At 55.2% G+C, this 121896-nt stretch overlaps 5 protein-coding genes across 7 annotated transcripts; 1 reads left to right on the top strand and 4 right to left on the bottom strand.

The window, feature by feature from the left end:
* Positions 1-1442: 1442 nt before the first annotated feature.
* On the bottom strand, positions 1443-7063 carry LOC147650198 (maestro heat-like repeat-containing protein family member 7). Its single transcript, XM_086853390.1, has 15 exons — positions 6483-7063; positions 6136-6200; positions 5877-6026; positions 5555-5703; positions 5123-5270; positions 4689-4876; positions 4462-4599; positions 4076-4190; positions 3785-3922; positions 3406-3582; positions 3126-3281; positions 2866-2967; positions 2371-2473; positions 2051-2107; positions 1443-1759 (listed from the first exon to the last, which is right to left on the bottom strand). The coding sequence occupies exons 1-15, from the start codon at positions 6619-6621 to the stop codon at positions 1569-1571; spliced, it is 2016 nt and encodes a 671-aa protein (XP_086709516.1). The 5' UTR covers positions 6622-7063; the 3' UTR covers positions 1443-1568.
* A 3731-nt stretch (positions 7064-10794) lies between these two features.
* On the bottom strand, positions 10795-16447 carry LOC147650197 (maestro heat-like repeat-containing protein family member 7). The gene is made up of 15 exons (XM_086853389.1): positions 15877-16447; positions 15510-15574; positions 15251-15400; positions 14929-15077; positions 14497-14644; positions 14063-14250; positions 13836-13973; positions 13450-13564; positions 13159-13296; positions 12793-12969; positions 12513-12668; positions 12260-12361; positions 11765-11867; positions 11445-11501; positions 10795-11153 (listed from the first exon to the last, which is right to left on the bottom strand). Exons 1-15 carry the CDS (start codon positions 16013-16015, stop codon positions 10963-10965), a joined length of 2016 nt encoding a protein of 671 aa, XP_086709515.1. The 5' UTR covers positions 16016-16447; the 3' UTR covers positions 10795-10962.
* Positions 16448-20217: 3770 nt separating this feature from the next.
* GSS (glutathione synthetase) lies at positions 20218-30729 on the top strand. The gene is made up of 13 exons (XM_086853388.1): positions 20218-20302; positions 20777-20912; positions 21997-22142; positions 23368-23443; positions 24174-24313; positions 24425-24541; positions 24674-24754; positions 25031-25108; positions 26554-26620; positions 27213-27407; positions 27775-27856; positions 28218-28407; positions 29083-30729. The coding sequence occupies exons 2-13, from the start codon at positions 20784-20786 to the stop codon at positions 29204-29206; spliced, it is 1425 nt and encodes a 474-aa protein (XP_086709514.1). The 5' UTR covers positions 20218-20302; positions 20777-20783; the 3' UTR covers positions 29207-30729.
* A 430-nt stretch (positions 30730-31159) lies between these two features.
* On the bottom strand, positions 31160-60655 carry ACSS2 (acyl-CoA synthetase short chain family member 2). Of its 2 annotated transcripts, XM_086853386.1 has the most exons (19): positions 60446-60655; positions 60048-60243; positions 45922-46013; positions 45332-45435; positions 44977-45049; positions 44138-44213; positions 43105-43219; positions 41582-41620; positions 38836-38973; positions 38424-38594; positions 37505-37638; positions 37129-37261; positions 36658-36714; positions 36307-36387; positions 35694-35802; positions 35485-35553; positions 34196-34372; positions 33405-33479; positions 31160-32906 (listed from the first exon to the last, which is right to left on the bottom strand). In XM_086853386.1, exons 1-19 carry the CDS (start codon positions 60567-60569, stop codon positions 32779-32781), a joined length of 2091 nt encoding a protein of 696 aa, XP_086709512.1. In that variant the 5' UTR covers positions 60570-60655; the 3' UTR covers positions 31160-32778. The 2 variants fall into 2 exon arrangements, with proteins under 2 accessions (XP_086709512.1, XP_086709513.1); XM_086853387.1 differs by lacking the exon at positions 41582-41620.
* Positions 60656-71671: 11016 nt separating this feature from the next.
* MTCL2 (microtubule crosslinking factor 2) lies at positions 71672-96092 on the bottom strand. Of its 2 annotated transcripts, none has more exons than XM_023939946.2 (16): positions 95277-96092; positions 87234-87458; positions 85603-85761; positions 83107-83169; positions 79212-80444; positions 78103-78222; positions 77804-77929; positions 77224-77454; positions 76969-77076; positions 76537-76704; positions 75292-75543; positions 75096-75167; positions 74662-74732; positions 72965-74411; positions 72728-72869; positions 71672-71788 (listed from the first exon to the last, which is right to left on the bottom strand). In XM_023939946.2, exons 1-16 carry the CDS (start codon positions 96069-96071, stop codon positions 71760-71762), a joined length of 5241 nt encoding a protein of 1746 aa, XP_023795714.2. In that variant the 5' UTR covers positions 96072-96092; the 3' UTR covers positions 71672-71759. The 2 variants fall into 2 exon arrangements, with proteins under 2 accessions (XP_023795714.2, XP_023795713.1); XM_023939945.2 differs by having other exon boundaries at positions 78103-78219; positions 95277-95361.
* Between the last annotated feature and the right edge of the window lie 25804 nt (positions 96093-121896).

The following is a 121896-nucleotide window of genomic DNA, read 5'->3' as shown; positions in this document are numbered from 1 at the left end:
GGTCACCCAGGGAGTGGGGAGGTCTCCATCCTGGGAGATTCTCAAGGTGTGGCTAAATAAACCCATGGCTGCTCAGTTCTTGTTCTAGGGATGCTCCCACTGGGAGCAGGAGATTGGGTTAGAGAGCAGACACATCCCTGACAGAGGAAATGTCTGAGCTAATCCCTACTGGTAGAGCAGACAGAAAAGTAAGTATCCAATGGCAGCACACTAGGGCCAATTAAATAATCTAAAATTTATCAGTTTTGTGACTGCAGGATCTGAGCATCATATGTGGATTTACTCATCCCACTCCCAAAGCTGCACTGGTAAAAACTGAAGTCCAAAGCTGCAGCTGTCGGGCTGGTGTCCAGCTGTTCTGTTGGCTACACACAAGCATCACACAGGCGTCTCCTCACCAGCCATCGATGGTTTCAAACATTCATGACACAATCCCAAAGGCTGTCACGGGCTGGGCAGAGTCAGTGAGGGTCCTGCTGACGCTCTCTCTCTCTCGGTGGGGCACAGGGTGTTTGTAAACTCTCATTAACGAAGCTGCAAGCCCGCTGTGGAAGCTGTGCCGAGTGCTGGGGGCTGTCCGGGCTGGATCCGCGGGGCGAGCAGCGGCTGTGGAGCAGCGGCCGGAGCGCAGGAGGCACCGGGAGCTCCCCGGGCTCTGGCGGAGCGGAGCCCGTGCGGGGCCGCTCGGGAGGGCCGCGGGGCAGCGCGGGGCGGGCGGGGCCGGCGCTGCCGCAGCCCCGGAGCCTCCGGCCGGGCCGGGCCGAGCCCCCGCAGCTCCGCCAGAGCCCCGGGGATGCTCGGGGAGAAGCCGCCCGGGAAGGGCTGGCCGGCTCCGGGCACCTGTTGGGCCACGGGCTTGCTGCGGAGCGGCCTCGGCTGGTGCGGGAGCCCCGGGCCCTGCGGGGGCAGCGCCGCGGTCCCGCAGCCCCGGCCGTGCCGGCATCGCCTCCCGCCGGGGCTCTGTGGCAGCCGGCACAGCTCTCCCAGCGACCCCGCAGCACCTGCGGCACCCACGGGGCACAAAGGGCCCGGCCGGCACAGCCAGAGGGTCACCGAGCGGGGCACAGGGGCCAGTGGCCGCTGCCAGCAGGAGGACACAGACGGCGCTTCCTGGCTGGGAGAAGCCTCGTGCCCATCTCCAGGCACCACAATCACAGCGATCCCCACAGCTCCAGCCCCTGCCCAGCTCCTCTGTGGGCAGCGTTAAGGCTTCAGCAGAACCACCCAAGGCCGAGGGCCTTCTGGCCATTTTCCCTTCCCCACTGCACGCCTGGGCAGCTTGCTGAGCACAAGCACCCTTTTCCCCTCTCCCCCTATGCCCTGCAGACATTGGACACCAGAGAAAGCACCTGAGACACTGGGTATGAGAACACATTCTATATTTCTATATATAATTCTGTATTTCTATATATAATTCTATATCTATATTCTACATATTTATCTTTCTATATATTTCTATTTCTATGTATCTATATTAAAAAGAACAAAGAAAAAGGAATAAAAAAAAACATCCTAAAGAAAAATCCTGCCCGGCTCAGATGGCCCCGGCAGACAGAGAGCCTCTCAATTCAGCTCTCCTCAGAGCTCCAGCAGCACAGCCAGCCACGGGCCCACAGACAAGGGCGGTTCTTGCGTGCCCTGCGGAATCCATCTCGCCAATTCTGCAAGATGGAGCCTGGAGCTGCCCGGAGGACAAAGGCTGTTTCCAGAGCCAGACTTCTGATGGCAGGGCTGATGTCCTGTGCCTTGTCATCAAGGGCTGCAAGAGAGAGGAACAGAGCCATGGTCAGATCTGGATCTGCAGGGACCTGAGGAGAACCCCATGCAAGGGCCAACCCAGGTGGCTCTGGCCATGGCCAGGAGGGAGCAGGGACCAAAGGGATCAGCCCAAAGCCACTGGACACTATTGGCACTCGTGCCCCTGAAATCTCTGTGTGTGCCCTGGCCACACCAGGCCTGGTCCGCACAGGGAGCAGAGCCCTGGGCAGCCGGGGCAGGGATTGCAGCTCCCCTTGGCAGCCGGGGCTGGCAGCCCGCTGCCCTCACTCACCCTGACAGATGCTCTGGAGCTCTCGTTTGTTCCCCCGGAGGTGCTGCCCGGCCATCCCTGGGAACACAGAGCCTGTCAGGGTCCCAGCAGCACAGCTCCCTGCCAGCGGCGCTGCCAGCCCTGGGGCCACACGGCCTCCTGCCCCGGCAGGGCTCAGCCCCGGCCCTTGCCGCATCCTGACTCAGCCCAAGGGCCCGGCTGCCAGAGGCCGGCAGCAGCAGCCCCGAGGGCAGCCGGGGCTCCAGGGCCGGGGCAGCAGCCGGGGCTGGGGCCGAGCTGCGGCGGGGCAGGGAGGGAGCCCAGCCCGGTTCGTGGCTCACCAATGAACCTGATGGCCGCCGCTCGCAGGGACTCCTGCGGGCTGTCCAGGTACATCAGGGCCCGGTGCAGGTGCTCAGCCGCTCGGCTCCTGTCCTGTGCCAGCTGCAGAGAGCGGCGGGAGGGAAGGGTTGGTGCGGGCTCTGCCCCTCGGCCGGGCACTGCTGCCTGCGGCCAGCCCCGGCCTCCCGTGCCCGCCCAGCCCTGAGGCACCGGGCAGCAGCCGCTGGCGCCGGGCTCTGGAGGGGGCAGAGGGCCGGGGGCTGCCCGGGGAGCCGCGGTGCTGCCCTGCCCGACAGAGCAGCGGTGCCGGGGCTCCATGGGCACACGGCTCGGGGCCACAGGCGGCTGGAGTAGAGCCCGCGGGGCCCAGGGAAGGGAGCAGCGTGTGGGGCACAGGCTGGCGGCCCTGGGTGCGGCACTGGGCACGGCACAGCTGCCAGCCGCACACACTGAGCTTCTCCAGCCTGGGGCTGGGGCTTCCAGCCCGCCCTTACCAGGCCCTCGCCGAACCTCCAGGTCTGATCCACCCGCAGCATCTGCTGGAGATCCTTCCTCTTCAGGAATCGGGCGGAACAGAGCAGCGTTTCCCGGGAGGCCTGGAGAGCAGCAGAGACCCAGAGATGGCACCACAGCCCAGGGCACAGGACCCACGTCCCTGGGCCAAGACCGGGAGGGAGCTGCAGCCTGCGAGGCAGCAGAGCAGGAGGCAGCCGAGCGCCCTGCCAGGGAGCCACGGCAGCTGCCGAGTCCTCACATCAACCACGCGCTGGTTCTCATCGTGGCAGTGCAAGGAGAGTGCGAGCAGGCTCTGCTGCACGTGGGACTTCAGGGCCTTTTTTCCCTCCTTTGGTAGAAAATCCATCATCTCTCGAAAGATGAACATGGAGCACAGCTGCACCTGGCTATCGTCCTGTACGAAAGGAAGAAATAAAGACCTCAGCATCAGCTGCTTCAGGCCCACCTGGGCACAGGCCTGCAAATGCCCAGGGCACAGTGCCCAGGCAGCAGCCATGGCTGGAGACACAGAGCCTTACATTGTCAAAGAGCGGCAGGAGCGCCTCAGCCAGCTGCAGGCCGAGGGGGATGGTTATCGGGCCACCATTGTAGAGGAACAAACGGCTGAGGAGAGCGATGCTCATCCCAAGCACATGGCTGTCATTTTCCCCCAGGAGCTCCACGAGCCTTTCATGCAGGCCCCACATTCTTTTGGCCTGTGTGGAACACAAGTGTGTGAAATGCCACCCTGCTGCCACAGGGCCCAGAGGCCAAAGGCCTGTGCCAAAGGCCTGGGGCAGGAGGCAAGAGGCAGGAGGCAGGAGAGCTGGCAGCAGCTGCCTCAGTGCCCAAAGGCCAGCCAAGCGCAAGCCACTGCCTTCCCCAGCCCCACGCCGGCAGCCGCTGCCCCCTTCTCACCATGGAGGAATTCTTGCCGAGCACCACAAGGCCTCTGAGTGCCAAGCGACGCCTCTCCCTGCACTCGCTCTGCAGTTTGTTTGATGCGATCTCCAGGACGCTGTCACGGTATTCACTCGAGTCCAGGCACTCCAACATCTGAAGGGCACAGGCCGGTGATGGGGCAGCAGCGCACAGGGCTGGGCCCAGGCAGCAGCACAGGGCGTGGGCACCGTCCCGGGCGGCTGCGGCACCGAGAGGGCAGAGAGCTGGGAGACAGCTCAGCGAGACAGCGCTGCCCTTCAGGCTCACCTCCACAAGGAACGCCATGGCGGCCAAATCCCCGTGTGCCGTGTCTTTGCTGAGCAGCCCGAGCAGGTAGAATGCAATCGCAGAACACAAGGGTAGGGACACGTGACGCATTGCTCTGACGGGAGGAAAAAGGAACCAAGACCCTGAGCCAGCGGGACAAACCTCTCCATGGACTGACTCCCAGGAGGAGCTTGGCCCTTCTCCACCACCCTGCAAGGGGACCTGGGGTCCTTTGGGGGCCAAGCTGCTCTTGGGCACCCTCCTCTCCCTGGCTTGTGCAGTGTCCTTGGCCATCCCTTGGTGACAAGGCCCTCTGGCCCATGACCACGGGGACTGTGTGGGGCACCCCAGGCACGGGGCACAAACACTGTTTGGGGGCAGCTCACCTGGCCAGCACACCCACAGCACAGTGGTGCGTGCCAGCACACAGCAGCGTGTCCCAGCCACACTCGTCTTCCACTGCCGCCACCACATCCTCATAGTGCAGTCGGCAGAGCAGGGCCTTCAGGGTCTGCACTGCAAACCTGTGTGCACAGCAAAGCCCAGGTGATGCTGAGAGCACGGGCTGCTGCCCTGGGGACATGGCAGGGACAGGAGGACTGGCATGGAGCACCTGTTGGGGCTGATGGCAAGGCCGTGTTGCTGCTGGCATCTCTTCCAGAAAGTATCGACCTTCTCTGGCAGATCCAATGTGCTGAAGAGCACTTGCAAGAGCAGATGCACCAAGAGACGGGGGAAATACACTGTCACTGCATGTGGGACACAGGGCAGCTGGAGCATCTTCCATATCACCACAGTTGCCTGCGAAGGACAGAGCAGCCCGAGTCAGCGCTCAGTGCCCAGGTGTCCATGTGGCAGGGCCCGAGCATGGCAGGGAGAGGCCAGTGGAGATGTAGGGACAGCAGCCGGCCTGGTGGTCCTGGAGCTGCTCCTAGGCCAGGTTGGAGCCCAGTGCCTGAGGCAGGGAGATGCCATGGGAGGAGGGAGGATGGAGACCTGAGGGAGAGGTGACCTTGGGGTGAGCAAAGGTCAGCTGCAGAAACTCACAGCCAGGGCAAGGACAGCCGTGTGGTCCCCGTCGGAGGTGCACATGCTGAGCTCTGGCCAGGTGCCCAGCACATCCAGAAGTATCAGCATGGCCGGCTCTGCAGCCCTGCACGAGCACATGATGCTCTTCCACATGGTGGTAGCAGCTCTGTGGGGACAGAGTTCTGTGTCAGGGGGGTCTGGGACACATCACCGTGGCCTGGGCAGCAGCAGGGAGCTGAGCTGGCTGCCAGCCCTGCCTCTGCCCACTGGATCTCTGTGGCAGCCCAGCCCTGTGGGGACTGGCCCCTGAGGGCAGCAGGCTCGGGGGCTGCTGTGCCAGGGCTGACAAAGGGAGGAGCCACAGGGCCCTGGAATCCTCTGTTTGTCAGACACCTGAGCCAGGCTGTGCAGGGGGATGCCCTGAGCCCTCTGGGCACGTGGGCCCTGTACCTGTCACACCATGGGGCCACACGCAGGAGAGCCATCACCACGTCAGCAGGCTGTGCCTCTGTCAGATCCAGAAGGGGCCTGTACAGATTGTACTCGGGAAACTCATTAGCCTTGAGCCACTGGTGGATGAACCTCACCATGGGGAGCACCTGGAGAAGGCACAGGGAAACTTGGAAAGCTGCCAGCAGGAGTAATGTGCCCAGCTTCCCAGAGAAGTGCTTCCCTTCCCACCGCACTGCCACGGCCTCAAAGGCTCGCAGTGAGCAGCTGGCGTGGCCAAGCAATTCCTGGGAGCATCGAAGCCAGGCCACAGGCTGCTTACTTGCTTTGGACTGGAAGGACCCTCCTCCACAAGCATGTCCAGCAGGGCAGCACTGGTCTTGGTTTTGAAGATGGGAGAGTATGCTCTGACCACAGTGCCTATGGCACTGGTCTCTTCCTCCCGAATTCTCTTCATGAATTTGCAAATCATCTGCAGCAGAAGGGCAAGAAATGAGGGACATTGCATGGAGTGCTCCAAGCGTGGTGCTGGGCTGAGCAGGGACAGCAGGCCCAGCCCAGGGGGGGATGGCTGCAGGTACCTGCGCTGTTGCGCGGAAGAGGCCACGGCTGCGTTCCTGCTCTCGAGTGCGCTCCATGGCTGCTCCTGGCAAAGAGCGAGCGCAGCTTGAGCTGAGGGGCTGCGGGAGAGGCCGGAGAACACAGCCCAGCCCTGCACTCCCCAGGCAGGGACAGCCCCAGGATGCCCCAGGGCACAGAGTACAGCTCCAGGGTGTCTGCCCCAGCCCCACATCTGTCCTGTCCATGGACGTGTCCCCAGGGGATGGGATGGGATGGGATGGGATGGGATGGGATGGGATGGGATGGGATGGGATGGGATGGGATGGGACAAGGCCAAGCTGGCTGCAGGCCCAGGTCTGCCGCTCACCCTCCTGAGGTGGCTGGAATTGCTCCAGCTCTCCAGGCTGCTGTGCTGGGGCAGTCCCAGGGCCTTCTTTCTCCTCCTTCCCCCAGGTCAGCTTGGGGACAATTGGAGGTCTCTGCTGAACATCACTGCCTGGATTCATGGCTACTTGCAGCAGAGGTGGCTCAGAAAAGGTCTGAGTTGGCAAGTCCTGCAGCTGTGCCTGGAAGGCACCTGCAGGAGTGAAGTCTTGGCAAGGCTGCAGGACAGCCAGTCCTGCACTTGGGTCTCAGGGGCTCGTGCCACAAGGACAGGAGACTCGTCGTCAAGGACCGCGGTGAGGAAATGCCACGGTCTGGGCTCGAGCACACCTGAGAAGTGTGGTGCTTCACCTCACCAGAAGTGAAGCCTCGGGAAGGCTGCAGGTCACCGAGTGCTGTGGTCTGGCCTCGAGGTGACCTGCAGGAGTAACGCCTCAGAAAGGCTCTGGGTCAGCAAGGAATGAGTGCGCCGTGCGGGGGCTCCTCACAGCACCACTCTGTCCCGTCCTGCCCTGTCACGTGCACCAGGCACTGTGGTGTGGCTGTGTCACCGCCAACACTAATGTCACCCCATGTCACAAAGGGCCCTTGGACACCCTGTCCCGTTCCATTCCACGGTTACCATGCTGCACCGTGTCACCAAGGGCCGTTGCGCACGCTGCCCCCTGCCCTGGGGCTCCACCCAGCCCAGCCAAAGTGGCCCAGCTTGGAAGCAATGCCTTGGCCCAAGTGTCTCAGACAGCCCAACAGGATCTTTAGGAACAGCTCAAACCATCAGCAAAGGCTGCCCTGCTCTGTGGGCTCAGGGCAGCAGAAGGAGCCCCCTGGGCTGCCGAGGCAGCCGTGGCGGGAAGGGCGCGGGGCCCTCCACAGAAGCTGTCACGGCCTCCTTGGGACATGTCCCACCTGGTGGCCATCCTAAACGTGGCGGTGTGACACAGACCAGGAACGTGTGGGCCAGGGCCCGAGTGCTGTTCTGACCCCACTGAAATCAGCAGGGGTGTCAGAATCCTTGCCAAAGCAGGCCTGCCACCCCCCGAGCCCTTGGCAGCGCTGGTGCCCATCTCCTGCCCCAGAGACCTGTGCCCTGGGGGGGCTTCTGTGCCAGAGGGCAGCCAAAGCCAACGTGCATTGGGGGCTGTGCTCCATCCTACAGGGACTGTTGGCCAGAGCACCTGGAACAACTGGTGGCAACACTTGGGATGTGTCAGATGATGTTGCTCCTTCCTGGAATGTTGTTTTTCATGGAAGGGACTAGCAGTAGCACAAAAACACCAACAGCTACTGAATTTCGCTGGACAAAGAGACTCCACAGAGATGCTGTCATGTATCCTTGTGCCTTTCTGTCTTTCTTGCATTTTGGAAGAAAAATAATTGGCCCAGCCTCTGCTGCAGTTGCTGTGTGTCTGCCTGTGGCAGCTCATGTGCAAACACAGCTGGCGGCCTGCTGAGCACGGCAATGGACGGCCACAAACAGGGAGGTCCCCAGTGAACATCGAGGCAGACACCTGGGGAAGTGCAGAGCATAGGGATAACTGTGGGAACAGAAGCTGGTCTGTATCTCTGATCATGGTGCTGATGCCCTAAAGCTGGGCAAGAAAACCGTAGTCCATGGTATAAAGGCCTATAGAGCAGGTATTTATTTATTTGATGCTGGGAGGGAGTGGCATAGCTTCAGCACAAACTCACTCCTCCATTCTTCACACAGTACTACCTTTTACACATTTTTTAACTTAATGTTCACATTATACTTTCCTAACCTTCATATTGCAACCTATTTCATAATCACATGCTAAATTTGTCGATTTCCAAACAATTCTTCATTCACATACCCTTTTACAAAGTAACTAATTCTGCATCTAGCTTTTTGCATAGCTGAAGCATTATCTCACTGCCTCAGCACCAGCGTGCCTGGTGTCCAGCCTAGTGTCAAACTAGGACACTGCAATAAAATGGAACAAGGCAGTGTTGGTACCTCCAACACAACAGTGGCAGTAGAAAGCAGGGCTGTTGTTATCTCAAGCCAACCATTTGTGTATCCACTGGAGTCACAGAAGCACCTGAGCATTTCTGCAGCTCATTTAGGATCCAACTGGGAGGCTCCAACCAAAGCAGCAGGGCTGCAGTTGATTTGTGCCCTGCGCTAGGAACATGTGAAGCCACGGATGGCTGCTGAGGAGACGGGGCTGTGATGCTCGCGTGCAGCCAAGAGAGCAAGAGCGGCACCTTTCCAGGGTGTGAAGGGGCTACAGAGAAGTGGGAGAGTGACTCTTTGTCAGGAACTGTAGTGACAGGACAAGGGGAAATGGGTTCCAATGGGGAATAGGAGTGGATTTGATGTTAGGAAAATATTCTTTGGTGTGAGGGGGGTGAGGCCCTGGCCAGGCTGTGCAGAGAGGCATTAAAGGACAGGCTGAACAGGGCCCTGAGCAACCTGGGGAGGTGGGAGGTTACTCAGGGCTGAACAAGAGGACCTATAGGGTCCCACCCAAGCCAAACCATTCCAGGATTCCATCATTCCAGGCCCTAATGGAAGTGGTCCCAGGACTCCTGTAACATCACTGCGCCAAGAGCTGTGATGTCTCAGCCCGTGTTCCAGGAGCAGAAACGCAAGCAGGGCAGGATCCCCTCGCTTGGCTTTTGTCTCTTGAACAATCTGAGCACGGGCAACGCAAAGCAGAGGAGGGCCAGAGCTTTTGGGGGCTCCAAGCCCTTAATATCAGCCCCTGCAGCTGCAAAAGCTGCTCCCCAGATGCTGGCTCCAGCAATTCCCAAGGCCATAAAGGCCTTCAGAGCCTGAATGTGGATTTTGCATCTGTGTAGCTTGGTGCCAGCTCTCAGCCCAGGAGTCCCTGTGGCTGCAGCAGGAAGGGTGGCAGGAGGTTTCCTGCCTGCTTTGCATTGCTGCAGGGGCTGCTCCTGTCAGAGCCCCCTCTCTGCTGGTGACAGCTTTGCTCTTGGGGACACCGCTCTGCAGCAGCCCAGGAACACGAGCGGTGCCCAGTGCCGGGAGCGCCACCAGTGGTTCCCCCCTGTGCACGGGGACCCCAGCCCCAGGGTGGCTGTGCCAGCACCCCCAGGGACCTCCAGCCTCAGGAACCCAGGGCAAGGGGAAACCACAGCTGTGCAAATGCTGCCTGTGCCCAAAGCAAATGCAAAGACAGACAGCCTGTGACAAACAAGGACAATTTATTTACACAACAGCACCACCACCACCAACGAACTACAAAATGTATTTATGTTATAAGAATCTTCATAGCAACAATCTATAAAATGTATTTACAATGAAAGGACCTCTATAGCAATTGCAATCTAAGAAATGTATTTACAGAAGAACCTAACTGCAGCCTATAGAACATATATACCGAAGGGACTGTGTCCATCATCTCTGTTATTCCTGCAAGAGAAGGAGGCATCTTGGCCACTCCAGCCCAGCCCTGAGGGCCGTTCCTGTGCACGCTCTGGTGCCGTTTCTGCTCTGTCCAGAGCCGCTTCAGCAGCAGCGACTCAGCAGCGCTGCTCGAGGAGACATCACCACCCTCCCCATGGAGGCAGAAGCTGTGCAGACACAGAGCTCTGTGTCAGGGGAGCCTCGGTCTCAGCACCGTGGCCTGGGCAGGCGCGGGGGCCCGGGCTGGCCGCCAGCCCTGCCTCTGCCCGCTGCCCTGGCAGCACCCAGTGGCTGTGCCCTGCCAGGGCCTCCTTGCCCTCCTTGTCCCCAGCCAGCCCAGCCTGGGCACCTCGGGGCTGCTGAGGCCCAGCCTCGAGGGCTTCTGCTGCAGGCATGGCAGTCTCTCAGGGGAAGCACCAGAGCAGCGGGTGACAGGAATAAGGCAACTGCCTGGGGGCTGCTCGTGGCCTCTGACACCCAATTTCCTCAGGGCTTCCACCACCCCGGCCCCTCTGCTCTCCCCCAGCCCGGCCAACCTGCCCGGCAGCGGCGCAGCCCCGATGGAGCTCCAGAGGAGCCGGATTGAGAGAGCCTCAGAGCCCTCAGCAATCCCGCCAGCAACCCACGGGCTGCAGGACACAGACGGCGCTTCCTGGCTGGGAGAAGCCTCGTGCCCATCTCCAGGCACCACAATCACAGCGATCCCCACAGCTCCAGCCCCTGCCCAGCTCCTCTGTGGGCAGCGTTAAGGCTTCAGCAGAACCACCCAAGGCCGAGGGCCTTCTGGCCATTTTCCCTTCCCCACTGCACGCCTGGGCAGCTTGCTGAGCACAAGCACCCTTTTCCCCTCTCCCCCTATGCCCTGCACACACTGGGCACCAGAGAAAGCACCTGAGACACTGGGTATGAGAACACATTCTATATTTCTATATATAATTCTATACCTAAATTCTATATATTTCTAATTCTATATTTCTATACTATAAAGAACAAAGAAGAAGGGAAAAAAAATCATCCTAAAGAAAAATCCTGCCCGGCTCAGATGGCCCCGGCAGACAGAGAGCCTCTCAATTCAGCTCTCCTCAGAGCTCCAGCAGCACAGCCAGCCACGGGCCCACAGACAAGGGCGGTTCTTGCGTGCCCTGCGGAATCCATCTTGCCACTTTTGCAAGATGGAGCCTTGAGCTGCCCGGAGGACAAAGGCTGTTTCTAGAGCCAGACTTCTGATGGCAGGGCTGATGTCCTGTGCCTTGTCATCAAGGGCTGCAAGAGAGAGCAACAGAGGCACGGTCAGATCTGGATCTGCAGGGACCTGAGGAGAGCCCCGTGCAAGGGCCAACCCAGGTGGCTCTGGCCATGGCCAGGAGGGAGCAGGGACCAAAGGGATCAGCCCAAAGCCACTGGACACTATTGGCACTCGTGCCCCTGAAATCTCTGTGTGTGCCCTGGCCACACCAGGCCTGGTCCGCACAGGGAGCAGAGCCCTGGGCAGCCGGGGCAGGGATTGCAGCTCCCCTTGGCAGCCGGGGCTGGCAGCCCGTTGCCCTCACTCACCCTGACAGATGCTCTGGAGCTCTCGTTTGTTCCCCCGGAGGTGCTGCCCGGCCATCCCTGGGAACACAGAGCCTGTCAGGGTCCCAGCAGCACAGCTCCCTGCCAGCGGCGCTGCCAGCCCTGGGGCCACACGGCCTCCTGCCCCGGCAGGGCTCAGCCCCGGCCCTTGCCGCATCCTGACTCAGCCCAAGGGCCCGGCTGCCAGAGGCCGGCAGCAGCAGCCCCGAGGGCAGCCGGGGCTCCAGGGCCGGGGCAGCAGCCGGGGCTGGGGCCGAGCTGCGGCGGGGCAGGGAGGGAGCCCAGCCCGGTTCGTGGCTCACCAATGAACCTGATGGCCGCCGCTCGCAGGGACTCCTGCGGGCTGTCCAGGTACAGCAGGGCCCGGTGCAGGTGCTCAGCCGCTCGGCTCCTGTCCTGTGCCAGCTGCAGAGAGCGGCGGGAGGGAAGGGTTGGTGCGGGCTCTGCCCCTCGGCCGGGCACTGCTGCCTGCGGCCAGCCCCGGCCTCCCGTGCCCGCCCAGCCCTGAGGCACCGGGCAGCAGCCGCTGGCGCCGGGCTCTGGAGGGGGCAGAGGGCCGGGGGCTGCCCGGGGAGCCGCGGTGCTGCCCTGCCCGACAGAGCAGCTGTGCCGGGGCTCCATGGGCACACGGCTCGGGGCCACAGGGGGCTGGAGTAGAGCCTGCGGGGCCCAGGGAAGGGAGCAGCGTGTGGGGCACAGGCTGGCGGCCCTGGGTGCGGCACTGGGCAGGGCACAGCTGCCAGCCGCACACACTGAGCTTCTCCAGCCTGGGGCTGGGGCTTCCAGCCCGCCCTTACCAGGCCCTCGCCGAACCTCCAGGTCTGATCCACCCGCAGCATCTGCTGGAGATCCTTCCTCTTCAGGAATCGGGCGGAACAGAGCAGCGTTTCCCGGGAGGCCTGGAGAGCAGCAGAGACCCAGAGATGGCACCAGGGCACAGGACCCACGTCCCTGGGCCAAGACCAGGAGGGAGCTGCAGCCTGCGAGGCAGCAGAGCAGGAGGCAGCCGAGTGCCCTGCCAGGGAGCCACGGCAGCTGCCGAGTCCTCACATCAACCACGCGCTGGTTCTCGTCGTGGCAGTGCAAGGAGAGTGGGAGCAGGCTCTGCTGCACGTGGGACTTCAGGGCCTTTTTTCCCTCCTTTGGTAGAAAATCCATCATCTCTCGAAAGATGAACATGGAGCACAGCTGCACCTGGCTATCGTCCTGTACGAAAGGAAGAAATAAAGACCTCAGCATCAGCTGCTTCAGGCCCACCTGGGCACAGGCCTGCAAATGCCCAGGGCACAGTGCCCAGGCAGCAGCCATGGCTGGAGACACAGAGCCTTACATTGTCAAAGAGCGGCAGGAGCGCCTCAGCCAGCTGCAGGCCGAGGGGGATGGTTATCGGGCCACCATTGTAGAGGAACAAACGGCTGAGGAGAGCGATGCTCATCCCAAGCACATGTCTGTCATTTTCCCCCAGGAGCTCCACGAGCCTTTCATGCAGGCCCCACATTCTTTTGGCCTGTGTGGAACACAAGTGTGTGAAATGCCACCCTGCTGCCACAGGGCCCAGAGGCCAAAGGCCTGGGGCAGGAGGCAAGAGGCAGGAGGCAGGAGAGCTGGCAGCAGCTGCCTCAGTGCCCAAAGGCCAACCAAGCGCAAGCCACTGCCTTCCCCAGCCCCACGCCGGCAGCCGCTGCCCCCTTCTCACCATGGAGGAATTCTTGCCGAGCACCACAAGGCCTCTGAGTGCCAAGCGACGCCTCTCCCTGCACTCGCTCTGCAGTTTGTTTGATGCGATCTCCAGGACGCTGTCACGGTATTCACTCGAGTCCAGGCACTCCAACATCTGAAGGGCACAGGCCGGTGATGGGGCAGCAGCGCACAGGGCTGGGCCCAGGCAGCAGCACAGGGCGTGGGCACCGTCCCGGGCGGCTGCGGCACCGAGAGGGCAGAGAGCTGGGAGACAGCTCAGCGAGACAGCGCTGCCCTTCAGGCTCACCTCCACAAGGAACGCCATGGCGGCCAAATCCCCGCGTGCCGTGTCTTTGCTGAGCAGCCCGAGCAGGTAGAATGCAATCGCAGTACACAAGGGTAGGGACACGTGACGCATTGCTCTGACGGGAGGAAAAAGGAACCAAGACCCTGAGCCAGCGGGACAAACCTCTCCATGGACTGACTCCCAGGAGGAGCGTGGCCCTTCTCCACCACCCTGCAAGGGGACCTGGGGTCCTTTGGGGGCCAAGCTGCTCTTGGGCACCCTCCTCTCCCTGGCTTATGCAGTGTCCTTGGCCATCCCTTGGTGACAAGGCCCTCTGGCCCCTGACCACGGGGACTGTGTGGGGCACCCCAGGCACGGGGCACAAACGCTGTTTGGGGGCAGCTCACCTGGCCAGCACACCCACAGCACAGTGGTGCGTGCCAGCACACAGCAGCGTGTCCCAGCCACACTCGTCTTCCACTGCCGCCACCACATCCTCATAGTGCAGTCGGCAGAGCAGGGCCTTCAGGGTCTGCACTGCAAACCTGTGTGCACAGCAAAGCCCAGGTGATGCTGGGAGCACGGGCTCCTGCCCTGGGGACATGGCAGGGACAGGAGGACTGGCATGGAGCACCTGTTGGGGCTGATGGCAAGGCCGTGTTGCTGCTGGCATCTCTTCCAGAAAGTATCGACCTTCTCTGGCAGATCCAATGTGCTGAAGAGCACTTGCAAGAGCAGATGCACCAAGAGACGGGGGAAATACACTGTCACTGCATGTGGGACACAGGGCAGCTGGAGCATCTTCCATATCACCACAGTTGCCTGCGAAGGACAGAGCAGCCCGAGTCAGTGCTCAGTGCCCAGGTGTCCATGTGGCAGGGCCCGAGCGTGGCAGGGAGAGGCCAGTGGAGATGTAGGGACAGCAGCCGGCCTGGTGGCCCTGGAGCTGCTCCTAGGCCAGGTTGGAGCCCAGTGCCTGAGGCAGGGAGATGCCATGGGAGGAGGGAGGATGGAGACCTGAGGGAGAGGTGACCTTGGGGTGAGCAAAGGTCAGCTGCAGAAACTCACAGCCAGGGCCAGGACAGCCGTGTGGTCCCCGTCGGAGGTGCACATGCTGAGCTCTGGCCAGGTGCCCAGCACATCCAGGAGTATCAGCATGGCCGGCTCTGCAGCCCTGCACGAGCACATGATGCTCTTCCACATGGTGGTAGCAGCTCTGTGGGGACAGAGTTCTGTGTCAGGGGGGTCTGGGACACATCACCGTGGCCTGGGCAGCAGCAGGGAGCTGAGCTGGCTGCCAGCCCTGCCTCTGCCCACTGGATCTCTGTGGCAGCCCAGCCCTGTGGGGACTGGCCCCTGAGGGCAGCAGGCTCGGGGGCTGCTGTGCCAGGGCTGACAAAGGGAGGAGCCACAAGGCCCTGGAATCCTCTGTTTGTCAGACACCTGAGCCAAGCTGTGCAGGGGGATGCCCTGAGCCCTCTGGGCACGTGGGCCCTGTACCTGTCACACCATGGGGCCACACGCAGGAGAGCCATCACCACGTCAGCAGGCTGTGCCTCTGTCAGATCCAGAAGGGGCCTGTACAGATTGTACTCGGGAAACTCATTAGCCTTGAGCCACTGGTGGATGAACCTCACCATGGGGAGCACCTGGAGAAGGCACAGGGAAACTTGGAAAGTTGCCAGCAGGAGTAATGTGCCCAGCTTCCCAGAGAAGTGCTTCCCTTCCCACCGCACTGCCACGGCCTCAAAGGCTCGCAGTGAGCAGCTGGCGTGGCCAAGCAATTCCTGGGAGGATCGAAGCCAGGCCACAGGCTGCTTACTTGCTTTGGACTGGAAGGACCCTCCTCCACAAGCATGTCCAGCAGGGCAGCACTGGTCTTGGTTTTGAAGATGGGAGAGTATGCTCTGACCACAGTGCCCATGGCACTGGTCTCTTCCTCCCGAATTCTCTTCATGAATTTGCAAATCATCTGCAGCAGAAGGGCAAGAAATGAGGGACACTGCATGGAGTGCTCCAAGCGTGGTGCTGGGCTGAGCAGGGACAGCAGGCCCAGCCCAGGGGGGGATGGCTGCAGGTACCTGCGCTGTTGCGCGGAAGAGGCCACGGCTGCGTTCCTGCTCTCGAGTGCGCTCCATGGCTGCTCCTGGCAAAGAGCGAGCGCAGCTTGAGCTGAGGGGCTGCGGGAGAGGCCGGAGAACACAGCCCAGCCCTGCACTCCCCAGGCAGGGACAGCCCCGGGATGCCCCAGGGCACAGAGTACAGCTCCAGGGTGTCTGCCCCAGCCCCACTTCTGTCCTGTCCATGGGCGTGTCCCCAGGGGATGGGATGGGATGGGATGGGATGGGATGGGATGGGATGGGATGGGATGGGATGGGATGGGATGGGATGGGATGGAATGGGATGGGACAAGGCCAAGCTGGCTGCAGGCCCAGGTCTGCCGCTCACCCTCCTGAGGTGGCTGGAATTGCTCCAGCTCTCCAGGCTGCTGTGCTGGGGCAGTCCCAGGGCCTTCTTTCTCCTCCTTCCCCCAGGTCAGCTTGGGGACACTCGGAGATCTCTGCTCAACATCACTGCCTGGATTCATGGCTACTCGCAGCAGAGGTGGCTCAGAAAAGGTCTGAGTTGGCAAGTCCTGCAGCTGTGCCTGGAAGGCACCTGCAGGAGTGAAGTCTTGGCAAGGCTGCAGGACAGCCAGTCCTGCACTTGGGTCTCAGGGGCTCGTGCCACAAGGACAGGAGACTCGTCGTCAAGGACCGCGGTGAGGAAATGCCACGGTCTGGGCTCGAGCACACCTGAGAAGTGTGGTGCTTCACCTCACCAGAAGTGAAGCCTCGGGAAGGCCGCAGGTCACCGAGTGCTGTGGTCTGGCCTCGAGGTGACCTGCAGGAGTAACGCCTCAGAAAGGCTCTGGGTCAGCAAGGAGTGAGTGCGCCGTGCGGGGGCTCCTCACAGCACCACTCTGTCCCGTCCTGCCCTGTCACGTGCACCAGGCACTGTGGTGTGGCTGTGTCACCGCCAACACTAATGTCACCCCATGTCACAAAGGGCCCTTGGACACCCTGTCCCGTTCCATTCCACGGTTACCATGCTGCACCGTGTCACCAAGGGCCGTTGCACACGCTGCCCCCTGCCCTGGGGCTCTACCCAGCTCAGCCAAAGTGGCCCAGCTTGGAAGCAATGCCTTGGCCCAAGTGTCTCAGACAGCCCAACAGGATCTTTAGGAACAGCTCAAACCATCAGCAAAGGCTGCCCTGCTCTGTGGGCTCAGGGCAGCAGAAGGAGCCCCCTGGGCTGCCGAGGCAGCCGTGGCGGGAAGGGCGCGGGGCCCTCCACAGAAGCTGTCACGGCCTCCTTGGGACATGTCCCGCCTGGTGGCCATCCTAAACGTGGCGGTGTGACACAGACCAGGAACGTGTGGGCCAGGGCCCGAGTGCTGTTCTGACCCCACTGAAATCAGCAGGGGTGTCAGAATCCTTGCCAAAGCAGGCCTGCCACCCCCCGAGCCCTGGCAGCGCTGGTGCCCATCTCCTGCCCCAGAGACCTGTGCCCTGGGGGGGCTTCTGTGCACGGGGACCCCAGCGCCAGGGTGGCTGTGCCAGCACCCCCAGGGACCTCCAGCCTCAGGAACCCAGGGCAAGGGGAAACCACAGCTGTGCAAATGCTGCCTATGCCCAAAGCAAAGGCAAAGACACATAGCCTGAGACAAACAAGGACAATTTATTTATAGAAGAGAAGTAAAAACAATAAACTTTTTTGCATGATAAAAATCATTATAACAAGCTATAGAATCTAGCTATGCATATTTACAGATGGGTATAATAAATAATCTTCAAAATGTATTTACATAAGACCCAATGAAATAACAATCTTCAAAACATTATTTACAGAAGGCTCAATGAAATAACAATATTAATAACATATTTACAGGAAGCTATCAAAGAACAACATATAAAACGTGTACAAAACAAAGATTTCTGCAGCCATAATCTCTGTTATTCCTGCAAGAGAGGAGGCATCATGGCCCCTCCAGCCCAGCCCTGAGGGCTGTTCCCTGTGCCCCCAGGCTGGCACACACTGGCACAGCGGGACTCTGCCACCAGCACTGAGCCCAGCTGGGGTGGGAGCCAGGCCCCAGGCGCTGGCACGGGGCTTGCGTGGGACAAAGCAAGTGCAGGGCAGGACAGGGGTGGTGCTTGTGCCACCACAATCCAGGAACCCCCTGGGCAGCACCGTGTCCCTGAGCGGGGCCACCCAGCCCAGCCCCAGCCTGGCAGCAGGGGACCCACTCTGCCTGTGGGCAGGGCATGGCCAGCACCTGCCTGTCCTGTGCTGGGCTCGGTCTTCATCCCAGGATCATGGGCTCCTCCTCGACTTGTTCACCATTTCCATCTCCTCAGTGTCATCCTCCATATCAACCTCCAGCTCCTCAACAAACTCTTCAACATCCACCTCCATCATTTCTTCATCATCTACCAACATATCTACTTCTATTTCTTCTTGATCTCTGTCAGACTCTGTGAGGCAGCCCGATCTCACGGTGGGGTCCCTGTCCCACACCATCCCCACAGAGCTCCAGCCTGCCTGGGCAGTCAGGGGGTGCCCCCTCCCTGGAATGGCACTGTGCCTTCACTGGGACAGGAGTGCACATCCTGCTGGGATTTGTGCTTCAGTCCAGACAGCAGGAAAATTCCAGAAGGCAGGAACAGCTCAGGACTGATGGGCACATCAGGGAGCAGGTGACAAATGAGCACTGGTAGCAGGTGAAGGGCATGCTGTGCTCATTTCCAGCTGCTGGCAGTGCCATCTGGAGCACTCTGAATTATGAATGCCATCTGATACCACCAGAATTCCAGGGCTGCTCTGCAGTGGTGGATAGGGATCGTAGAATGATCAAATCCTTGAATGATTTCACTTGGAAGGGTCCTAAAGATCATCTCATTCCAACCTAAGCAACCTCCCACCAGACCAGGTTGCTCAGGCCCCACCAAAGCTGGCCTTGAATGTTCCCAGGGACGGGGCATCCACAGCCTGTGCCAGGGCCCAGCAGCCTCACAGGAAACAATTTCCTCCCATCATCAAATCTGAACCTACTCTCTCTCAGTTTGATCCCATTCCCCCTTGTCCTGTCACTGCAGTTCCTGACAAAGATCCCTCTCCCACTTCCCTGTAGCCTTTTCACAGACTGGGAAGGTGCTCGGAGCTCTCCACGCAACCTTCTCCAGCCTCAACAGCCCCAACTTTCTCAGCCTTTCCCCATAGGGAAGCTCCCCTCAGGAACTTTGTGGCCTCCTCTGGAGCTCCAAAGTTCCACGTCCTGCTGGGCCCCCAGAGCTGCAGGCAGCCCTGCAGGGGGGTGTGCTGAGGTGGAGGAGAGAGGCAGGGTCCCCTGGCTGCCCACGCTGCGGGGTGAGCCTGGCACACGGGGGGCTCTGGGTGCCAGGGCACAGGGCTGGTTCCTGTTGGGATGCAGATGTGAGCCTGGTGTCCAGCTCTTGCTCTCTTGGCTGCACGTGAGCATCACAGCCCCATCTCCTCAGCAGCCATCCATGGCTTCAAGTGTTCCTAGCGCAGGGCACAAATCAACTGCAGCCCTGCTGCTTTGGTTGGAGCCTCCCAGTTCTGTCCTAAATGAGCTGTGAAAATGCTCAGGTCATGCTGTTATTTCAGTGGATACACAAATATTTGCCTTGTGATGACAACAAATCTTGTTTCTTTTTACACTGTTGTGTTGGAGGTACCAACACAGGGTTGTTCCTTTTCATTACACCTACTCAAAGTTAGGACTGATAGTTCCTTTGTATATTGAAACAAAAAAGTAGAAAGGACCTGCTTGGGTTTGATTTATTTACATCTAAATTTTGCTTGTTCCTAATAGAAAATGAAGCCTCTCGATTTCCCACACTGTCATTTCAAGCCCTGTTGCTGGGAAATGAACGTTCTACAGGTACATGAAAGGGTTCTGAGATCTGCCCTTTCCCGGGTGTCCCCAGGTGAGGAGGCCCACACTTGGCTCTGTGTGACAGGAGGACAGAGAGCAATCCTGTCCCCTGAGGAACCGCGGCAGCGCACATCCAGCCACAGGGCCAGGAAAATCTCAGCTTGTGTTTTCTCCCAGGGCAGAAGCTGGGAGCACCTCGCTGCCCTGGCCATCAGGGACATGCCCCGGGGACACCCGGGAGCGCTCCCCAGCTCCAGGGGACATCAGGGATGGGCTGAGGTTCCCTCCCTCAGCCCCTTCCCAGGCCCTGCCTGCAGCGCAGCAAAGCCGTGTGGGTGAGGAGAGGGGTAAGAAACGGGAAACGTGAACAGATTTCAAATTCCTTTCACTTCCTAAGGCAGGCCTGCGCTTCCTGCGTGCTGCCCTGCCTGCCAGGGGTGAATTTCAGCTCCCGGGAGGGCAGCAGATAACGCAGCCCCGGCAGGGGAAGGTGCCCTCAGGGAAGTGCGGATGGCTGAAGCTGGAAAGGGCCTCTGCGGGCTCTGCGCCAGCCGTTCCCATCGCTCTGGGCCCCACGCAGCCCGGGCATGCAGCGATCGGATCCCACAAGCTGCAGCCCCAGACGCGGGCGAGCAGCCCCAGGCTTCCAGTCGCCCCCTCAATGTCGCGACATGACGTCACGCACCCCGTGACACAGCCCAGCGCGTGCGCTCTGAGCGCTCCCGACGCGGCTCCTCCCCCTCCCGCCCCCGGCTCGCGGCATCGCGCACGAGCGGAGTTTTTCCTACGCTGATTGGTTTATTCAGCTGCCAATCTTCTTAGGGGCGGGGCGAGGGGCGCAGGCCGGCCAATCACGGGGCGGTCCGCAGTGTCCGCACCGAGCGGCCGGAGCGGGTCCGGGCGGCGGAACGGGCGCGCCGGGAAGGACCGGGGGTGTGTGGGGAGCTGGGGCCGGACAGGGACACAGGGCTCGGGGGTCTGCGGGGAGCTGGGGCCGGACAGGGACACAGGGCTCGGGGGTCTGTGGGGAGCTGGGGCCGGACAGGGACACAGGGCTCGGGGGTCTGTGGGGAGCTGGGGCCGGACAGGGACACAGGGCTCGGGGGTCTGCGGGGAGCTGGGGCCGGACAGGGACACAGGGCTCGGGGGTCTGTGGGGAGCTGGGGCCGGACAGGGACACAGGGCTCGGGGGTCAGCGGTGTGCCAAAGGCTGCGGCTCGGGAAGCGGGGAGCGGGTACCAGGGAGGGGCCGGGGGTCAGGGCGCACTGATGGGCTGGGGGCCGGGGACCGGCGAGGGGACAGGGAGCGGGGGTCAGGGTACAGGGGCCGGGGACAGGGGCTGGGGCCCGGCGGGCCCGGCTGGGGCTGTGGACGGGCGCTGCTGAGCTCGCTGTGCTGTGCCGCAGCGCTGCCATGGCCGCGGGCTGGCAGGACGTGCTGCGGGACGCGGTGGCCGTGCGGGACGCGGCGGCGGTGGCGGTGGACGCGGCGCTGCTGGCGGGGGTGCTGATGCGGACCGGGGAGCAGCCCCACGCCTCGGATGTGAGTGCACAGCGCCGGGAGGAGCCGCTGCCCTGCCGGGGGTCCCTGAGCCCTTCGCCGGGAGCGGCTCCTCGAGGGACAGCCTGCGCTGTCCCTTCGCTGGGGCTGCGGCTCACAGCCCATCCCGATGGGACAGCCCTGCCGTACAGACTCCTTTTTCCAAGGAGAGGGATGGATCTGGGACGGTTTAGGAAGTTGCCTGTTGTGGTGCTGGGAGTTAATCCCTTTCCCAGCCTCTCATCACCCATATGAACCTTTGAACCAGAGGAGAGCCTCACGGAGGGGCCTCTGCTTTTGGCATGTTCCCAGCTACAGTCAGCCTTTGTCCCATAGCTGGGGTGAGGTGACATGGGTGGAGGTGGCTGGTGGGTGAGATTTGCCTCTGGGCGATCCCTGGTGAATGGCTGGGGTGGGAGGCTCAGCCTGTTGGAGCAGAATGCCATGAGGGGTCTCAGGGGAAGAATACCCCTGTGCAGGAGGGGTGGGACACCATTGGGGAAGGTCGCTGAGGAGCCTGGGGGCGAACAGGCAGCTGGCACAAGGGGTACAAGGAGAGAGGTCTTCACCATGGCACCGCTGATTGATGTCAGCTCAGGGCTCTGAGTGATCTCAAAGGGTGAGAGGAAGAGGGAGCCTTGGGGGAGACACCAAACACACTGCCAGTGTCCCTTGTTTCATGTACAAATGCAGGGGAATTGGAAACTTCTCTACAGTGTAATGTATGGACTTTGAGTGTGACCCTATGCCTGAGATGTGGGATGAGCCAAGGCTCTGGAGTCACTGAGCAGGGATCAAAACAAGTATCTGACAGCCAGAACCCAGGACTGGCAAATTGATCTTTTCTCTGTCCCTGAGAAGTTCTGGAGGCAGTGCTGTCCAGTTCACATGGACACGGGGGGAGGCACTCAGCCCAGCCCAGGCGCTGGAGCAGCAGTGCCCAGGTGGTTCATAGAGGAGAACCCTGCAAAGTTATGTGCCCACAGGGCTGGGGGTGGCTTCAGCCTTCAGACAAGCAGAGGAAGCACCTCCTCAGCTCCTCTTCAGCTGCCCAGACCTGACTCCTGTGCTGCATCCCTGCTTGCAGGTGGTGAATTACGCGCCCTTCACGCTGCTCCCGTCCGCAGTGCCACGGACCTTGTTTGAACAAGCCTACGCTGTCCAGCAGGATTTTAACCTGCTGGTGGATGCTGTCAGTCAAAACAAAGAATTCCTGGAGCAAACTCTGGCCAGGTAATGCTTTTGCATGTTGCATTTTAATGAAATATTTGAAATGTAAAGCCTTTATCACCTTTCTGGCATCCCTACCTTTCTGAGGTCTTCTTGGGCCCCAGAAAACATCTGGCCAAGACCTGATTCCCTGCAATGATCTTCAACTTTGCCACTTTTTCAGGCTTGTGAATTCATACTTTCGGCCCCTGGGCCTCAAATGCAAATCACTGGAGTCTTTGAGTCCTGGATTTAGGAGTCTCTTTTAGTCTTATTCTGCATCTGCCTGTGCCTGTCCAGTAACCACCTGGTTAACCACTGCTGCAGCAGTGATGAAAAGGAGGTGTCTGTTCTGTTTCCACACTCTCCATCCCCTCTTTCCCAGCCACAAGCTCTGGACTGTCCAGCTCAGGCTGCTGGGTTCTGCTGAGTTTATCTGTGGCTGTTGCCCTGGGCTGGAGTGACCATCCCTGACTTTGTCACTCATAATTGTGGGGCTGATGCTTCCACAAATCCCTCTTCCCTTCCCACTGCCTGTTCTGTGCTGCCTGTGCACATGCTGCTGCCTCTGGCACTGGGACAGAGCAGAGGAGGCTGTTTTCCAGCATCCTTTTGTTTTGTTAAAGCCTGGCCCCTTGGAGCTGCTCCAATGCTTGTGCCTGTTGCAGAGCTGGCTGCAGCCAGAGCTTGTGGGGACATGTTTGTACCTGTGGTTAAAAAATGCAGCACCTGGGGCTTGTGCTCAGGTGCCTGCCCTGTGCCAGGGCAGCTCCCTGGAGGTGCTGCTCAGGGATCTGGGGCCCTGAGGAGAAGCCAGATCTACTCTAGCAGGGCCACAGTGTGTGGGATTTGGAGCCTGACAGGACAGGGGGATCAGATGAAGCTTGTGAAGCTTCTCTGAACTGCGTGTGCAGGCACAGAGAGACCTGTGGCTTCTTCCCTGAACCTGGAGAATTCTGCTGCATTTCTTTGCCTTTACTTGTCCCATCTCTGCCCTGCCAGTGAGTCACCTCTGCACAGGAGGGCCTTTTGTTGAATGGCTGTGCTTGGCAAACTGGGTTTGTGTTGTGGTTTTGCACTGAGCATTCATGGGTAGGTTTTTGACAGTGCTACAGCACTTGGTTGAGCCCCAGCCCTGCTCTTTGTGCTGGAGAATGCCCCTGTTAAGGGCTTTTTCTGCAGAAGAAATTATTTTCTTGTTCCTCTGTGACAGCAGCAGGGGGCTGATGTGGTCTGTGTTTCTCTCTAGCACCATCAAGGTAGACGACTTCACAGCTCGGCTCTTCAGAATCTACATGCAGGTTTTGGAGGAAGGCTTGGCTCAGGTACCTTGGCAGGGGATCCCAGTTGTCTGTGCCCCTTGGCATTGTGGTGGGGCTGCCTGGGCTCTGGCAGCAAGCTTTGGCACTGTGGACTCTGAGCTGTCCCAGGCTGGTCACTCCCTGCGCTGCAATGTCTTGTCTCAGCTGGCGAGCCCAGGACCTTGCCCTGTTGAACAGCTGAGCTCTTTGGCTGGTGCTGCTGGAAGCAGCCTGGCCTGGAGAAGGAGGATCTCATGTGGTTTGTCCTCTGGGAGCCTCAGAGTGGGCAGGAGCTGCACCAGCCAGGCCATCCCTGCAGAAGCTCCTTTACTCTCAGGAGTGTTGGGAACTCCTCTGGAGCTCTGGGAGGGCTGTGGGCCCTGGGCAGGGGGCTTTTATCAAACTGAGGGTGACAGGACAAGAGGGAATGGCTTCAAACTGACACTGAATAGGTTTAGATGAGATATTAGGAAATTTACTGTGCAGGTGGTGAGGTGCTGGCACAGGTTGCCCAGAGAAGCTGTGGCTGTCCCATCCCTGAAAATAGTCAAGGCCAGGTTGGACAGGGCTTGGAGCAACTTGGTCTAGTGGAAGGTGTCCCTGCCCACTGCAAGATGAGATGGTTTTTAAAGGCCCTTCCAACCCAAACCATTCTGGGATTCTCTGACTGGATCTGCCTGGGGAGGATTTTGAAGCAAGGTCATCAAAGGATTTGCAGTTAAAGGCAACAGGAGCTCCCCTCCCTGTGTTCCAGACTGTGTTTTTGGGCATCAACCGCTCGGATTACATGTTTGACTGTGGGCTGGATGGCGCAGCAGCTCTGAGGCAGATAGAAATAAACACCATTGCTGCCAGCTTCGCGGGGCTCACCTCCCGCACCGCCGACGTCCACAGGTGAGGAGCACCTCTGGCAGCAGCTGCACTGCATGGCCCCTGCCCTCTCCAAGCTGCTCCCTTGCTCCAGCTGGGCATGGATATGGCATTTACAGCGTTTGTGTTCCACAGGTTGGTGTTGCAAGTGCTGGGAAAGACCGAGGAGGCGTCACACCTGCTGCCCAACAACCCAGCGAAGGGGCTGGCCTTGGGGATTGCCAAAGCCTGGGAGCTCTACGGGTCCCCAAGGTAAGGACAGAGGAGGAGAACATGAACAGGAGCAGTGCAGGGAGCCTGAATCACAGAGAGGGAGAGCTGGTGATCCAGCTAGGAGCATGTGGAGTGTTTATGGGTTTAATGAGTCCTTGGTGTCTCTTCCAGGGCTGTGGTGATGTTTCTGGTGGAAGAAGTCCAGAGGAATATTTTTGATCAGCGTTGTATAGAAAATGAGCTTTGGAACAGGTAAAATTTGAATTTTCCTGGGATGGGAAAGGAAGGAGATGGATCAGTTTCTGGTATGGAAAGCTGAGCAAACCACTGGCAGATCATAGGAAACATAGGATGGGTTCCTAAACAGGGAGGTTTTTGGGCTGTAGGATTTCTGTGGCTCCATAGCACAAAGCCTGAAGCTATTTGTGAAGGAACCTACAGACCCTCCTTGCTGCAGCCACCGATTCCACGTGTGATTTGCACGAGTACCTGTGCCCAGGCTGGTGACTGTCACACTCCTCTTGGCAGGAATATTGGCGTGGTCAGGAAGCGGTTCCGGGACGTGTTTGAGCAGGGCTCCCTGGATGCCAGCAGGAGGCTGTATGTGTGAGTATGAGCCAAGGTGCGCATTCCCGCCGGCTCCGGGGCACACGGGGCTGCCAGTGGGAGCTTGCAGCCAAAGCTGAGTGTAAGTAGTGACTGTCTGAGCTGCAGGCTGCTGCTTCCTCTTGGAGCTGAGGTGGTTTTGTGTTCACACAGACACACATCAGTCCCTCCTTCCTTCAGGCTTCAGCCTTCATTGCTCTGTTGGATCTTTACGTCCTCCACAAAGGTCTGCTCTGAGCAGCCCTGGCTATTCCACAGAGCCATTTCCTGTTTACTGTTCATGTGCTGCTCTGCCAGTGGGAGCTGGGCTGGGTTGTTAGTGCTGGAGGAGGAAGCATTCCATGTCCTTTGGGGATCTCTCGAGTTTGAACTCACTGTGTCTTGCCTGCTCCCTGTGGAGACCAGGACGGGAGGATCACAGACTCCCAGTTTGTCCCAAGAGTGACGCTTGTCCTATTTCCAGGTAATGTTCTGGGAGCTGTATGAGCCTAAGGGAACATGTGGTTTCATGACAGTGATTTTTCGGTAGTGAGGCTGATTTTATCATGGTTTGACCTTTGGAGTCTGTGCTGTGTTTAATTAATGAATATATTTATCATGGCTGGATAATTGAAGGGAGAGTTGTGTTTCCTCCTGAGCATCCTCCTCTGTCACGGCTGGATGCCTCCTGTCTGCCTGACAGCAGCTCCCAGACCAAGTGCACAGTTTTGAGGCCAAAGTTTGGGCTGTTCTGCCAGCCCAGCCCTGGCAGGCTGGTTTGGTGCCTCTCAGGTTGTTGAGTCCTACCTTGAGTTGCCACAGGAGAACCTTGTTCCCTCCAGCTTCAAGAATCACAGAATCACAGAGCTGTTAAGGTTGGAAAAGACCTCTGAGATCGAGTTCAACCTATAACCCAGCACCACTGAACATGTCCTCCAGGTGCCACAGCCTCACATCTTCAAGGCCCTCCACTGCCCGTTGCCACCTGTCCTAGTACTTGATCACCCTTTCACTGAAGAGGTTTTCCCTAATCTCGAGTCTAAACCTCTCCTGGCCCAGCCTGAGGCCGTTCCCTCTCCTCCTGTGGCTGTTCCCTGGGAGCAGAGCCCGACCCCCCCGGCTGTCCCCTCCTGGCAGGGATTGTGCAGAGCCAGAAGGGCCCCCTGAGCCTCCTTTGCTCCAGGCTGAGCCCTCCAGGCCAGTGTGGGGTAAAAGCTGTTTAAAATGAAGTGCTTACCTGTCTGCTGAGCTGGGTGTCAGAATTACTGAGTCTTTGGTTAGAGCACAGGCTGGGTGCCAGCTCCTCGTGTCTTGGGACAGGCCAAGCTGTGGTTCAGTGGAGAGGAGCCAGGCAGAAGCAGGAAAGCCAGAGGCCAAGGAGAAGGGGCAGGGGCTGTGATTTCCCCCACTTTGTGCTGGGAGGGGGCAGGGCCTGGCCTGGCTTTCCATTCTGGTTTCCATTCCAGGGACGGCCAGGAGGTTGCAGTGGTGTATTACAGAGAGGGCTACGTGCCCCAGGTCTACGACCAGCAGGTCAGTACCCCCCTCCCTGCCCCAGAAACCAGCAGCTGGGCAATGCCCAGGGAGCTCGAAATAATCCCAGGGGCAGCTGCCCTGTCGGGGTGGGGTCAGTCCTGCCTGGTGTGGCTGAGAGCTCTGAAGCTCTCAGAGATCATGTGGTGACCCTGCAGTAAGAAACATGGGTGGCTTTCTTCTCCTGGGGGTGATCCCTTAGTGCAGCACTGAATTGCTTCGGTACAAGAGGGGTTAACACAGGTATGAACACCTGCTTAAAGGTTTCAGACTTGGTCTGCAGATCTGTGCTCTCAGCACGATCGGGCTGCAGGTAATAACAGCACAGAGCAGAGCTAGCTGCTGTCTGGAGGTGGCAGCACTGCACAAGCTGGGGAAGGAGCAGGCAGTGGCTTCGTTTGACCGTGCTGCTCCCAGAGGTGGTGGGAAATTCATGTCTGCTTTTCTCCGGAGTGCTACTCCCACCCCCTGTCCCTGCCAGCAGGCAGGGAGGAGACAAACCATATGTCGATAACTGCACAGAAAAGAGCAGAGCAAACCTTTTGTGTGTTTTTTTAATCCTCACGGGGTGGTTGCTCCTTCGCTGCCTCAGAACTGGGAGGCGCGGCTGCTGCTGGAGCGGTCCCGGGCGGTGAAGTGTCCCGACATTGCCACGCAGCTGGCGGGCACCAAGAAGGTGCAGCAGGAGCTCAGCAGGCCGGGGACACTGGAGAAGCTGCTGCCTGGCCGCCCCGAGGCCATCGCTCGCATCAGAGCCACCTTTGCAGGACTCTACTCCCTGGACCAGGTGAGTGGGAGCGGGGCTGGAGAGGGAATGGACGTGCACAGCTGTGCCCTTGGGTTGAGAAGAGAGGGCTTTGTTGTGGTCCTTGGGGAATTTGATGCCTCTGCTCAGAGGGATCTATCTGCTGAGGAGCCCCTACTGCTCCCTGATGCTTTGCTGTTGGCAGAAGGCATCATTTAGGTTGGAAAAGCCCTCCAGGATCATATAATCCAATCTTTGACCAAACACCACATTACCAACTAGACACTGAGTGCCACGTCCCCTCACACTCCAGGGGTGGTGACTCCACCCAGCTCATTCCAGTGTAAAACCACCCTGTCAATGAAGAAATTATTCCTGATGTCCACCTGTTTCCATCCTTTCCTTCCAGGGTGAAGAAGGTGACAAAATAGCTGCCACAGCCATCGCTGACCCCGACCGCTTTGTGCTGAAGCCTCAGCGTGAAGGTGGAGGTATGAGCTGGGCTGTGGAGGTGTGAGCTGGGCTGTGGAGGTGTGAGCTGGGTTGGGGCCCTGGGGGTTCCATTGTGCTTTGTGATGTATTTGGGACAGGCAGGAGCTCTGTACCAGCTCCTGGTCTTGTGCTGAGGGATGAAGGGTGCCTTGTGACTACTCATGGCCAGGGGGACTGGTCCTGCCACTAAGGCAGTGCTGCTCCTGGAGGAGCTCCCAAGGCTCTGGTGCTGGGTGTGGAGAGCCCAGGCAGCACCTGGGGAGACAAAGGCTGGGTTATTTGGGCTGCCAGGGCCACATGGCTGGGGCCAGAGGCTTCTGCTATCCTGGAAGGGCTTGATGTGCTGGTTTTGTTTGCCAGGGAACAACCTCTATGGTGAAGAGCTCAGGGAGGTTCTGGAGAAGATCAAAGACAGCCCTGAGAGAACCTCCTACATCTTGATGGATAAGATCAAACCCCAGCCAGCACTGAATTACTTGCTGAGGGCTCACAGTCCCCTCCAAATGTCCAAGTGCATCTCTGAGCTCGGGATCTTTGGTGTCTATGTGAGGTGAGGAATGTGCTTGTGTTCCAGGGAGTTCCCTGCTCCTGATGCAGGAGTGTTTTGCCCTCTGTGCTGCCCAAGCACAGCCACAGGACAGATGTCTGAGGACGTGCAGGTGCAGGGGACAGATGTGACCGTTCGGTCTGTGCCCCTGGCAGCAGCTCTGAGTACGTGTGCACACGCTGAGCTGCTGCTCTGAACCTGCTGCCAAACGAGCTGCTGGAAAACCACAGGGCTCGTGCTGGCACTTACTGCTGTAATGAGATCTTGGGATTGATGTGTCTCATCCCTGATTTCTGGGAGCACTTCTTGGCTGCTGGATGCAGCCACATGTGTGGCTTTTCTGAAGCCCTGGTGATCTCTGTAATACCTGAAGGCCTAATGCCTGTTCAACCCTTAGAGGAGCTGCTTTTGTTTAAAACCCTCATAGGCCATGTTCCCCTAGGGTATAAATGAAAGTCCTTTTCACACAGTTTTGGGAACAGAGGTGCTCTGGCAGCGTTCAGCCCCTGGCACTGCCCATTTGCAGAAGGGCCAGTGCAGCCACCACTGCAGGACCCCACCGTTAGCCCTGGGGCCCTGCCCTGCCCCGTGTGCTGGCAGGGAAGGTGCATCCTGCTTCCCCAGAGAAATGCCACGAGCTCTGTGCTCTGCAGGGCTCAGTTTGCCTCTCCTTTGCAGGCAGGGCCAGGAGCTGGTGCTGAACCAGGCCGCCGGTCACCTCCTGCGCACCAAGGCCATCGAGCACGCGGACGGCGGCGTGGCAGCCGGGGTGGCCGTGCTGGACACACCGTACCTGGTGTGAGGAGCCACGGCCCCACCCTCCTCTCTCTGCTGCCTGAAGAGCTGATCTGCCCCAGGGATTTCTCCTTAGGGTGTGCTTGCTGAGGTCTGACGTGCTGGAGGCTGTGAGGAGGGACTGTGTGATGCAACTGCTCAAAGGTGCCAGCCCCAGCTGCTTCTGGTGATTCCTCCACCAGGAAGAAGAATTCCCTTGCTCTGCCTGCTCAGGGGGCCCTGCCCTGGGCGTAGCCCAGCTGTGATTTCCAGGACTGCAGGGTTCTTCTGGATGTTCCCTTGGGCCTGGCCTGGGGGCATGGGGACACAGAGCAAAGGGTCAAAGTGCCACACCAGGCCTTTGTGCTGCTCCTTGATGCTGCGTGATCTCTGGAGATACACACAGCCTAAGGAATGAGAGGAGAAAGGTGGATGGGCAAGTATCAGCCTTTATCTTCATCCAGTGCCTCAGTGGTCACCAGCTTAAAGAGGAGAGCCCAGCTCCACTCACCATGGCCCCTCCAGCCCTCCTTCCTGTGCTGCTGCTGTCCTCATTTCTCTTTTCCGCTGTTCCTGAGGATCCTCAGGGTTCCTGCACCAGGCACAGCTGCTCTGGGTAATCTGCCCAAGGGCCTCTTGCTTCCTTTTGCTTTGCCCTAGTCCTGTGTTATTGGACTGGGTGCTCATCCCAAACAATGCCTCTGTGCCACACAGGGCAGGCAGCAGTGCAGGGTCCAGGGCAGGCTCCTGCTGCCTCCTGCAGCCCTGTCCAACAGATCTCCACAGGCTGGTGTGAGAATCCCTCAGAAATGGAGGCAGCTCCCATGGCAGCAGTGAACTGGAACCGGCTGTGTGTTGATAAATGCCAAATCACCCTGGGTTTGTGCCAGTGCATCCCACTGCAAACCACTGAGCGTCCTCCTGTCAGGGAGCACCAGCCTTGGGAATGGTCCTGCTGGGACTGGGAGCTCTGTGGTGAGGAAGCAAAGGAATTGCAGGGGAGGCTGAGCAGCACAGCCCCAGCTCCGAGCACCTTACTGTGGGACCAGCACCAGCAGGTGGGGAGATGTGGCTCCCTCTGGGTTTCACGGATCAGTGGGAACAGCACAGCAGTGGAGGAGTGTGGGCTGTCCTGCACAAGGTCTTCTGCCTCTTCCTCCAGCCCCCTTTCCTCATCAGCCCTAAAAGCTGCACCTTTCTGGCAGTGAAGAGCCCAGGCAGCCTCAGCCCAGCCCTGTCAGTTACACAGAACCAGCACAAAAGCAGAATTCCTGCAGAATGGATGTGCTGAGTGGCAGAACCAGCACAAAAAGCAGAATTCCTGCAGAATGGATGTGCTGAGTGCCAGAAGCAGCACAAAGGCAGAACTCCTGCAGAATGGATGTGCTGAGTGACAGCCCTGCTGGCTCTTTGCTGCTGCGGCATCAATCACCAATCAGTCACCTGGGAAACTGCTCCATTCTTCAAGTGTGACTGAAACTGGGATTCCTGGGTGTTTTGTTGGGGGATTGATTACCCCAAGCCAGAGATTAAAAGGAATGTGCAATCTGACTGTGCTGTTTGTGCCAAGTTTGTGTGAGCCCAGGGGCACACCTGGCCAGGTGTGCAGAGATCCATGGCTGTGTCTGGAAGGGGACCAGGCCCAAGGTGGAGGTGAGGCAGCCCTGAGCTGTGCTGACAGCCCTGAGCCTCTTCACCCACCTCCCTGGCACCAGTGCTGCATGAAGGAGGTGGTGTCACACCATCTTGTGCTTTCCATGGGCCTTGGAGCAGCACTGGCTGGAGCCCAGAGAGAAACTGAGGCACAGCCAGCACAGTAAATCCCAGTCCATGGAAAAACATCATGCTGGCAGGAACCTGCCCTTCCCCATCCCAAAAGCCAGTCCTGGTTTCTGGCATGGCCAGGCCAACTGCACTGAGCACCCTGGACTCAACAGCACACAAGCACCTCCCACCCACACACACTCCACACCTATTTCCATTTTATTTTCTTGAATTTTATTCCATTTTGCATTAAATTCTCGCTGTTTTCCAGCCAAAATGACATAGCTGACAAAGAGTAACAGGAGGAACAATGATGTAGGAATCCTTGTCACCAAGGTGGCACAATCCAGTGGTTCAGAGCTGTGGGGACACATGGGATGCAGGCAGGCACCGAGGTTACAGGTGACACAAGTGCTGTGCCAGTGAGAGCAGCAGGTAACAAGTGAGATTTGGGACTTGGCCAACAGCCCACCAGAGCACCCCAACCCAGAGGCAGCTGCCCCTCCTTCCCAGCCCCAAATCAGCTCAGGTTGCAGGTAATCCCTGTCCACTGGCACTCCCCAGAACAGCTGTTGCAGCAAGTTTTAAAGCCCAATTCTCCTTTGGTTTAAGTGCAAAATCAAACAGTTCACATGCAGGTTTCACAGAGACATTGCAAAGGAGGTATCAGCCCCAGCTCAGCTCTGGCTGAAGTTCAATGTCCTTCACTGGAGGAAGGATGGCTTTGGCAGGACCCTGGTGGTGGTCAGGCTCTTGGGGAAAAGGTTTGGGGGCCTTTAGCTCTCATCATCCTTAAGCCGTGTCAGATTTAAGCAAACATTGACTTTAAACATCTCCCACCGTTTTTCCTGATGAGGTGATGTGTAGGGCTCCCACAGCCCTGCCTGCCTTGGTTTCTCTGCTGTAGCAGTGGTCATGGTGCCATGGGAAGGTGCCTCTGCCTGGCTCCACTTCCCCCCCCATCCTTTGGCGTCACAGCTCCCAGTCCTCCCCCAGGACACAAAAGGAGGATCCAGCTGCTCCAGCTCTGGTTCAGCTGTGAGCTGGTGGCAGCAGGGCTGGAGGAGCCGGGGCTCCATGGGACATGTCACACCAAGGCCTTTCCCTTCCTGGCTCCCTGCAGTGTCCCTGGCCAGTGAAGGACCCTGGACTGGGGACAACGCACCAGCTGGCACAACACAGTGGGGAAGCAACAGATCTTCGTATCAGATTGCCCACAAAAACCTGTTTATAGCCCAGAACTCCCTGGAGCCTTGGCCCTTGCCCTGAAAGCTCTGGGAAGCTGTGGATGCAGGATGAGCACAGCTGTGCAGTGATGATGTGGTTGCTGCAGTGCTCCTGCAGCTTGCAGCACTCCAAGGACAGAAGGAAGCTCAGCTGCCCCGTGGGCAGTGGTGGATGCCCCTCCCAGGCCTGCCTGCATTGAGTAACTCCAGCACCACTTCCCCTCCAACCCCCAAAGCTCCTTCCCACTGTGCACAAGGTGCCAGGGCCCCTCCAGGACATAAAGTAAAATTAACACCCTCATCCCCCCCGCCACCCCCCCACCCCCAAATTAAATTAAAATCAAGAACGAGGTGCTGAAAAGGGAGGAGGATGAGTCCCTCTGTGCACCAGGCCGACCCTCAGATGTGTGACATCCATCTGGAACACGACAGACACCTCATCCAGGGCATGGACACTGCCTCTCAAGAGCCAGACTCTCCTCATTCCTATGATTGGTACATTCAATTCAACAGGTGAAGGTTTCCTCCCCGGGCAGGCAGTGGCTGTTGGAGGGACCTGTGCACCAGGTGCCACTGCCACTGTTCTGCTCAGCAGGGACACGTCCTGCTGCTACTGGTTAGTGTCACATCTGCCATTGAAAAGGTGTTTGATGATGCCTGGGTCTGCCAAGGTGGAGATGTCCCCCAGATCTTGGTCATTTTTGGCAATCTTCCTTAATATCCGTCTGGTGATCTTTCCTGTAATGACAGCCAAGGGAAGCAGGGGTCAGAATCCCAGAATGGTCTGGGTTGGAAGAGACCTTAAAGATCATCTCTTTCCAACCCCCTGCCATGCACAGGGGCACACCTTCCACCATCCCAGGCTGCTCCAAGCCCTGGCCAACCTGGCCTTGGATATTTCAGGGATCCAGGGGCAGCCCCAGCTTCTCTGGGCACCCTGTGCCAGGGCCTGCCCACCCTCACAGGGAACAATTCCTTCTTTGTCTGCCATCCACCAATTTAAAGCCATCACTCCTTGTCCATCATTATCTGTCCATATAACAAGTCCCTCTCCCCAGGAGTCAGGATCTCTTCAGCATCCTCAGCAGAAGTGGGAAGTACCAGACCTGTGCATCCTGCTCACCCTGAGCTTGCACCTCCCCTAATCTGAGCAGCCCTGGACAAAGCAGGGCAGGCTGATCAACTTCCACTGGTAGGAAGTGTCCAGAACTCCCCAGCACCATCCCTGGAGCTCACCTGAACGGGTTTTGGGCAGGCTGGGGGCATGCTGGATGTAATCAGGTGTTGCTATGGGCCCGATTTTTTCTCTGACTGAAAAAAAAAAGAGATTTTCATTGTAAGGACAAGGAGAAGCCACACATCCTTTCCAGTCAGGATAGAAGGTTAAGACACAGAGCCCAGCTGCTGGACACCTGGCAGGGCTGCTGCACCTGAGCCTCCACACAGTGGGAAGGGACAGCAGGACCTGCAATGCCAACAGGGCCATAAGCACATCTCCCCAACAGTGAGAGCACTCCTTCTTTCATTCCATCCATCTTCCAGAGACCTCCCTAACGGCTACAACCAACACCATGACCATTCTGACAGAACAAAGATTGATTCACTCTTGGGTTCCTCCAGAGAAGAAGCTGCCACAGATGTGTTTCATGTATTCAATGGTGCACTTTGCAGTGAAACAGCTCCTTGAGAGCAGAGCACAAACACGCAGAGCACCACCCCAAAGAAACCCCACGATCCTCCCAGGATGTCCCAGTCTGCCAGGGAGAGAGAGCCCTGCTGCGAACAAAAGCCTGCAGAGCACCCCTCACAGGGCTGCCAGCTCCCACAAGGCAGACATGGCATCACATGAGCAGCCAAAGGCCAGCGGAACTAATTTTAGTCTTTGTCAGCCATGCTCTGTAATCAGAGGCACCTTGTGGCAGTTGTCCACGCTGCATTCCCCAGACCACAGGCAGGCACCCAAGCCCTTAACCCCAAGCATCACCTGTCCTCCCCCTGCCTGCTCCCTAGTATTTGGCTGTTGCTACCTTGTTTTTTGAGCTCATCTGTGAGGTTCTTGGTGAACTCGTGGCCCTCTCTCAGGGTCACAAAGCAGTAGAGGCACTCGCCCTTCAGGGGGTGGGGGTGGCTGACCACGGCAGCCTCGGCCACCGCCGCATGCTCCACCAGTGCCGACTCCACCTCCGCCGTGCTCAGCAAGTGGCCTGGAAACAAGAGGGTGGCAAAGCTTTACTGACCTGCAGGAAGAGGCCTGAGGCTGTAAAATGCCCTGAACTATAGATTTGAGAGCATCAGCTGGATGTGCTTGGGAAAGAACAGCTGGAGAGTGAAACTCATTTCTGCAGTGCTCCGGAAGCTGCCAGGTGTCACCTGCAGAAGCCACCTCCTCTGGCTGTTCCCCCTCCCACCTTTAGGCTTCTTTCTGGAACAGATCATGATCAGTTTACAGTGATTCCCTTCCAGAGCACAGGCTGAGGAGCTGGATTTGGCAAGAGGAGACCTGCCCACATGGTGAGCTGGAAGATGCAGAGGAAGAGTTTTCATCTGCAGAGTCCAGGCTCCAGCCCAATGCTGTGGGGAGGGACAATGACCCTCCCTGACTTGGGGCAGGGGCACAACTCAGTCCTGCACACCTCTGCTCCTGTGCCTGTGCTCTGACATTCCACCCTGGCACTGCTGTCCCAGAAAGCTACAGGAAGGTGGTCAACTCCCAGAATGATCAGCTGGTGAGACTCAGGCACTGCTGGTCAGATGAAAGGATGTGATCTGATCCACAGACAAGTAAAGCAGCACCTGAGAGCCAGCAGGAAATACCTGGAGGATACAGGCTCCAGGAAAGGAGGGAGGGAACTGTTAAATAGAGTGTATGGAAAATGATGGGCTGAGAAGCAGCTGAATCTCAGACTCAGTCACGAGAGGTGAGAGAATCTTCAGAGCTCTGAGCAGTCTGATCCAGCTTTAAGGTGAGCCCTCCATGGAGCAGCAGGTTGGAACAGCAACTCCATGGTCCTGCCCAAACTCTGTGATTCCCTGTGGCCCTAAATCCTTCAGCAGAGGTGCCCTGACTGGTTACAGAAGGTTCCTTCTCTCCAAGGCTTTGTCTCCAAGGAAAATGGTGCAGGAAGTCACCAAGTCACAGGCTTATGTGTCCCTGACCCAGCAACTGGATCCACTTTGAGAACAGGTGGCTGGGCAGAAATACAGATGCAGAAGCATCCCCATAAAGCAGGTGTCTTTTGAAATGGATGAAGAAGTGTCACAAAACAAGGTGACAGAAATCATATTGGTCCCCACTGAACATAAAACTCCTTCTTACCAGAAACATTCAACATGTCATCAATTCGTCCTGTGATCCAGTAATAACCATCTTTATCTCTTCTGCAACCTAAAAATAACCAGAAATGAGTGTGAAGCAGCAGTTCCAGCCATCAGAGCAACTGATAAGGGATTCTGAGGGCAGGACAGGGCAGGATTTCCAGCGCTGTCCCCAGGCCCCTGTGACCACACCAGCCTGGACCCCCTTACCATCGCCTGTCACGTAGTACCCAGGGAACTTCTTGAAGTAAATGGTTTCAAACTGCTGGTGCTTTCCATAGAGAGTGCGCATGATCCCTGGCCAGGGCTGCTTAAACACCTGGGGGTGAGAAACACAGAGCTGAGGCGGTGAGAGCCAAACCAATAACCCAGATTTGCAGCACGGTGAGAGAGATGTCACAGACAGTTGTGAGTAGCACTCAGCTGCTGATCCACTGGGAAAGTCTCACCACCTTAGGCCAGGGGGAAGGAGCTTGGCTGAGCAGTTGTTCCCATCCTCCTGCCTTGCCCACATGTGCTGTAAAAGCTCCCACAAAGTTACGGCCTTGGAGGGAGTTCCCACCACCCAAGGGGGTTCCCTGTGTGGACCAGAGTTAGTGGAGGTAGAATCACAAATTTTTTAAGGTTGGAGAAGTCCAGCCACCACCCACATTCACCACTAAACCGTGTCCTCAAGTGCCACCTCCACACGTTTTTGAATGCTTCCAGGGATGGTGACTCTACCCCCTCCCTGGGTCAAAAGATGTGGGTATTCTGCCAGGAATGTCCCAGAGCTCACAGGGAATGGACAAAGGGAGGGTGGGGAAGATCAGCCCTTCCTTACCAGGTAACCTTCTGCTTCTCCTTCCAGCTCTTCCCCCGACTCGCTCAGGATGGCAGGGACCACACCGAAAAAGGGGAATGTCTGCCATGAGGAGCAGGGAGAAAGGAGAGATGGAGGTGAAGCCCTGCATTAGACCCCTGTCAGCCAGAGGGAATGGGAGGCAGGGCAAGAGCAGCTTTGGAGAGCTGTGGTACACGGCACCCGTGAGCATGGCTGCACAGGACTTGGGATTTTGGGTCACCTCCCCATGTGCACCACTGTCCCCCAGCCCCCTGGCAGGCTGCAGCCACCCAGCCATGGCACAGACAGGGCCCTGCTGAGGCTCCTGGGGAGGAGAACACAAGTACTCACAGCAGAGCCCGGCTTCATGGGGGTGGCAGCAGGAAGGGGTGTCAGCATGTGGCCTCCCTGCAAAGAGAGGCAAAAAACAGTGAGTTTGGGCTGTGCCAGCCCATCCCACAGCTGTGCCATCAGCTCTGGGAACAGCATATCCCAGTCAGGGCTACTCAGGGCAGCTGTGGAGACGGGCCCTGGGAAGGATACAGCAGTGGATGGAAAATCTGGGAACAAAGCTTTGGAGCTGCTGGAGGAGAGAACAGTGTGCAGAGCAGAATTTGGAAGAGACCCTTTGGAGAGGAAGGTTTCCCCTTGGAGCCTGTTTGAGTTCCAGGACAGGAAGAGAAGGGGCACATCAGAGTTTCCTGGACAGGCTAAACAAGCAGTCCCCAGAGACCCCAAACCCCACAAATGGAAACGTGCAAAGAGGCCCTGCAGGGAGCACAAGGGACATTGAGGTGCCAGGGACACCCAGCAAGGACTCACCGTCTCTGTCTGCCAGAACGTGTCCACAATGGGACACCTCTCCTCTCCCACCACACGGTAGTACCACAGCCAGGCCTCGGGGTTGATGGGCTCACCCACGGTCCCCAGCACCTTCAGGGACTTCCTGCTGTGCCTGCAGAGAGGAAGGGGCTGGCAGGGGCTCAGCAGGCCGTGGAGAGCAGCAGCTGAGAGACTGCTGCACAGCAGAGCCTGCAGGAACCTCTGGGCTACCCAAAATGGACCTTCCAGGTACAGTTCACAGCCTTCTCAACACTCTTCCATAGAGGAAGAGAGGAGAGCTGGGTCATTTTGGCATCTCCCACTCAACCCTGCTGTGCACAGCCGATGTCCTCGTGCCCCTGGGACCGGCACTCACTTTTTGACAGGCTCCTCGCCGTACTTCATCAGCAGCCGGATGGCCGTGGGTGCTGTGTAGAACTTGGTCACCTTGTACTTGTCAATGATGCTCCACATTCTGCTGACATCTGGGTAGGTGGGGACACCTTCAAACTGAGCAGGAGACAGAGCAGTCACACAGCTGTTCCTCACTGCTCCCCACCTACAGCACCTCCTGTGGCAGGAGGAGCCGAACAGCAGCTGGACCCCAGCATGTCCTTACAGGGGTACCACACAGTGAAACCAGCCCAGCTCAAGGACCCCCCTCACTGGGCAGAGGTCACCCCCCCTCATCCTAGCAGATGTCTCCTGACACCCCCTTGCAGCACAGGCACTTGGGTGCCACCACAGTGACACAGTCCCACCAGCCCAAATGACCCTGCCCATGTGGCAAGAGGTCCAAACACTGACAGAATCACAACCCAAAGTACCAAGAACTCCCTAAAGGCCCCCCCCAACATATCAGTGACTTTCTTGCTTGCATTTCCCTGTGGGTTCTTGGGCACAGGTCTCTGGCTCCCTGATCTGTTACACTGCTAAGAGAGATACAGGCACAGGAGTTAAACAAGATGTCAAATCAGCATCAGCAGGGAAAACATCACTCCCTGATCCCTTTTTCCATTAAGTCAGAGCAGCCCTGGCTCCATCAGTACACAAGGCTTGTACTTTTATGGGAACAAAACAGGGGATCATTTGAGAAAATCATCCAGCCAAAAGCTACACATAAACTTACTCCCCCGAGCAGTCACCATGCCCTCCCTGGAGAGCACCACCCTTCCTCACAGAGCCCTGCACATGGACAGCCTCACAGAGCCATCATGGAGCGGTGCAGGGATGCAGCTCAGCACCACCATCTCCCTTTTCCAGAGTGAGAGCACCCACTGGCATGCAGCACTCACCAACACGCTGGTGGCCCCGTTTGCCAGGGGCCCGTAGGTGAGGTAGGAATGGCCCGTTATCCATCCAATGTCGGCCGTGCACCAGTACACGTCCTCAGGTTGGTAATCAAACACGTATTTAAAGGAGGTGGCAGCAAAAATCATGTACCCACCCACGGTGTGCAGCACACCCTGCGAGGAGAAGGCACAGGAATGTCAGGAGGAGCTCCCACCATCACCCTCACCCTGTCAGGACCAGCTGAGCATCACTGAGCTCCAACAGCAGCTGAGCAGCAATGACCAGCACAGCCCCTTTCTAAGACCTCTGTAGCTCCTCTTCCTGCTGGGGCTTCCCATCTCCCCCCTCACCAGTTCCCCCAGCTGAGGGGTTCCTGTGGCTCAGCCTGGCCCGTGCAGGGAGCTGGGGGCACACCTTGGGTTTCCCAGTGGAGCCGCTCGTGTAGAGGATGAAGAGCTCGTCCTCGGCGTCACACCACTCGGGCTCACACTCTGTGCTGGCACCACGTGTCAGCTCATGCCACCACGTGTCCATGGCTGGGTTCCAGGGGGTCTGAGGAAAGCACAAGATTTGAAACAGGCTTGTCCAAAAACAAGAGAAGGGCGATGAGAAGCACAGCTCAAACCTCGCCCCCGTCACGGGCCATCCAGGGGGATGTTCACAGCACAGCCTGCTGCAAACCATGCACCAGAGCTGCAGCTCCCATTCCCAAAGCTTTTCACAGCCCACAGCCACAAGGAAAACCTTTATACACGGTCTGGCTGCATGACCTGAAGCAGCGTCCAGACCACAGGTAACAGCAATGAATCCCCGTGGGCAGCAGCAGCCAAGGGAGGCTGGCAGCAGCTGCTCTGGGCTGCTCCCACAGTCAGGCTCCTCCTGCCCTGTGGGGCTGCCCCGAGCTGCAGTCCCACAGCAAAGCAGCAAGCACAGCCTCACATCCCACAGCCTTACATCCCACAGCCTCACATCCCACAGCCTCACATCCCACAGACCCACATCCCACAGCCTCACATCCCACAGACCCACATCCCACAGACCCACATCCCACAGCCTCACATCCCACAGCCCCACATCCCACAGCCCCACATCCCACAGCCCCACATCCCACAGCCCCACATCCCACAGCCCCACATCCACACATCCCACAGCCTCACATCCCACAGCCCCACATCCCCACATCCCACAGCCCCACATCCACACATCCCACAGCCTCACATCCCACAGCCTCACATCCCACAGCCCCACATCCCACAGCCCCACATCCCCACATCCCACAGCCTCACATCCCACAGCCTCACATCCCACAGCCCCACATCCACACATCCCACAGCCTCACATCCCACAGCCTCACATCCCACAGCCCCACATCCACACATCCCACAGCCCCACATCCCACAGCCTCACATCCCACAGCCCCACATCCACACATCCCACAGCCTCACATCCCACAGCCCCACATCCCACAGCCTCACATCCCACAGCCCCACATCCACACATCCCACAGCCTCACATCCCACAGCCCCACATCCCACAGCCTCACATCCCACAGCCTCACATCCCACAGACCCACATCCACACATCCCACAGCCCCACATCCCACAGCCTCACATCCCACAGCCTCACATCCCACAGCCCCACATCCCACAGCCCCACATCCCACAGCCTCACATCCCACAGACCCACATCCCACAGCCCCACATCCCACAGCCCCACATCCCACAGCCCCACATCCCACAGCCTCACATCCCACAGCCCCACATCCCACAGCCTCACATCCCACAGCCCCACATCCCCACATCCCACATCCCACATCCCCACATCCCACAGCTTCACATCCCACAGCCACCTGTCCCACACATCCTGTGGGGGCCTGGCCCGAGACAAACAGCAGCATTGTGGGCTCACACTGCTTGGCCCTGCTGGCCCCCAAAAAGATCTGCTCTCCAGGTTTTTAGGCAATAAATACCCTAGTAAGAAGTGACTGCACCAGTGCTGAGCCATCCAGCACTGGCTGGCTGAAGATGCCAGAACTGTGACAGAGCCACCAAGCCTGTGGCTGGTGGGCACAGGTCACCCTGAGGACTGTTCTGGCTGCCCACCTCTCCAGGGTGGTGGCAGAGTTAAGCACAAGGCTTAACTTCCCCTGACCTTTTCACCTTTCTCAGAGAAGCTTGGGGGAAGCTGGGCAGGGAACACACCCCAGCCTCAGCTCAGACCTCCACTTCCCACATCTCTGTGAGGGCAGGTACCTGAGCCAGGGCCCTGCACATTTCCTCCTCACAGCCAGCCTTGCCACAGCTCCCTCAGCTGGGGTGCACAGAGAGCAGCCACATGGTGACTCCCTGCAGCCCTAAAGATGTTCATGAGACATCTGGAGGCACTGGGACCCCACAGCCCAGCACACAGCCCCCTCACATGTGGTGCAGGGGACACCAGCTGCTTGACAGCTTGGCACAGCTGAGCGCACTTGGAAAGCTTTCATGGACCTCCACGGTTTCACCTGGCAAAGCAGTTTCTGCAATTCTATCCTATCAGCAAGCTCCCAGCAAGGCACCAGGTAAACAAAGCCTTAACCAGCAGTTTTCTCTTGCATCCCTCCTGCAAGGATCCCTGATTTAGCAGCCAGCCTTCAGTGCCCGAGGTGGAGGTCAGACCCATGGCACTGTGTGTCTCTGCCTGCCTGCTCTGGGGCTCCAGAGGCCACAGCTCCTTGGATGAAGCAGGCAGACTCCACATGCTGGATTTGGAGATCCAGGTTTGCTGCCTGTGGCCAGGAAGCTGCAGGTGCCTCCTGCCAGCCTCCCCACAAAGGGAAGTGCATCATGAGAGCTGCTTTTGAAAGGCAGAGAGCCAGAGCCTGACCTGGATGCTGCCACTGCATCCCAGTGGCTCTGCACTCCCCTGGCAGCACACTGGCCTGTGCCCAGAGCTCACAGGTGTGCCTCTCTTTCTGGAAGCACTGGTGGCACTGCATCCACCCCACACCGTGGGCAGCTCTGCCAAGCTGGGTGGGCTCTGTCACCGACATGCAGCTGCTGGCACCACGGTTAGAAGGGCACGTGTGGCTGGGCAGCCAGAGCAGTTAAGGGAGGTGGGGAGCTGCAGGGAAGCAGAGGAGAGGTGCCAAAAAGAGGAAGGCAGTGCTGTGTGTAAATACCTTGGGATGGAGTCTCTGTGAGCTTTCAGTCTTTTTTTCCTGTTAAAAATCCACAAAGAGGGTGTGAAATCTGGGAAGCGGAGGATCCACACCACTGCAGGCAGGCAGATGGAAGCCCACAGGCTCAGAGGTTGGGAAATCACCCTGGCAGGCTGGAAAATGCTCAGATCCAGGGCCAGGCCAGGAGATGCCCTCTGAGCAGAAGCCTGACCATTTCCATCACCTTCCCTGGGTACCAGCTGCCTCCAGGGCTGGTCCCCAAAGCCACCCCCTGCATATGGCTGGCTGGGAACAGAGGCACAGAGCCAGCCCACAGACCATCCAATAGCCTCACACAAGCCAATGGCATAGTAAAAATGCATCCACAAGGGAGAGAATCCTCAATAAAGCATCCAAACAAGTAGAGCAGAGAGAACCAAAGGCCAAGAGACACCCTCTAGCCTCCTCTCAGGTCATTCTGCACAATAACCTCACCTTGACTACTGAAACCAGCACAGGGGCAGGCTGCCTTGCAATCACCCTGCCAGGGAAACTTCACACAAGAAGGCTGGTCTGCTCCAGTTTCCCCATTCCTTTGCATCTACCCTGCCCTCACAAGAGAAGAGGCAGAGCAGGCCAAAGAACATACCCAGGCTGTGAAACAGAGTAACACCCCAACAAAATTAACACAGCTGAATGAGGGAAAATAACTCAAAGGCAGAGAATCTGCTGGACTTCTTGTTCCAGGGATGTGCACAGACCATTCCTCCTGAAAGCAGAGTCTAAACCTCAAATACCCCCCAAACACAAACCATTTCTGAGCCAGCAGCAGTCTGGGGATAACTCAGCGCTAATAATCACCCAACACAGAGGAACAGAAGACAATGTGGCAAGATTTGGAGCCATGGGGTAGCTGAAAGTAACCTGCCTTTGGAGCAGGTAAGGGCTGGGCACAGCAGGGCTGCTCAGCAGGCAGCCACAGCTCCAGAACACCTTCTCCTCCTTCCACCCCCATCTCACCACATGCCTCTGGCCCACATCCTTTCATCTGCAAAGGAAAGCCCCAGCCTGAGAGCTGACAGAGTTCCTGTGCCAGCTGCACAGACTCTGCTCTGCTCTCAGCAGAGGATTGCTGCCCCGTCACAGGACTGCACTGAGCTCACGCCACGAGCACAAATCTGGGTTTCCTCTCCTGCTGCCACTGCCACAGCTACAGAACAGCACAGCATTGCACAAAATGGGAGAGAGACAAAGGGTGAGGAAGGAAAAGCCTTGCTGTAGGCAGAGGAAAATGGGCATCTTGTCCCTGGTGGCTTTGGAAGGTGTACCCGGTGTCCTGTGGGCTGGCAGTTTGTGATGAGGGTGTTAAAGAAAGCAGCAGGGAGAGGATCTGGTAAGGAAAAGGAACCATTTCTCAGACCACTCACATGGCATTGTCAGCAAGGAGGGGTGTCAGGGAATCATTGTAGTGGTTTTGCACTGATCAGTTTGCTGGTCTCAGGCCCATGGTAATAAAACCCCCTCTCATCCCACCAGGAACACACCTGTACTTCCTGGCACAGCCTTTTCAGAGGAGGAGACTTGCTGCAGGTCCCATCCACTGCTATCTCTTCCCTGCCCAGGTGCTTCACCACGATGCACTTTTTCAAAGAGGATCCCCTGTAAAAGGCAGGAGCTGTCACACTGGGCTGCTCAGGGGCTGAGCCAGCCCTTCCTGGGATTCACAGGCAGCACTGGAGGCAGGGCAGGGGTCTGGAGCTCCTCTTGTTGAGCTGGAGCATTTGCTGCCATGCAAACTGCAAGTACACCATCAACTTCCAAGGACACCAGCCACAGGAACAGCTCAGAGAACAGGAACAGTCTGTGCACAGCTTACTGGGGATTTATCAGGTGTGATTCCTGGGGAGAAAGTGGGGGTCCCACAAGTCTCTCTCCCAGGACACTGCTGAGGAAATTCATTACAAATTCCAAATTTTCCTTCCTGTGACCAGGAACAAGCCCTCCCACCAGGAGATGTTAGTGGCTGCTCCAACCCCTGGGCATGACTGACTGTCTCAGAGGGAGGAAAGGCTTCCAAAGCCTGATTATACATCAAGGAAAGGCATAGGTGTTTGCCCCCTCATGAGGGCAAAGACAGCCTACAAAACACTGGCAGAATGATCTTATTTCCCTTCAGCCCTATTCAGGGTATCAACACAGTCTCCACCAGTTAGTTCCCAGCTTCAGGATCACTTCTGTCCTCTCAGGTAGCTATTTTTACAGACAGTAGCTATCTTTACAGACATAAAGACTTATGTTTTCCTAAAGAGTTTGAATTTCTAACGTGCAGACTATCTGCCCTGAATTTCCATGTTTGATCTAACACACAAACCCACATTCAGTCTCTCACAAGCTACACAGATGCTGTGTCTGTAAGCTTGGCAAAGTAATTTCCCCAGGATTATTTCCCTTTCTGTAACATCTGATGAGTGTTTGTGTCAGATCTGCTGCAGAGTCTGCCCACCTAAGACAACTCCCATTTGTGCAGGAGAAGATTCTGGCAGCAATGGCCTTTTCTACAAGGGAATCCAAACTTACTTGTCTATACATTTCCGGATGGCTTCATCTGCAATCTGCTTCAAGTTGACCAGTTTGTCCCCTCGATAAAAGGCATCTGCAAAACAGTGAGGGAAACATCAAAGGGGCTTCTCAGCCAAGGCAGCCTGGGACAGTTGGACCAACAAGCAGTTTCAGGAGAGCAGAGCTCATGAATTGGAGTGAGGGGAAGCAGACAAGCAGCTGATGGGAAAGCTTTCCCAATGTTAGCCTAGAGAAACAGATGCCAAAAGGCACGGTGGAATTCCTTCTCTGGGAGAGGTCCGAGTTTGACCTGACAAATCTCTTGGGAATATTCTGTGGGAAATAATCCAATGCATCCAGAACACAGATTGCAGTTAAGTCAGTCCTTTTCATGCCATGGGAATTAATAAAAACACTATTTCTTGCACTTTTGGAAAAAACAGATGGGAAAGTGCAGTGGTCTTACATGCAACTACTGCCACATTCTTGATCCTCACTTTATAAGGCTGAGAGCTGCAGCAGTAATGTCCTTAAAACTGGGAAGGGTGGGAATTCTTACATTAGGCTTGCCTCATGATGCATCTTGCAACCATCTGGCTGATACTCAGAAGAAACATGGATGAGAAGTGTTTGGAAACACTATTAGCAGCTGGTGACATCAAGCTTTACAGGACAAACTGGGGAGCTGCCTGGAGGTTCCACATGTTTAGAGTGGGAAGAACATTTGGGCAGAGCTCCAGCACTGCTTTGGGAGGCTCAGCTGAGGCACTGCCCCTCCCTGTGCCCCTTCCAGGCTTTAAAGATAAAGACCTCTCAGTCAGGCAACAGGAGGAGAGTGTCTCAGACATGCGTTTTACCTGCCGTGATGAGGAGAGAGCAACCGCAGTCAAGGATCCTCTCGCAAAGGGAGTCTGCAGAGAAACCTGCAAACTGCCAGAGATCACACAGCAGATCAGCAAGGGCACACAGAAACCCAGCCCCAAACCCCACAGCTGCTGTGCTGTTCACCCGAGACAAATGATTCACCACCAGGCACTGATGGAGAGAGCTAAAGGAGCTGATTGCACAGTTAATGCAGGCAAACAGCTGCATCTGAAGCGAGTTTCCATCCATCTCACGGTCAGCACTCATCTTTCCAGCTCCTCTCCCCAAACCAAGAGCTGCTCCCCTCAGAGCTCAGTGCCAACAGCAGCACAAAGAGCTTGTTCCTACCACAACAGAGTGCAGAGCTCCAATCCTGGCACAGGCAAGCATGGCTACAACCAGCTCCAGGATCATTGGCAGGTAGATGGAAACCCGGTCTCCTTTTTTCACCCCTATGGAGGGAAAGCATTTGTCAAAATGAACACATTACATGGCAAAACAACAGGATATAGAAATAAATAAATTACTTTAATTCCATATTTTTATGCACACAATAAAGCTTCAGCTGGAGTTGGAGCTGAAGCAGCCTTGGGTTTTGCCTTTCAGGAACTATGGCTCTTGAGATATGAAGACAATGAACAATCCACGTTCTCATCTGCCTCCCTGAATGAAGCAGGAAAGTAACCGGAGCCCACTGCTTGTTGGAAAACCCCAGAGCATGAAGTTTTTAGCACTGATTTCTTCCTTGTACAACTGATATGACCAGCACTGATCAGTTTTCACAGACAGAGCCAGGAATGAATCTGCACGTTGCAGAGCACATTGATGAGCATTACTCAACAGACTGGTAACCACACAAGCAGTGACCCCAATCTCCAAACCCTTGGCCAAATGCCTCCCCAGTATCCAGTGTTCCTGCACGTTTTCCCAGCGTGTACCTTGGCTGCGAAGGACGTTGGCAAACTGGCAGACTTTGTGCAGCAGCTCACGGTAGGTGATTTTCGTGGAATCCCCAGGTTCATTCCCTTCCCTGGAAAAGCAAGATAATCTTTGTTACTGTGCAGTAGTACAAGGTAAGAGTGACACTGAAAACTGCTCTGGCCAACAAATATGTCCTCACCTGCCCTTCTGAGCAGAGAGTAACCAAACTCCAGAAATCCAGTTCTGGACTAAAGTTCTCCAATAGTAGGAACATTCTGTCCAAAGTGCCCACCCCTTGTGTAGATCACTACCAAAAGCAGTTGAATGCGTAAAATGGAAATACTGGCACTTTCAGAGAGGCAAAGTTAAGAGTGCACAGGCTCAGGAGCACTCTGGGATTTATGGCATGGCTCCCTCACTCCTGGGTGCTCACGCCTGCAGATATCTCTCCATGAAACATGGGCCAATGTGCAGCAACACCCAGCCCCCAAATACCTGACATCAGATGGGCTGTGATGGGATGCCAAGGCCTGTCTTGTTTTCCAAGGTCATATATAAATACACCCATGTATGTTTGTTCAGTGTCAAGCCTGCTCTGCCTTATTCTCCCTGTGCTCCTCTGTGAACCAGCTCCAGGCTTCTGCAGCCCTCTGATGGGAAGGAGAGCCAAGGGACAATGTCACATCCCTAGGGAAATGGCTTGCTACTGACAGCCTCACTGATACAAGCTCTGCTCTTGCCCCATGTAGAACAGGTGTTCTAAACCTGTTCCACCTGGATCATCATTCGTGGATCTCGTGCTTACACACTTGCCTTACCCCTCTTGATACCCAGTTACCCGCCCTGGCTTCCACAGTGCTCTGCAGCAACTGGGCCAGGGATACCTGCACTGACACAGCACGGGGAATCTTCCCACCACTGGCTGCTGGAAGGGTGATTCCCTGCTTGGTATTTTACGCAAGTTTGGCCCCTTGTAAGTGCAAAGGGGAGAGACACAAGAATACAAAGCTAAAGCAAAGCGTGGGAATGTGAACCAGGGCCCAAGGCAGGTGTCTCAGCCTTGACATCCCAGCATTTTCCTCTCATTTCCCCATCGCAGCCAGAAGCATCACTTTGAGCTAAATGACATGTGAAACTATTAGTCAAGGTCCCATACAGCAGGACTCTCAGCTAGGAAAGGGAAACCAGGAAATCAGTTTCCTTTTTCATTCTGTTACTTGAGGTCAAAGATGCAAGAGCTGATTCCAGTGCTGGGCTGAGCAGCTGTAACTGATCCAGCACACAGGAACAACATCTGCTTCTGCTGTGTCTGGCTGCACACTGAGTGCCTTCCCTCACCATCCAGGTTTTCCTTTGTGCACCTACACCAAGGCTGGTGCTGTGCAAACCTGCTGATGTCCAGACGTGCAGGATCACTGTGTGTGCAGCTCTCCCCTTGGCCACAAGCCCTGCTATGGAATAGCTCTTAGAAGACAATTTTAATGCTTCCAAATGCAAGCTGAAGCATCCCAGCCCACTAATCCGTCACCTGAAGGTCACTGAGGTCTGCTGGGCACCAAAGGCAGGCCCTGTGCAAGCCAGTCCCCAGCTCAACAGAGCAGGAAGGAGATGTCCCTTTGTCCGTGCTCTGGCCCAGCAAAGGATCTAATGACAGCCTTTACTAAGAGAGGAACACATTAGGAGGAAGGACTAGCACAGGCTGCCCAGGGTCCTGTGTGCTATTTGGGGGCTGAGCAGCCAAGGGGGAGAGGCAGCCAGGTCACCCAAGCTGTGGGCTCTCAGGGGAGCTGCCCTGCACACGGTGCCCATGAGGGACACAGACCTATCCTGAGCCATCCGGCACGAGGCACAGCTCAGACATTCCTGCTCTCCCTGCACATGAGAGGAACATCTCAAATACGCCAGGTCCTCCTCCTTGGCAGGATTTTGGAGGGAGACTCAGGCCAAGGAATGTACCCAAGCTCGTCCTGAAGGCCAGAACTAAAGCCTCTTGCTTAAAGGCACTGCAGGAAAAGCACAGAGCAGAGTCAAAGAGAAGCTAAAACTATTGTGAGAATTTTCAGGGGCTTTCAAAGTCCTTTCTGCCCATTTGCGTGACTGCAAAACAGCCCCACTACCACCAGCAGGGCAAACCTCAGGCTTCAGATTTTAAGAAGACCTTTTGTTCAATGGAAAACAAATCATGTCCTTGTTTCTACAGGACAAGATGCCTCTTCTCGATGCATCTCCAGCCAAGGCCTCGAGCAGTTTCCCAAGAGCAGGCAATTGCTTTATGTCTCCCTGCCTCTGAAAATAGTCTGGAGTGCCCACAGCTGTACTCAGCGGGCTACAGCAGCACTCAGACTGCTCGGGCCTCTGCTCTGGCACAAAAGCCTGGTGAATGATGGATTTTAGACAGGGAATTAAAAGGAATGCCCACTTGCATGCTATTGAGTACTCTCTGTCAAAACCAAGTCGTGGCATCCAAGTTCTGCCAGCAGCATCTTCTCAACAGTGCTCATCTGACATAAGCAAGAGCTGTCAGCCCTGAGCATCTCACACGGGCTCCTTTGTCCAAATTATACTGAAAAAGAAATAAAACTGCAAAAATAAACCTCAGTCTTCTGAAAACAGCACTGCAGAACTCACCTCTGCAGTTCTAACCCCATCAAATCCAACACTCCCCAAATACATCTTTTTTTTAAGATCTATTGGTGAAAATAGTTGGCAGCAGCACTGCTGTGATTGTTCATATGCAATCTGTGCTCTAACAGCAAGGCTTCTTCTGAAAGGAAAATCCAATTCTCAGCTCCCCAAACTTCACAGATATTTCATTAGATGAAATACATGGTGAAGCATGAAGTGAGTCTGACTTCTTTTCATCTTCAAACCAAGTCCTACGTTTAGCAACTGTAATCCAAAATTTTACAGTATCGCCTGGCTCATGGAAGGAATGCATCTCAGATTTTTAGCACTTGAGAAGCCTGTGTTTTACATACTGAATGTTGTGTGAATGCTCTGCTGGAGAAAGGCAAGTTTGGCCATATATAATATATACAGAAGAAATTCTTCCCCATGAGGCTGGTGGGGCCCTGGGACAGGGTGCCCAGAGAAGCTGTGGCTGCCCCATCCCATCCAAGGCCAAGCTGGATAGGGCTTGGAGCAACCTGGGGTAGTGGAAGGTGTCCCTGCCCATGGCAGGGAGTAGAACTAGGTGACCTCCAAGGTCCCTTCCAACCCAAACCATTCTGATTCTAAGATCTCCAGTGACCCACCCAGTGACTCAGTAAATGCAAGTTCTTCAACTAAACACAGAGATGCACAACAGATGATGCCATGTCACAGGAACAATTTGCACAGTGGGGAACCACAGAAACACTCAATGATCTCACAGGGCTTTTCCAACCTAGTTAATTCTGTGATTCTGTGACTCCAGGAGAGCAGAGATGGGGACTGTGGGAATGTCTTGCCTAGAACATCTCTGCTGCCATCTAAAGTAAAACATACTCAGAGCCCCAAATCCCTCCGAATGCAGCATGAGAGATCTCCAGCTCCTGCTTCACCAGCAGCCTGTCTCCAGATCAGGGTACAAGGTAAAGGAAGGAATTTTCCTGCTGTGGTGACAGCTCTTCACGTGCAAGGTCACCGGGGTGCCCAGGAGGGCTTCATGGCTCCCTGATCCATTCCACATCCAGAATTAGAGCAGCCAAAATGCCAGGCAGAGCTGGGCCAGCCAGGTTCCTGCCATGTGGGGAATGTGCTCACGTGTGAGCCGCATGGGCAGCAAGAGCCCTGGGCTCAGCTGCTCACACACCTCCTGCCATGACCTAGCCTTGGCTGTTCTTAGCCCCAAAAACTGCTGCTGAAAAGGGTCTGCCTCGACATACCTTGGCTTCTCAGGAATAACAGCAGCCAAAACTGAAAAATAAAAAAAAAATAAAAATCGGATTTCTCCCTACGCTGCAGCCTTGCTTATGCCATTTGAGAGAGGAACGGCACTCAAGTAAAGGCAGCCTTTTAAATCTGTTTTTGAGAAAATAGACTACATTGAAACATGAAGTTTGGGGAGAACAGCTGTACAAGATAATCAGGAAAGAACACTGTTTCATCAGAAAAAAATTCTGGTATTTGCATGGATTGTTCAATATGGAAATGCTCTTAACTGCACAGATGGGTCTGCAGCAGGTCTGCAAAAAACCTCCATGAGAACATTTCATAATAACGGGGCAGACTGCCCAGCCCTGTCCGTGTTTAACGTCACTATCTCCCATCACAGTAATGTAAAATTCCCAGAGGAGTTCTGGGAAGGTTTTGTGAGCAGCAGGTTTACCAGAAAGCCCAACCCCACCATCACCACACTTAAATCCCCTTGCATCACAAGGATCATGAAAGAAGAAGTTGTGTAATGACAGGACTCAGCTTGGGAGGGGCTGGTGAAAAGGTTTTCCCAGCGTGCTCAGAAATATTTGGCAGCACTGAGAGAACATCTTTGAGAAAACCTCGAAACAGAAAGCCCAGGGAAAAGAAGAATCTTCCAAGTTTGATACCATCACTTCCTAAATCCACACAGTTGACTCTGACAACTGCATTAAAACCATGCATCAATTTTCCCCTCCAGTTTCCCCATACACTTAGGTAGGGCCTAACAATGCTCTGCTCTCAAACCTATTTCTGAGCCAAACCATCCCAACTTAAAGTTGATCATGAATCTAGCATGAATGGGCTCCTATTGCCAAAAGCCAGACCAGCTGTGTCAAAGCAGGAGCCCTGCGCTCTGCAGGGCACAATGTTCTGTGTTCAGCCCCAGGCCCATCCCCTCCAGCTCAACTGACTCCAACACAGGCACCATGTATTTTACAGAACAGCCAAAATGGAGCTTATTTCTACAGGGACACTGGGTCCCACTGGGTCATTTGTTCTTTAATCAAGGAATCAATCCTCTACTCACCTTTAAAAACAGCTATACGGACACGCAGCCTACAAAGCAAACACCCAACACCCTGCATAGTTATTACTGTCCCATAGGAAAACCACATCCATCTTTCTGTCCTTCCTTCTCACTAAATACATTCCCAGCTACTCTTTGTATCTGCAGCTTTCAGAAGCTGAACAAATACCAGAGGCATCTAAAGAAATAATATTTACCTTGTGCAGCCCAACCACTGTTCATTCTGCCATACCCTGAGCAATCCTATACCAGAGCCCAGCTGGAGGTGGACACTGCTCCAAAACCACTCTTTATTTATCAACCTGCCAAAACTCCCTCCAGTTATCCCACTCACACCAGGCTATACCCTAAAATCTACTTCAAGCCCCTTCCTTTAGGCAGTGGGATGCTCAGACATCTCTAAAGGAATCAACACCTCCCACTGAAAACTGCTGGTTCATCAGCCGACATGGGCAAGTGAACTCAGTGCCATGGGATTTGCACACTCTGTGCTCACACCTGAGCACCAGAACACTCCAGGGGAACAGTTTTGAGGAAGACAGGATTGACAGCAGCCAGCAAATCCCTCCTCAAGGGAAATGTACTCTCACCCTGGCATATTTGACAAGGTAAGTCACTATACCAGTCATACAGACCACATGTAAATACCCTGGTGATGGTGTCAGCAGCCACTCTGTGCTGCAAGCAAGGAGAATTTGCTCTCTTTGGCTTCATTATTTTCCTACTTACTCAGTGTGATACTGAGTAACCATCAAGTCAAGAGGAAAAGCATTAACTCTAACTCTTACTTTCTGAAGTACTTTAAAATACAAGAGAACAACCAGTGGAGAAAAACAACAGCTTTTTGCCTATTTTATTTAGGGGAGAGGTTTTTTTAACAGCAAATTTTAATTACTTTTTTTAAAAACAAAGTAATCATATAGCGTTGCAACAGAGGTCATGTGCAAGACTCACCCAGCACGTTGTGGAGTTTGGCTGCCCCCAGCCAGCATTTGCAATCCCACCAGCCAAACCCACTGAATGCTGCAGAAGAATGTGTGAGTTTAACATGAGAGGAGACATTTTAGATGTTTACCATCAGTGAGGTTTTCAAAGGAGCATGGACTATTTTTACCAGTCCAGTGGGAGTAGGGCTTATATTGAGTACAAAACAGCTGATTGTTTGTTTAAACAATTTACAGTTGGGCTGTTGAACAGACCCTGGATGAAGCTTCTGTAAGTAAAATAATCTACGAGCTGCCTGCAGCTGAGAAATGCCCCATTTTGGGAAATAGCCACATCTCTGGTGGGAACATTCTGCCAAATTTTGAAGAGCTTCTAGAAACACAGAAAGCTAGGCAAGGCAATTTCAATGAAGGTTCAAACAATATCCATAAAGGCATGGTAGGAAATTAAGCTTTCAATCAGATTTTTGGTGGACATTTCAATTTCATGCATCATAAACCTCCAGAGGTGAAGGCCAGGTATCACCTGCTGGAATATCATTTAGGGAACATCTCTTACATGATGGTCAGTGGAAACAGGAATGGAAAACATACTTCACTATCACTAAATAAATCATAAAATGATTTATTTATCTGGGTCTGGGTTGGAAGAGACCTTAAAGACAATCAGGTTCCATGGGCACGGACACCTTCCACTAGACCAGGTTGTTACAAGCGCAGTCCAACCTGGCCTTGACCACTCCCAGGGATGGGACAGCCACAGCTTCTCTGAGCACTATCAGGTAGCCAGGGTGTGACAAAGCAACCAGGAAGGCCCCCAACTTCCTTGAGGGACTCCCCTGAAGAAGGGAGGTGACATCTATGAAAATGAATTAATGGCAAACTGCCCGGGCTCACGATTTCCTACCGCACCTCATTTCGACATTTCCAAGTGATGTGCAGAAATGCAAACAGAGAACTGAAACCCTGCTCCAAAAGGGGGGAGGTGAGAGCTCTTGTGAAACCACTGGCCATCAACAATTCAGCCCAAGAGCTCTGGGCACAGAGAGTCCACAAGGCACAGCAACCCACCAGAAAAATGCCACGCTTTGAACGAGCACCTGCTCACACCTCTTTTGGCAAAGCCTGAGCATTTTGACCCCTACTTGGAGCAAGTCTCACCCACGTGTAGCTGGAGTCCTTGTCCACTGCTGCTCCATTCACACCAGGGTGCCAAGGGAGAACACACAAGCCATTCACACAGCTAAAATAATCAGGTTTTCTAGTCCAGTGAGCAAACTGAAGGCTCTGATCTTCCGTGTCCTGAATCCATACAGAAGTTCACCATCCTCTCTGTCCATGAACTCCATTTATCCACAGCAAGTTTCAAATCTCCAGCCAATATTTGCAATATGCCATCACTGCACAATCATGGTGCCCCTCCCTAAAGCAATCAAGTATTTTTTAAACATATCCAGTTGCCTGTAATAGCTGCCAGCAGAACAAGACAGAAGTTTCACAGACATGAGAAAATCCAGGTGCCATAGTCTGTGCACACCCACCCCTCATACTGCCCCAGGTTATTGTAACAACCACACCCCTAGAACCATGCCTGGCAGCACTGCACAGGGTATAAACCAACCTTTTCAGGTAGGGCTGTAAGCAGAAATTCATGAAAAGTTATTAAATCCCCCATGCTGAATCTAGAGAGCTGTCAAAGCAATGAAGAGGATGAGGAAAAGGCACTAAATAACAACATAAAAGCTGTCACTGATATCATTTACACAGCAGGAAGTGCACTTGTGTTCACAGTAGCTCGGCCAAGAGTCTCTCAGACTAAACCAAAGTAGCATGTTGGGTCAGAACCATGGCTGATGTTTGGCCTCCAGGAGCAACAGCAGGAGATGCTGTTTCTGGAGCACGTGAACCTGGCCACCATCAGCAATTCTGTTTCAACATTGCCCTTGGCAGTCCTGCTGCTGACCCTGGAGAGCATCCACTGAAAGTGAGGAAGCAAAGGGCAAGGCTAAACCAGATCCATAAAAACACTCTTCTTCCAGGTACACTTGAATTGCTTTCTTGAAGGAGCCTTTCGTGGGAAACCTCCCAAAGGTGGTGTGAGAAGAGCCATCTCTGTGTGCTCAGCACCACTGGCCTCGTGCTCCAGCAGCTCTGCCAGCAGCTCCACCACCACCTCTCCCAGTGACCCAGTTTCACTGCCCCCCTAGGGATAAAAGACAGATTTACTGGTTCCCAGGACCCTCTCCATTGCCCTCTCTGGGCAAAGGGGGACTGGCAACCTCCCAGCCTTGGCACTGCAGCCTTTTGCAAATACCACCAGCTTACCCTGGCCAGCAGCTCTGCAATTCCACATTCAAGTTCCTGCCCCTATCTGGGGCACATGCCATCTAACCCTGGGTACTTAGAGACATCCCACTTGTTTATCTGGTCCAATACTTCCTGGATATTCCCTTGTATTTATATGGACGGATGCTGTATCCCTGCCAGTAGCAGCTACCAAAGGTTTCTGAGCAAAAGGCTGGAAACAAACAGGTCCAACAAAACTCAAATGAAAGCTGCTACCCTGATTCAAGGCAGCTGAGCTGCTCTCCCAGGCAGAAGTTAAACAACCCCGTCTTCACTGCTCTGCTGTGAAGCAACTCCCCAAGTGCTACCCGAGTGCCTTCTCTCGTAACAGCTTTGACTCAACAGAGAAGAAAAACCCCACTCTGTCTCCAGGAGCAGCATTACGTTATTTGAGCTGAGTAAAAACTACTTCCAGAGAAAAACTTCAATAAAGTGGAATGCCCTCCCATGGAGGCACGAGTCCAGGGTTGTTTCTGAATGGGCCAAACCACAGGAGACCAGAGGCACTGGGTAGTCAAGTGGTCACCAAGCTTTAATACCTGTCCCTTTCCTTCCTTGCACTGCACAGCAGAACTGCATGAGGCTGCAGCACTTGCCAGCTCCCTACTCCTGCCCTGCCTGGCATTCTGGGATGGAAGAGGCTCTGCAGAGCAGGAACAGGGCTTGAGATCTCCAAAACATCAAACTAATCACCTTTCTCAGCATCTCCCTGCAAATCAGCAAGTGTACCTGAAAGGGATGAGTCAAGTTCTGCTTTCAAGTCAGTCCTTGGAATGGAAAAGCAACTTCGAGTGATTCCGAGCATGCCAAGTGCCTGAGTACCACAGTGCTCAATCTGCTGACTCACAGCATCCAGGAAAGCACACCCCACACATGCCTGAAGGAGGTAGTTGGCTGTTCTCAGGTATTTATTTCATCCCTTTGGCACAACCACTCACCTGGGAACTACCCTGGAGATTTCACTAGTAATGAACAGGATGGAGGATGCAGCACATGAGTAGAACAGAAACACTTGTGACAGAAGAACAGTGACAAGAGAAAATGGACCTTGCACACACATACAGAGCCCTTGGTAACAAGTTTTAGACCATGATCCCTGTGTTTTCCAGTCCCTCAGGACAAACTGAAAACCTCAAACCCTTAAGAGGCATCATCACCATGCTGCCCTGGAGCAACATTATCTTTGTATCTCATCTGCAACCCACAGCGGAGAATTCAGAGCAGATACATGAAATCAGTTAATTTTAAACCAATCATGACCTTGCTGCAAACAGCCCACAGCCAAAATTAGAGATTCCATCCACCTCTGGAGTTACACTTGAGGAGAAGCTATGAGTCCCCCCCAGACCCAGGCTGTACATGAGTGTCCAAAGACAGTGGCTGCTTGCACTACCACACAGCACTAACCACACTGCTTGGTGACTGCCCAGAACTGGGAGAGGAAAAATTTCAAAGCAGCCAGGAAAGCACATGACTTGGACATGCCTGAGCTACTACACTACTCCCCATACTCCCTGTTTAATACCATGTTTCTATTGACGCTCCCCCACCTCCACTCCTGCACTACCCACGCAGCTCAGTCATCCCCATGACGCAGAGATATTCCTCTTTGGAGGGATGAGAAATGCTGTCTGAAGCTCCCAGTTTTGTCACCCTCTCCCACACTGGCAGATTTCACAAAACCCACCAGAAAAGAGCTACACTATCTGTGATGGAATCTACAACTATCGTAGCCCTTGAAGTAGGTACGAGATTTACAGCTTCAGAAAGTACTACTACATTCAATGTAATTTATTACCTATTTAGGTGCACAGAATGTGCCTGATTTCCAGAAGCAGAGCATTGTACTGTTCAGCAGTGCTTCCAAAAGAATTTATATCTGCCAAAACCAGCAATCCATCCCTCTGCACACACAACTGGGAGATGACACGGATTGCGGGGGAGGCACCTCAGACAGGGCTGGGGGGGGTCACCCCTTTTCCCATGGACTCCCATCAGGAAAGGAGTTGTGCTGAGCCTGGGTAGTGCTGCAGGCACACACCTGTAAATGTGGATCAGTAAAAGCAACCTTTCCAGTGGTGAATTTTGTTCTTTAAACAAACTGTGATTTAGGGATGTGCTCTCATCACCAGAAAAGCATTGAAAGAGGCTGCATCGCTGGAAGGATAACAAGTGACTCAGGAAGTTACCAAAGAATGGAGTGAATGGTCAGTTTGACACAGGATGGTCCAAAATCCTGAAGCCAGTGGGAGCAGCAGAGCCAACTGCATCATGTAGAAGCTGGCTCCAATTAAGCACTTGGAAAGGCTGGATGTTAACAGCCAGCATTCCCTGCCACAGCATCTGTGCATATGACAGATGTGTGAAGCTAGTTTGTATCTTCTGTTTATTTCTTTTTTAACATGCTCTTATAATTGTTTTGTTCTTTCTTATAAAAAGTTTTATTGGAAGAAACCTCAAGGCCACAAGGCCCTAAATCCATGATTACATTTTAAAGTCAAATCATATAAAGAAACGCAAACCAAACAAACCACACCTCCTAATTTTATATTTGCATGTCCTGTTTGTTCTAGGGCCATAAGAGGAACCATAGGCACTCATTATTTTGTTAAACAAAGTTCCAATCAGCTCTGGCAGCCTTTACTATCTTTATTACTCCTTTCTAGACATGTAACGTCATATGCCAATAAAAAAAGCAGAAGATGAATACACTCTCCCAGAGATGGAAGAAGCCAGGAGCACCTGGCTAAGCCCCATGTCCTTGGCTAGAGGGATTCTAAAAACAAAGCTCTACCCCCTGGCCCTGGTCCCACCAGGCACTACCAGCACTGCAGCTGGGGCAACTGCTTTGAGAAACAGAGGCACAGGTTACACATAGAACAGGCCTCATCCAAGTATTTTCACACCCCAGGGTCTAATTAGTTTTGCAATAGGTGGTGGTTGTTGTTTTTTAATTCCCACAAGGTTATATTTTTACCTCCACCGGCTGCCCAAGCTGAAGTTTATATGAGATTATTAACAGACACTTCAGCACAGAATGAAGGGCTGTCCAAGTGACTTAGGCATGTCTACAGCAGGGTGAAGCCATATTGTGCTCCTGCCCTAATTAACAACCCCTCACGAAGTTCTCAGCACAGCTGCAAGTCCCCTTAATGTCCCAGTATCTGGTGCAGTCTGTTTCCCCTGCAAGGCCCACGAGGGTCACCACAGGTACCCACCTGCACTGCAACCACTGTTCCTGACAGCCTCTGCACACCCTTATGAAAGAAATTTGACTTTTGAGAGCAGCACTTTATGAGAAACATTTCCTGGAGCTTCTGTTCCTTTTTTTAGGCCACAACAACAATACTAAGCAGAGAAAGAGGAATCAGAAGCAGCAAAACCAGAAATATTTGTAACTTTCACAAGCAGCCCGAGATATCCTAGTGAAGCAGGCAACAGGGAAAAATCCATGTTTCCTACCAACTCAGGATGGCCATTTTGAACAACAACATGACAGCAAACGTCACCTATGTACAAGTTCTGCAGCATTAGGCAATCCCATGTACTGCCCTTTGTGCTGAAAATGCATTTTCCATGTGGCTTGGGATTAGACCCTCTGAGCGGAGACAGTCTGGGCAGTCCTGGACTGCTGGTGGTGCAGGAACCTTTAGTGCAGCTTGGCCCAAACAAACCCAGATGGGCTGCTCGCTCCTTCCCATCCGTGCAGGACTGGGGGCAGCCACAGCCAGCAGTTCTGAGCTCTGTAAGGACATGCTGCTTCTCAGAGACACTCCGCAATGCCCCCAAACATTATTCAACCTTTCCCTAATTTCCTCCCCTCTGAAAGCAAGGACCATGGTCCTGTATCTTTTCAGAGCTGGGCAGTCAACCAAACCTTGGTGTAAGTTCAGCACCTTTCCCATCTAGCAGGCTACAGACTTTCTTACACACAACCTAGTGGCTCAGGTGTTTAAAAATAAAAAAAAACTCTTCACCTTTCAGAGGCTTTAATTTCTTTTTCAATACTTCACAGAGTGTGACAAGTCTCAAGTGTTTAAGGGATCCAGGCTCATTTCAGAGTGTTAAACACAAAATGTGAGAGAACAAGATGAGAGCAATTAATTTTTGTTTTGTTTTGAAGAAAACCATGTGCCCAGAGAGGAGTAATTTTATGAGTTGCAACCCTCAGCCCCACTTTCCCAAGTCCTCAGTGCCACAGTTTGTCACAATATGCCTCTTCCATCGATGCCACTGGCACTCCCAGCTGACAGCTCCACACTACAGTGCCTGGTCACCTGTGACAGAGCCACACTAGGAGAGTTTGTCCCAAAACAATCAGGGGAAACTCTCTGCTAAGGAGGATGAGAGACTTTACTTTTCAGCACTGTGAACACCACGACTGACAGCCACCCACCATTTTCATATCCACCCCAAGCTTTTCTCAGCATCACAAATACCCCCACAAAGTCTGCCAGAATAACCAACAAGAAAAATGTTCACTGAAGCCCAAATTAAAACTGTGGGTGGCTGCCTCACTGTCACACAAAGATTTACGTGCACTAAGAACCCAGTTCCTCAACAAACCCCAGCACAGGGCCAGCACTGGCTGCCAAACAGCTTTGTTTGCTGGCACACCTTTACCTGCAGGAGTTTACAAAGGAGTTTTCATTCAGAAGTCATTTTACATCAGAGTGAGATAGAGAATCTATTTAACTAGCAGGGAAGTAAACACTTTCCAGCATTTCACCTGTGCCTTATCAATATGATTATCTGCTAGGCAGTGTGTGTAATTCTTTCACTAAAGCAGAAGGGCTATGGATAGAAACTCTAGAAACTCTGTGAAGCAAATTTTACAGCCACAGCCAAAGACACACTGGTATAATCATGTTCCTTTCAGCAGTGGGGTGGCTCCCCAGTCAACTTTACACCCGGTGACTCAAGGGGACCTTCAGCTGCACAATAAATCACTTAGAGCATCAGTTATTTTTGTTGCAATGACAGTAAGACTTCTCCATCTGCTCAAGGGACTCACCATATCCCAATGAGTTATTGCACTCACCACATCCCAATGAGTTATTGCATACCTACCACAGAGTACACTTAATTGTGCTTCTGCCCTGCCACATACAGTCATAGCCAGGTTACATGAATATAAGCTCAAGGGAAACAGCAAAACACACCGGAGAGCCAGGCACAGCTCGGTCTGAGGACACAGCTGTGCTGACAGCTGAGCTAGTTCAGCAGGAGTGCATTACTTCTGCAGCTTGGACATCACCAGTGAAACCTACTTTGCATCAATATGAAAATTAAGTTTTACACGAATTTTAACATTAGTAACTACTCTGGTAAAAAAAAAAAGAAACATACTTCCCATAGGATTGGCAGTAACTTTTCTTCCCAAAGGTAAAGAAGCCAGTTTGTCTGAAAGCATCTCACATTCAAGTGCAAGGAATCCACATATAAACTCAGGTATTAAGAGAACCTTTCTGCCACAGGAGTGGAAACTCGCCAAACCCACAGAACATAAACACGGGAGATAATGGGGTTTTATTAGCTTTTAGCTGTCGGCTGTTGGCTGTTCCTCCTCCCGTGCCTCTATCCACATCTACCTCCTTCACCGGGGAGCTGTGGCACCTGCCTCGCTCCTGTCTGAGCGCCCGGAGCTCCCAGCAGGTGTAACTGCAGAGTCAGGCGCTCCCCACGGCTATGCCGGGCACTTCAGTGCATCCCTGGAAGGGCACAGAAGCTTCCCGGGAAGGGCACAGAAGCTTCCCGGCACAGTTCTTCCCAAGGACACTGCAAGCAAACACGTGCCGAAGCCACCTAAGGATTAGCCCCTCTCAGGTTTTATGTTTTCATTCACCTCAGTAGAAACTGACACTGTCAGTACACTTTAGGGTGCTACTCACGCATCCTGTCCACCACAATAAAAACAGAAACTTACCAGTAAAAAGCAACTTTGTCCCCAAGCTTCTTCTCGTTGACATTTCTGTCCAGGAGGTTGTAGCAGATGTTGGTGGTAGCTCCTTTCATCCACTCGATGAAGATCTTCCCCTTGGTCACGTCGAAGTTGTACTTCAGGAAGGGTCCCGTGTGCTGACGCTTCCAGTAGAACTCTTTAGCGATGTCCCCCCAAAATTCTGCAAAGGCAGCGGGCGCCGGAGCCCGAGAGCGGGAAACAGGGATGAGGGAAACGGGGATGAGACAAGTAACACTGGTGGGGATAAGAGGGGCTCCCCCCGAGCACCCCACACGCGCGGGTTCGCGGAGGGCTCCCCGCGCTCCCCACAGCAGCCCCGGCGGGCCCGGGGAGCCGCCGCCCCGCCGCTCGGCCCCGCTCACCGTGCGGCTCCTCCACGGAGCGCTGGTACAGCCGCTGGTAGTGGGGCAGCGAGGGGACGTGGGCCGCGGGCAGCAGCTCGGGCCGCGGCCGGTAGAGCCGGGCCTGCTCCCCCGGCAGCACCATGGCGAGGCGCCGGGGCTCTGCGCGGGCGGGGGCCTCCCAGCCCCGCTCCGCCGCCGCGCCGAGCCGGGGGCGGGCACGGCGGGCACGGCCCGCCCTCACGGCGGAACGGGGCGGCGGCCATGTTCCAGAGCGGAACCGCCGGGCGCTGCTGGCACCGTGTGGCTGCTGTCCCCTCGTTTGCCTTGTCCTTTCTGTCAGTGCTGTCCCCCTGTCTGCCGTGTCCCCTGTGTCAGCGGTGACCCGCCAATCAGCCAAGTCACCCCGCAGCCATGTACCGTACCCACGGTGTCCCCTCACCAGCGGTGTGTCCCTCACCCGCGGTGTGTCCCTCATCAGCGGTGTTCCGCTATCAGTCGTGGCCCTTCTGTCAGCCTTGTCACCTGCCGGCGGTGTCCCCTGCCAGCCCACGGCCCCCTGTCCCCCCATGCCAGCAGTGTCCCCATTTAGCAGTGCTGTCCTGTCAGCCTTCTCTCCCTCACAGCTGTGTCCCCTCCGTGCCTGTCCCTGCCACTTTGTCAGGCAGAGGGAGCAGCCCAGGGCTGGCACTATCCGTGAGATTCACCAGCCCCAACACAAGCCAGTGGGTATGGCCACACTCCGTGCCTTCTCCTCCTGTGGAAAACAATTTTCATTTGGATCCGCGATCCTCCAATTCCCCTCCACTGAGCTGTGTGCGCTCAGCGAGCTGTGGCAGTTCACTGAGCACCTTCCTCCTGCAAAAACTTTGTACAGACCTTTAGAGGTCGTGAGAAACTAAGCATTTCTTTCACTTTTTTTCATCAAGAAGGCAGTCAAATGCTGGAACAGGAGCTCAGAGTAGGAGCAGGGTCACAGTCCTTAGACACAAGGCAAAATTCAACAAGGTAAGCTCCTGAGTAGCCGTGCCCATTGGAGCGGGAGACAAGAGCTGGGGTCTGCCAAGGACCAGCTGATTCTGATTCCAAGAGTCTGGTCTCAGAGCAGGAGTTGCCTGTGGTTGTACCTCCTGCAGCAGACTCCTTGTCATCCCAATCCTTAATATTCCCTGCATTGAGCCCAACTGCACCAGCAGCATTGCCTGCCCCTATGACATGGCCTGCCAAGAGGATGGTTCATAGGCAGGCTGCCAAAACCTCAAATTCCTTTTCTCCACTGGGGAATAGCAGCCTCTGGAGCAAAGCACTGCTGTGCCCAGGCAGCCACCTGCCCTGGGAATTTTGTGCTGGTTTGGTCCAGGGCTAAGGAGCACTGGAAAGATTAAAGTCCATAAACTTGAAGTTGGCACGGTATCAGAGCAGGTACAGCCTACTCTGCTATCCTTGCATTTGCTGTGCTTTTGTGCACTCCCTGGGAGTGTTGCCCTGCTGTAGATTGGAGGACACACAAACCTGTGGACTAGTGAGCATTATCTGCCAGTCCAAGCAATGTTCTCTTCAGCAAAGAGGCCAGAAACAGTTCTACAGGCAAAAGCAGCAGTGCTGGTGTGTATTTTTCATTAAGGATGTTCCCTAGTTTTGAAGGGCACAGCTGTGCTGCAGCTCCCTGCTCCAGTGTCAATTTTCTGCTTGCCCACACTGCTCCAGGACAAAGATTCTTCTGTGACCCCATTTAGGAGGACACAGCTGGTTTGCTCCAAGGTGAAACCCCAGAGTAGTTCAGGTGAAACCTCCCTGCATGGGCTGTGTCCTGTGGACAGTATCACTCCAGAGATACTCTCTACACACCTCCAACATGAGCTTAGCAGGATTTACATCCCAAATCTGTCAGCCACTCTCACACCATGCTGTAGCCCGTGTAACAAAGCTTCCTCAGCCATGTGCTATAAAATCCCTGTCCTAGAAAGCTACAGTGTGGCCTCATATTATTTGTTTGTTTTTAACAAAAACAAAGAACAAAAAAACACAGGAAGATCAGTGTGCAGGGTCTCAATCTCTATCATATGGATGAAGGTGAGGCCTTCAGCACAAGTCCAATCCATCCAGATGCCTAGTTTTAGCCCATTGCTTTTTGGACTTTCAGCCTGGGATCACTAGTTTCTGAGCCCAGGCTTTCTCTGTGGGTAGACCAGTAAGGATACAGCTGAATCCTGCAAGAAATTTCCCTTGAACCTGCCAGCAGCATCATTACCTCCAAATTCCCTGTTACAAAATGTGGGTTTTTTTAAAGAAAAAGTCAATTTGTCTCTGTAGCCTGGGCTCTCAGACAGGGGCACTTCTGAAGCTCCTCAGGAGCTGTGGGAATTGCACTCCAGCACTCCCCTTGGATCTATGGTCTGGACACAGCTCCATGGGTACACTTGGCACATCATTTAACCCCAGCTGGAAACCACACTGAGAAGTGGGACAAACCCAGCATTTCTAAAGCCCTTCACAATCTACCTCAAGCTGATAATTTTCTGTTAAGAGTTGCCAGCCTTCAGTTCCAGCAGCTTGTGTCCCAGGGATTTTGCATTTACCAGCAGTTCTCTAACAAACCCTCTGCCCCCCTATGTGCCAGGAAGGGGGCTGTCATTCACCCCACTGCTGGGAAAGGGCTTTGTCACTCTCCTTGTCACAGGACAGTGTCCCAGAGCCAGTGAAGAGGTAGTTTGCAGATCTGGGAGGCACCCTCTGCTTCCCTTCTCATTGGCCTTTTGCTTTCAGTGATTTGACCAGCTGAAATGCCCCACCAGCCTCCGTGACAGCATGATTTCTGTCCAGCAACTGTTGCCTGTGTGTGTAGGACATTCCAAGGCACGAGGCTGGGGCAGCACCATGTCCCACGAGCCCCACAGCTGTCCTTCATCCAGCATTGTCCAGCTTGAGCATTTTGTCCAGCCAGGGAATTTTGTTCTTGTGCTGCAGCTGTCCACAGCTGTGCCCCAGGAAGCTGCCTGATGGGGAGAGGGTGCATCTCCTCTCAGAAAGCACCTGCAAAGCAGAAAATTCCAAACAGTCTCCTGTTGTTTTCCCCAGCTCTCTCCTCTTCCAGTAACTCTCCAAGCAGCTGCATACAGGGCTGTGAACCACAGAGGTGGTACCACCAGTCAGACCCCCATGGCACAAACACAGCCCTCCTCACATTTTCATTTCTGTGTGTAACAGCTGAAAAACCACAGAATCATGCTTTGGATTGGAAGAGAACTTAAAGCACTTTTCATTCCAAGTCTCTCCGATGTACAGGGACACCTTCTACTAGGCCAGGTTCTTCCAAGCCCCATCCAACCTGGCCTTGGATGCTTTGTTGATATGTCCAGGCCTCTTTTGGTGATTTTACAGGATGTAGGAAAGGGGTTCCTGCTGTGTGCCCATGTTTAGCTGCTCCAGCTCCTCCACCTGAGGGCAGTTTGCATCCAGCTGGGCTCCTGCCCTGGGAGCTGGTGAGGCTGGATGCTGCAGGGCTTGCTCTGATCTTGGCTCCCAACCCTCCTAATTCAGCAGGTAGTCCTGGAAAATCAGCTGCATTATAGGCCCTTTATTTCCCTCTTCTTGTAAAGGAATAAAAGTACCTCAAGTGTATACATTAATGTATATTAAGGTCTCTTAAAGTGACTCAGGGGGTCAAGAAAAATATACTGGCCAGGATATGTGGTGTCTCATTCACACTCTGCTTGGGATGCTCTGGAAGCTGCCTCTCTAGTGCAGCACCCACACAGCAGCTGTGGTGGGAGCCTTCACTGCATCTTCCCAGACATGAAAGAGCTCAGTCCTAGAGATGCTGAGGGTGGGGGAAAGATGCTGGAAAGTGTGAACTGGTTTGTAAACCTCAGGCCTTCTGATCCTGGTGGGGTCAGCAGGAGGCAGCCTCACATGGGAAACTTGTGCTAATTTGGGCAAAGCACTGCTCCAGATGAAGAGGTGACTTACGTGGAAGTCCATGTGGGGTCCCAGGGCCTTGTCTTCTGACTGGCCTTATTGCCAATAAATGTGGGAATCACATCCATTCATGCAAATCACTGAGAGTATCGGGCAGGAAGGATGCAACCCACAGCAGTGGAGGAAGGAGCCCAGGAAGGCACAGAGGTGTTGAGCTACACCGAGGCACCAGTGTGATGGCTGAGGCTGATGGGCTTGTCTGGAGGACGACAGCAAGCCACCTCCTCTCCCACTGCCTGTCCACTCCTCCCAGAGCATCTCCTGGGCAGGGCAGCCTGGACCAGGGCCTGGTGAGGCAGATTCAGCAGGTTGGTGATACAGCTATCAGTGATGCTAATCAGAGAAGGCATCCTTTTATCATGGACCTTACTCTTGGTGAACTTACCACAGCACAAACAAGTTTGTGCCTTGCATGGCCATGCCAGAGGCAGTGGGAGCCTTTATCATAATATCCTGCAGTGGGAAGGGAAAGATTTTTTTAACCACAGGCAAGGGTAGAGAATTGAGAGGCAGAACAAAAGAGCAAAGGATTTGGAAGGAATCACAAGTGACACCAGCAAAAACTCCTGGGACCTGCAGAGCAGGGGTGAGATGGAGTGGGAGGCACAGGAGATGGAGTGAGAGGATGTGACCAGGCTGTGGATCTTCCTGCTGGGGCTTTCTGGGCTGATTTTCAGCACATGGCCAGGGTGGGCAGCCCTTCACTTGTGCTGAATGAATCAGCACTCAGCAGCAACAGGGTTAAACACCGGCTTGTACTGTCTCCCCACTGAGGACACTCCCCCTCGTCGCTGGCTGCAGAGGAAATTTTAATCAGCACCACGATAAGAGCCCTTCAGTCCTGCTGGGAGTTATCAGCTCCTTTGTTTGTAAATGTAACTGCTCAATACCAATACACTTGGCTCTGGGTTCCGGCACTTCCCTGCTCCACAGCCCTTTGGCTCAGGCTGCACCCTCCCTTCAGCTTAATCAGGGTGTTAAAACAGGCCAGGTTGTGCTGAAAACAAGGATCAACCCCGAGCTGTTTCCTTTCTACCCCTGCTGTCACTGAGAGAGAGAGCTCTGAATCTGAGGCGGTTTTAAGCTTCAAGGAGTAGCTGATGAATATCAGAGCCTGGTAATTTAGCCCTCTGCAGAGTACAGACAATATATTCATAATCATTCTATATGGAAATGAGCTAGTAACGCAATCAGGTTTATAAATCAAGCCCAGGAGACATGTTAGTGCTGTTTGCCTGAGCTTCTTGAGCGATCTATCCACAGGAAAATGTCTGTCTGACTCTTAGATGGGGCCAATTAACTTATAAAGATGCTCTCTCCTCTCACAGCGGCTCATTTGTTTACTTGGGCTCTGCCAGCTGGTGCTATTTTCACTCTGAGAGAGGGGGGCAGGTCGGTAAGAGATTTGTTGGAAGCCTGGGCTGCAGAGGAAAGGAAACTGGGCTCAGGAGAAGCAGCGCCTTTATCAGCAGCACAGCAAAGAGATTGGGGTTTAATAAACAGCTTCCCTGTGTGAGCTGTCCCCAGGCTTCAGAGCGTGTCCTTTCACTCCCATAAACGTGGCTGCCTTCTTTTGTCCCTGTTTTATTGAGCAGGGAGGGATAGCTGGAGCTCAGGCTCGGTCGTGCCCAGGGTGAGGCATGGACACAGGAGCACATCTCACACTCCGGCAGCTTGGGGAGCAGCACCAGTGCCTGGTGGGGCTGCGAGGGTGATGGCAGCACCCAACAGAGCAGCTCTGCTCTCTGCTTCCTTCTGCCTTAGCCGCATCCTGCCCCACGCCATGCGGGGATGTGCTGGGAGCAGGATGGGATCTGCTTTGACTGGGCAGGATTTAAGGCAGTGCAAGGATGTGCTGGGAGCAAAGGGACACGGCTGGAGCAGGGCCAGCACGGAGCTGAGGTCGGAGCTGACACCAGAGGGTGGTGTGGTCTCATGCTGGAAAGCCACCGCTGGAGACACAGCCCTGCTCTGGCACATTCGTAGGGAGAGGATGTGGAGACAAGCTCACATTTATTTTTTTCATAGAGATTTTTAATGTTTATTTTTTAACAGACTTAGTTTAAGTTTTTGTTTTCTACAATAATTCAATGTAAAAATCCCAGTACAATATACAACAGTTTGAACATTTGGAATAAGAAATCCAGCTTGGGGAGACACGTAAGTTCAGCTAGTCCCTAACACAGGTAGCAAATTCCCTCCACCCTTCCCCAGATTTACCAGCCAGGAAGGCTTATGGGCAGGAATGCTTTACAAATGTCACCCCCACCCTATAAAGACACTTGGTGCCCTGTCCCTGTGTTGCAGTGGGACAGCCCCTAGGAAAGGGCATCATCCCCTCCATGGGATGGCTGGGAGCCTCCAGCAGGGTTTTCTGTGAAGCGAGGCTGGCTGGCCCTTGTGTGTGAGTGACACAGGAGGCTCTGGAAAGGCCCTGCATGCAGGTCCTGCAGGGTTTGGAGCTCCCTTGGGATGGAGAGGAGAGCTGTGCTCCCCTTGGCAGCAGTGCCAGCAGCCTCGTGCCCTAGTGTTGCTGTAAGGCTGTTGGAAGGGGATGGCCGTGGCCCTGCAGGGCCCAGCCTGAGGGGAGGACAACAAGGATGATGAAAGATCCCTGGCTCTTGGGTCTGAGGGGACAGCTCAGGGATCACTCACTGGCCTGGGAGCTGGCAGCTTTTCAGGAAGCTTCTTTGGGATGGCCCATGGTACTCAAGCAGCCTGGGAATAGTCCTGCTTGAACAGCCTGGAGTGGTCCTGCTCAAGCGACAAGGGATGGTCCTGCTTGGGCAACATGGGAAGATTCTGCTCCAGCTACATTGGATGATCCTGCCCAAGCAGCCTGGAGAGGCCCTGCTTGAGCAGTTTGGGGAGATGCTGATCAAGCAGGGTGGGATGTTCCTGCTCAGGCAGCATGGAATGTTCCTGCTCAGGCAGTATGGGATGGTCCTGCTGGAGCAGTGTGTGGTGGGTCTGCTTGAGCACCATGGAGCAACTGCAAGTGGCAGGGATATTTCTTCATGTCCTGCAGCATCCCAGGCAACACCTTCAAAGCCATTCCCGGCCTTTCTCACCCCTCCCGGAAATCTTTCACTGCTTGAAGTGATCCCAGGGGAATCTAGTCAAGCTCCATGTTCCATATTAGTTATTGCTAATGTTAGATCAGGATATTGGTGACTTTATTTAGCTGAGTTACTCAGTAACCTTCCAAGGGCAGAGGTCATCCCCTTTTCCCCCATGGCTAGTCCTAGGGAGAAGTGTTTTGTGACGTCAAGAAGGGCCCTTCCTGTGTGCATCAGGGGTGGCTGAGCTGGTAGTGGCTTTCCTAGGTTGGTAAGGGATGGGATATAAGGCAGGAGAAGTGAGAAGCAGAAAATTGCAGCTGGAGTTAGATGTGCTAGAAGTAAAAGAGTGCAGGGAGGAATGGGAGAGGTTGGGCTGGGAGAAGATTGGAAATCAGGACAGGTAGGAGATGAAGGAGAATGTAAGGACAGTTAGAGAGAGAGCTGTGAGGTAAGGAAGGGTGGCTGGAGGTCAGGGAGGGGTGGAGAGGGAGATCTGTAAGGTTGGTGGGACACTTAAGGGGTGAAGAGAGATAGGAAGGTGGGGAGAACTGGAGGAACATAAGGAGAAACAGGCAAACTGTGGGAGGCAAATAATGAAGGATGGTGAGATAGCCAGAGGTCGAGAGTGAGAGGGCAAGAGGTGAAACTGCAGGAAAAAGTATGGGAAACAATGGGAAGTGAAGGGGCACAGGAAGGACTGAGGTGGAGGAAGAAGTATGAGATGCAGGGTGAAGGAGATGGAAGATGGTGGAAAGGACAATTAAGACGAAAAGTGAGGTTGGGGAGGATGAGGAGACTGGGCAGATGGTAGAGAGGGTGAGGAAGGACAGGGTGGGTGGTGTGGGGCATGGGGAAGGATGGAGGACAGTGGGAATTGGAGGATGAAGATGGACAAAATGGAAGAGGAAAACAGAGATTAGATAGCAGGTGGTGGAGGAAAAGGATGTAGGAGAGATGGAGAAGAGGAGGGATGAGGAAACAGCAGAGATGGACATGGATGACAGGAGGAACAGAGAGACACTAAGGGGATAAAAGAAGACAAAGAGTGGAGGGCAGTGGAGGAGGACGAATGAGGAGATGGGAAATGGATAAGCACAAAGAGGGGACTGGAAATGTGGAGGTGGAGAAGTTAAATTGGGGTGACATTAGCAGTTGAAATGATGGTAAAATGCTGGGAGGTGAGGATGGATTTTGGGATGGGAAAGTGAAGGAGATTGAGAGAGGAGATAGGAAGAGAGAAGAGGATGAAGAAAGATGTGGAAAAGATGAGGAGTGGAGGAGGTTAGGGTGAAGGTGGGAGCCAATGGAGGAGGAGGGACAAACTGATGGTAAGATGTAGAGGACAGTGATGGTGGGAGCTGAAGAAGACAGTGAGATGTTGACATTAATATGAAAGGAAAAGCTGAAGGCCAAGCAAGGCAAGGATGGATGGGGTATGGTGAAGGTGAAGAAGGAAAAAAAATCAAGAAGAATGTGGTGGTGAATGAAGATCAGGAACAGGATGTGGTGAATGAAGGAGCAGGTTAGAGGGATGGGATGGAAGTGGAAGACTGGAGGGTGGGATATGGAGGGCAGTGGAAGAGCACAGGAAGGAGGGATGGGAGGTGGTGGGTGATGGAGGAGAGCAAGGAGGGATAGGATGCAGGAGCACAAGAGGGTGGGAGGGGACATGGTGTGTAGTGGAGGAGCACAGCATGGCAGGGAGGGATGTGATACAGCTGGTGACAGCACACTGGAAGGTGTGGAAGGAGGGATGGGATGTGAAGGGAGTGGGGAGAACAGGGAGGGATTGGAGGTGGTGACAGTGGAGCACAAGAAAGGACAGGACATGGTGGAGGATGCAGGAGGACAGGAAGGTTGGACAGGACATGGTGGCTGATGGAGAAGCACAGAAAGGAAGGATGGGACCTGGTGGGTGATGGAGGAGGGTGGCAGGTAAGGATGGGACACAGCAGATGACTGCAAGGAAGGAAGGATGAGTGAACAACAGAGGAGCAGTGGAAGAAGGGTTGGGACATAAAAGAAGATACACAGGAAGGATGGGGTATGGTGGGTGAAGAAACATGGGAAGGAGAAGTGGGATGGAATAGCACAGGAAGGAGCAAAGAGGGCTGGGTTGGGCTAGGGTTGATGAAAGAGCACAATAAAGAGGGATGGAACATGGCAGATCAAAGAGCAGGGATGAAAGGGGTGGGACATGAAGGATGATGGAAGAGAAGAAAAGGATAGTGGGTTTTGGTGGGTGACAGAGGACCTCAGGGTGGGAGAGTTTAATGGAGTGAACCTCAGGGGAGGCTGGGAACAGCAGGTCATCAGGGAATCACAGAATCATTCAGGCTGGAAACGATCTCTGAGATCATTGAGTCCAACCCGGGGGCACAAGGGCAGGAAGCCTTGGCAGCAGAGGAAGGGGGGATGTGGGGGTGTGTGCAGGCTGGGGTGAGCTGCTGGGCAGGCTGGGATGGGACAGGGCAGCTGTGAGAAACACCAGCAGCACAAGGACAGTGCAGAGCTGAGGGGAGCCTGGTGAGGGGTGACAGCGCTGGCAGTGGAGTTGACAAGGAGCCCTGGAGTTGGGGTCAGCACATGGGGATGGTGTCAGGGACAGAGGTGGGTGAGGAGAGGATGGGACACCATGAGTGGGCTGGGCAGCAGGCAGGATGGCAGGAACAGGGGGACAGGATCGTGTCACTCCTCCCCCTGCAGCAGCACTGCCCCAGACAGGACAGGCAGCACGGTCCCCCCACCACAGCACGGGAAGGCAGCACCAAGGGTGGGGTGAGGGGTTGCAGGGCCTTTATTCATCACACAACTAGCAGGCATGACACAGGGGTGCAGGATGGGGTGGGCAGAGAGCCTGTCATCGGGGCAGGAGGTGCCCTTCATGCGACCTTGGCATGGGCTGGTGAGAGGAAGCAGGAGGACAGGGCAGGGGCAAGAGTGGCTTTGCCCAAAACACCTCGGGTTTCACCCCAGGCTGGGCATTGGCATGTGGACAGGGGCAGAATCCATGGAGGGACTGCACTGGAATCAGCCATCTCCACACCTTAAGCAAATTTTCCCCACAAATTCCTTGCCAGCCTCATCTCAGCACCCCTGGGAAATGCCCAGCACCACTATTTACAGAGTAAGACAGAACTGACCAATATTACAAATAATTAAAAGGCAGTTGTAAAAATGAGAAACCACATTCCAAAAAGTAGAGTCTTTTAAAAAAAACAAACCAAACCAAAACCCCAATTATCCATGAAAATGCTAAAAATCACCTCAAAAGGATCTATGTACAGCAGGAGATTGCCCGTGGCAGTGCTGGACCTGACTCCTCCGTGGCAGGCAGGGACACGGCCCGGCCCCGGCTGCTGGTGAGGGTGGGCAGCACCTGCCCTGAGTGTCCCCCACCCGGGTGACAAGGGTCCCCCAGGGGCTGGCCAGGAGCAAAAGGCCATCGGTGCTGGGGCTGCTGGGCCCTGGCTGATGCTGGTGTGTCCGGAGACACAGGCAGTGAGCGGCTGTCGTGGAGATGCTGACGGAGGCTGCGACGTGGCAGTGATGCAGCAGCTGCTGCGGGCAGCGAGCGGCCGGACAGGAGAGGGCAGCAGCCTCGGCAGCACCAGCAGTTCTTATGAGAAACTGCGAGATGACAATGTGCAGAGGCCCTGGAAGCAGTGTACAGAGCTCCAGAGCAATGCACAGAGCCCTTGGAGTGGTGTACAGAGCTGGTGGAGCAATGCACAGAGCCCTTGGAACAGTGTACGGAGCTCCTGGAGCACTGTACAGAGCCTCAGAGCAATGCAGAGCCCTTGGAGTAGTGGATGGAGCACCTGGGGCAATGCAGAGCCCTTGGAGCAGTGGATGGAGCCCCTGGGACAATGCAGAGCCCTTGGAGCAGTGGATGGAGCCCCTGGGGCAATGCAGAGCCCCCAGAACAAGGCACACAGCCCCACAGCAATGTGCTGAGCCCCAGACACCTGAAGGCAGCTCCATGTGGGTGAATCCCTGCCTGGCCCCTGGCAGGCAGCTCGAAAATAGGTCAGGCAGCTGCCTCAGAAATCTCTGTTCTCTGCTGGAGCTGCACAGAGGCACCAAGGCTGCTCTGTGTGGGGCTGGTCCCCCAGCCCCAGGAGCTGTGCAGTGCCGTGGGGGCCGTGGCTGCTGCCCCCTCCCTCCCTGGGTAAGGCTTTTTCTGGTGGTGATGGAGGGATGCGCGGCGCAGACCGCGGGCCACGCTGCAGCCTCCCAAGCCACAATCTCTTAATCCAATTGGTGCCTCTCCAATGTAGCTCATTTCGGTATTTTTAAAATGCACTTGGTTTTACATTGCAGGCTGTCCGGAGTTGGGCAGAGCCAGAAGTGGAGGGGAAAAAAAAAAAAAAAAAAAAAAAAAAGAAAGGAAAAAAAATAAAAAAGAGAAATATGTATATTCAGCATTTGGAGGAGAAATAACTACAAGTGGCCCCAAGCAGGGAGGTGGGTGCAAGGCAGGGGCAGCACAGCCCCTTGGGAGCAGGGGATGTGCACACACACACACAGAGGCACACAGGCCACCTCTCCCCACGCTGTGCACCCAGCGATCCCTGCTCTGCAGCTGGAGGAGCCCGGGGACCACCCGGGCCCTTCCCAGCAGCGAAGGGCCTCAGCAGCACCCCCAGAGCACAAGGGTGGCCGGGGAGGGCCCCCAGCCAGCCCAGCCTGGGTGACCACAGGGAGCCTCCCACCTCCTTCCTGCCGGGGAAGCACACGCGGCCCGCGGCTGATGCAACCTCGCGGCAATCGGGCCCGCGGGATGCCGGCAGGATGCTGGAAGGATGCTGGAAGGATGCTGGCAGGATGCTCCGGAGCCCAGGCAGGGCGGGCAGCGCTGGCACAGCCGCAGCCAGCACCCTCCAGCCAGGGGCACCAGCCCTCAGCCAGCCTTTCCCTGCAGCGGCCCTGCTGAGCCTCACCCCAGCAGCCTCCCCCGGCTGCTCTCCGTGTCTCAGCGCCCGACAGCCCTCGGCACAGCAGGGTCTCATTTTTCATTCCCGGCGCGCTGGCAGCGGGTGATGCAGCCACCCTGGCAGGGTGTCCCCGCAGCCCGGGGCTACCGGCAGCCTCCAGCTCCACATCTGCTTCTTAAGCGTCCCCGGGGCCGAGGGGACGTTTAGGAGACAGATGAGCCCGTGCCGCCTCCGAGAGGAGCCCCGCGGGCTCAGCGCGGGCGCTCTTCTGGCAGGACAGTGGATGGCAGGCACGCTGTGTCCCCCGGGCCCCCGTCCTCACTCACTCGAGGCCCCCGGCTTCTCCTCCGCCCTGGGGGGGTCCGCGGGGTGCAGTTTGCACTTGGAGGGGGAGTGGCGGAGCGCGGAGCGGGAAGGCCGGGCAAAGCAGGAGGTGAGGGACTGGGAGCTGCAGTCACACGCCGTGTCCTGCAAAGATAGACAGGGCACAGCGGAGTTAGAGGGGTCAGGCACCCCGATCCCCGCCACGGCGGGACACCCCGGGGGGCTCCGTGCCTCGTTACCTCGCTGGCTATGGCCGAGATGAGCTCGGGGTCCCGCAGGGCTGCGTCCTTACTGCCCTGGCCAGGGGACGAGGGCTTGGGGTCCTCGCAGCTGCCCTGCTTGAGGACCTTCTTGTTCAAGACACGGGTGATGTTTTCGGCTGGGTGGTGGGTGGTGGGGCTGGGGTGCTCAGCTCTCTTGCTCTCCTCCCCAGTGACCTCCTTCTTCTCCTGGGGGGCGGTGGGGCTCTGCGCCCGCCCGCAGACGTTCCTGAAGAACTCCTGCACGAGGCCGTACTTGGGTGCTTCGGGCTTGGCCCGGCTGCTCTCAGGACAACCCGGCTTCCAGATGGACTCGGTGCTGCCCGCGTGCTCCACCACACTGAACAGGCTGGACAGGCCATCGTTGATGTTGCTGAGGACGGGGCTGTCGCGGGTGGTGGTGGAGCGGGCCCAGGCAGAGCCATTCTGCTTGCTCTGGTGCAAGTTCCACAGGCTCCTGTCCTTGGAGGCGTCCAGCTTGGAGGAAGACCTCCTCTGCAGCTTCGGAGAGCCGTATTTTGGGGAGCAGCATGGCCGCTCGATCCTGGAATGGACCTTATCCAGGGAGGAGGAGATCTGCTTGCTGCGCACAGACATGAGGGAGGAGCTGCGCGGGGACCAGCTCTTGCCGTGCACACCGGCGCCGCGGGGCAGGTCGGTCTGGAGACCCACGCTCACCGTCTGGATGGTCTGTGTGCCCACGTGGGCCAGCCCCACCGTCTGGCTGGAGGTGCTTTTCACCTTCCTCTCGAGCGAGCTGGAGCGGATGGCCTGGCGCACGCAGTTGGTGATCTCCTTCATGTCGTCGCTCATGTTGCCGGAGATCTCCAGGTCGTGCAGCGAGGGGGGGAAGCGCGGCACCGGCGGCACCGCGCTCTCCCCCGCGCCGCTGTCCAGCAGCTCCTGCTGCTGCTTGGAGAAGTTGCACAGCCACTGGCTGTAGGTGCCCTCGGCGCTGGCCGACTCCTCCGGCTCCTTCGGCTTGGCCATGGTGAACAAGAATCCGGGCTCGATCATGATCTTGCCCTCCTTGTTGTGCACCAGAGGCGCTTCCAGCCGCCGCACCACCGGCGGGCTGTAGTAGATGCGGATCCCAGTCTTGTCGGGCGCCGTGTAGCTCCTCTGGATTTGTTTCTGAGCTGGGTCGTGCCCAGAGAGGCCGCTTGCCTGTGAGTAGTCCCAGGAGGAGATGCCCAGCTTCTCTTTGACCAGGCTGTCAGGGGCAGGTTGTTCAATATTCACATATGTACAGTTGGAGGGAGGAAGGCTGGCGCTGTCCCGGATCCCGTTGGGCAGCATCTGGGTGGTCGAGGATGCCTTTTTGCCCCGGGCATGGTCACCCAGCCCTGGCACGGTCTTTCCAGGGAGGTAGGGAGAACAGTCGAGCAAGCTTTCAAACTCTGACATGGAGGAAACAGACTTGGTCCTGTGGGAGGAGAGAGGATGGGGATCAAAAGGGGACAGGGGGTTGGGCGACAGCTGAGGAACTCTGCTCCCACCCTCCCTGGACCTGGACCTCCCTGGGCACCCAGTCCTGCTCCTCACACGGAGCCCTTTGCCTCCAGGACTACCCTGGAACACGGTTGCATCTCCCTGTTACTCTCAGGGAAGTCAAGCCCAGGGCCCCCCTCCATGTTCCTATGTTCCAGGGACCATGGAGGCACCAGCACACTCACCTTTTGAGATTGGTTCCCTTGGCTTCTGCTTCAGAGATTGTCTCCTTGTCTGTGATTTTCTCATTGAGAGCCTAGGAGGGCACAGGAGAAAGCTCCAGGGTCAGCAAGCACAGGACCAGAGCACAGAGATGGGCAGGAGCTCAGGGGCTGCATCCTGCTCCCCTCCAGCACCACCAGCTTCCCCACACACTGAGGCACAGCAGTCCCAGGACTGCATGGAGCTTGCTGCAACCACATCTATTTAAAATCAGCTTTTTATAACCTCACAGTAGCTCTTGGGGTCCAGCCATGCCCTTCACGCTCTCATTCTCCTGGTGCTCTCCCTTGCAGCCTCATTTGCTGTTTAAGGGGTGTTCACTGGGGTGTTCACATCCTCCCATCTAACCCTTAGCAGAGACCCGAGCTCTAAGAGCACTCCACCCTCCGTTACCCACCTCTTTCCAGTTGCTGCCATGCTTCTCCATTTCAGAGTGCTTCAATGCCCACGGACTGGATCCTTTCTGCAACTGGAGAATGTATTGGTCACTCAACAGCTGCAACATGAGCCTCTCTGGGCAAGCAAAAGCATGAAACATTCTCGGGGCAAGCAGCAGAGGCTGGAGGACACGTGCAGGACGGGGGACACCATACCTGGTTAAGTTTGTTCTGCAGGTCCTTCGCTTGCTGCTCTGCCTGCTGCTGCTCCTCCTTGAAGCGAGCCAGCAGCTCCACCTTCTCCTGGTTCCAGTTCTTCTCACTGATCTGCAGCTGCTTGGTGAGGTCCATGACAGCGCTGTAGGACTCGGCCAGGAGATGTTGGTGCTCCTCACGCTCCCTCTTCAGTGCCACCTTCCAGTCTGGCAGCGCACGCTCCGCGATCCCTTTGCCTGCCTTTGACTCCAGCTGTGGGGACATGGTGGTGGCTGTGAGGGACCTGTGGCTCCAGCGTGGTGCTGGACATCTCCAGCAAATGGGCAGGGCTGCGGGCATCCTGCTTGCCACTGCCAGTCCCATGCTGCCAGGCTGGGCAATAAGCACGTCCCCAAGGATGTGACACACACAACATGGCTTGCCCACAGCACGGCCAAGCCATGGCCAGCTCTGGCTTGCAGCCACGTCATGCCAGCCGGCCCAGCAGATGGTGACCCAGCAGGACACAGGCTGAATGTCCTACTGGCCCTGCTGTGCTCCTGCCTGCAGGACATGGCTCCTGGAGAGGGGCAGCATCACCTGCAGTGCTGCCAGAGTGTCCCCCAAGGGTGCAGCACTGCTGGGGTGCTGCCACTACGGCTGCTCTGCTCACTTTTGAGGAAATATGAGAACTGGGGACATGCTCTGCCAGGAGAAATCCTGCCTGGAAAGTGCTGGCACCTGTGCTGGGGAGCAGAGCTGATGTACAGCCATGGGCTGCTGCCAGCACAGCGTGAGTGGAAACCTCTCAGCACTGGGAGGGCAGGGCTGAGGGACCGATGGGACCCATCCTACAGGCAGGAGCTCCCCCAGTGCCCAGGCTGCCCTCCCTGCACCTCCTGCCTTCCCTGCAGCCATGCATCCCTTTTGCAGCATCTGCAGGGATCCTGCGCTGTGACCTGGGGTGGGGAGAGGTGGGCTCTGATGCTGCTCTCAGCTGCCTGTCCTCAGGAGGGATGCTGAGCCCCTGTCCCATCCCACCCTCCCCAGACAGGAATAAAGAGCATCCTCTGCTGCTCCACAGTCAGATTTCCATGCCAGCCCCGTTGCCATGGAAACTCTCCTGCCTGAGTGGCTGCTAATTAAGATTCCCACAGTGCCACCCTGCTCCCAGCCCAGCGCTTGGCACAGGGCACAGGCAGGCCCCCAGCCCCCCAGAAGACATGGGGGAGCTCTGCCAGCCCACGGGGTGCCCAGGGCCCCCACCTGGGCGATGTGGCACTTGAGCTCGGCACGCTCCATCTCCCAGGCAGCCTTGGCCTTGGTGAACTGCTGCTGCAGCTCGCTGGCACCGCGCCGCTCCTCCCGCAGCTCCGTGCACAGCTCCTTCAGGGTCACCTTCATGTCTGCCAGAGTCTTGATGCACTCGTTGGGCTGCAGGAGGACAGGGGTGAACACAGGCAACGGGGTGGGACTCTATGGGAGCTCCCCTCTCTGGATCCCAGCCCTGCAGGCTGCTGCCAAGGTGAGGGACAGGGGACCCACCAGGGCAGGGGACCACACTCAGGGTGATGTCCTGTGGAGGAGCATCCCCGCCCAGCCATGCACCCCGAGAGCAGCCACCACCCCACGCCACACAGCCACAGCAGGGGCTGATCCTACCCTGATCCACCCCGAGCTCGTGGGGACCCTGCTCACCGTGTTGGGGGTCCAGGTGTCCCCGGCACACATCTTGTTGTCTGCCTGTTGCTGCGGGGCTAGCTCCTCCTCTTCCAGCAGCAGGTACAGCTCCTTCATGCTGTTCACCTGCGGGTGACACCATGCCTGGGGTGATATGAGGACCCACAGCCCCTGGCCAGGGATGGGGGACACCCAAGCAGTGCTAGGCAGGGCAAACAGGCACGAGGGACACATCCAAAAGTGTGGTCACCCCTCCATGGCAGCCCACCGTACCTCCAAAAAGTCCTCGCCCTCGCTGTGCACCACCTTGCCCTGGCGCCAGCGCTTGAGGAACCACTTGAGCTTCATGAAGAGCAGGAGGAAGCTCTGCCTGAACTGCTGTGACTCCTGCACCAGCAGGTTCTTTTCCTGGCTCCAGAACTTCTGCTCCAGCCGCCTCTGCAGGTTCAGGCTCTGCAGCTCGAACTCCCGTCGCAGCAGTGCTTTCTGGTGGTCCTCCTTCAGCTGTGGAGAGAGCAGTGGCTCCAGGACAGGCTCTGGTGGCAGCAATGTGATGCCTCCACCCCAGGGTCTGGGCTGAGCCTGGTGCCAGCCCCATGTCCCCATTTGGGGGACCTGCACCAGCCTGGGAGCATGCTGGGGACAGCAGGGCCATTGAGGCAGTCCCATGGGGGAAGTCCTGCATGGCTCCGTGCCCATGTGCAAAGAGGAGTGTGCTCAGCCTTTAAAGTGGGACATGCTGTGTGTGCTCCCAGGTGGCACCCAGGTCCCCATGTGGGTCACTGGGCTGGAGGTGGCACCACCATGGGTTGAGGACAGCTGTCTCATGGGGCAGAGGCTGTTACCTACTCACCTGGCAGATCTTCTGTGAGAAGTTGTCCACCTCATCCTTCCTCAGCTGCCTCTCCTGTGAGAGCTGCTCCTGCAGCCCCCGCAGGCTCTCGTTGGCCTCTGACAGCACCAGCTGCAGCTCCTTCATCTGTAAGAGCCCGGGAAGGGGATGGGAAAGGTGGGCTGCACCTCTCTGTGTCCCTCCCTGACCAGGCTCTGCAGCTTCCCTTGTCGCCAGCTCTCCAAAGGGTCAACCCCGTCCCACAGCCCTGTCCCCAACCCCGCTGGCCAAGGGGACACGGCTCCCTGCCTGTGCCGTACCTCGGTGGCGTAGGAGTCGTTCTCCTCGGCCCGGCAGGTTCTGTAGCTCCGGGGATGTGCGGGGTCCGTGTCCTTGGTGTGGGGGATGCGGAAAGGGTCGGCGTCCCTAAAATCAGGCTGCTGCATGCGTGGGCAAGTTAATGAGAACAAACCAAAAGAGCGGGAAGAAAAAAAAGCCAGAAAACAAAACAATGGGTCTCCGAAACAGTAAAGAACTACAAGACAACAAAAAGGATGAGGAGGAGAAGGAGCTTCACCACCATGGTGGGAGACAATGCGGAAACCAAAAGGAAACACAGGATGAGGAGACACGTGGCCTGGATTGTTTGGGGAAAGGGGAAAAAAGAGAGAAAGAGGGAAAAAATGTGCAAACACCGGTTACGGTGCCATGCAGTGACTGGGGGAGACTGGGACCTCGGGCTGGGGGGACCACATGCAGAACAATAGGACTCTGAACAAGCGAGTGTGCTCCAGAAAGGGGCTTGTGTCTGCAGCCCCATCCACCACTGACATCCCTGACCCCCAGCACGAGCTGGGACCCCTGAGAGCAGCGGGACAGCAGGGCATGAGCTGCTCTGCACTGCTCCAAAGGTGTTCTGCCTTGGATGCAGATTTGCCCTGAAGCCTTTGCTCTCCAAATTACCCTGCCTGGGTACCTCTGGGGATGGAGGATTCCTGCAAGTGGGGTCCCTGCAATTTGGGCTGCTTTCAGAGGTGCTGCAGGCTGCTCTCTTCCCACCCAGCTCGCCCAACAAGCAAAGAGCTTCTGAAACACCATGCTGGCTAAGCCAGGGAGAGCAGCCAAAACATCAGCCCCTGCTAAGGTGGGATTGCACCCGAGAGCCCCTGGCCATGGGCAGGGCAGCCTTGGCACAACCAGCCTGTGCCAGGATGTCCACTGCCCCCTGCCCTGGGCACACTCTGTTGGAGCAGAGTCCTACCTTGTCCCCGGTGCCACTGGCATGCAGTGAGGTGTTAGTTTGGATTTTGCTCTGGAGAGGCAGGAGGGAGGTTACATCGGGGATCAGGGTTTGCTCTGTTAAAGCAGGAGGAAACGTGGTGGCAAATAAAGCGGCAGCTGCTGTGAGGGATGTGGGAAGAACCCGTACCTGGAAGTCAGAGGCATGCTCCTTCTGCAGCCCCTCTTTGCTGATGTCATGGCTGCTGGGGCTGGAGAAGGGGAAGGAGTCCGTGTGCTCCTTGAAGCCGCCGGTGAGGTGGTCCACCTTCCTCACGAAGCAGCCCAGGTCCTGCTGGAGCACGCCCAGCCGCATCAGCAGCACGTTCATCAGCTTGGCATCGCTGGGGCTGTCGCCGCCGCTGCCCACCGCCTCGCCCAGCAGCACCCCCGCACACTCGTTGTCCAAGCACGCCTTCAGCCCCGCAGTGAACCCGTTGGCGTCCGAAATCAAGACATCGATCGCTTTACTGACCAGAGTTGCCTGGTCCCGGATGCCCAGCAAGGTCTCCAGGTCCTTGGGCTTGAGCAGTTTGGCGGGGCCATCGGGCACCTTCCCGCCGCCCAGCCCCCTGTCCTGCCCGTCGGCCTCGCTGCCGCCCATCCCGTCCCTCCAGCCGGCGGTGGGGACGCACTGTGCCGAGTCTCCGGCCTCGGCGTCGGTCTCCAGCATGGGCCGGGTGCTCTGGCAGGAGGCCAGGTCACAGCGCTGCAGGTTGGAGAGCAGCACCCTGTTCTCGTACTGCAGCTTCTTCACCTTGCCGCTGAGCTCGCTGATCTGCACCTTGGCCGTGGCCAGCTCCTCCTGCGAGGGCTCGCTGACCACCGAGCAGCTGTCCTCCGACAGCGTCACGTCCAGCTCGTGGTCCGACTTGTACTTGGTCAGCTCGTTCAGGAGCAGCTTGTTCTGGTCCTCCAGCTCCAGCAGCGAGCGCCTCAGCAGCTCGGCCTCCTCCTCCACGAACTGCAGGTGCCGGCGCAGCTCCGCCACCGTGTCCCCCGCGTCCCCGCAGCTCGAGACACCCACCAGGAAGCGCGAGTCCTGCCCCGGCAGCTCCCTGTCCCCCTGGCCCTTCATGTCGTCCATCTCTGCCCGCAGCCCGCGGTTTTCCACCTCCAGCTCCACTATCCTCCTGCTGAGGATGTTGGCTTCCTCCTCCACCAGCTTGAGGTGGACCTTCAGCTCGGCCTCCCGGGAATGGGGAGAGTCAGCCAGCTCCTCCACGGAGAGGGAGCTGTCGAGGTCCCCGTACAGGGACCTGTACTTCAGCAGCTCCTCCTTCATGCCGTCATTCTCCTTGGCCAGCTTGGTCAGCTTCTTGCACATCAGGGCTGACTCCTCCTTGGCAAAGTGCAGCTGGCACTTCAGGTCTGCGCTGTCCTCCTGGGGACCCGGAGGGGGTGGGTATTAGAAACATGCTCCCAGGGCCATGGTGACTCCCAGAGAGCCCTGGGGACATGCCACCTTCCCACCCCAGTCATCCCAGGGAAGCTGCTGGCTCTGCTCCTGGAGGGGGAAAAGCTTTCAGATCCATCCTGGAGGCTTTCAGGGTGAGCCTGGACACAGGCCGTGCCCTGGATGAGGAGACCTGTGGGTCTTGCCCCAAGAAGCCCTTGAGCCACCACCAGGGATGGGTGGACCAAGTCCAGCCTGATCCACAACAGGGCAGAGGAGAAGGGAAAGCTCTCAAGATTCCACAGGGTTACTAAGGTTTCCTCCCCAAAACTGGCACTGTTGCTCTGCAATGTCCTTGTCAGGGCTCTGCTCCTCTCATTCAGCCCCCCACGCTCATCACAGGGCAGAGAAGCAGCTGAAAACCTCTTGAAATCCCAATCCCCAGCCTTGCTGCACCCACCTTGCCAGGGCACTGAAAACCCAGGCAAAGCCTCAGCATCAGCTCACTAGTCCTTTCCCAAGCCCCTCTGCTTCTCAGGACCGTTTCTCCATGTGTTCCTTTATTATTTAGCAGTTAGGATCTTGGCTGTTTGCCCAGACAGACCGTTTCTCTGCTCTGGGAGCTTTTTGGATGGAGGACAAGGATTTCCTGACGTCCAGCTCGCAGCTTCCTGTGCCCTGGGGTCACTTGAGTGCTCCAAGCTCCAGCGTGGTCACTGCCAGGAAGGGACCTGCCAGGCTGTGACCCTCACCTCACTGCACCCACTGGAGCTGGGCAGCGCTGGAGGTGGCCAAGCCCTTTGGCTGGGTGGCTGCTGGCCCTGGCAGCTCTCTGCCCAGCTCAACTCACCCCTTTTCCCCTTTCCTTGCCTTATAAAAAACAACCAGCCCCTTCTTTGGGTGCTCTGGACCCCCAGCCCCCCCAGCCATGCCCACACTCACCCCAAACCCTGCAGCAGTATTTACTCTGCAGACTTCCTGGGCTGCTCACAACAAGGTGATGGAAAGGGGGTTCCCATGAGTTTAGGGTGCCATTTTATTCCCTAAAGGTCCTGCTATGACCACAGGAACCACCCTGGTGCACCTCCACGCTTGTGCACTGGGACACGACCTCGCTAAGGCGCATTAAAGCTGTGCCCCCCTAATTAGGTGAGGAGATTAGGGGAGGGCTGGAGCGGGCAGGGCAGACATGACCTCAGTTCCTGTTTTTCCAGGGGAAAAAAAAAATAAAAGCAGCAACCCAATGTATCCCTCTATGCCCTGGCATCAGCAAAGAGACACACACACATCCCCAAGACCACCTGGAGGGCTCCTGGGGTCCGGGCAGACCTCAGTGTTAAGTCTGTTCCCTCCAGCTCCATTTTTGGGGAGTGCTGCTGCTCACCCAGCACAGCCGGGCAGGAAAGGGGCCCAGGAAGCCACAGATGAGTCACAGCATCTGTGCCCAAAGGCCACCAGCCACGGCTGCGTGGGGACAGGGAGCGAGGGGGATCCCATTGGGGAAGCCCAGAGCTCCTGGAGCACTTCCCACCACAGAACTGGGACCACCCTGACCCCAAGCTGAAGGGTCTTAGCTCCATGGGGGTGTAGGAAGCAGAAGGGTTGGGGTTGTCCCCTGCCCCAGGAGGAGGCAGATAAGGGGCTTCAGCCTCAGGAAGGGGATGATGGAGGAGCCCACTCAACTCAGGGCAGAGCTGGCTGTAAGAGCTCTCTGGGGAAATGAGGGGAAGGATGCTGGAACCGTCAGCTGGCCAGAATGGGCTCTCAAGAATGGAGTTAAGGGGAGGTGATAAATAAAGACTGAAAGGGAAAGTCTTTGAGGTCCTGGGGGGGTCTGTGTCCTGTGGCTGCACAGAAGGGCCTGTGCCAAGAAGGACACAGATCACCCAAACCCCTTGTGCTGCTCAGGGTTCCTGCCTCACTCAGCAGCATGTCAGGAGTGTCTTTGCATGGTCTGCCTCTGTGTCCCAGCTTTGGGGGAGCAGATCCGTTCCCCAAAATAAACCCTTCAAGTCTTCTGCCTTTGAAAGAGGATTTCTCCTCTTGCCTTTCTATCCCTGCAACAGCAGCTCTGCCTCTCCGAGCCCTGGTAACAGCATTAGCGAGTCACAGCAGCTCAGCTCAACAGCAAGTGACAGCTGAAATCCCCCTGCCACAGGCAAATCCCCCAGCCCTGTGCTGCCCCAGCAGCCTGTGAGGGGCAGGAGTGGTGTGGCCTCCAGCCATCCCCACAGGGACCCTCTGCTCCCCCAGACCCCGTGAAGCTCCCAGAGCACCCTCAAGCACAGCTGTTGGCACTGGCACAAGGGACACGGGCTGTGAGAGCCACAAGAACAGAAGCAGCTTTGCAATGTCAAAGCCAAACCTGCAGCTCCTTACACAGGGAAAGGGTTAAAGCCACCGCAGACCACTGCTCCATTGATAAATGAGACAAGGGAGCGGTTGAGGACAAAGAGGATGGCCCAGCACATCAATCCCGCCCTTATGCAGGGGCTCTGAGAGGCAGGAAAGCTCTGCAAAGCCCTGCAAGGAGGGGATGGCGCTGCCATGGCTGGATTTACTCCTGGTCTGGGCTCAGTCCCCAGCTGGCACCCTGACCTGGGTGTTGCTGGGTCACTGTGGCGTGCCTGGGGTGCTCAGGTGCTGATACCTGCACTGACGGCTTCTTCTCAGTCTTGCCCATGGAGCGAGACCCCCGCTTCTTCAGGGAGTTCTGCAGGAAAAAAAAAGAGTCATGACCCTCAGCATTGGCACTGCACCCCAGCCCAGCAGTGAGTGACAGACTGACAGACAGACAGACAGATTCAATGTGGATGGACAGGGACACTGACATTCCCAGATGCTCGTGGACCCCAGGAAAACACCCGAGCCCTGGTGGGCTGAGAGAGGCCCTTTACTTTGAGGAAGACTGGCAAGCATCACATCATGAGGTTTGGCCAGAAATTCCCCCTGCAGGCAAACGAGCAGTGAAAAAGCAGGAGTGAGCAGGAAATGAGCCGTGGAGAGTGGAGAGGCTGAGTCACTGTCCCTGTCAGGGCTGGATGGAGCAGGGAATCCAACCCCCAGGCCAAGGGACAGCTCTCAGGACATTCCAGTGTGGGATCAGCAGACGATGACATTCCCCATCACCTTTTTCCCAAGCAAGGGACATGTCCTGAGCCCTCAGCAGCACGATGCTGACTCTGCTGTCAGGGTCACAAGGGGACATAAGGGACAACGTCCAGGCTAGTGAGGACAGCTGGGAGGTGGGGAAGGCAGATAGAACAAAAAGGCAGACCAAAAGCACGGTAAAAATAAAGGTGTCCAGAGCAGAGCCAGATATCTGGGGAAGGGAGCTGGGCAAGACCCTCAGGAATATCCACACAGCCTCCCATGAGCGCTGGCTGATCCATGCAGCTGCCCTGGACCTATTTCCAAGCTGGTGCTGAGGCCCAGCAGCCAAAGAAAGCAGCTGTGAAATGTAAGCTGCTGCCTGTGCCAAGGTGCCGGGCTCCAGGCTTTCCTATTAAGGCCACGACCATCCCTGGAGCTGCTGGAGCTGCAGAGCCTCTCCCGGGGCTGGTTGTGCCACATCACATCCCTCACCCCCGCCCTGCTGGGAACTGTGGCTGGCAAAGGGCAGCACCAGCCCCAGACAGCCCCGAGAACAGCAGCCCAGGGCAGATGTGGCAGATGTTTTCACTGCTGGCCCTGGGAGCAGCCTGGGGCTGGCCGTGCCTCAGGGTCCCTTCACCCAAGCTTGCTGTGGCAAACTTGGCATGGGGACCCAGCTTGATCCCGCTTTTTCCTACCCCTTTAGGAGACAGAAGAGGGGAAAATGCCTGTGCCTTCGGGAATGATCCCCAGACAATTACCCAGTTATGGGAGGAAGCCCTTGGAAGGGAGGAATAATCAGCCCCGAGGGGTGAGGCTGTGCAGTCCTGGCTCCGGCTGCTAACGAGCTGTGCCAGGCTCTGTGCCCTGCAGCAGCAGGGAGGAGGAGAGCTTTTAGCTCACTTTGTCTAATGTTTGCCTAATTAGCACTCTGCAATCAGCGAGTAACCCCAACGCCCTTGCTAGCCTGGGGATGTGCCATCCTGAGCCTGGGGACCCTCTCTGAGCCTGTGCCAGCCAGCAGTGTCCCCAGGGCTGGGGCAGCTGCAGCGAGGGGCCCGACCCCACCCCACACTGACCACACGAACATTTTCCCTGCCTGTTTTCCGAGTGTGGGAGAGCTCCAGCCCAGCTCCCGCTGCTGCCATTTGTTATTCAGCCCATGCTCCGGCCTGCAGGGAAAGCCATGTCACGGCTGCTGCTGCGGGGGCTGCGCAGCCCGGGGACAGGACACCCCGGGTGGGGATGGCCGAGAGGGGATGGGAGCAGCTGGATCCTGCAGCTGGGCTCAGCTTTAAGCAGGGATGGCCCCGTGTGCAGGAAGCACGGTGGGGGAAGTGAGAGCCTCCTCCCCCACACTGCGCTGATGGCTCAGCCAGAAATGCATCCCGAGGCTCCCCCGGGACCAAAGGCATCCCGGGCAGTAGGGAAGTGGGTTACAAGGGCTGCAATGGATCTCGAGTCCATGCTGTCACCAGGATGCCTTTCCTGTCACCGAGGATGATACAGATCCCGGCCAGAAGCTGGTCCCAAACACAGCATGACATGGAATGCCCTGGACCTGTGCATACGAGTGTATTTGTGGCTGCCCAGGGGATTGTGCACCCACCCAGCTCCACAGCACCACTGGGACTCCAGGGGGACACTGCTGGGACACCTCAGCCCAGTCTGAACCTGCAGGATGTGCTCAGGATCCACAGCAGGCACTCTGCCAGGAACAGGAGCCCCACACATCATGCGGAGCTTTGCCCAGTTGGAATTGGGCACGGCCCAGGGGGCTGGCCTGAGCAAGTGGCCAGGGACATATAAAGTGTCCCCAGTGCAGTGGGGAAGCCCTGTAGCCCCCCCTGGATGGGGCAGAGCCAGCCCGTGCCCGCAGGGTGGGATGAAGCGTGCGGAGGGCAGCGCTGCTCGGGTTTCACCAGCATCTGTAGCACGGTTTGGGTTTCAGTGACTCAGGCAGGGCTGGGGGATCCCACAGCCAGGGCCAGGACACCTGCTGTGAGCAGAGCCTTGGGGACACCTCCTGGTCCCCCTCCCGTGTCCCACTCACCTCTCGGAGCTTGTCCATCTCGTTCTGCACCACCTGCTTGGCCAGCTCGGTCTCGATGAGCCGCTGGCGCAGGTCCTCGTTCTCCTCCTCCAGCCTGATCCTCTTCTTCTCCACCACCTCCAGCTCATTGTGGAGCCGCACAGAGACGTCCTTGGCCACCTGGGGACACAGCAGGGCTCCCACCAGACTGGGCACAATGTGCAGGGGGATGAGACTACAGCTCCTGGGCACCCACAGTTCTCATGCAGAGGTCACCAGGTGGTTACTGAGACCCTCTGGAGGAGACACTGGGGGTGACCCCCTGGCCCCTGGGACTGCTCTTGTTCCTTCACCAGCTGCAAGGCTGCCCTGCGTCCCCATCCCCTGGGCAAATCCTGCCTTCCCCAGCCCTAGCATGATGCTGGGAGATGTTCAGCACCTTTTTCCCATACCACAAAGCTGGAAAAGCCCCCAGGAAGCTGGAAGAGCTGGGAGGCAGCAGCAGAGCAGGCAGCCTGTCACTGCAGGCAGCAGCTGTGCTGGTCAGGAGAAAGGCGAGCTGCTGCATCACATTACAGAAAAACCAGCAGCTGCCCTGGGGTGAAGGGTGCCTGCATCCACCCCAGAGCTCCCCCTCTCCAGATCCCTGCACAGGAGCAGTCCCCAGCATAAAGGGAGCTTAATAACACAAAACATTCGCTCCTGCATTTGCAGGACAGCAAAAACTGTCCCAAATGCCACTGCACTGCACTGCACAGGCTGGGATATCAGCACTGGGGAGGCAGCAGCAAGCTCTGCTGCAGGGCTGGGGGATCTCAGGCCATGGGGTCGGGCTCCTGTTCCCCTGAGGATGAGCTGTGCTTTCTTTCCCAGAAAGGGAGAAGCTGGAGGGGGTGTTTTTGGCAGCAGCCACCAAAGCTGGGGGGAGCTGATGGGTGGTTTGGGGAGGGGATTGGGGCCCCAGCAGGGATGGGCAGCGGGGCGGGTCTGCAGCCCCACATTTATGGCACGTCTTGGCTCCAGGACTGGCTGTTTTCTGCTCAAAAAACAGAGTTAGTCCTCGAGCTGCTGCACATGCATCCCGAGCTGTCTCCGACTGCCACCACACCCCCTCTTGGCAGCAGTCTCGTTGGTGAGAGCCCTCAGCAAACACTCACCAGGCTCCTGGAGGGCACAGCAACGTCACCCTGCAGAAATCCTCTTGTCCCTCCCCCAGCCCTGTGTGCCTGGGGCTCTGCAAGGTTTTCCCAATGACTGAGAGAAGCAGCTCCCCAGGCTGCAGGGTCCTGGTCCCTGCACGCTCCTGATGCTCCGTCCTGCAGTGGTGGCCCCATCACAGCCCCATAGGAGCAGGATAAGGGAGCTCAGCCCCAGGGCACAGGGCTGGGCTCCAGCCTGGCACATTCTCAGCAGTGCTGGCCCTCCCCAGCACCAGGATGCCCTCAGATCACCTGTGAGCTGAAAGCACTGCTCCCCACTTCCCACATCAGCATCCAACAAAACAAACTCCATCTCCAACAAAACAAACCGCACATCCTCACAGAGCTCCCTGCACCCCAACATCCCCTGCCCCCTCCACGCCCACAACTCATCCAAACCCCCTTTAGGGGCTCTGGGGGCTGCCTGGGTGGGGAGGTGCCCCCCGGGCTGACCTTGACGTCCTGCTCAAGGCTGTGGATGAGCTCGCTGTCCACCTGGCCGGTCTGTGCCACGCGCAGGCTGCGGCGCTCGGCCTTGCGCAGCCGGTACTGCAGGATGCGGCAGGTCTTGCTGGCCTGGTCCAGCTGCTGCCGCAGCTCCTGCAGCTGGTACACGTCCTCCTCCATGTAGACATCCCGCATCTCCAGCATCTCAGCGCGCAGCTCCTCGATCTCATCCTGCCGGGAGATGCTGTGTTAGATCCTGCAGCTTGCTCTGCCCTCTATTCCCCTGAGACAGCTGCCCACCATGGCTCTCCATCCATCCATCCATCCATCCATCCATCCATCCATCCATCCATCCTCCATCCATCCTCCATCCATCCATCCATCCATCCTCCATCCATCCTCCATCCATCCATCCATCCATCCATCCTCCATCCATCCATCCATCGTCCATCCATCCATCAATCATCCATCCATCCATCCATCCATCCATCCATCCATCCATCCTCCATCCATCATCCATCCATCCATCATCCATCAATCCATCATCCATCCATCCATCCATCATCCATCCATCCATCCATCCATCCATCCATCCATCCATCCCATGAGCCATTTTCACAGATCTTCAACCCCTTGGGACAAGCCCAATCCTTGCAGGAAAAGGCTCAGAGCCAGCTGGGTTCTGTCACCCAGGGGTGAGCCGGTTGTCTGAGGGGGAAGAGCCAACAAAAGCGCCTGAGAGTATTTGTGGTAAAAGAAAGAGGAAGGTGGGGGAGGGAGAGGAGCTGCAGGAGCAGCTCAGGCAGCAGCCACGGGGAGAAAAATTAGGTTATGTTTGGAAAAGATGTGTCAGGGAGGCAGGCGAGGGAAGGAGGAGATGGCAGGCGAGGACAGCTGCTAGGGGAGGCAACGTGGGGACATGAACCAGATGCCACTGGTGCTGGGGACCAGAGTTTGCTCTTTATTTTGCCACCAAGCAGCAGTCCTTGGGCTGGGTCCTCTGTTCCACCTCTTCCCAGTCCCCTCCGCTCTCCCAGTGATCTGCACTGGGACAGAGCAATTTCATCACTGTCACAGCAGGGCCAAGGGTGACATCCTGCTGGCACCAGCACTGACCCAAAGCCTCCTCCAGGGCTATGGCACACGACTACTGTGGGGTCCCCAGTGCCCATGTTCATCCAGAACAGGACTGTGGTCATTGGGGATGCTCAAGGACTGTCCCCTCTGGTCCCTGGGCACTGACCAAGCTCTGTCCACATCACCATGAACATGATGTCAACCCAAATCCCCCAAGCAAACGCTCCAGCCCTCACACCGGCTGTTGTCCTCCACAAGACCCAGTGGGACCAGGGATCCCTCCTGGGAAGGGATCAAGCATCTGCTTTCCTGCCCAAACCCCTGCCACTGAAGACCCCCTGACACTGCCAGATGCAATTGCCACTTGAGAAGTGAGTGGCTCACGCTCTGCTCTGCTACATGGTGGGGTCATGGAAGGAACAAAAGGATCTGGCACAGGCATTGAGGATGCTCAGCCCTGATTCACCCTGGGCAGAGGGGACAGGGGACTGCTCCCCACATTGCTGTGACAGTGACTTAGAGCCCGAGATGGCAGCTCTGTGCTGGCTCTGCCTGGCGCTGGCACAGTGGCTGCCACACTCACCCGGCCTGACAAAGCCCCAGCTGCAAGAACTCCCCGAGAGGAGAAGCCAAGCCTGGGGAAAGGGCTGGCAGCTGCAGGGACAAGTCACAGTCGCTCACTGTTGGCTTTAAACACTTTGTGACAAAGGAGGAACGTCAATTAGACAATCCCGGATTATCTCCTGGCCTGGGCTGCCGGCACCACGGCCACCAGGGTCCTGTCACCCTCCACTGCTCTGCTTCTCAACAGGGGGTCTCGAGAACAGATCTGCTTCTGTTCTGTCTCAGAACAGAAACAGCCCCAAGGCTTTGAGATGAGCACAGGGGGTCCTGGGGACACTGGGCCTGGCTGTTCCAGGGACAGCCACAGACTGTCCTGTGAAGGGGCATCACTGCAGACATGTTTGAGAAAACCTCCTGGACATGTCAGGTGTGAAACCCCCTCGGGACAAACCACATGTGCTGGCAGACAGCCCTGCAAAGGATGGCATGCACCCTGGGGTGACAAATTTGAAGGGATTCCCCCACCAGCACTGCCTCCCCCCCTGGCAGGGCCCCAGCCCTGGGAGCACCAGCAAAACCCCCATAAACCAAACCAGCCTGGAGAGCTGGTTTATGGCATCCATTCCTTGGAAGCTTTCATAGGAAAAAAGGCATTATGCATTGCAGGTGAGCAAGCACACTGCAGAGGGTGGGGGAAAACAGCCTTTCACCACCAAAGTCAGGCGAATCGTGGCTTGAATACAACTGCAATCCTCCTTCAGTGCTGACCATTCCAGCTCTCACTTGCCATGTGGCTTTCCCAAGCAGCAGCTGAGCAGGGCAGGGAGCAGGGACCTTGGAAAAAACCCAACCACATCTTGCATTTGCTGGAAGGGAGCCTGGGCTTGCCCTGCTAAGAGCTCCTGCTTGTTTTTGCTTTGGGTTGTAGCAACCGTTATTTTAGGGGGAGGCCGTGTCCAGCGTATCCAGCCCAGGCAAAGCCTGGAAGTGCAGCCATGGAGCAGGGCTGGGGGATTTGCAGCACTGGGGGCTGGGAAAGCAGTGCCTGTCTTTGCTGCAGCTGCAGGAATTCACCCACATCCCGTAAGAGCGATAAATCCTCTGAGTGGATGCAGCCTGGCAGGCGCACAGCCTGCCCCAGTTTGCCCCACGGAGGCAAGCCATGCTGCTAAGCCACAGTAAAGGGATTAGGACTGGAGAGTGGAAAAATGCCAGCAAACTGGAAGAGAGCTTGGAGGACAGAGCTGATCTGCTAAGGCAGCACACGGGGTGCACTGGGGTCCCCTCACAGCTTCAGGGGTCCATGATGGCCACAGAGCCTCACCCTTTGCACCTGCACATTTTCTGGAGTTGATGCCCGACCTGAACACTCCGGGGTTGATGCCCAGATCACCTTTATTTGGACTAAGGTGAGAGCAGAACCAGGAGAGGGGAGGAACCTCACAGAAACATCCCAAATTCAGGGGTGGCACTGAGCTCGGAGCACTGTTACTGATGTTAATTGAAGTGTGAAAAGATGAGGAGGAGAAAAATGACTTCTCTCCAACACAAATGCCCCTGGGGACTGCCCTGCTGGGCCACTTGCCCTGTAAACAACAGGGTGCCCATCCCTCTGCGAGTCACAGCCTCCCAGCACCCCTGGGCTGCTCCTCTGCTTGTCCTGCAGCATCACCCACCACTGCATCCCGCTCATCCCATCTCTGGAGCAGCAAAGATTTCACAGTGCTTTCACACTAGAAATCCACCATATCGGAAAAAAACACTGGGAATCCGCAGCCCAGAGAAGCTCATTTGAATGCCCCAGGGATTCTGTGCAGAAGCAAACACCCCGTTTCGTGGCTGCAGGAGCCAGGTTCTGCTCAGTGGAGGAGCTCAAGAGACAACCTACCTTCAACCTCCTCTGCACAAACCTCAGACACTGTCTCTCCCTGGGGAGATTATTAAGGAAACGAAGAAGCGGAAAGGTGGGATGCAAACTGCCTGCTTCCAGTCCAGAAAAAAAAAACAACATGCATTTTTAGAGCAGGAGGAGGCAACAGCTGTGTCCACACATGCACTTGAAGGGCATCAGCTCTTTCAGGAAGGGCTGAGCTTTAGGATGATGACCCTGGGCAGTGACAGGGCAGGAGAAGGACCAGTGGAGATGGCAGAGCACAGCTCAGAGTGCACACCAGACCCCTCACAGCTTCCAGAAGCAGAATGAAACCCTCGGATCTCCTGCCCAAGGGGAGTTCCACACTGGCACCTGCAAGAATGCAGCAAGCTCTGAGCAGAGCAGGGGACACACACTGTGCAAGCCCAGCAGGACCTGCTACCTCCAAGAAGCAGGAAACAGTGAGGGACACAAAAGAGGCTGGTGCAGCACAGCCCTGGCTGGCAGCACAACCCCTCACCTTGGCAGCCCCAGGCTCTGGGGCACAGCCCAGCAGCACCAGCCTGCCCGTGGGGGGCGGGCAGCATTTTGGGGGGCACAGCCCTGCCTGCACCCTCCAGCTTCACCCCCAAAGCTCAGCAGAGGAGGAGGAAGGCCGGGAGCCGGCTGGGTGTGTGGCAGAGCCGCCTTTGTGCCGCGCTGGCAGCGGGTGTGCCGTGACCCCCGTGCAAAGACGGGGATTACCGTGCACCAGAGCAACAAGCACGGCTTCCTCCGAGATTGCTGCACAAAAGCAGCAGCTTGCCATTAACTCTCAGAGCCCGTCAGGCAGCACAGGGAATTATGGCTGGATTTGCTGGGGAAAAGAAGAAAAATCAAAGGGGATTTTTAAAGGAAACTGCCCAGGGTGCTCAGGCACCCCCTGCCAGCAAGGGGAGCCCAGAAAATGCAGCGCAGCACAAGCCCATGCCAGCGTGCAATGGGTGGAAGGATGGGCAAGGCACACCCATGTCACACACAGGGGTTTCTCTGGGTGCATTAACAGCAGCTCTGGGCCAGCTCTGACAGCAAACACCGGCCATCCATGTCGTGCTGGAGCTCAGTGCAGCAGCCTGTGCGCTGATCCCTGCCCCTGGCTGGCACGGCCATGGGAGCGAGGGAAAAATCAACATTTCTCAGCTTTACACCTGCCCCCATAAATTAGCAGGCAAACAGCTGGGGGCTCTCTGCAGCCCAACCCATGTTGTGCACATCTGAAAGGGCAAGAGGGCAAAACCCCCTTCAGGGTGGCTGCTTGACAGAGCTCTGCAGGTGCCTACTGGGGCTCCAGGCATGGTCCCTGCCCCTGTGGCTGTGTCTGGGCAGCAGCAGAGCAGGGACTCAGTGCCAGCCAGGCTGCCCAGACACAGCCCCCAGTACCCTGGGGGATGTTCTCAGAGAGCCCTTGCTGGTGGCACGACTACCCTGGGGAAACAAGGCACCCCAGCTACTGTGAATGTTCCTCCTCAGAGCTGGGAGAGGTGTGCGAGCCCCAAGGGATGTGGGATGACTCAGGGCAGGGAACAGGAGGGGGACAGGCAGCAGGAAAGGGCAGGCAGCACTGTGCTGCCAGCGTTACACGGCTCTTGCCTAAACCCCTTCCCTCAGAGAGGAGAGGAAAGGGTTTGCAGGCATCCCCTCCCCTTGCTCCAAACCCTCCCGTGCCCACTCTTTGTCTGCCTGTCCCTCTGCAGCTGCTGCCGTATCACATCTCACATTTTCCAGCCTGCTGAGCAGGGCTGGGAGCTGCTCTCCATCGCAACAGCGAGACGGGGCAAGGACACCAAGGCACCTCCTCCCTCACCAGGCTGCCAGCCCGCCCGTGAAAACAGCCCTTTTTGGGAAAACGCTCAGAATAACCCATTCAGGGGGGTCCCAGCAGGTGCACAGGCCTGACAGCACGGGCAAGAGGAGATCCCAGCTCGCCCAGTACAGCCAGAGTGGGAGGAGGAGAGCAGAGCCTTGCACAAATCCGAGCTGCAAAGAGAAATGGGTGAAGTGTGCTTAAACAAGTCGGTTTTATGATGGCAGCTGAGGAAAGATGGGACGTGAGCTGGCACTGCTGGAGCTCTGCTGGGAAGCTCCCAAACCCAGCGTGCATCACACGGGCGTAGTAGCACCACACACGTCTGGCTCGTGCCAGAACGTCACCAAAGCCCTCCCCCGCCCCCAAAAATCCTCATCTCGCTCTAAATATGCACTAGGTTTTAGCTGATGCTGATGAATACATGAAAAAAATATTCATTTGCAGCTTTTTGGGTGAGTCTTAGGAAATAAGTCACTTGGGATAAGTCTGATTCATCCACCCGAGCAGAGGAGAGCTGCATGGCAAGATGGGCAGTGCCAGTCCCTTGGGTTAGGGCTTTATTTTTGTTTTCAGTACTGAAATGCCTGAATTTTTAGCACAGATGGCACAAGCCAGCACTCTGCTGCAGCCCAGCCCAGTTTTCCGCTCCTTGCTGGAGAAACTAGGCAAATCTTCCAACATTTTTTGGAGCACGAGAGGCGTGTGCTCTGGGCTTCTGCCCAGCTGGAGCCAGGGTATCACCCCACCATCTCCTGCTCCAGAGCCAGCAGAAGTGAGCTACAACATGGAAACATGGATATAAGCAGGATGCACATGTCAGGGAGGAGACACAAGAGCTGGCAAAGAAGGGACGATGCCATCCCCGTGGCAATTCTTGGTGCATGCCTCCAGCAGCTCTCCCCTCTCCACTGCTCCTGGCCAGGGGATTTCAGCTGGCACCCCTCAGGGCAGGTAAATCACTCACACCACCCTGCTGGCCTGCAGCTGGCCAGGAAGGAGATCACACGGGAGGGGAGGAAGGCTCGCTCTACCCGCAGGAATGGCAGCGCTCGCACGCGTGTTCTTGGAAACCCAGGGGCCTCATCTGCGTTTTTCCAGCCCCCAGTAAATCAAAGCCCTTAAGCTGTTGCTGCTAATTCTGGCAGGAGCTGGGACACCAGCCGTGATCTGGGGCTTTGCTAATGGACAAGGGGCCTGATTGAGCATTTTCCAGCATCACCCAATGCCCACCTCGTGGTTGGAATCCTGACACTCTCACAAACTTGGGCAGCAGCAGAGGAGAGCTGGCCTGACTTCCAACCTGCAGCACCCAAAGAGTAGCTGGGGAGCCCTGAGCTCGCCAGCAGGTGACTGCCCAAGCAGCTCAGCCACAGCTCCACCCTGAGGAGGGCACAGAATGCCTGCACCAGGACTGGGTGGGTGCTGGTGCCCATCAGGCTGATGTGGGACCAGGTGGGACGGCTCCGTGTCCCTGTTCCCACACAGCACATCTGCCCTGGCTCAACCACGTCCCTTTGAACCAGGCAGACCCGGAAAAAGGCCCCAGGGAGCACAGGAACCAGCGGGCAGAAGAGAGCTGGAAAATGTCCCCAGGCTCTGGCAGCAGCAGCAGGCACGGAGAGCAGCAGGGAGCCGTGCCCAACTGCAGGGGGTCAGGTTATGCCATACTGTGTCCCAGGATGCCCAGCCGGGCTGAGCACATCCATACCATGCTGAGCTGTGCCTTGCTAAGCTCTGCCAGCCCAGGCTGTGCCAAGCCTTGCCATGCCAAGCTGGATCCACGCTGGGCTTGGTCGTGCTGCACCCAATGTGCCGTGCCAGGGCAAGCCATGCCCAGCCGGGTCACGCCTGGCTAACCTGGCCCATGTTGTGCCAAAGGCTGCCCTGTGCCGAGCCATGCCATGGAACATGCAGCTGAGTGGTGCCCAGGCACACCACACCACGCTGGACCATACCCAGCTGGGCCATGCTCTGCCCTAAGCTCAGGGTGGCCATTCCAGGCTTAGACAAGCCAGCCCTACATCCAGTCATGCTACGATGTGCCAAGTGAAGGCCAGGCACAGCATGCCAGGCCAGCCCTGGCTGTGCCATGTTCAGGGATGCCATGCTGGGCTGAGCCATGCCAAGCCCTGCACCCAGCCGTGCCGTGCTGTGCTGCTCATCGGAGTCAGGCCAGGCTGAGCTGAGCCGTGCCCAGCCATGCCCTGGGATGCTGAACTGCACCAGGCTGGACCCGAGGATGCTGTGCCACACTGAGCTACACCCTGGGACGCAGTGCCATGCCACGTCACACCATTGCCAGGGATGCAGTGTCACGCTGAGCCATAGTTTGGCATGCTGTGCCACGCTGTGCCATTGCCATTGCCAGGGAGGCTGTGCCACGCTGCACCGTGCACAGGGACGGCACGCTGCGATGACAAGGGATACTCTACTGTGCCCAGAGGTGCTAAGCCATGCTGACCCCTGCCCTGGGACTCCACACCACGCCATGCTAAGGCCAGGGATGCTGCACCATGCTGAGCCATGCCCTCAGATGCCCTGCAAAGCTCTGGGACGTTAAACCAGGCTATAGCCAGGGATGCTGACCCTGACTGACCCACACCCCGGGATGCCATGCTATACCACTAGTGCCCAGAGATACCATGCCACACCGAGCCGCGCCAGGGATGCCACGCCACGCCGTGCCCACCTTGAGATAGTCGTTCTCGGAGCGCAGATCCTCCAGCTCGCGGAGCAGCCCGTCGGTGCCGGCGTCCAGCAGCTCCTCGGTGAGGTCGGAGAAGGCGAGCGAGGTGCTGAGCTGCAGGCGGCTGCTGGCCACGGAGGCGGCCGAGGGCTCCTCGGGCAGCGGCGACGCCTCTCCGGCCGAGGGCGGCGGCGGCGGGGCGCTGCCCGGGGACTCGCCATCGCTGCCGCTCAGCCCCAGCTCCAGCGACAGCAGCTTCGCCTCCTCTGAGGCGCTGCAGTCCGACACCTCCGAGCTGCTGTCGGTCAGCCCGGACCCCGGCCCGGGCCCGGCCACCGAGCGGGGTCCTGAGCCCGTCCTCCTCGCTCCGGGGGCCGCCGTCTCGGCTCCGTGCCGCCGGCCCTTCGGCCGCGCCGCGCCGCGCCCCGCCGGCCCCCTGCCGCCGGCCCGGGCCCCCGCGGGGCCCCGCTTGTCGGGCCGCCCGTCCTTGCCCCCGCCCGGCCGCCGCGGGTGCGGGTGCGGGTGCGGGTGCGGGTGCGGGTGCGGGTGCGGGTGCGGGTGCGGGTGCGGGTGCGGGTGCGGGTGCGGGTGCGGGTGCGGGTGCGCGCCGCTCGCCGCCAGCCGCGGGGCCGCGCCCGGGTGCCCCCCGCCGCCTCCGCGCCGGCTCTTGGCCAGCGACCAGCCGGGCACCTCCTTGGGCCGGGCGGGCGACGGCGCCCGCTGCGGCTTCTTCTTCCTCTCCGGGAGCGGCGGCGGCGGCGGCGCGGGGGGACCCGGCTCTGCCGGCGAGGCCTCCATCTCCCGCTGAGCTCCGCTGGGCTCGGCCCCGGCTGCGGCTGCGGCCCCGGCCCGGCCCCGGCTCCGCCCGCCGCCGCCGGGCGGGGACGAGCGCGGGCGGCGAACAAAAGGCGGCGGAGGGAGTGTGGGGGGAGGCGGGGGGCGGCCGTGCCGGCGGCAACAGCGACCCCTCCGCCCGCCCGGAGCCGCGCCATCCCACCCTGCCACCTCCGCCCGGAGCCCCGGTACCCCCGGTACCCCCGGTACCCCCGGTGCACGAGGGCATCCCCGGGGTGAGGGGTCCCACCGAGGTGTCTTCAGCCACGCGTGTCCTTTGGGTGGCCGTGACGTGGCAGGCCACCCCCAGCGGGTCCCTGGAGCATCCCTGGGGACAGGGTCCCCTCGTGTGTCCCCCGCAGAGCGGGTCGCTGGGGTACCCCTGCCGAGGAGGGCTACTCCGGGGCATTTCAGTTCCCGGAACACCCCGGAGGGTAAGTGTCCCTCAGGACAGGTCTGGGGAAGGAGGTCCCCAGAGCATCCTGAGCAGTGCGAGTCCCCCGGGTGTCCCTGTAAGCGCAGGTCCTCAGAGGTGAAGGTCCCCGAGGGCCACTGAGGGTGGCTGTCCCCCGGGGCACCGCTGTCAGCGCAGGGCATCCTCGGAGCTGGAAGTGCCCCGTGGGTGGCAGGTCCCCGGGGCCACCTCCGCTGCCCAGGGCGAGCTCCAGGCTGCCTTCCCGGCCGCGGGAGCGCGCACAGTGCCTCTCCAGGGCACCGCCTGGAGCAGCGAGCGCCTGTTCCAGTCTGCTCCCACCCACCCGCCGCGTCTGTCCTACGTTACCGAGCGGCCCCAAAGCCGCTGCGGAGCATCCAAAGGCTGAGTTTGAAAAATGCTCCTCGGCTGTGCTTGTAAAACGCTCCCCTGTGCTTTCCTGCGCGGCAGCACGGCCGCACGAGAAGGGATGCTCTGCTGCATCACACCGACCCTGGGACCCCCACTCCGCTGTTCAGATCCCATTTTTAACGCTGGCCAGCACAGCCCCAAGGCAGCGCCTTCTTTTGCCCGGGGCAAACCCGAGCCCGCTGCACTCGGTCCTAATGTGTTTAAAATAAACAGACACATGTGGGGTTTAGTAGGACACTGTTCCATGTCCCCTCTGTTCAGCTCACAGCCCCCTGCACCCTCTGGACACAGGCTGGGGTTGCGCTCCTGCCCTGCCCCGAGCCAGCTGTGCATCCAGCAGGGAAAATCAGCATTGTACAACAATCCCAGGCTTTTGTTGCAGGTATGCTCCCTGCGGCTCGTGGCCTGAGCGAGCGCTATGAATCGGTGTGTGCCTCTGGCCACGGCCTGCTGAGCCTGCCCGTGGCTCCATGAACGCCGAGGTGGCGTCTCCAGCCTGTCAGCAGCTTCTGAGCACGGCAGGGCGGGTGTGGGTGGGATGAGGGACACCAGGAAGGCGAGAGGGGCTCTGTGTCCCAGCCCCACGCTGCAGCACGGCCACTGCACTGGGAAAGGAGAGTTCCTGAGCATTTCCAGCTCTTTCCAGGACGTTCCTGCTCTTTCCAGGACGAATCGCAGCCGCAGGTGCCATTTCGCAGGCTCTGGCAGCTCACCTTGCAGGAATGCAGGCTGAGCAGTGCCAGGGCCTGTCCCGCATCCCCACGGGGGATGGCCGGAGGGTGGCACGGCCCTGCCCTGTACGTGCTGCCCAGGGAGGCTGCTGTCCCCGCTGTCCCCGCTGTCCCCAGGGCTCAGCATCATTAGCAGAGCCGTGACTCAGTGCTGCTGCATGACTGCACATGCCCCGAGCGGCACTGACCCACCCGCCATGCGCTCCTTAATGATGGTCATTAGTCTGGCTCCGAGCGGTGGCTAATTGCGTAAGAGCGGGCACACGGAGGGCTGCCCTGGAGGAGGCACACAGCTGCAGGGCAGCGAGGGATGGGGACAGCCAGCTCCTTGGGAACGACCCCCAGGATGCCGTAAGGAGGGGCACAACACGCCCCCCACTCTGCCTGGGGCTGAGCACGGAGTAAAACCTGCCAGCCCCTCACAGCCCCCTCGCTGGGACTCGTCCCTGCCCTCCCAGCCTGGCTCTGGCATGTCCCCACTCCTGCCCAGGTTGTTGTACCTCTCTTGGTGTGGCCAGGTTTTGATGGTGGCGGGGGGGCTTCTGTGAGAAGGTTCCAGAAGCTTCCCCCGTGTCCAGCAGAGCAATCCCCAAGACAGATGTAAGCCCTGGCTGCAAACCCGGCCATCCAAAGCCATCGCAGCACCTGAAGGAGGACGTGAGCCCAGCACAGCAGGGTGAGCATCCAGCAGTACCCACACACCCCCACAGGCAGGTTGTTCTCACCGCCCTGGCAGAGGCGTTGGAGGCAGGTGAGGGCTGAGCCCCGTTCTGGGACTGCTGCCCGAGGGAACAGGGCTCAAAGGCAGGAGCAGGTTTGGGGTGGAAGTGGGAGGGATATTAACAGACCTCAGAACATCCCCTGGGGCTGGAGGCAATGCAGGCAGCCGGGTTTAGAACTGAGCCAAGGCTGCCCTGGGCCAGGTGCCTGGCTCTGTGCCCACCATCATCACCCTGGCACTGCCAGGGAACTGTGCTGGAGGGGACAGAGCGCTCCACGGCCGGGGCCGTGCCAACCGATCTCATTGATGGTCTGTTGTAGTGGCTGGTCCTGAACTAGTTGTTCCCAGGAGAATTATTCAATAAATTTGAATTAAATGTGGGCAGGCGGCTTTCTGAAGCCTCTGAAAGGAAAGCAATGAGCTTAAGCAGCCCCCTGGGCCCTCGGGAGGTCTGGCTGGCAGCCAGCCGCAGCCAGGATCCGGTGCATCCCTGAGCAGTGCGAGGGAAAGGTCTCCTCGGCGTCATTGCTCCACTGGAGATGGGGCTGGGGCTGAGCAGGGCTCTCCCAGCCACCCAGCCCATCCTGAGGGGTCACAGGACAGGTGGCAGAGGCAATATCACCCTGTGCTGGCCCTGGCACAGGGACACCAACCCTGCAGGTACCAGCTGTCACCACCAGAGCCACCAGCTCGGGGGCTGCACTGGAGTCAATGGCACCACTGGTGTGGACAAAGGCAGGAGCACCCCAGGGGGACATCCCAAAACCTGTGTCCCCAGTGCAAAGGGCAGGGCCCAGGGGAGAACCAGGAACCAGCAGCAGGTGTTCACTCCTGAACACCTTTCTGCATCAGGCCCTGGGCTCTGCACACCCCCTGCTCCTTCCCTGGCTCCCAGTGGCGGTGCTGGCTCCTCTCCAGCCCCCTGATGAGGCATTACGGGTTAGGGTGCTAAAAACCTTGTAGCCAAGTGCAGCAAGCCCTGAGGAGTGGCTGGAGGCAGGGTCTGAGCCCTCAGCCTCCAAGAGCACAGGCAGACCCAGGGAACCGGGCCCAAGCTGTGCTGAGAAAAGCCAAAATCCCCCTCCCTTAAACTGACGATTCTACAGTTTCTTAGGGAAAAAAGATGTAGAAATGTTTGTCATGCCCAGCCAGGGTTCAGCATCCCCCTTGTTCACGTTTGCACCTCTCTCTCCAGCCCTGTGTACAGACACCCACACTCTCTGAATGCCAGGTACCCCAAGTGCATTCTTTTAATCAATCACTCACATGCATTGTTTACTGCCAGAGCTGGGCTCCCCCCTCCCCAGTGCTGTGTCCCCTGAGGGGATTTCTGCTGCTTCCTGAATAGGAACAGAAGCTGAGCACCCTGTGGGAGCACGGGGGACTCTGTGTGGCCTGTCATGCCAGGCTCACACCTGGGGGAATCACTTTGCTTTCCAGCTGTGCCACATCTGCTTGCAGAGCTGCTTAACATGATGCTGCATCAGGATGGGCTGCAGCAACCATAGCAACAGGGCTGCCTTGGGTTTCCACCTTCCCCAGCAGAAATCATACTGATTTCTCCCAAATTTGCTGTTGCCTGAGAGACACCAGCAAAAACCTCTGGCCAGGCAGGAGGGAGGGGTCTGGGGAGGTGCCCAGGCCGAGGCTCTGCTCTCCCCTGTCAGGGCTCTGGTGCTGGGCCCAGTGAGCAGCTCCGGAGGCTCCAGCCGGTCCCACCTCCCCAGAACCTGAGCTGCATCCCAAACCCTGGCTGTCTCCTCTGGCATCTGCAGGGTGGGAAGCACTGCTTTTCTGTCCCTACAGCCTGGATTCCACAGGAGGCAGGAGGAAGGAGCAGCCATCCCAGCCCCTGTGGGCTCAGCAGCAGCCTGTGGACAGACAGCTGTGCCAACACCGCGCTGTACAACAGAGCACCAGGGCACTGAGACGGCTGCTGGCCTTTGGAGATGGAGGCCCTGGGCCCAGGAATGGCCACGGGGATTTAGGGAGTCAGAGCAGCCCCCCAGATGCTGAGGGCAGCCTGGGATAAGGGCAGCACCCAGTTTCCAGGGCACAACACGAGGTTCTCCTTGACTGGCAGTAAAGGAATGAAAACCTGCAGGTGTAGGGAAAAAACCAAACATGAGACACTCTGGGCTCTCCTTCCCTGGCCCTGAGCTGCAGCCACTCCTGGCCCAGCCAGGATCAGGCTGCTGCAGCACCCTCTGCTCTGTCACAGCCTCTCCCTGAGCCAATCCCACCTCCCAGCCCTTGGCAGCTCACACTCTCCTGCCAGCACAGCTTCCTCACCCAGCCCTCAGAGCCAGCCCAGGAGCCTCACAGAGCCCCCAGCCTGCTCTGCCCTCTCCTCCAGACAGCTCAGGGGGGCTCTGGGCTGTTTTGCTGCTGTTCAGTGCTCCTGGCACCTGCTTTAGGGAGGAATTGGGGGGCTCCTGCTTTTGGGGTAAAGATCACCACACTGGGGTCCATCCTGCCCTCCCCTTGGCCAGCTCTGCTCTCCCCCAGCCTGGGCAATGTGGCTCTGCAGAGACAGCAGTGCAGGAGCCCTGGGCTGGCTGTCCCCAGCCCCAGTGACACTGCAGTGTGGCAGGATGGGGATACCCACGAGCAGAATCCTGCTGCAGAACCTCAGCACAACCCTCAGCTCTCGGGTGGGACCAGGGGGGTGCCACTGTCCCAGGCTCCTGGATGGAGATGGTCAGGGCATTGCTGTGGGGATTCAGGACATCAGAGTGACCCTAGAACTGCTGAGGGCCCCCCCAGCTCAGCTCTCAGGGGCTGCTGTTTGGGACAGGGACAATGGCCCAGGTGGATCCTCTCACCCATGAGTCTCCTGACCCAAAAGCCCAAAGCAAACCGAGGCTCTTAACAACAAAGTTCTGCAAAAAATCTCCAAATCTGCGTTTTCTGCCCCATTTTTGCCGGGCGGGCGCTGCGGGGCTGCAGCCCCACCTGGCGGCCGCAGGGAGGAGCGCAGCCGCCTCCGCGCTGCTTTCGGGAGAGCGAAAAGATGGGAAAAAAGGAAAATAAAAGAGGTAAAAACAGTTCTCAACACCCTGCATACACAGCAGCGTTGTAGAAGTACGCCTGTAAATCATCATACATATAAATGTTATTATGTTTTGCTTTTATACATAAAAGTGATACAAAGTTCCTTCAGCTTTTATCCAGTGTTTAATTTGAATTTTGTATCCCTGTGCTGGATACCTTCGGTGCTTTTGTGGTTTTCCTCGGAGCAGGGAGGGGCAGAGCCCGCCGCTGTGCTCCAGCCTGTTTCAGGCACTACCAGCAACCTGTTAGCAGGGCAAAAACCTTCCCTTGGCTCCCATCACACCCGTGGGTGTGTGCAAGGAAAATTAACACTGCAAAGATTGGACTCATAGTTAAAGGATACAAATTACTATTATTATTTTGCCTGGATACCCAATAGAACATTTTAACAACGCTAGGAATGTAAAATCCATCAGAGCTGAGAGCAGAGGTGTCCATCTCCCCTTCAGCCACCAGAGACACCTGAGGATGTTCAGACAGGGGTCCAAGAAGGAAGGACAGCAGCTCAACAAAAAGCTGCAGAAAACATAAATACATAAAGGAAAACCTAAGTAAACTTCTTCCTTTTGTCAAAGGAAAAGTGGCCATTCTGGCCACTGAGAAATTGCAACCTCCTGCTATGTGAAAATTTTCAAGGCTGGACACTTTCATTGATGTGCAGACCACAAACTGGCTTTTAAGAAGTCTCCAGTATGCATAACAAGCTTTAAAAAAATATATCTGTCAGAAATGAAAGAAATGAACAATCAAAGCCTGAAGTTTTAGCAATATTCTGAAATCATTGCAGACTCCTGCAGCTATAGCAGTGCCCAGCAGCTCTGGCCCCAGTGGCAGCTTGCACTCACCCTTCAGAAAAGGCTCTGTAATCAGAAACCCAGGGCAAGACTGGAACAGTGATAAGGAAGAGAGCTCCTGAAACCATCAGTGCTGTTCCAAGGAGGGGTCTCCTAAGAAAAGCAAGAACTGCACTTTGTCGCTTTAAAAACAAACTAGCAACATCTATTAAATGGATAGAGACAGCAAGTGATTGGAGAGGAGAAGAAAATAACCCACTCATATTTAATCTTTGTTGTGATTCCTGAGGTAATTTGGCTTTCACTGACCATTATGGGGGCTCAGCTCACCCAAACAAGGTCTCTGCTTGACCAGCTACCCCCAGGCTGCCCTGAGAGCACTGATGAGCCCAAAAATCCTCACCTGGGACCCCACTGCCACCCTCCACATGTGCTGGTGGAGTTCCATTGGAGTGCAAACCCTCCTCTCAGCTCCTTTCTGGGCTGGTTTCTCTTTTGTGACTCCTCAGGGATGATGCTGTGAGGGAATTCTTCTGCACTCCTTGTCTAGCTGTGCTGTTCACTGACTGGTTTGTGAACAGCCACCTTTACATCCAGAGGAATTGTTTGCAGCTCTCCAGTGCAGCTTCCATCCCTAACACAGCTGTGGGCCAGAGCTATTCCTGTGCTCCTGGAAAGCCCTGGGGAATCCAGGGGGTTCCTGTGCTCCTGGAAAGCCCTGGGGAATCCAGGGGGTTCCTGTGCTCCTGGAAAGCCCTGGGGAATCCAGGGGGTTCCTGTGCTCCTGGAAAGCCCTGGGGAAGAGCTGTGTTGCAAGGGTTTTCCCTGCTAGGAGATACAGCCCTTGAGGGGAAAATTCCTGTGGTTGCTGTGCTGCTGCTCCCCTGTTTGGAGAGTCCAGGGCCAGGCTGGCTCTGTCCCCTGTGGCTGTGATGCACATCCTTGGGCAGCTCATCCTGGTGTTAATTTGGGTGACAGATCTTGCTCAGCCTGGCCTTCCTCTGGGGAAAATCTGGGTACGAACTGGGGGGGCTCAGAAGAACAGTGAAGGGTTCCCACACGCCGTGGGTGATCAGGCTCACAGGAGAAGCTTTCTGTCACCTTGTGGGAAGGGAAAAGGGCTGGGCCAGCAGCTTCCTGCAAGGAAGGAGTGAGGGTGTCCATATGTGAGGGAAAAGGCTGGCTGGATGTGAAAAGCATGCCAGAAAAAGTTTAAATGAGCTGTAAATTTAAATATGGCAAGGAGGTCTCTTTGATCAAGTGAGGGTGCCTTGCACTGCTCCATTCCCTGTGCCCTGGATGTCCCATGTCCTCCTCATCATGCAAATATGTCTCATGTGCTGTTTGAAGACTGTTTCTAATTAGCAGAGCTCAGAGAGCAAAATCCAGAGGAGAGCCAGTGCTGAGACCAAACCCTCAGAGTTCAAGAGGATTTAGTCCAGCCAAAAATGAACGGCACACTTAGAAAATTCTCCTGAATTCAAGTTTGGATCAGTCTGTGTCCCAAAGTGTTTGCATGTGGAGTGTGAGGAGGGCTCTGTGTTTGGTGATTTGAGTTGTCCTTCACCTCTGTAGCAGCTGGGTCCTGCATTCCTGCAGGAGCAGTGCTGGAGATGAGGCTGCACCTCTTTGGCCTGGGCTCTCAGCTCCTCTCACCCAAGCTCAGCAGCTTTGTGTCAGCTCACGAGTAACTGGGAGAGGTGGCCCTTCAGAAGCAGAACACAGGCTTTGCTTGTCCTTGACAGCTTGAGCAAAATGGGATTTTTTACAGGTTTTAGTCATTGCAGAGCCTTCAGAGCATCTAATAACAATAAGGCCAAGGCAACTTTTACTCAGTGGTACAGATCCATGCTGAATAAGAAAGTTAATATTATATTAATATAAGGTAGCTGCTCAGCTTGTTTACAGTTTAACCCCTGGGTTTCCTGTCTCAGCTCTGTTATTCCATCCTGTCCCCTGGCAGTGTGGGGACACTGCAGTCACATTGGTGACAGGGGACAGTCCCAGGTGGGGTGTCTGCCCTGAAGGTGGCAAATGCAGCCCCTGTAATGAGCTGGCTGGGGCACAAGGGCACAGCCACCACCCCCAGAATGGCTTGGCTCTGAGCAGCAGCCCTAATTACTGCTCATTAATGGAAAACCCATTTCAGTTTAATTGCTAAGAGTTTGTGTGTCTGATAGAGAGGGTCTGGTCTCTGATCCCCTGCTCCAAGCAGGCCCTGCAGTCTAGGGAGGAACTTCAGTCTCCACCTGGTCACAGCAGGCTTTGAAATGGGACTGAAGCTTTTCCATGTTGGGCTTTAATTCCCAAAGATCCGGATAACAACAGAAACCCTTTCTGTCACCCTGAAAACTCAGCTTCTGAGCTTGCTGACATAGTTTTCTAAGACTTTCCCAGGACAGTAACTGCAAACATAGAGATAGGTATCCATTCCTTCTGTTACACATCTTGTGATGGACATCTCTCACGGCCAGTGGAGTGAGAAAGTGTTATCCTGACCATCCAATCCCTGGCCATGGTCAGAAACCCATAAATCCTGGGAGGAAAAATAATCTTTCTCATCCTTTCTCCACACCTCGACCTGTGTGATCTGTTCATCTTCAGCAGCAACACCTTTCCACCTCTGGCAAGCCACTTTTCTGAACAAACAAAGCATCAGCCAGGCTTGATTACAGGGAGTTTGAGGGGTGGAAGCACTGGGGAGCTGATGGGCTGGTGCTGTGATAAATGGGTTAATAAGTGTTGGAGAAAGCCCAGGGGAGTGGACCTTGGAATGTTTTGGGAGGTTTCAGCTGGCAGCTGGCTCCCGGTGTGGGCAGGTCAGCCTTTCCTGGGTGGACATGGCTCAAAATGCTCCTGGCTGGACAAAACTCTGCACCAAGGCTGCAGGACATGAACTAAACCAACCTCCCTGCATGGGCTGGCCCCTGCAGGAGATGCAGGAGGCTCTGGGGAGGGCTCATCCTGCTCCCCAGCCTGGCAGAGCAAAGAGCATCAGGTGCAGAAGGGGAGGAGGGAGGAAGCACTGCAGAATCCTCTGCCTCCCTCCTCAGCCAGGTGTGAAGGGGCAGAGGTGTTGGCTCTGCTCCCCGTGCCTGGGCTCAGGCTGCACAGGGCTTTCCCCACCACCAGCTCACTCTGTTCACAAAAATAAATCATCCTGGAGGCTTCCTGGCTGCCTCACCACAATTCCAGTGTGCTGGAATAAATGGAGAACATTAATTACCCTCCAGGGCTGGGGTCTGCAGGAACTGGGAGCTCCTAAAGCTCCAAGCTGGAGGCTGAACTCTGCTTTTGGGAATGGAGGTGGGAGGTGCAGTCTGGGGCTCCTGTCTTTGTGTGCAGGCTGCTGCTCCCAGGGGATCCCCAGAGCTGTGGGATGTGGAGGGAAGAGGCATCAGCTGCTAATTTGATGTGCTTTATGTCAAATGTTTGCAGCAGAGAACAGCTGCTTGCTACTCCCACTGTTCTCTCACTGCAGCGTTGGCTGGGAGGGGTGAGAGTTTCTAAAAAGGGTGATAATTTTATTAAAGCTCTTTTTATGGGATATCTGTGTGGAGGCCCATCAGGGAAAGCAGAGCTGTAGAAGCAGGCTCTGGTGGTGCTTTCCTAGCAGGTGAAAGGGACTGGGTGTCTCCATGGCCCATGCTGGGACTCAGCTGATGTCCTGCAGCACCCAGGGTTGGGAGCACTCTTTCTCCTCTGTTTTTCTTGGTATCCTGCAAATCTGCAGCTGCAGGCAGCCTGCTGAGATAGAAATAATGTTTTTTCCATGTAGAAAATCAGTGAAGTTTAGTTAAGGAATGATTTTTAACATGTTAATTCCACCTTCCAACGTGCTCTCCAGGAAAACGCAGGAGAAAGAGCATGCTCTGAGTCTAAGCCTGGCACATTCTCTGGGCAGGAACCTCCCCCATATCCAGGGTCTGGACCCCCTTTTCCCTGACACCCAGCAGTGCTGCCATGGGAAGTCTTGTAAATATTGGAAAAATCATCCCAGCAATAGCTGGCCCACTTCAGCCACGGCCTCCAAAAGATGGAACCAGAAATACAAACGTGTTCCTGAGGTGATGAAAACTTTCTCTCTTCTAAGCTTTACTTGCATATCCTTCAGGCACATGGCTTTGGGCCCACTGAAAGATCTCCCAGACCAGCCAAGGAGAGATTTTATGACACTGTTTTATGTCTTTGGGGATTCTTTTCAGGGATATTTGAGGTTGCAGCTGAGGAGGTGGAGATGAATACAGGACAGGGGCTTGCATGGATTCTTCTCGTGATCCTGTAGTGAAAGCTGAGCAGGGAGTGCTGGAGGGTCTTCTGTGCAGGATGGAATTGCAATAGGCCACTTCACAGATGGGCTAAATAGTTCAAATAATTCAATAACTCAATAATAATTCACGTAATTCAATAATTTAATTTGGAAAAGCCTTTTAAGATTAAGTCCCAACCATTAAACCATGTCCCTAAGCACATCTGCACCTTTTTTAAAACACATTTCCAGGCCTGATTGTTCCATCACTGCCCTGGGCAGCTGTTCCAGTGCCTGCCAACCCTATTTTTTGTAATATCCAATCTAAATCCCACTGGTTCGGCTTGAGGTCGTTTCCTCTTATCCTGACACTTGTTACCTGGGAGAAAAGACCTGGATTTCTTTGAAAAGACCCAGGTGCATTTCTGCACTTCTGCTCCTGGAAAGATCCACTTGTGGTGAGGCTGTGCCGTGGAAGTGCTTCCCTCTCACCTCTTGATGTTTTAGGGGAAAACTCTGCAAGCCCTGCAAAGGTGCAGATCTTATCCTGCTGTGCAGGGGTTTGGAGCTGAGGGAAGAGCAGTGGAGCTCTGGAAGGGGATTTATTCCGAGCTGGTGGTTTTGCTGGTGGGTTTTTGCAAGCCTCAGTCTCCCACGAGATGGTGCTGTGGGATAGGGGACCCTGTCACCGGGACACTGCGGCTTCTGCCTGTAACACAAAGTTAATTTGTGGCTTTGCCAGAAAACTGGGATTTTCTTTGCAAAGTCTCCTAAGGGAGAAAAATGGGGAGTGAGTAACATCAGCTGCAGCTGGGGAGAGTCCCTGGAGCAGGAAAACCCAATCAGAGGGAGAGGAGTCACCAATTCCCACTAAACAATTCACAAATGGCACCTTGGGCTACGTTTCACTCAGAAATTAATGCTGCTGATGTTCTGCTTCATCACAGCATCACAGAGGGGTTTGGGTTGGGAAGGGACCTTTCAGATCACCCAGTGCCATGGCAGGGACACCTTCCACTGTCCCAGGGTGCTCCAAACTCCATCCAACCTGGCCTTGGACACTTCCAGGGATCCACAGCTGCTCTGGGCACCCTGTGCCTCCCCACCCTCACTGGGAACAATTCCTTCCCAATAGCTCTGTGAGTTTAAAGCCATTCCTCCTGTCACTGCAGGGGAAAAGGAAGCACATCTAATGTGTGGGGAAAGCCCAGGACATATTACTGGTATATACAATATCTTAGTAGTTTAATTAGATACGTTTTTACAGAAAAATAATTAAATTAAAGTATTTATACATGCATTTTTACCCCTCTTTTGGGGGGAGGTGTTTATGCTCATCCCTGTTCCCCTGGCTCTTGGCTGGTGTTTCATTCTGGGAGAAAAGAGGGATGTTACAGCAATTTGCCAGTGCCTGAATCCCTTGCTAGGGTTATGATATTCTCAGTGGTGATTTTGGTTTTCTTGTCCCGGGCCAGTTCTTTGTTTGCTGACACACCTTTACACCTTTGCTGACCAAAGAAGCCTTTAGAGCTCGTGGTTTGCAGCTGAGTTGTGGTTAAGTTTATCCCATGCACTTTCCATGTACGAGTTGCTGATTTTGCCTTTTCTGCTGCTCCTACAGCTGAGCCTGCCCTGCTCTGGGTCTGCATTTCTCTGTCTGAGGTGTTTGCAGTCCCCAGTGCCAGCCCAAGTCTCTGTCACCCCAGTCCCCTGTTGGCTCTGTTGCAGTCCTGGGCTCTTTGAACTTTGCACCAGCTGCAGTTGGTGATGGCAGTGCTGGATTCCAGGGTGTGTGCTCACCCTGTGGGATTGCTGTCCCACAGCCCTTCCAGTGCCTTTCTCCTCCACTCACTTTCCGCATCTGGCAGATTTTTGGGGCTTTTTTCAATGCTGAGCTCCTGATCTGAGAGCCTTGTTTGGGGAAAAATGATTTTTTTGGAACATGCCCTGTCCAGTGATGCTCCTTGTTAATAGTGACACCTTTGATCAGTGCCATGGAAAATGTGGATGGTGCCTAGAAGACTTGGTATTTTGCAGAGAAACTGCAAGAAAGTGAATGAATGGATAAATATTTGCCACAGGGATCCTGCTTTCTTTTCAAGCAAATAGCTGGGTTATTCCAATTAAAAAAAAAGAAAAAGAAGGTGCTGTGGCAAATACAAAAATATCCAGGAATTTCATGTCAACCTCTGTTTTTATCTTTTAATTTCAGAGCTTCTCCATCTAGAAATAAAAGTATTACTGGGGTTTGATCTGGAGTCCTCTGAAGAAAGGAAGTTTTCCCCTCTGAGTGCTCCAGTCCCAGTAAATACTGGATTGAGAGAAGCTGAATAATTCAGGCAGCAATTCCCAGCGCTGTGTGTTGGCTGTCCAAGTGCACTGTGAGCCAAAGGTGCCCTGAGCTGCCCATGAATACAGAGATCCCCTCCAGTTCCAGTGCCCTGGCTGCTTCCAGCAGCAGCTGAGCCCCTGCCAGCCTGCCTGGCTCCTTAACCCCCCCTTTGTGGCACCTCCTGGGTTCTGCCCGTGCTCCCACCGTGGGGCTGGGGTGGGATTTGTCCCTCCTGGCTGCAGGGTGATGATGGGCAGAGCTCTGTGCTCTCACCAAGTGATGTTTGTGTCTCTGTACCCCAGGGGAGCTGTGGGTGGCTGCCAGAGGCAATGGGCTTGCACTGGTGCAATTAATTCAGGTAGTTGAATTTGCCTTTTTCTCTTTGTTTTTATTCTGAGGAATATGCTGGCCAGCTAACAAGTAAAACACAAGTTGCAACCTACCCCTGTAACACATCCAAAAAGCAAAATAATCCTGATTTTGGGATTTTCTCTTGGTCGTGTTGATTGGCAGGGCCCTTCATTACTGTCCACACAGTTATTTTAAGCTGTGCTTCTACAGCAGTAAAAATGATGATCAGTTGTGTTTTTCACCAACAAATGTGATTAATTTGTCTCACCCAGTCACTCAGGGGTGAGCTTCCCCCAGTCTTTCCTTTATGAAGTGTTTTGTGATAAAATACACCTCTGCTCTAATGCACCACCTGCTGCAAAGGTGGAACAACCTGGGCTAGTGAAGGTGTGAGGTGATCTTTACATCCCTTCCAAGCCAAACCATTCTGTGCTTTGAAGAAATGCTCAGCTCCTGATTTTGTGAATTCTATCTCTGCCTGGTCACTCCACTTGTGCTTCCTCTGTCCATACAAAAATCTCAGCCTGTCCCTTCAGTGTCCTCTGGAGTTAGAGCCATCAGCCCAGTCTCCACATGGCAGAGTCCTCAGCCTCTTCCCCGTGCCCTTCCCTCCTTGATCTGCTGCCAATATTGTGATTATCATTCAGGTCAGCTCCCTGTTGCTTCCTTAGATTTCCCTCTGGGTCCTGATGCTGAAGCTACTTCTGAATTTTGCAGAATTTCTGCCTAGCATTTCTATAATTCAGCCCTTCTGGTCCAGCTGTGCAGGTGTGCTGTGTGTCTGCCAGCTTCTCCAGAATTCCAGTGTTTCTTCTGGGGCTGCCAGGGATACACAGTGCAGGGGGAAGCATTAAAACCTTCCACAGCCACTGTGGGTCTGGGGCTTCTCCAGCGTGCTGCAGGTTTGGAGGTACCTCAAGCCAGCTCTAATTATTTCTCTTAATGGGCTGCCAGAAAAATGCAAACCTGGGCAATATCATGAACCCTGTTTTCTTCTCCTCAACAAGACTTTTTTCATTAAATTGGAAAAGAACACCACATCTAGGTGTTCAGGTAAACCCAGACATGTCAGAAAATTGGGAATGTGCCTTCACCTCTGCTGCTGCCCTGTTCTTCCCTCAGCAAATGCAGTCCTGCCCCACTCTGCTCAGTTAAAACTTCCCTGAGTGTGGGAAATGGAAAAAATAAAAACTTCCACAGATGCTGAAGGATTCAATCTGCAGCCTTGGGTTAATGTAAAGATAAAAGTACACAAACATTAAGTAGAAAAATGATAAACTTATGTTCCTATAATTGTAAGAATATGCTTTGAGTAAGTAAGAAATTATGTTAGGTAAAACAGTGAGAGGTTTAAGCTGTAATAATGTGACTTATAGGGTAGGCAAAGGTATTAGAGGTGTGTGTGTGGGTATGTGACCTGCCAGTTTATTGGCTGAAAGACAGATGCAGCGCTGCCAAATTAAGCAAAGCTAATTGGTTATTAAGCAGAAACAAGTTTTGTGTTAACTGTCTGTTGGACCAAAATGTTATATATTTCTCTGTGAGGAAGAAACCCATGACTCCCTTGAGCTCTGTCTGACTTGTTGCTCCTCCCCAGATCTCACGCCTTCAGACTGATATCACTTGAGCAATAAATCACCTCAAGTAGCAGGGTTTTTCATCTCAACACCCCAGAATCCTGTTTTAGCAAATTTTCTAGGACCACCTCCCCTCTGCCTGTGCCCCTGCTGCTCCCCTTCCCTGTCACAGCAAAAGCTGTTCCCTTCAGCACCAAAGCTGTTGTCTTTACTCTTCAAGTGTCTCCAAGTGCATTCCTTCCCTGATGCCCTCTGGCCCAGCATCTTTGCAGCCTCTCCTCAGCAGTCTCCCACAGCTGGACAAACTCTGCCTGTGAAGAATTCCTAGATTCCTCACCGTGGGCCTTTTCAAATCTTGACACCAAGTAGAGCACCCAAAAGGGATTTTTGTCTGTGGGGATGCTCAAGTGTATCCTCCCTGGTCCCTCATTGCCTCTTTCCTCTCACTGAGGGCAGCAGGAGGTCACAGGGGGAATGAGCAATCACAGAATCATGGAATGGTTTGAGTTGGAAAGGGCCTTAAAGATTGTGGTGTTCCACCCCCCTGCCATGGGCAGGGACACTTTCCACTACATCAAGCCCTGTCCAGCCTAGCCTTGAACTCTTCTAGGGATGGGGCAGCCACAACTTCTTTGGGAATATGTGCCAGTGCATCCCAGTTAGAAATTTCTTCCTAATATCCCATCTAAACCTCCTCTCTGTGGGTTTGAACCCATTCCCCCTTGTGCTGTCCCTCCAGGCTCTCAGAAATACTCTCTCTCCATTGTTTTTGTTTTGTTTTTTGGCTCCCTTCAGGCACTGCAAGGCTGCAATTAGATCACCCTGGAACCTTCTCTTTTCCAGGCTGAACAGCCCCAACTCCCTCAGCCTTTTTGTCCCAGCAGAGCTGCTCCATCCCTCTGACCACCCTGGTGCCTGCTCTGGGCTCTCTGCAGAGCTCCAGGTCCTCCCTGACATGGACAGAGGCCACACCAGCTCCCTGCCCTGTGCTTCTTGCTGCTCCCAGTTCCCTCTGCCAGTGCCACCAGCTCGGCATGTGACACCTGCATCACCCAGGGCAGAGTCTCCTCCTTTGTGCTGAGCACAACCGAGCCAGGCCGTCCTTCCCGGCATTTGCGCAAATGATCGCTAATTGCATCCCCCAGACGTCTGTCCTGTTTTCCTGCAGGCACAGGTCCCTGGGACCAGTTTGCAGAGGGAAATGGGTGCGCTGGACAGGGCTGCTGGTGGCCCAGATCCCTCTGATGTGCTTTGTCTCTGCAGCTCCCAGGCTTTGTTTGTCAGTGCTAAGTCACGATGCAAAGCAGAACAGTCCAGACTCAGCGAAACTGGGTCAAACTGCTAAGGAGGAGCACAAAGGCCTAGTGTGTGAGGCTGGGAGGGCAGAACAAACAGGCCAGGGCACAAAATGGAGAGGGAACAGGGCAGGACAGAGAGGAAGATGCTCTGCACAAGTGTGTTAGACACAAGAGGCAGCTGGGGAGGTGTTGGGCCGGTCCCTGGAGCGCAAGGCTGTGGAGGAGCAGAGCCCAGCTCGTTCGTGCTGATGTTGAATTGCTTCAGATTCAACTCAAATGTGCAGCTGTCACCAGGAAGCCAGTACAGGAAAAAAAAAGAAATTTTAAAGCTTGGATTGTTGATCTCGAATCGTGTAGGTGATGGGGAAAATCACCACAGGGTGATTTGTTCCACCATGGAGATGTTCGCCACTGGTTTTGAGACATTGCAAAGTGTGGGTAATATCTCCTGGCAAAGATAAAAAAAAATAATAAATATTCACATTCAAATGGGTTAAGGAAGCTCCATGTACAGACCAGCAGTTTAACTTTATCTGCCAGGAAAATATTGGAGCAAATAATGAAAATGTTAGCACATAGTGAGGAGGTCAGCAGCATCCCGTGGGCTTTGTCTAGAACAAGTGGCTTCCAAAACATTTTGATTTTTCTCCTGTGACAGTATAATTCAGTTTTATGAGCAAAAGAAAAGCAGCAGTTTTAGTATAAAATGACATAATAAAACTTTTGATTTTCTCCAATTATGTTTTGATAATGAAGACAGAGAAACCTCATTAGAAGAAAATTTTCATTTGGTGGTTGCAAAACTGGTTGGAAAGCCATGCTGGAAAGTTGTTTCTTATCAAAAGAGAAAGCTTCACAAAGTGGGGTTCTGCAAAGGATTTGCTGTCAATCAGTGTCTTCATTAATCATCTCAAGGATGAGATAGAGATCGTTCTTATTAAATTTGCAAATGAGGTCAAGCAGAAAGTCTCAGCTGCAAATATGTCAAAGAAGAATTAGGATATCAAACTAAAATGCTCTCTTTGCCCACTGTTCATGGGAGGAGAAGTCATGGGTTTGGGTTCAGCTATTCAGAGCACTGAGTGTGACTTCCCAACAGGAAGGATAACCCAGGATAACCCAGGATAACCCAGGATAACCCAGGACTGGCAGCAGTGGCCTCAGGGCCCTTCAGCACAAGCATGGTGTCAGAAAATGGAGCTTTGTGTAAAGATGATCCTCCCCCAGTGCAGAGGGATGCCCTCTGAGGTCTCTTCCCTCCTCGTTTCTGGCCTGGAAGGTGGGAGAGGGTTGCTGGGATGCTGCCTGGGATCAGCCCCACCATCAGGAGCCAGCCCTGTGTGTGGGTGCTGGAAGGCAGGAACGTGCATGAAGCCCTGCCATGACTTTCAGAGCTTTCCTTCTCTTTACAGGCAATCTTCTACTGCCTTGAGGACCACCAGGGTATTTAAAACTGCTTTTGCTGTTCCTCCAAATTTCTTTGGTTGTGGGGGTGAATGTGGGAATTCATAATGTGTTTTATCAACTACACAAGTTAATAATGTGGATCTTGTGTAATTTGGAACAGCACCAAAGGATGAATCAATGATGCACAGTTCTAAGTTCACTAAATTCCCAGAAGTAAAACTTGTTCAAAATATATCTGTATCTGGAATAGTGTTGTCTTATCCTTTACACTTGTGTTTCTATTTCTGCACTGATACAGCTCATATAACATTTCATTTCCTGTTTTGAACTTGAAATGCAGAGAGATGAAAAACCGCTTTTTGGTAAACAGGGATTTTTATTTTGGATTCTATAGAGAGAATAGAATTGGCTGTGCATGGAAGCGCTTGCTGCTTTGAAGTGGTTAATTTGCCTTTATCTTCAAGACACATGACTTCAGATTGGATCCAAGTGTGTTCTTAAGCAGAGATGGACGAAGCCCTGACACCCCCGAACTTTGGGTTCATTTACAGCTGGGTTATCCTCCTGCAGTAGAAAGCAATCCTCCCTAGAGCCAGGCAAAAACCACGAGGCTTCCCCCAAACCTTGCCTTAAGTGGGCTTTTTGAAACTTGACCTGACCTGGATCCTAATTTAGCACTATTTTTTTTGTGCTTAAAGGGAATGTATAGGCAAGGAACATATTGTGCTCTGTTGTAATAAGATCTGAATTTCATCAATATTCAGTACTAGCACATGCTGGGTGGTGTTAGGGACTGAGCAGATATTGCGAGCACCAGCTGCTGCTTTTATGCCAGTTTTTCATGCTGAACAGTAGGAGACTAAACTCTAGCATCATGCAGAATGGAGAGCTATCACGAGCTGGGAGCAGCACAGGGAAATTCATGCAAATCCCCCTGTGCTCGTTAATGGTGTCTGTGATTGGGCTGGAGGAGGGTGCTGGGGGCTGTGAGGGGCAGAGCTGTTCCCCTGTGCTGTCACAGTGGCTGTGCCACCTTGGGCATGTCTCCAAGGCATAATTATTTTGAGATATTGAGGTCCACAGAAGCCTTTACTTTAAGGTTGACTAATGCATTATAATGTCTTTTAAAACTCTGGCCCCCAGGCTTCTTGGCAATGAGTCATCTGACTAAAAGCATCTGGCCACGTCTATTCCCTCACGTTGTGGGACCTGTGTATTTCTCTGGGCCCTTGGCTGGTGACACAGGGCTCCCCAGGGCCTTGTCCCAGTCTGTAGCAGCCCTCAGGGCAGGTGCAAGCAGCCTGCCCATCCTGCCTCCCCTGCCTCTGCATGCAGTCATTTGTTTGTCTCAACCCTCTGCTTTCTTTCCAAAATGACCTTGTCAGTGCTTTTGTCCTTTTTCCAGGTACTCTGAGAAAAGGTCTTGCGGGTCTCCTTGCCTTAGATGACTCCAAAATCCCCACAAAGTCTTCAAGCATGACAAGAGATGGAGGCTGTGCTTTATTCCAGAGTGACGCCCAAAGACCCTGTGGTTGTCACAGCGGCTGCCCTGGGGCCACCACCAGGTCCAGTGTCACTAGGAAATCCCATAATTGTGTTGATGATTCCTTGGCTGACATTGGACAAGCCCTCCAGCCCCCCCAGATCTCAACAGGTTTTTGTGGAAAGCAGCAGTTCTCATTTTTCACTCTCTGCCTGCCCTGAGCTGTCAAATTGAGACATCCCGTAGTGGGATGTTCTTCTTTCAGTGATTGATCTATGGGAAAACTCAAATCTTGGTGGCAGTCAGTGCAATTTGAGAGCTCCTGGGGTTAAAATGTTGGGACTAATGTCTGGAGAGCAATTTCTTGGTCCTCTAAAAGCCAAGCACAGCTGTCCATCCTGTTTCAAATTTGTATTTACAAAGGATATATCATAACCTTAGGAAATGCTCTTTCTGACTAGGAGTGGAAGTTGCTGTGAGATTGGAACCTGCTTTGATTACAAGTCCATAGTGTGTGGTCAGAAATCTCAATCTTTAGTGGTTAAGACATTTTCCCCCCCAGTCCTGTTATTGTTAGTGGCAGCTTCTTGCCACAATATAGAATTTCAATTTATGTACATATATTTTTGAGAGCAGGTCTCCACATTGAATGCCTTTAGGCTGAATTCAGTCATCAAATTACAATTAAAACACAGCTGAGAAATGTCTGTAATTAGGATTCTTTAAGGGTTATTATTACTATTTTTGTAATTCACGATGCAAGAGTGACTTCTAGTATAGTGTTAAGTTTTACTGCTGATTTTCCTATACTGAAAGACAGGAAACACTGTTGGATTTTATCTCTGATTTGCAGGAGTGAGGGAGGTGGCATCAAACAGCAATTTCCATCCTGTCTGGTCCAATGGCAAGATGGTGAATCTGCAGGAATGGGAACACACTGGGTTATGTGCCATTTGCCAGGGGAGGAAGCAATTTCCCGTGGAGACTCAAGGCCTCTGTTCCCCCAGCAAGGTCAGCAGAAGCATTTGCTGCCTTTGGCTACATCATAATTGCATTAATAAAGACAGCATCTCCCGTGGGCCAAAGGCTGCAATTAGCAGCAGCATCAGAGGTTTCATCCCTGCCTCTGCAGTGTCCCCCTGCAAGCAGAGAGGTTCTGCTGGAGTTTATTGATGCTGTTCCCTGCCTTTTCCTGCTGTGCTTTCACCACCTGGCAAATCTCTCCACGGCTGGAGATGTGCTCTGGGGGTGCTAATGTGGAAATCTGCTCCCTGCAGCCCTCAGCTGGGGGAGGTGGTGGGAGCTCCCCCCAGCCCAGCAAATCAAATGATCTGGGGAATGATCTGGTTCTTGCTGGAAGGGGATGATCACAAGCAGTGTGGTTGTGGTTGTCTGACTGTGTGTGGCCTGCTCTGCCTGCCATGGATGCTCTTCCAAGTTTAAGGTTGGTCAGGAATGACAATATGTGCCCAGAGCATTCTGCAAGAGACACAAAATCCCAGAACAGCCTGGGTTGGAAGGGACCTGAAAAATCATCTCATTCCACCCCCTGCCATGGCAGGGACACCTCCCACTGTCCCAGGCTGCTCCAAGCCTTCCCCAGCCTGGCCTTGGACACTTCCTGGGATCCAGGGGCAGCCACAGCTGCTCTGGGCAAACCTTCACTCCCAGGGAAGAATTTTTTCCAGCTATTTGACCTAAACCTACACTTTGTCAGTTTAAAGAAATTCCCCTTTGTCCTGTCAGTCCATGTCCTTGCCCAAAGTCCCTCCCCAGCTCCCTCAGACCTCTCTGGGCACTGGAAGATGCTCTAAGGTCTCCCCAGCACCTTCTCTTCTCACATCTGTGCCCTCACAGAATGCACTTAGGTGACAATTCCTTGGCAAACCTCGGCTGGATTGACATCTTCATTTCATTCCAAAAATAAATGATAGAACACAATGCTTGAAGACCCCCAGTCCATGGCAATGACTGAGATTTTGGCAGTGTGGGCCTGTTTAAGCACACACACACTCAGCTGCACACACATGGACACCGAGAAAGGCACAAACCCATGCAAGGCTCATGCTGGGAATGGGGGTGACCACCCAGCCACGGCTCCTGCCACCCATTCCAGACCTCTGGAAGAGCTCTCCAGGGGAGCTGCTGCCTGACAGAGTGAGGCAGAGCTGCCACTGAGCTTTTCTTCCTGAAAACTCACTCCTCTGTGCTACTGCCTGCTCAGGAGCTTATTAATTTTCTCCAAAAATTCAATTTACCGGGGAGGTCTTAAATAGCTCCTTGACCTACCCATTGCGCTTTGTGGAGCTGCTGCTCTTCAACATTTCAACTTGAGCCAAACTCCTTTTAAAGAAGAGGAAGGGAGTAAAGTAGAGTGGTGGTTTACTCACTGCTTCCATGTGAGAAGTGTGGGTAGAGTGGAGCAGCGTGCAGGAGAGCTGATGGACTCGTGTTCCTTAGCGCTCCCCTCGGAGCTCCAGTGAGGAGGGGCACAGCAGGGATGTGTAGGAGACTTGGACTTGACCCATATGTGGAGTAAATCAGCCAGGTCTTTTGTTGGATTCAGTGGAAGAGAACATGGAAAAATCTTCCACCCAATAGCAGGAATGCATTCACATTCAGGGCTGGCTCTGGTTAGCCTGCAGTGCTGTTTCATTCTGTGTCATACTCCACAAACGGAGGAGAAGGCTCCTGGTGCCTCCCCCTGCCACATCACCACCCACCAACCTGCTGCACCACACCATTCCTCTCTCCCTTTTCCCCTTGCCAGTCTGAGGAACTTTAAATGGGGAAAAAAAAAAATTAATAAAAAAAAATCCAAACCCACCATCTGGTCCCCACGAACAGGATCAGCTCTCAGGCCATTTCCTCAGCACAGGCTGGCACCGTTCCCTCCTCTGCAGCAGATCCACTCCTCTTGCTCCAGCTTTGGGTCTGCTCCCATATGGTCAGTGCCTAAATTATTGATATTATTTATACTACTGTTGTGCCTCAGATCCAGGGCATTTTTGTGCTGGCTGCTGTGAAGAATCCAACAAAACCAGTCTGTGCCCTGGGATCTAATACATGTTAGTAGCAATTATGCTCAGTTCCTGGCTGTGCTTTTACCAGGTAATGTTCCAGGAGCTTCATACTCTCCCTCCATCCAGCACCTGTGGCTCATAGCTTTTCTTCTGCAGCATTTCACTGTTTTCTTCAAGTTCCAGGTAGAGTCATGCACTCATATGAAAATTGCTGCTTTTAAAACAGGAAATTGAAGTTTATATCGCTGTAATTTTTGTTGTGAAAACTTCACATCCTAAAGACTCAAACCTCAGGGGCTCCAGCAAAATGAATGAATTTCTTATAAGATTAAGAAGACTTTGACTTTGTCAATCTCAGCCTGAGGTGAGAATTGAGATTAATAATGACAATTCTATCCCAAGAAGGCCTGTTTATCATGGAATTGTACACAGTATTTAAACTGTGTGTCCTCTAATTTGCCTAACTGGGAAAAAAAAAAAAAGGTTTAAATGATGTTCATCAAATGAAATATCTGGAAGTCTTTCTCCTGCAATAGTGAATGAATAAGCAACTGAAAATGAATTTTCACTAAGCCACTTGGGTGTTCAGGCTGTGGTGTGTCTGTTCTTTCAAGATGTCAATAATAAAGTCATCTGGACCAGTGGAAATTAAACAGGAATGAGTTCCACCCTTTTATGGAAGCCTGGGAGCTCCTGGTGCCAGCAGCCCCAGCCCATGACCTCAGAAAGCACCACAGGAGCTGTTTTACCTCGAGGAACTGTGTTAGAAAAAGATGTTTTCCCACCCAGAGCCTCCTGAAGGCTCTTGCTGACCATATCTAGAACCTGTAGCCAGAGCTGTCGTCCCCATCTGGGGGCTGGAGGGTGGCAATGGGTAGAGCTCCTGACAATGGAGAAGCCAAAGCCCAGTGGATGCTGCTCTGGAGCTTCCACAGGCGTTTGGGAATGGAGAACTTGTCTGGAGTGAGGGGAAGAGGAGAGGATTACCACAAGAAAAACTGAAAACTTTTTTTGTTTTGCTGGATTGATCAGATTTAGTGCAGTTAAATGGCATGTATAGCCCCTGAAAGCAGTAGAATAACTTCAAATTAAATAACCTTTGATTTTTAAACAAACACTAATAATACTGGATCAATGAGTGAAAGTCAATTACAGTTCAGTTGAGCTGTGCCCTTTAAAACATCCCAGAATTGCTCTGCTGTTTCCTCCAGTGATGTATCACAGCTCCTAGGGCTGCTCAGACAGCAGGAACCCCCCTTTATTTCCAAAAATCAGAAAAAGACAGTCCTGAGCATCTTTTTCTTCTTTCTTCAGAAAGAGGAAAGAGTTCCTTAACAGCTGAAGAATTGTCAGGGAAAGAAGTGATGAAAAAAACCACGTGGCCACCTGAAATGGAATATTTTGACATGCTCCCATTTCCCACGGGTATTTCTGTAAGTGACAGCCACTTATGTCTTTAGAAATCAAACTCAGTCCCTGGCAGTGCACAGGGCACAGCAGCACAGAAAGCCTCTTAAAAAAAAAGGGAATAAAAAATAATTAGTGACCTTACGACCACAGCCCTGCTGTATAATCTCAGTTTCTACTTTCTGCCTGTTTTATTTATTTACTCCACCTTTCAAACCATGTTTTGTAGTTTGTTATTGAAGATTTGCAGTGGTGGCCACATCTTTCCTTCATGATGGAAGACAGAAATTCCTGCTGGGGATGCAACAGAGTATCTGGACGTGGAAAGGCATGAAAAGGTTGCTATCAGGATATCTCCAAAACACTTGTTTATCAGCAACATGAAACAGTCTTTGCAGACATCAGGCTTTTTTTTTTTTTTCTTTCAATGTTTAATTATATTAAAAATCAGTCTTATACACTGAGGAGCCAAGCTGTAAGGGAAGCACCTCGTGAAACCCTCAGATTAAAATCTGCTAATGGCCTAGAGTGAACCTTGAATTTACCCAGCATAAGATGAAGTGTAATGATGCAACAGAAAGCACAAAACTTAGATTTTCTCTGTGCTATTGAGCCCTTGGACAGGTCTGTTGCATGCAGGAAGGAACAGGGTACCTTCAGCCCAGAGTGTGGTGTTCCATCGATTTCATCCTTGTGAACCATGAAAATCCTTTTTCTTTAAGTTTTTCCTCTGAAAGAAGCCACAGAACTCTCTTTCAGAGGAGACCAGGGCTGAGGGAGTGTGTGGCACTGCCTTTGCAGTCACCACCAGCCAGCAAGTGCAAGGAGGTTTCTGCTAATCCAGAGGCTGAATTTTATCTGTAAATTAGGGGATAATACAGATATATAAAAGCAGTAGCATGTTACAGTGGAATGATTTTGTGGTTAAGCTTATTAAACAACTATTTCTCAGCCAGTCAGTGTCCCAGGCTGGATTTGCTGGGAGCCTTTTTCCACTTCCATTTCCTCGTGTGTACTGGTCCAGATGGGGACATTTTATTTACTTAATTCTTTTTATTTAAAATGAAAAAAAATATTCTATTTATTTTATGTGTGGGACAAGCTGGGTCTTGATGCCTTTCACAATAAAGGGGAGAGAAAGATCTTTAAGGCAGAAAGAGTTAATCCATTAACATCCTTTAATTATGCTGCTGCCAACCAGCCTGGTTGTGCACCTGACCAAGTGAACCTGGGATGCTTTTTATACAGCAGAAAAGGAAGCTTCTGGAAAGTGCTTCTACTGTGGCTTTCCAATTACTGCTGCCCTTTTTGTGCTTTGTTCATTTTGCATTAATTTAGATGAGTTCAGAGATATCAGGTTAGCCAGGATGATAAATAAATTAACCTTTATTAATTAGACTCTTTAGGACTGATTCATTTATTTTGTTTCAGCATTTGTGATTCACCACAAATGAATGTGCTTTGTCTCTTTGCCTCACAATCTGTTTGTCTTGAATTTCAGTTTATTGTTGCATCTGTTTGGGATCTTTCAGTATGGGAGAGAGCTATGATTTAAAGATTATAAACATGTATAAACAATGCAGGAATAAAGGGAGAGGCTTGGCATGTTGCTTTGGGCTCTGTGCCATGCTGACATGACTATTAGGTTTATCTGGTCTGGAGCTGTCTCCTATCTGCTTTGGAGAGGAGATGGTGAGAACAGGCAGCTGGCTCATGCTGAATCACTCCTCCCTGCCAAAATCGAGGAGCACTCCCTGCTGAAGCACCAGGGGTGCAGGAAACAGCCCAGGCTGCTTTCCAGTGACCAGAGCTTGTCTCTGCCTTTGGTTTGATGGACACACATCGAGCAGCTTGTGTGTAATTTGTGTGTTGGACACACCCGGCACCGAGCACAACATTCCTGCCTCAGTTTTGCAGAATGGGACTGAGGCTGGGCTGAGCTCTAGTTCTGCTCTGAGAAGAGGACCACAGCTCTGATGTCCTCTGGCTGGACACCAGCCAAGCACCCCAGAAGACAGAGAGAAGCAGACAGGCTGTGCTGTCCATTTCTCGTGCTGCTGGAGCTGAACCTGCCCCTGCACAGACTGTCACAGACTCTGTATCTTCAGCATGGGACCAGCTTTGTGCCTTGACAGCCCCTAATAAAGCCATTTTTCTTTCACAGCCTCCACCAGGCAGCCCTGCTCTGGATGCTGATCAACAGTAATTTAGCTTTACTTGGGTGACTTGGAACAATCCTGGCTCTTTCAAGGCTGAGTGGAAAAATGTTCCCAGCATGTCTAAGGGAAGACCTCGAAGATTTGTCTATAGTTCTTATTGCTGGTGCATCCCACTGGGCATTTGATTCCCACGTTTAAATTCTGAGCAGGTAGCTCTTAGTCTTCACCAGAACAGGTTTTTTTTTTTTGCAACTCCATCAGCATATCAGAGAGCAATATTCATGCTTTAAAGTGCAAGTCCCTGACACCCCAGCTCTGCCTGGAGCAAGCAGCAGGCTTACATCTAGGGGTAAATAAAC

Source organism: Cyanistes caeruleus, chromosome 16 (genome assembly GCF_971803275.1).
Source record: "Cyanistes caeruleus chromosome 16, bCyaCae1.hap1.1, whole genome shotgun sequence".
NCBI classification, from domain to species: domain Eukaryota; kingdom Metazoa; phylum Chordata; class Aves; order Passeriformes; family Paridae; genus Cyanistes; species Cyanistes caeruleus.
This window is presented reverse-complemented; position numbering and strand designations above follow the sequence as displayed.

What these genes read in the sequence shown, in the direction of transcription:
- LOC147650198 (XM_086853390.1), bottom strand. Translation starts at nt 6,621, where the DNA reads ATGAATCCAGGCAGTGATGTTCAGCAGAGACCTCCAATTGTCCCCAAG. An exon ending in TCTTCCGCGCAACAGCGCAG is followed by an intron (nt 6,027 to 6,135) that starts GTACCTGCAGCC and finishes CTTCTGCTGCAG; the next exon opens with ATGATTTGCAAATTCATGAA. An exon ending in GTGGCCCCATGGTGTGACAG is followed by an intron (nt 5,271 to 5,554) that starts GTACAGGGCCCA and finishes CTGTCCCCACAG; the next exon opens with AGCTGCTACCACCATGTGGA.
- LOC147650197 (XM_086853389.1), bottom strand. Translation starts at nt 16,015, where the DNA reads ATGAATCCAGGCAGTGATGTTGAGCAGAGATCTCCGAGTGTCCCCAAG. An exon ending in CTTGCCATCAGCCCCAACAG is followed by an intron (nt 13,974 to 14,062) that starts GTGCTCCATGCC and finishes CTGTGCACACAG; the next exon opens with GTTTGCAGTGCAGACCCTGA. An exon ending in GGAGGTTCGGCGAGGGCCTG is followed by an intron (nt 11,868 to 12,259) that starts GTAAGGGCGGGC and finishes CGCTCTCTGCAG; the next exon opens with CTGGCACAGGACAGGAGCCG.
- GSS (XM_086853388.1), top strand. Translation starts at nt 20,784, where the DNA reads ATGGCCGCGGGCTGGCAGGACGTGCTGCGGGACGCGGTGGCCGTGCGG. An exon ending in CTGGAGCAAACTCTGGCCAG is followed by an intron (nt 22,143 to 23,367) that starts GTAATGCTTTTG and finishes GTTTCTCTCTAG; the next exon opens with CACCATCAAGGTAGACGACT. An exon ending in CCCAGGTCTACGACCAGCAG is followed by an intron (nt 26,621 to 27,212) that starts GTCAGTACCCCC and finishes TCGCTGCCTCAG; the next exon opens with AACTGGGAGGCGCGGCTGCT.
- ACSS2 (XM_086853386.1), bottom strand. Translation starts at nt 60,569, where the DNA reads ATGGTGCTGCCGGGGGAGCAGGCCCGGCTCTACCGGCCGCGGCCCGAG. An exon ending in GCTCCACTGGGAAACCCAAG is followed by an intron (nt 38,595 to 38,835) that starts GTGTGCCCCCAG and finishes TTCTCCTCGCAG; the next exon opens with GGTGTGCTGCACACCGTGGG. An exon ending in TGACATGTTGAATGTTTCTG is followed by an intron (nt 34,373 to 35,484) that starts GTAAGAAGGAGT and finishes TCTTGTTTCCAG; the next exon opens with GCCACTTGCTGAGCACGGCG.
- MTCL2 (XM_023939946.2), bottom strand. Translation starts at nt 96,071, where the DNA reads ATGGAGGCCTCGCCGGCAGAGCCGGGTCCCCCCGCGCCGCCGCCGCCG. An exon ending in GCCTTGAGCAGGACGTCAAG is followed by an intron (nt 85,762 to 87,233) that starts GTCAGCCCGGGG and finishes CTGTGTCCCCAG; the next exon opens with GTGGCCAAGGACGTCTCTGT. An exon ending in TCTCACAGAAGATCTGCCAG is followed by an intron (nt 77,455 to 77,803) that starts GTGAGTAGGTAA and finishes CTCTCTCCACAG; the next exon opens with CTGAAGGAGGACCACCAGAA.